The following is a 143,685-nucleotide window of genomic DNA, read 5'->3' on the forward strand; positions in this document are numbered from 1 at the left end:
AGTTACAGATTTTTTTTTAAATAAACATTTAAAGTGTCCATCTTGTTTTTATTAAACACAATCTAAAATTTGAAATATATATATATATATATCCCTATATCCTGTTTGGTATAGTGGTTTCGTTGTTCTTGGGTTTTGGATTCTCTTGGAAAATGGAAAAGTTTTTTCAATTAAGTGTCAAGACGTTTCGCCCCCTGGCTAGAGGATTTTTTCAATTGTTTACTTGAAAAAGCCTCTACCCAGGGGCGAAACGTCTTGACAATTAATTGAAAAAACTTTTCCATTTTCCAAGAGAATCCAAAACCCAAGAACAACGAAACAACTATATATATATATATATATATATATATATATATATATATATATATATTGAAATATTGCATGATTCAAATATTTTGTTTGAAAGTGTCTTGAGGTGACGAATTCATTATTAGTTGTTATATTCACAGATCTCTATTAAATGTAATTTTCCAGCAATTTGTTGGCTAAACTCGGCTGAAATATTGAATAAGTTCATTTTATAAGTTTCAAATGTCACCAAGTCTTATGAAAATGCTCACAAATTTAACCGTGCCTAGTTCTATGAATGGGAATGTCTGCAACAATATTTTAAAGGGGTATCACGTCAGAATAACTGATTTGACTATAGCCGATAAGAAGGACGTCCCTGTGAGTTATGGAATAAAAACTAAAAATCATTTAGACACTTTCTCATTGATTGAAAATCTGAGACACCTTTCCATTAATCAAAAACTACAGTAAATGAAAGTGTTTTTTTGTAGAAAGTTCATATTTTTCTTCCTGAAATACTTGTCACCATTAAATATTCCATAACTCTTATGCAAATTCCCCAATCGACCACTTTTCAGTTACAGATATCATGTACTGTATTTCCTGTGATATGAATTTGAATGTTATCCTTTTGTGTTGATTTTGGTCAATAGAGTGAGCAAATATTTTAAAGTGAACCAAAATGTGCTTACCCTGAGAATTTCAGCGACTTAAATCGAATAATGTAGGTTTTCCTGTTTCACACCCCGGTGGGCAATATTGGTACTCTGAAGACATTTTACAGCAATATCTCATTCATCACGGGCGGCTTATCGAGCATGCGAGCGATATGGTCACAAATGGGGCAAGCACAGTAATACACGGTCTGAATGTTAAAAATCGAATACAAAGAAAACAGGGTGAAAATAATAAATTAAAACGGAGTTCAAAAGGGGTAAAGACTGAATAAACCGTCTACCTAAAATACAGGGACATTTTAATTTGATTATTGTGGAGTGGTAAAGAGCAGGTCTTGAGAGGTACGAACTGTAACAACACGCACGATTCCATCTTGACCTGGATGAATATCAGATATTAGAAGCGAACGTGAAGGAATCAATTCGTTTTTGATTAGGATTATAGTTCCTTTATTGACATTTGCCGTGGGTTTTATTCACTTCCCTTTCTGGAATAAAGTGTTCATATATTCTCAATTCCAACAGTTCTACTGAACCAACAAGGTTGGTTCATATGGAGAATTTTATCACAAGTGATGCAAGACCTTTATTGACAAAGCAAACGAAAAGGCATATATAGGCTTTATGAGTTTTAAAGGCAAGAAATCTCCCCAACGAAATGGTGAATGGACCTTCAAAATCTACGCCAATGAATGAGAAAAGTTTGAGTTGAGAGTGGATAACAGGTAGGATGTTGTTTTCAACAAACGAGACACCTAGAGAAAACTTTGCGAATAATGCGTATGACAGAAAGAATCCAAAATTTTTCAAGCAATAAAAAATGCAGGTTCTGATGACCTAGATGGAGAAATTGTTCATGAGTATTCTAAGACATTACTTTTTTGATTTTAAAAATACATTGACTATAATGAATAGCTTCGAGAATCGAATTATGTTAACTATAACGTCTGCCCGCGTTCTCGTAGATGGCGCTTCATTGCTTAGACCGCTTCTCTACCTCCGTGCATCATCCCCGTCGTCTTACAGTAGACGCGACGCGGAATGGCTTACTGCGTTGCATCAAGTAAATCTTTTCGTGATAACTTGTGAACGATTTGCCAAATTACTTAGTGTTAAAGACAAAGTCTATCTATATTAAATACTTAAAACAACAATTGTATCAGTTTTTATAAGACTGACAGATATTCTAAAATGTGCATTGTATGAAAGGTCCAATTTAATTGTATTTATGAATCATTAGTGGCTACCACATAATAGGTAGATATCTATCGCAGACTTTTATTTAGAACTATTAAAGATAAACAATCTCATGGTAAATAATCTGCACGTCACTCCAACTGTATAGGCAGCGAACGCCAAGATAGCTCTCAGGGAGCAAGAATTTTTTCGACTTACTTGATACTTATTGTTGTATTATGAACAAAATTACACAAAACCTTTGTAAATTGTAGCCTATATGTGATTCTGACGTATGAGCTGTATTTATGTAAAGTTTCATCTAAATCCGTTCAGTTATTTAGGTGTAAAAGAGTCACAAACATACATCCATCCTCACAAACTTTCTCATTTATATTAATATCGATAGATTAATAAATGAAATGCAGTATCAGCAGTGTTTCATGATAGTTTTGATAAGTTGCTGCTTTTTTTGTATTATGCAAATGATTTGTCAGAATATCTGAATGATTGCCACCTTACCATGTTTGCGGATAATACCACTATCACAGTTACAGGGGAAAATATTGATGTACTGCTTAGTAAGGTAAAATGCCTAATCGATGGTTTTAGCTCCTGGTGTCAGCGAAACAGATTAATATTAAACTCCACATAAACTGCAATAGTAAATTTCTATAATAGGAAAAATAATGCTCCAGATGACCTACAAACTATTGACGAAAATAAAGATTAGTAGCGAAGTAAAATTTTTAGGAACTTACTTGGATGAAAGCTTATCATGGGATCTGCAAATAAAAGATGTCTGCAACAAACTAAACAAGACATTATTTGCTTTAAGGCAAATGAAATCATGCATGGACACAGCAGGTCTACTAGAAATCTATTTTGCTATGGCATATTCACATATATCGCTCAATATCATAGCATGGGGTTGAAGTAATGAATTCATCAGAGCACAAAAGCGCATAGTTAGACAAATTTTCAGCATGGAACACCGAGACAGCTGTAAACCAGTATTCGTTAGGGAAAAATTATTATCGGCTCCCTCCATATACATTCTTAAATGTATAGGATTTGCTAGATCTAACATCCATGAACTAGAAACAAACGCAATGGTGCACAGTTACAACACACGTCATGGTGATGTTTTGCGTATTCCAAGTCATAAGTCAACGAAATATAAAAAGTCCCCTTTGTATAATGCCATAAATCTGTATAATAAATTACCAGAGCAGATCAAACAAATTACCTCTGATAAAGTGTTTCACGGTAGAGTAAAGCAATTGCTGCTGCTAAAATGTTACTATAGTTGTGATGAATTCCTGGAAGATGATTTCCGATGAGCACTGATTTTACTTATTTTTTTCCTCTTACTATTATTTAGTCTTATCTTCGACGCCTGTTCCATGTTTTTACTAAGGAATTTATATACACGTCTTTTACATAAGTAGAATTTGGAACCTCTGGCATGAAATTCATCTATTGAAAATACTTTTCTTTCGCTAGAACAAAAATGTTATCTCTCAACGCGCGTTTCGCTAACCAAGATAGCATCATCAGATTACTGAAACTATTTTCTATAAGCTATGTTATTGTTTGCACATGCATCTAGACGAATCGTTACTTTGCATAATGAGGGTCATTAATGTAATTTCTAGTATTTTGTTATTGTCCTATTGTTATTTAATACATGACTGAAATCGGATTTTTACCTTTTTCCCTACCTATACAAGTTTGAACAGTGGGCTATTAGGATTGGGAATAGGAACTTCATCACTAAAAATTTTGGAATGAGTTTCATGAACCCTGTTAAAGAGTCCAATTCCTAATAGCCCATTGTTTGCATGCCTATGCTATTACAGGAAAAAAAGTGAGGATTAGATCTACACACAGGTAGTAAATGTCAACAGGACAGTAACAAAATACTAGGAATTAATTGAATGACCCTCATAATGCAAGGTCATTATTTCAAACATTAAAATGGGCATAACAAGCTATCCTTATTTGTAGACCTATGAAATTGTGTCATTATATCTCAAAGGGACTAAGCAGTGTAATCATGAAAGCTTGCATGGGAAGTAGGGCCACTTCAACTTCATATGGATAACTCAGTCATCTTTCCATAAAACGTTAATGCATTATACATACCTTCCTCTCGAATCATTACCTCTATTTGTATAAACTGGCAGTGGCAGTTATAGTATGTAGTGTCTGTTAACCATACCTTCTCAACTCAAGTCTGACAACTCAACTTTGTTGGCAAGAATTAACTGTTATTGGATGGATATTTTCTATCTCTTTTCTCTACCAGATAAACATTTCATACAATATTTTTCATAACTGTAATTCGGTATTGCTTCTATTTTGAAACGACTTTAGTTAAGTTTATCTAGGAGTTTACAGTAACTGAATTTTCAGAAGATTTTGAAAAATAAATGACAACGAACATTACAAAAAAGGATTTTAATAGAAAACATAATCATAAATAACTTTAAAAACAATATGATTTGCACCGAACATTTTTTCAGACAAATACAACCAATATATATTTTTTCTCAAAGTGGAATATGAACTTTAGATTCAGTCTTTGTGCAAAAAATTATTTAGGACATCAAAAAACTTGGAAGATTTCAAATATGTTGTTTTCTGACAAATTTATTTAACTTTCTTGGCCTCTTGCTTTGTTTGCTTGTCTTCATTTTTCTTTTCTTCGGTTTTCTCTTCAGTTGAATCTTCGTACCTGTGTAAAACATCATTTGTAAATCCAAAATAGCTCTCGCAAACAAACAAGTAGGTGCTCCATGCAATAAATATTTATTGAAAATTATATTTTTTGGCTTTCTGCCAAAATACCACTGCTGAAATACCACTCTTAACATAATAGGTTCTGTTTTTGCTACAATTAAGATATCGTAGGGAATTTAAATCGAAGGTTATTAATACTGTCAATGTTGAACATCCTGGCTGAACATGAAAAATTATCATTATTAATCCAATTTCGTTGACATGTATCAAAGTAACCCGACTGTATTTCAAATAGAATGAATGAGACCTGTCACCCAGATGTTAGATATTTTCAATGTCATTGTGACAGAATTGATGTGTTTCAAACAGTGGATATACGATACTGGCTGTGATATACACCAAACAGTGATTGAGTAATTTTTCTCCAGATATTTGATAAAATTCAGTAGGTAAATTCATCACAAAAATGTTGGTATTGTTCGTATTTCTCACTAAACACATTATCAAATTTAGTGCATCAAAATTATCTGCAGACTTAAGCAAAGTGCATAATAATTTATTGTTCAAAATAAAAGGTGAACTTTGATACAAAAACGCGGAAAATATAACCGTATAAAAAACAAAAGGGATGAAATTCTATTAAGAGAATTGTCCATGGGACAAGATTGACGGCGGTGTTATTCTTAAAAGGATTGATTACCAATTTCTGTAGAGAAACCATTATAAATTCAAAAATTATCTAGTTCGTATAGTCAGACAAAAACTCAAAATGACTATTCATTTCAAATGTTGTAAAAGCAAAGAGTGCCCAAATTTTTATTATGCTCATTCAACCTACTGTGTAGGTATATTCGAGACTGGCTTGAACGTTTAAAGTTCATTTCTTTAGATTTGTTTACTGCCAGTCTTCAAGCATAGCCCACTGACTAATAAGAAAGAACAAAGAAGATGTCTACATAAGAAGACTGAAAAAAGCTTTAATCGATTTTCAAGATGAAGGTGCCAGATTAGAGAAAGAAATTATAAAAAAGATATAAAACCATGAACGCGAACTGACAAAACTTACCTTGGAAAAATACGATTTGATACTGATTCAACTTCAGATTTAGATTTTAGTGAACTCATCGAAATTAACAAAGAAATGCTAATATCAACAAAAAATCTCTTAGAACACTAGTTAATATAAAAGAAATTGAGAATGTGGGACAAGACATGAACTGACAAAACTTACCTTGGAAAGATACGATTTGATACTGATTCAACTTAGGATTTAGATTTTAGTGAACTCAACAAAATCAATAAAGAAATGCTAATATCATCAGAAATTCTCTCAGAACATTAGTTAATATAAAAAAATCGAGAATGTGAGACAACACATTTTTTTACTGAAATCAGAAATGATTCAAAATTCAAAATGCAATATTTAATTCCAACCAGGACCTAGCTCTTCAAGAAGACACAAGGACGAAAAGTTATTCAGCAGGAAAAGTTAGAGAGAAATTGAAGTATGCAACCTCAAGTGAAGTTTCAAGAAAAAGTCGTAGATTAACAGATGCCGACATAAGGAAAAAAGGGCAGCTTCAAACGAATTCTATGTAAATCAGGGCATTCTGAAAAACCAAATCCTTATTTAATGTGATGACTTTGGATATGGTTTTGGAAATATGTCGACTAAAAAATATAGAGATAAATTAACTCGGCAATCTACTGTCAAACCAGAAACATTATTTGAATATGTATTTAAAGATATTGATATTTTGAATCTATCAAAAAATTCATCTTACATTATTATATTACAGTTTTGGCAGGGTCAAATGATTTCAGGTTGAGTAAATATCCTATGGAAAGAATTACAGCGTTGATGAACTTAATCATTAATTGAATATCGGACTAAATGAATATGTTAATAAGTTAAACTGCTATGCCGAAGATATACCTCTTTCTTGGAGATTACTAGGTTCAAGGGTGAAAAGCTCAATACTCATAGCATTGCAAAAAATGCTTCAAACATCATCCTAGGAAAAAATCAAGAGAATAACTTGAACTTTTTCCATATCAGTAACGATTTTTCAGTAGGTTCAAACTGTTCCTGCTCTCAAAAAGAAAAATTTAAAAACCTATAATGACTATGAATCTCTGGCGAATGAGTCACTAAAAAAAAATTTACTTTTATCATTTGACTTGAGTATGCATGTTGGTCCAGACACGCGCGTTTCTCGATTTTCTGCTTCACACATTGATTATATTTGTAGTAATTTAGATAAGCAAAATGTGTCATGCAGTTATTCTGTCTAGAATCTAGATTATCTGAACATGAAACAGTAACGTGTTTTATTCTTTCAGAATCACCAAAAAACATACCATAAGTAAGCATGGGAGATTGTTCAGTCGTTCAAACTACGATAGGTTCTATTAGAATTATCTCTGGACTGACTAGGAGACCACAATGTCCGAATATGATTGATTTTTGTTTTAATGAAATGAATAAAAACACTTTTGTACAATTACCACTGGTAGATTTTATTTATATGACTGGTTTCGGGTTTGACCCCATTATCAAGTTTTATACTTAACAATGGAGTCAAACCCGAAACCGGTCGTATAAATAAAATCTACCAGTGGTTATTAGACAGAAGTGTTTTTATTCATTTCATTATGTGATCATGAATTACCATAAAATAAACAAGTCATCAATCACACATATTCATTTTTGTCATTTCACAATGTATTATTGGAAGTGTTTGATAAGTGAAATGGTTAAAACATGAAAATGGATAAATCACAATATTCCTCTCATTTCACTAATATCAACCCCAGCTGATATTATTGAGAAGTTAGCCAAAAAAAGCTTGAATGAATTCTTGAACTTGCACAATAGTTTGAGCCACAATTAGTTTGGGTTCCAGACAAAAAATGATACATATGATGCAGTTTTCTCTTCAATATTTAAAGTTTATTCAGTAATAAATGCTGGTGATGTAACCAGAACGATTTTTTGCATTATACATGAAATATTACTAGAAAAACTTCATTGAAACTGCTGTGAAGTGGCGACATACAATTAGTTTGAATCATATCTTTTCGGACGAAATCAGATGAGAGCAGAGCAATTATAGTGTACCACAGGGTTCTGTGTTAGGTCCGGTTCTGTTTCTATTATATATCAATGACATCAGTATGACTGATCTTTCTGGCAGTTTCACTTTGCAGATGATACGATGATAATATTGTGGAAAGAAAAAACCTCATCTGAGTTACATGAAAAAGTAACATCAGATTTAGAAAAGGGAAAAAGTTGGTGAGACGTTAATTTAATGTTTCAAAAACAAATAATATTATCGTTCAAATGCTTGTTTGATGAACAATAGACAATGATATGTTACAAAATGATTTAAATAATAAATTTCTTGTTGTTTTCATTGACAATAAGTTCCAATTTGATGAAAATGTCAGACAACTGAAGAGTAAGATTGCCTCCAGATGTTATTCAGTGAGAAAAGTTCTAATAAGCTCGGTTTCCACACATGCGAAAACCGTTTACCATGCACTAATTGAATCTGATACACTATATGGAATACCATTTTGGGGAGCATGCAATGCAACCCTTCTTTCTTCTGTGATGATACTGCAGAAAAGGGCTATGATATGTTTGTGCCAAGCCAAGTCTAGAGAGTTCTGTAGAAATCTTTTCACTCTCAATAGTAGAGTAGAGTAGAGTTTATTCTCTTGTGTGACAATTAAAAAATTGTATACAGTCGTCAAAAAAATAGTAAAAGGAAAATTTTGTACTTGCAGAAACAAATTTTAAGCTATTTAAAATGTAAAATAAAGTTATATATATATATATATATATATATATATATATTTATATATATATATATATATATATATATATATATATATATATATATATATATATATACAAAAATAACCTATGTAAAATAGTAGGAGAACTTAGTTATAATACATTACTGTTACTTAGTCATGTTCCATTAAAGAAGTGTATGAACTCTTCACTTTTATAAAACACATTTTCTTTAAGAAAACTTTTTACCCTTTTAGCAAATTTAACTAGGACTAGTTCCTTTCACTCGTTTGGTATCATATTGTAATATTTAATAGACAGAAATCTGAAAGAGTTGAGATTCTTGGATAAGCGAATATACGGCACTATAACGGATTTATATCTGGTATTATATTTATTTTGAACAGTATAACTGGAAATGTTTTTCTTGGCAAAAAGTAAGCATTCATAAATGAATTGATTAGTCACAGTCAATATACCTAGTTTTTTGAATAGTGGACGACAACTTTCATCAAGTTTTGAATTTGTTATTACTCTTATTGCCCTTTTTTGCATTATGAGAATTTTATCAACATGTGCCGATCCACCCCATAAGAGAATTCCGTAGGACATGGTACTGTGAAAGAGACCGTGGCAGGCTGTGAGAACAACACTTTCATTTACAATATCTCTGATATTTCTTAAGAGATAGATGGAGTTAGCTAATTTATTTCTCAGATTGGTTATGTGAGCCTCCCATGTCAGCTTACAATCTAATGTTAGTCCCAGGCATTTTACCGGCAAATTGTCCTCCAGGGTTAAGTTGTAATTCAGAGTAAAGAGTAACGTTTTTGTTTTATCATTATTTAGACACAATCTTACATTCGTGAAATATTCCTGAGCACTTTTGAGGGTGTATGATTCAATATTCTGATCATAGTTTCTCATTGAAACTAGTAATGTGGTATCATCAGCATATTCAACATGTTTTGACGATAAGAAATGATTTATGTCATTAACATAAATAATAAATAGTATGGGACCTAAGATTGAACCCTGGGGAACCCCCCATGTAATTTCCATTTTGGATGATACCTTTCCGTTTGAGGAGGTACACTGATATCTTCCTGTAAGGTAACTCTGAATGAATGAAAAAGCATTTCCTCTGACACCATAACTTTCCAATTTGATTAAAAGAATATCATGTGACACACAATCAAAAGCTTTGGAAAGGTCCAAAAAAGATGCTAGTGTCACATTTCCTTTCTCAAATTCATCTGTGATGTGAATAATCATATCTACAAATGCAGTTATAGTAGACTTTCCCTCACGAAATCCATGTTGTTTAGGGTTCAGTACATTTTTTCTCTTTAAAAAGTTGATCAGTCTGATTTTATAAGCCAATTCAAGCAATTTTGATAGAATAGGACTAGGGAGATGGGTCGGTAATTACTGATATTATTTTTGTTACCCTTTTTAAAAATCGGTATAACTTTGGATAGTTTAAGAATCTCTGGAAAAACACCTTCTGCAAAACAGGTATTGATGAAAAACGTTATGGGGCTGATTAATTCGTCTTTTGCAAATTTCAGTGAGTCGCTATTTAGCCCCTATATATTTCTTGACTTTGATTTGCTTAATCTGTCAATCACGGTAATTATCTCTAATTCTGTTACCGGAGTTAAGTAAAATGAAAATGCTACACTGTTATTCTGTATTGATTCGATATATGTATCGCCATTAGACTCTAATTTTTGGACAATTTCCTTGTCAATGTTACAAAAGTAATTATTGAAGTCATCCAGCAATATTTGGGGGTTAGGAGAAGTGATCATACTAGGTTTTATGAGTGACCATGCCATTCTTTGCTTATTTTTGCATTCATGATTAGGCGTGAGTTGTGTGATATTTTTTCAGTCTTAATTGCTAGTCTATACCGCTTCTTCATTTCCCTATATATTTCCCTCATAGAGGGGTCATTTTTAGTGTATTTTATTCTTGGTTTCTCAAATTTCTTTATTTCTCTGATGGGAAAAGCTGCTTCATAGCTATTAATAATGTTATTTGACAAAATGCTGCACATCACCTCAGTATTGTTAGTTTGATAAAATTCTTTCCAATCACGGTTTGACAAAATTAGTTTGTAGTTATTAATATTATTTGTATTTATTACTCTATGTCTCATTAGAATATTGTTCCCAACAGAAATGCAACTATTTTTATATTGAAAACTTATACATTTATGATCTGATAAACAAGGTTCATATGTACTGGCAGAGCTCTGTGCTTCATCAATGTTCGTAAAAATATTATCTATTCTGGTAGCAGAAAATTTTGTTACCAGTCATTGGACTGTTTATTCTGGATAGTTTGTCTGATTTACAAACAAAAATCAAAGTTTTGACTTTGGTTCCACGCCTCATGACCTTCGCAGTAGTAAGTATAGTTTCAGACTCCCAATTTCCTCCTCGAATTTAATTGAAGATTTGATACAATATAATGGAGGGTAAATTATTTAACCACTTACCATTGAATAGTAGATCTGCACACCTAAGCATATTACAATTTAAAAAAGTAGTGACGATTCTCTCACTGATAGACCCTATTGTAGTTTGAGCAAGTATTTTAATGGAACTTTTTAAAAAATGTTTATTTTATATTTATTTTTCACATTTTTTATTGTATTGATACTTTTATGTAATCATAACTATCCTCATTTTGTGTATTGTATCTTTATGAACAAATTTTCATCTATTCATTTATAGTCAAAAATGCATTATTGTCATAAAAGTGTTGGTTTTGCTCAAGAACCAAAACAATCTTATTTTACTTTTAAACACTTTTACGACAATAAAGCATTTGACTATAAATGAATAGCTGAAAATTTGTTCATAAAGATACAATACACAAAATGAGGATATTTTATGTTATATATATATATAAATAAATACATAAATAAATATATATATATATATATATATATATATATATATATATATATATATAAATAAATAAATAAATACATAAATATATTATATATATATATATATATATATATATATATATATATATATAAATAAATAAATAAATAAATACATAAATATATTATATATATATATATATATATATATATATATATATATATATAGAGAGAGAGAGAAGTAGGAAGCTGAAAAGGGATATTTTATGTCAAGTTATTTCTCAGGGATATGAGAAATAACTTGATAGAACATTTTATTCTAAAAAAACTAGTTGCTTTAGCAATCATTTTGTTTCTAGAAGCTTTGCCAGATGAAATTTTCACCGTTTACACAAAATTTTCAACTTACTTGAACATTGCAGTTAAATCTCCTTTTAGAAGAGCTAATCCAAGTGGTGTTCCAATGCAGGCAGGAACTAAGTACAAAAGAGCAGGCTGTGCATGTTTGAATACGTGCATAACGAAAATCGTCGCCATCAATCCCAGAAAATAAGCAATAACGGAAGCATGAAAGTAAGTCTTGGTTTGCCTCTTCAAGCTGTGATCGAATCTCAAAAGAAGAGCAATGAAAATACCAGGAATAACAATGTCGCCTAATCCTAACATCGCAAAGTTATTTGCCGACATGCCATTCTGGAGAAGATCTTGTGGAAAGACAACTGTAAAAAAATACATATTTTACAATGATTATTTTATTTGTATCATTTCCAGCCGATGAAAACTCACAATTAGCTGGAGTTATCTTGTTCAATTTCGATTATACAAGCTAACTCAGATTAATACAGTCAAAGTTTAGGTAGAACATAAATTTGAAATTCGCAAAAACTCACATTTCTGGGGTTCATTTTTTATGTTCCTATGCCATTCAATGAGTACTTTTAAAAACATACATTACCAACATCACACGTCTCAAAATTTCTGTACAATTACAAATAATTTCAGTTTGACCAGTGGCGGCTATAGAATTTGGTTCAGGGCATAGGCATAAATTGGAGGGGGGCACCGGCGCAATTGCCTCCTTACCTGTATTATTCAGACTGTTACTGTTATTGGCCATTAGACGCAGGTCTTCATCACTCAGTTTATTTGCTCAATACTTCATTATGATGAATGTAGCACTAATAAGAAAAGCTTTATTCTTATATTATTTATATGCAGGTTTCTCATATATGGTGGTAGATGATTGAAGAGCCATACAGGCACAGTCATAACACTTATAGATGATTATTAGACGATACTGTGGCATGAGGAGATTGTCGTATTTTGTAGTCACATATTCATTGTTGCAATTTATGAATCATTTTGATGTAGACAAGACATGGAAATATGTATAAAGCTAGAATAGTGAACCTATTAAATTTTTTGAATGATAATGATGAGTCCATTTTATTTATCTCAAAATTGTTTTCAACAAGTAGAAGTGGAACTTCTGGCGTAAAATAAAACTAAAAACAACCACTTTTCTTGATCACCAGAAATGCAATAATCTTCTCAACGCACGTTTCACCAACCAAGTTGGCGACTTCAGGAGATGGAAAAAACCAGTCTTTGATTACTGTGATTCTGTTCTGTTTTCTTTTAACTCCAGTAAGACATATCAGTTGTTGAACTTACTCATTTTGATGAATGTAAAAAAAACAAGTGGAGAATTTGCAAACCGAACAAGGTCTTACCTTATAACGGATTCCTAGTACAGGTAAGAATTGAGATAAAACCAGCTTTACAATAGTGGTTTTCTCATGAGTGAAATCACTAATCACCAGGCTACTGTCTGATCAACATATAAATAAATTCTTTTGATTTTACTATTTTCCCATTATTCATGAAAATATGTAAAAACTCATTTTGATGAATGTGATAAAAAAGTGGAGAAATTGCAGACCAATTGTTAGGAAAATGGTGTTGCCCCATTATGGTGAAACCACATATTTTTTTCACATACTTTCCAAAAAATTAAGATAACGCTTGTCAGTTAAGTTACAATCACAGATAGAATGGTCAAATAACCGGTCTCTATAAATTCCTGCTGAAACATTGAAACCTTCCTAAAAGCTCTGGACTTTTCGTGTTACCAAATAAGAATCGTCATCCTCTCTGACTTTATTTGATAACAATCAACAGCACATCATATACTCTACGTGGTATAGATTTATAAGACTATTTTATTTTAATTTTCTTTATGTAGGTTGATTTATTAGATATATAGATACAAGAATAGTTAACTTTCCAAGGTTAATATAATGTATAAAAATTGGGGGGTACCCGTTGAATAAATAAATAAATTTTGAAAAGGGTCATTCGGATGTTTCTTTTCCGGTTGAGGGTTTGTTCACGAGATGGAGCTATTACTAATCAATAAGCTATCTCTTTCATACATACAGTCTGCATTAAAATTAATCGAGTCTCAGATACTTTGATGCTTGAAACAGATTTTTCCTGCACTGATGCGAGTTAATACCTACTGCTTGATGAACGAGAAACATCTTCGAAACTAACCTCTGTGAGGTATCTCGCATAAATATCTCTCCCAACTACCTATGGTATAGGTAGTTGGGAGAGATGAATATTTTGCGATTTTATTTTGAATTATTAATTTTCTAGTTCTTCATATATGCTCAATATTGTGAATTGGACATTTTCCTTCATTTCATTTGAGATTTTATTCCCATATTTTTTTCTTGACAAACATGAATTCACAATTTACAGAAAATAATGATTTTTTTTAAATGCACAAAGTGGATTACCTTACAGGTGGAATGTAAATGTGTGGTAGATTATTTAAAATTAACTTGAAGTAAAACATATTAGAGAAATTGAGGGAGTAAATGACTAAACTTATTTACAGTATCTGTAACTGTAACAATTCATTTTGAAAGTGTAAATAATGAACTTGGGAAATATGGCACATTTCAAACAATATTGGGAACATTGAAGAAAAGTAGAGTCCTGTTGAAATATTTGAAGGTAGACAACTCTAAGATGGTAGAATATTTTGTTGGTCTTTTGAAATCTATTTTAGAGTGTACATATTGTGGACACTTAATGCCAACCTCCAATCCATTGTAGGATTTGTCTCTTCCTATATCACATGGTACCAGCCAAGAGAGTTTCAAAATGCATACACCGGCACATGGCACAAATATAACAATTTGTGTGCATTTCCATTTCTGTAAATTCCCTTGTGAGTAGAGAAGCCTATGTTCTCTTCTCGTTGCACTTCTGAGGTGATTTTTTAAACGTTTTTCAACTGTATGTATATTAGGTAGTTCCAATGTAGATGATCATTATTACAATAGTTTTTCAATATATTTTTACACAAAATGCTTTTATGATATTGATAATCCTATTTTTCTTGTCAATTTTATTTATTCATACTCACGTTTGATAGGTGCTTCAAAACTTTTTGCTACAGTAACCATTACATCTGTTCCAAAGACCCAAAAAATATCGTAGAAGAACAATCCACACAGTAAAATACAGCCCGTAACAACATTATTGAGGTGCAGTAATTCAACAGCATTTACAGAGAATGCCAATCCAAAAAGATTATTTGCTACCCAGTGTTTCTGAACTAAGTACCAAGCCCCAACAAGAGAGCATGCAGCTAGAGAAACTACATCATAAGTTGAAAACCTGTAGTCGATAATATATTGAGCAGCTTCACCTTCTCCTTGTTTGAATGTTATATGGAATGGAATGTTTGGTATTGCAGCTGGTACCAATTTACTGACAAGTGGGCTAGAAATGATTTGAAATTAGTTGTTACATAGCGTTTTTAATCTTGAAAGCATTTGTGGGTGCTTCTATGGTATGTATATTATCTTATTAATTAAACTTCCATACATTTTGCCTTTTTTTCATAGTTTTTTCATTTTGAAAAGCATCTAAGGCAGCTTATATGGTATGTTTTAAACTATTATCTTATTAAACTTACATAGAAATTTTGCCATTTCTAATTTCAAATGGCACAAATATTCCATTTTATGATAAAATAAAAAACTCTTTTGAAATTACTTTCATAATAGATTTGATTTTTCCAATATCAAATGGCACGAATACTTTTATCCAATGATAAAACAAAATATTTCTTCTGAAAGTACTTTCCGAAAAAAAAAACTTTTCGTGATATCTTTTTAATAAATCAGGGTTTACTGATTTAGGCCACTAAATGCTTCCATGTATCATTTGAAGTCATAAATCGATATACGAGTAGTAAAGTTTGATTCAAAATAGCCGATCTGGGAATGTTTCCTGATTTTTATTAAAAAAATAATTTTAAAAAAATCAATGACAGTGGTACTCAATCCTCAACCTGTTGTCAAAGAGAAGATTTTTGTGATTCTTTTGTGATATCATTTTCTTAATTTAACATCTATAACTTGTGTAGAGTATACATAAAATTGTAACAATTTTCTTTGCCTTCACTTAGATCAACATCACACTAAAATTTCATCCAAACACTTCAATGAAGTGTTTGGTTATTTAGTTTGTTATTTGTGATGAAATGAAGGGTATGGTAAATGTTGTTTTTTCTGGCACATAATAGTCTTGAAAATTAGACCGATATTTTTGTCAGCTGATAAATAAAAAAGTTGACTACTTTAAGAGCTAACTTTTGGTAATAAAATATTGTGAAATGATAAATTCTTTCCACAATCACATGCCAGCTGACTCTTATTTACCCATTTCAAATGTTTTCACACAATGAAAACTTCTATTTCACCATTTTTAGGGAATCATGTTCTAAATAATATACTGAATGACATCTTCCTGCAACTAGGATCATCAGTTTTCTTCATTGCCTGAAAACGCCAACTTTGTTGGTGAAACACACGTAGAGAGGACAAAGAGATCAAAGAAGGTGGCATTCCTTATATTTCTATTTCATAAAAAAGAAAATCATTTTACAAATTTTATTACAAATACTTGATTACTTTTTCATGATGTATCTCCGAGAATAAACCAAATCATCAAGTTTCAACTTCAGAATCGTGATCGGCGGATAAAAATACATGAATCTAATTGAAAATTTTTCAAAAAATAGTGTGTGCCAAAAAACGAACATTTACCAAGGCCACCGTTGAAAGAATAAGTTGTAAATCCACTTTAGGTACTTTCTATTTTCAACATAACCATTTGTTCTGGTATATAAGGATGAATTCAGGCACTCAGTCATCAGTCAAAATAAGAAGTTAATCATTAATTTTCAATGGAAACACTCCTGCAAGAGCATATATATTATCTTATACAAAATGCATACTCATAATACGTATGTGTACAAGTTATACATTTTAGTAGTAAATAATGAAAAATATGAATTTTGTAACTTGTAAACATAATTAAGATTGCTGCACGAGTCTACTGCAGATAGTGTTAAATGTCATAAGTAAATTCAATCCTAATACTTTTATGAACCTGTTATCTACTTTTAATTATTGGGTTACCTTAGTAAATGAGTGAGGGCTAAGACTCCTAGGAAAAAGAAGTATCCCGTCAATAATAGATTGATATACTCCTTTGAAAATAATTTGAAGACTATATAGAGTGCAAAAAGGGCACATGAAGCCATAATTGGAAATATTGCTGCATCTTTCTTCGTCATTTTCTCCGGTTTCTGAAACATATTTAACATTTAGAAATAAAATAGTGGCAAAAATATGGTTCATACATTTTCCTTATGGTAGACAACAGATCTATAGGAACCAAAGAATATGGGCAATAAAGCCATTATCACAAGACTTCCATAAGCTACAGCCATTCCTTCAGGGGTACCAGGAGTTCTTTCAGTGACATTTTTCGCCTTTTCAGCAACAGTTTCTGTAGCTTGTGCTAAAATTGAGTTATAAACGTTTGCCATGTTTTGCACAGAGACTTGAAAGATTGACTTGACGGCTGCATGAAATTTAAAACGTCATCAAAAACTATCTTTTTTTGACAGACGAGTTTAAAAGCCACGTATATTTAGACTATGGTCACAGACTCATCAGAAATATGGTTCGAAAAAACCCGACTAGTAACCAGGAGATTTGAAACCGTTACCGCAAGAGAGCGCCACCCGACGAAACAATAAAGAGGCAGCAGCTGCTGCGTTGTATACTTTTTGCTGTTTATAGCGAAGGGGCACTACCACTACCACTACCAAAACCACAGAATAGTAATTGTGACACTACTGGACTACTGACAGTGGTGCACGAAGTAGGGAAGAGTAATAGATACGATATTTGTAGGTATCCATTGTTTCATGTACGATATTCGATATATGTCTGTCGATATCATCGAATATCGATACTTTTCACAAAATTTCGTATCGTATGATGTTCCAAAATACAATGAAATCAGGGGCCCTATATAGGGGATATACGAAATTACAACGATTCTTGCCACTACGTTTATAATGTCATTAGAGAGAAAATAGCCCTAAATTTGAACTGATAGTTTATATATAATCCATTTGTTTTCTATTCGATACTTTCATGTACTTGGATGTGAAAGCTGAAAGTTATTAAAAAAAAACATCAAAACTTCAATATTTACTTCCTAATGTATAATAAACTTCTGATTTACCTCTTCATTCGTGAGTTGTTTGGAAATATTGCGGGTTGCAAATACCTTTCAGTAATATATTCATTAGAATATTTGATAAAAGTACATTGTAAGGTTATTCATGATTTTTTTCCAAAATTTTTATAAAGCACGAACCTATGCTAAAAATGAACTTGATTTATTTTTAAATCTTTCAGCATACAAACTGAATCTATATTCACAGTCCATTCAGCCTGAATGCATTCCAGAATACATCAAGTTTCAAATATGAAAGGGAAAACACAACATTTCATAAAAATTATTTCTGCTGTTTTGTAGGTATTGAACCTTCCACAATCTAACAAATAAACAAAGCGAAATCAATAGAGTATCTGATGAAGTGTAATGAAGTTCAAAGAGGATTTTCACCAACAAGAACTTGAAATGGAAATGGGTTCTTCCTCCTCACCAATTCTGAGGAATATTCTCACGGAACATTTTAAGAAAATATACATCCAGAGTTACCATAATAATTCAAAGACATGGTGGTATATGCTGACAATATATTCGCGAGCTGGGACTGCAACTCAAATGACATCAACTCTTTTCTGAATAATTTGAATTATATTCGTATAATCATTTGATCACATGATAAAATTCACGTTGGAAAGTAAAGTGCATAATCATTTCCCTTGATGTGATGGTGAAAATAATCAATAAAAACTCTTGATGTCAAAAAGTTGAGGTTATTAGTCAATCAAAAAAGTGATTCCATTTTACTTTACTTTTTTGACATCTACTCACAGCACAAAAAACCAATAATTTCTCACTTATTTTATTTAGAAAACTTTCCATTCGATGTGGTAAAATTCAAATTATCAATATTTCGCCTCAGTTCTGTTAGAAATAACCGCAAATCTCCCCGTTTTGCTCCTTTTCCGGCTTTCTGTTATGGAAGTAGAGTATCTGATAATGGCTCAGTATTTAACTTTCAATAAGTAGGTGTAGGTACCTACTACCACCGTATAGAAGCAAACACTCTATACCAGAGGTTATCAAACTTATTTTGTCTACCGCCCACTTCGAGAATTCATTATTTTCTAGCGCCCAACCAACTTTTTTTACTATACTACATTTTAAGAATCACAATCGCAGTCATTATTTTAACAATTAAATTATGTGTGTCATGTGAAAATAAGACTTTCTGATGAGAGTAATGTAAAACACCATTTTGTAATATTAGGAAAACTTTTATTCATGTTATTAAAACAAAAATTTCAATTTGAATTTTAAAACTAATCTAATGTGAAGGATGAATTTGATGATTTTTAACAAGTTTGTTGATATCAGGCTCGAATTTATTCAAAAACAGCCGTAAGTCACCGCGTTCGGTAATCTGCATCCGATTTCTCTTTTTAGTTCGCAACGTTGCCGCAGCACTAAATTACGTTCATACAAATACGATTATGGGAATGCTATCAAAAATCTTTGAACGATGGACCACAATCCAGCGTATAATTGCGGGATTTGTAGCCAAAATTCGAGGTATCCATTTTTGAATTTTATTTTTATTTCCTCGTTCGTTATCAGTTCTGGGAGTTCTTCTTCCAGCTGGGGTGATATCCTGCTGTGTTGACATTTGAAGAAGGATCCAACATCCAGTCCGGTATTTTCAATTTTAAAACGTCCTGGAATCGTTCTGCGAAATCACTGTGGAGGTTCTCCAAATGTTGGCATCAAACAAGCAAGTCGTCGTTGTTGAAGGATACTGCTGAAAAATTAGGGAAATTGCGAAACTCCGAAACTGCCGATATTATTCTTGTATAAGAGCAATTTGGTTACTAAAGCAGCAACGACATTTTTTGTTTTAATAAAATTCAAGTCGTCACCTTGAAGTTGGAGATTGACATCATTACATAATTTGTACAGGTCTGTCAAAATATCATTCTTTGAAGTGATGATGTCGTCGTGCAATTCTTTTTTTGTTTTCCAAGAACTCTATTACAGACTCAAATACACTGTAAAATCGAGTCAGACAGTTACCTCTTGATAAACAACGCACTTCTGTGTGAAATAGCAATCTGTTGAAAATCTTCATCACTAGCAACACAAAGCTGATTAAAGACTCTGTCATTTAAAGAGCTGTTTCGGATTTTATTGACTGCTTTGATGATATATCGCACCGATTGAGAGAGGCGCTCAATATGCCTATGAATGACGCAATGTACAGCGAGCACATCTGGAACTTTAATTTTTAAGTACACATGAAGCCTTTGTGACGTCCTGTCATAGCCGGAGCGCCATCCGTAGCAGCTGATATAATATTCTTCAGTGGATTTTCTTTCTTATTACAAAATGTTTCCAGTGTATTATATATGGTTTCTCCTTTTGTATCCGTCTCTAAATTTCTAGCAAATAGTAGTTCTTAATATATTTTCTCATTTTTAATAAACCTCACGTATGACAACAACAATGCTTCATTGGTTGGTAAAGTGGACTCATCTAACTGAATTGAGAATTTAGAAGTCTTCAGATGATTGCACAATGACTCATCAGTCATCTCATCAATTCGTCCTTCTTTGTTTAAAAAAATCTGTTTCTCTTTAAAATCTATTTTTCCGTTAATCAGCTGTCGCACCCCTACGAACGATAACCCTCAGAAGTCGAAATTTGTGCGAGCTAATGATTAACGAGGTTTACCTTTTAACGTGTGATTCCTAACACGCAACTGCACGGAACTATGGCTGAAAGGAATTTTTCGGATAATATCTGCCGCTGGATTATGGAGCACAGTAGTTATTACTTCTTTTATTGCCGGTAAAATTAAATCCTCTCTAATAGTGTGAGGTTTATCTGTTTGAGCAATTAGCAAGGAGATATTGTAGGAATCTCGGAGTCTGAATGCATTTTATTCAAATGATCTTGTAGCCTTGAGGGTTTCATCGCTTCATTCGAAAATATTTTTGACAAATAAGGCACATAGGCGAAGATGGATTTGTGGGATTTTCAATAAATCCATATTTTATATAATTTGTTTCTTCTTTTTTGCTCCCGACCAGCGCCCAATCTAAAGGGGGGGCAAACCGGGCAATTTCCCGGGGCGGCAAAAATGAGGGGTGGCAAAAATAGGTTAAAATTATATCATCTATGGAATAACGCATGTGTAAAAGGCGGCAAATATTATTTTGCCCAGAACGGCGAAATAGCTGGATCGGGCGCTGCTTCCGACATAATTTTGTCTTCAAAATGCCGAAGTAAAGAATCGAGTATTGAAAACTTGCTAATGACACCACTCACAGTATTCACCACCGCATGTACAGCACTTTACCAAGCTAGTCGCTAACTAAATTCACTTGTTTTCGTAATATCGTCGAATGACATTACTGGCTGGATGGCGCGCGCGCTTTTATATGAGGCAGCGGACTGGCCTAGTACTTTCAAGAATGGAGACTAGAAACTTCTCGCTTTGCATTGAAGCTTACCGCCATCTATTGTACACTTTGACAACTATCGTTGTCATCCCTTGGATGGCGTTACACGAGAAGTTTTTGTTAAAAGCAAAAAAACATTTTAAAATTAGCCATTGCCCCCCTAAACCGCTTCAACGCCCCTCTCTGTACCCTTTACTGCCCCTACAGGCCTCCAGCCCTCACAAGGGGGCGTTATCGCGCATTTTGGGAAGGACTACTCTATCCGGTGATATTACACACAAACGTTACAAATACATTCACAAAATAAATATATCTCTTATCGCAGGTGGGTTGGAAGAGATTTCTTTCAGAAACAACTTTTTTGTATCTACTTGTATCTTTTTGTAGGTATCTATCTAAATATCAAATACGAATGCCAAGAATAACATTACCTACTCATTTGTTTCCGGAATTTCGAAAAGAAATGTAAAGTAAAGTGAATCGATGCCAGTGTCGGAAAAAGTAAGTATCCATCTGTCTATTTGTTATACATACTTTTATTTATTCATTTTTACATAATATTATATATTTTACAATTTATTGTACTCGTAAGTAAACAAAAAATGAACAAATACTTTTGTTTATGTATTCTTACTTATTTTTATATATTTTACAATTCTTTGTACACGTAAGTAAACAAAAAATGGACAAATTACAAAAAATACGTACTTTCCAAGCATGAAGTAGTGGAAATCGTATCACTTTTGAAAATAGAGGTACAATCTTCATTTAAAATTAGCGCGTATTCACTATTTCAGATAAATTCCACTAATTCATGTTCAGAGAGTATCTATAATGGTGAAGAATCAAACAATTTCATGCAAGATTCCCTTTGCATGTCTGAACAAGCGTTGCGGCGGCGGCGGCGCTTTGCAAGTCTCGACACGTTGTACTGAGTATGGAATTTCCAAGTTTCTACATGTAACAGTCGCTGAGCTTCTTAATATATTACCTGCCTACATTGATAGGTGAAATCAAGTCAACATTTTAGTTCTCTACTATCGAAACAGATAAATTTTCGTGGACCTCCCCTTACAAATTGTGAACCCCTATTTTTTGGTCACGCCAACGTAAACCCCCGTCAAATCTCTCGTGGACTCCTGGACCATATTTGGAATACTTTGGGAATCACTGGTTTAAACGAACTCGAAGACAGCTTGGCTAACCTACTTCCTTCATGTGATTTTCTTCTGGATGCCGGTTGTATAAATATAAACCTGCTAACTCACGACCGATCTCTTTCAGCTCATCGAGAAGCCTTTCCGATTAACTGCCCACTCTCAATCCCTTCGTTTCTGATATGGAAAGAAAATCAGATGTAGATATGACTGATATTCAGGGAATTTCACACCACCGGGCAGTGTTGTGAAAAATCAATACTTCTCTTCCTTCTAGAAGAGTTAAAATGGTGTCTTTTCGGTAGTTTTACAACTAAACTTCAGACATCACCAGAAGATGGCAAATGATACTTTCCCGAAACGTTATGAATATAATCCTTATTGGGATGAAATACACACTGCAATCGCCAGTTATTGATGCTAGTATGTGATGTGGTTAAACCTAGCACCACTGACGAGACCTATGTCGGATCAAAATAGCGCCATCTGGTGTTGAATCATACATACAATGTGTTTGGGCTCTAGTTTTCAACTATGTAGTTGCCTTGACGAGGACGTATCTCGTTGGTGGTACCTACATGTCGAACTCTGGCTTTACAACTGACCGCCTTGGAAATCTCATTTATCTATGATATTCGAGGATTGAGTTCTCTGTTGATTACATAGATGTGTCTTCGTGAGGGGAAATGTCGTCGACCTTTCGCACTCAGGCTGAGTCCAACTACGCATTTGTAGTTCAGCCTACCATCACTTATGAGACTGTAATAACGTAGCCTTCAACTAGATTTTTTTTTCATGCGGGACTTTCGGTATATACTATACAATCCCGCTGTGATCACTACTGACTGGGCTCATCAGTGAAATAGCTGGCCATAGACTGTATACAAGAGATTATATAAAGTACTGTTTCAATTATCATTATTATTCCACCGTTGTCACCATAAAGAATTTAATGATATTTTTTTAAAAAGGTTTTTTTTTATTTCAAGGTCTTGATGTTTAGTTAGTTCCGCTGGTTGCACGAAGAACCAGTCTTGTGAAATCTGATCATTTGGACTACCTACTTATATTTCTTTCTTATTATATCGTTCCAGAAAGATGCTGAATATGCTCTAACCATAATGAAATTATTTTTAAATTACTTTTTATTTGATATTCTCTTCTGGATAGATTGGCTAAGAAGTCTCTAATTTTTGTTTCCTAACTTCATTTTACTTTACGATAATGGTATTTTTCTCAGTCAAAGAGAAAATGAAAGTCCGAGGTTTCAAATATAAAGTATGATGAGAAAAAATGACTTAGCGGACAAAACAAAAATAAAAACGTGTAAAATAAAAAAAAAATTAAATTTCATGGAATAAAAGAAAACAGAATGACGAAAATGCCGCCAATTCGACTGTGTTATTCACTATTGATTTAATATCTTGAACAACTACAAACGTACCAACTCAATAAATACTTTTAGTTTTACTTATGGTTTAGGGATAGTGGTGTGTTACCTTGAATTAGCTTTTTTTTTTAATTGTAATCTGAATTCTAACTAAACAACCCACACACACTAGGAACCCAACAATATATAACCTCTTTGCAAATAGCAAGTGAAATCAGACCAAGTAATATGTGAACTTTCTCTTTCTCTCAATATCAACTAATTAGTATATGAACAGAAAAAACCACTTACATAACACCTATTTGCTAGTTCATGGCCAACCCATAGGTTCCGTTGACCCGGTGTGTCTTCAACATCAAAGCTTTTATTTTAAACTTTCCTGTATCCAATACCGGCTCACGATTTCGCTACTGATTCCTTTAAATTTCGCACCACGCGTTTGAAAAAATCACTTCCCTATTTAGGCCACCATCCTCAGCCTCGAAGGCTGAGGGATGACCCCCCCGATCTTGTCTCCAGGGGTCCTCGTGACCTATTCCTTGTGGATCTCGCAAAAACTCCTTCGCCTCTTTTCTTAATTTCGATAAGTCAATATTTTTCATGACGGTGCGTTTGGACAAAACACAGACTCTCACGGTCTGGCCGAAGATGTTACATTGTATGAGACACAGGACGCGTTTAAAATTCTGAATCAAAAGAAATATATCTATTTCCCGAAGCCAGAATATATACTATACATAGCTTTTGCTAGGTATTACAAGACCTATGACGGCTCGAAACAGCGCTGTATGGTGTTGAATCATGAATGCGGGCTCTAGTTTTCATCTACTTATATTGCAGTCAAAGCTGCAGGGAAAGAATCTCGTCGGCGGTCGATGTCGTAGGTGCTTTGATAGGTGTTTATTTTTGATATTCGTTTTCTGTCGATCCTATAGATTATAGATGATATATTCTTAAGGGAAGAAGTCATCATCATTATGAACATAACAGTGTCAAGGTAGGTACATCAGTGATACGTACATGAAAGTGGTTTATTGATGCTAGTTGGATAATGAGTCCTTCGATATTATAAGATGCATTTATATAAACAAAATTGACGTAATATTTTCCTATCCTCCTAATAGGCCATACATTATACTTCATTTCGGACATAAGTTGATTTTCGATTGAGTAATTATCACGATGTCATCTCGGTAGGTTGTTAGCCCAACATTTCAATCAAACTAGCTTCATATTTTACTATAGTAGGAAAGAACAACCCTGGAGTCCCTGATCACTGATCGATAGTCTTTCATTATATAAAGATGGAATCATTCCTGTTCGAGTAAGCTAATGCGAAACACTTGTCACAGTTTCGTAAATCTTTTATAGAGAAAATCTCACAGAAACCAGCACTATCAGTTTTGATAGTAATTTCATTTAGTATTGGCCACATACAATGAAATCTAATTCTAATGAAAATTTTTATCAATACTTACAGGCACCAATAATGCTCTTTCGTGAAGATTGATTGATTATTCATTTCAGAATTTGCATCAGAATGATTTCCGTAAATACCTGACGGACTATTTTGTTAATTTTATAGCCGTTATTGGGCTAAATATATACCTGTTTTATAACAGACAACCAATTTGTAGTAAAATGTCATACTTATCCTTCCATTATTAAAAGAAAACAGTTACAATAAAATAATGCATAGGAATTTAACATATCAATTTCCCTTCATTTCTAATCATTTTCTGTCAATATAATCGATTTCAGTTTTATTGCACTCAGTTTATTTCACAATTTAATATAATTTCAATCATATTTAATTAAAATTCGATTGAAGTTTAATGAAATATTTTAAAAGTTTAAAAGTAGGTATGGCGTTCTAGGTGTTCTAGGTGTTTCAAATTTCATATACGAGAGCTTAAACAGACTGTGTCTTTGATATCATACAAATTTTGTTTATATTTATCAAAAGAAATGGTTAATGGTTACATTTCAGAAATTAGTCATTATTATATTCAATGTAGCACTTATTATTGTGGCTGAATTTCAATTTCTTATGTTTATGAATGAATGAATGATAGATATTTTTTTGTAGTCATTTTTACGGAACAGTTTTTCTGAGCTTAGTCACGAATATGTGATTTGGATATGAAATTCAACTGATTTTTTACGAGTAAGTTCAGCAATACGCAATGCATCCTGCAGATTATTAACTGCTTGATAATCGTCGAAATACTCGCTTACAAATTAGTCAAGAATGTTAAATGATTGGAAAACAATTTACATATTCTCCATAAGACGAACCAAACATTTCAACAGGTAGTTGAACGTGCATGAATTACTCCAGTCAAATTAAACACGAAACTGAATATATCTGTGTCTATTATTACTGATGACCCCGAAATTGTCAGTACTACCTAAAGTTTGAAGATATTCTACTTTTCCAAATTGGTAAGTAAGCATTTTGCTAATACAAATACTAGACAATGGTAGTTTGTTTTCCGCCCAGTGAAAGCGACACTTTCGAGGGACCTTTGTTCAATTGAATAACGAGAATGTTCTATGCAAACAATTATATATGTATGTATGCCGTAGATAGATTTTCATTGTGTAGTAATTTATTGTGACCGGGATAATAGACAAGTACCTACAAAAGTCTGAGGATATAAAATGGGGAGAATTTTGGGGATGGAAAATCATTTTTCATGATTTTCATTGGAACTAGACCTTCTATTGATGGAAAATGTTGATTGCGGAAGTTTCAGGTACATCTAGCAGTCATTGAACTTTTGTTCGAATCATATTTCCACATAACCTAAAATTTCACAACAAAAACAGAATAAATAAATTTTTTGTTTTTTATTTTTTTATCTTCAAAACATTTTCTTTGTGTATACTGTAATTTTTTTGAGTAAAAATATTTGGTTGAACATATTTTTTGATGTTGGATATGAAAAATTTGCTTCATTTTCAACATAAAATAACCGTTTGCTGAAAACAGATTTTTCAAAATTAACAGGGGATTTTTTTGTTGAATTATCGACTTTCAGATGGGGTAGAAAAAAGTGTCACTACTATTATTAGACAACATGGTACTATCATGTTCAGATGCAGATAAAAATTAATTTTGAAAAAAATACAAAAGTGGAAAAGTTAGTGGATTAAAGTACCAAACTACTCCCGGAGAAAACCGATCGGACTTTAACCCCTCCTCCCTAAAATATAGCGATCTTTCATACATCACAACATTGTAAAAATGTTTTAATAATATAGTTATTAATAATAACAGAATTGTATCATTGATAATTCTATTATTATTTACATTAAAATAAATTTAGAATTGAAATGATTTCATTATTATATTATTTAGTTCCATTTTTTAGTTCCATACCGAGATCATATTAACCAATTAACATTCGTATTGATAACACTGGTTAACTGGTTTTGTTTCCTGTCATTTTTTGTTTGGTTCTATCTCACTTTGACAAGTATTTTTCAAATATGGAATCAATTTATCTCTAACAGCTTTTGTTTTTGAGTAAAAGCTACTTAATCCTCAATTACTATTTTTACTTATTATTTAATAGATGAACCTTTATTTGTGAAATTATAAAACAACAATAAAAATTAATTGGCGCTCCGGGGCGACTTCATTGATTCCAGTGGCGCATTTGCTTTTAAAGCTGCAGGAAAACCCGGAAAAACCTGCAGCACCACATCATCTGAAGATTTTGATCTGCCAATGTCCTCTCTCTCATAAAACAAAATGTAGGGTGTCTCCAGAGGCTCCAATAAATTCAATTCATCGCCAGAACACTTCGTGACGCGATTATCGTCAAACTTAAACCAGTCCGGTTCGTCTTTGACCAAGGCGTAATAATGACCAAATTCAACGCCAGAAACACAGTGAACAATGACTGCACGAATATTATAATAGTGGTCTGCTCGATTGAAGTGTTCATCTATTTCGAACCTTCAAAAGAGGTTGGTGCTTCCGTCAGAGGTTGAGTCTTGTTTGAAGATCATCAGTGTTATTATTAGATTGACTGGTGCCTCAGATATACTTGTTTCCTTATAACAGTCAGTTAATTTGTCGCATGTTAGGCAATGCAGTTGATCATCATCTGTTAAAAATTCCAGTTTCAGATGATTTAACAATAAGCTTTGCACGGGCTGGTTATTAGTCATATTAGGAAACGGTAGATGGAGTTCCAGAAATTCACATACGTTTTTGCTACCTTTCGAACATTTACTACAAAGTAAAAAAGTGAGGATTTTTTTAGCAAAAGATTTACAAACACAAGACGAGATAGACTGTACGGAATCATTTTTACATAGATTTTCGTTTTATATTGGACACTAAAATATATTTTGTTGTTGTTTTCGTTGTGGCTGCGTCAAAAGAAGCTATTGTGTGCTGAATCCAGATTGTCTGTGGTATATTTGTGGCGGATACATTGTATGTCTACGGTTATGGTCCTGTGGTAAAAGTGATGCAATGAGTTTCGTAACACCCATGACTTGGCAAGAACCTCGAAACCACCATGACGACTGCTACTTCTGCGTTGTGAAAATAAACGAAATTAACCTTGGAAATAGATATAACTGGTAATATCATAATTTATCTTCTACTCAAGGACCTCAATTGAAATCACGAAAGGTACGAGCCATCACATCCTAATCCTCTAATGATCAGAATCTCTGTGAACCTGAACTACATACTACAAACTTAGCCTTTCTGAACTTCAACTATTTAATCAGAAAGAACAGATCTAAACTTACCGAAAGAAGCTTCTGAATATTTGGCATCTCCTTAACAAAAATTGTTTACTCCGAAAACCAGCATCCCTTTTTATCGTACCCGAGAAAAAATCTGTTATATCATTTTTCTCAAGAAAAGGATTTAGTATTCTGCAACGATGTTGGTGGTATATTGCAACAGATGCGTATAAAAAACTACCAACATAGTCATTGGCGTCTTTTTATTAAATATCAGCAAATAAAGATTCATAATGCTTCATAATGGTAACAATTACGGATTCATACATATCGCACATTCGATGACTTTCAAAGAAAAATTTACAAATGTTTCTGAAGTAACAAAAAAAATTAAGTACCAAGACCACAACTGGATCATTTATGTCAATTTGAAAATAATGAACTTTCTTCTAGGTCAGTGGTTCCTAACCTTTTCAATGCCACTACCCCTGTGAACAACTATAAGAATTGGGTTTACCCCTAGCTAATTTAAAATAATTCAAACACAAAAATTCCAACAAAAATATCTTTATTAGGTAAGAAATTGCAGGTTTAGGTAACTAGTAATATATAAATCTCGGACTTAACTAGTGTGAAGGTTGATATTGCTTTGCATTCGCAAGTTTAACAATATTAGGTTCGGTTTCACTCAACGCACATCTCATGTCATGCTTCACATTCAGACGGTTTCTAGCTTTTGTTCTCAATGTAACAAGAGTCGAGAAACCAGTTTCACATCTGTTAGTTGTAGCAAATGGAATCAACATTTTTAAAGCTCTGTCAGCTTTAATAGGATATTCTGCAGCGGCTTTTCGCCAAAATGTGCCAAGTTCATCATTTTGAAAATTAACTTTCAATGAGTTATCCTCCCGTAGTCCAAGAAACTACACTTTTGCTGACACATCTCCATCCTTGAAAATATCGACGCAAGAAGAAAATGGTCTTAAAATCCAGGAGTAGGACTCACGACTATCCATGTTCGGAAAATATTGCTTCAGTGAGTCTATCACAGCAGTTGAATGTTGAACCACGGAATTTTCAAACGTGATTTTGTCTTGTTTAGTATTTACTAATTGCTCACTTAGTTGTGTAGACAGTGATACATCGCCAGCTTGGACTCTACGTTGGTAAAGATCCAATTTACGTAAAAAACTTGCGATTTTATTCTGCAACGTCAAAATGTTTGTTTTATTTCCTTGCACTGAAATATTCAGACTAATAATTTCACTGAAAAAATCAGCAAGGTACGCCATCTTTGCTACAAATGTTTGATCTTTAATTTTTGCACAATATTCTTTTTGTTTCTGTATTCTCTGACTTTTAAAAAACAATCTAATTTCTTCTCGTTGTTCGTAAACCCTACTTAGGACTTTCCCTCTTGATAACCAACGTACCTCTGTATGGTACAAAAGAGCATTAAATGTAGCACCAACTTCATCGCACAAAATTATGTCACTATGTCACTTAACGTATGTAGCAAATCTGGTGGAAGCATCTTCATAGCCAAAGCGTAACGGTGTATCGAGCGATGATAGCCGAAAACTTTAGAAGCAACTTATTTCACGAGTCCTTGAAATCCAGAACGGATGCCCACCGTGGAAGGCGCCCCATCTGTACAAACACCAACCAGCTTTAACCAGTCCAGGCCATTTTCCTCAATAAACTCTTTTAGTGTTTGAAATACGTCTTTCTCGCGAGTAGTGGTGGGCAAAGACTTACAGAACAAATATTCCTCCTTTACATCATCATCTTTAAAATGTATCTTGTAAACACCAATAATTGTGAACACGAAGCAACATCTGTGGACTCATTCAACTGCAGCGCAAACATAGGACTTCCCTTTATTTCAGCAATAACGGTTGCTAGAATATCGGCACTGATTTCACAAATGAGAGTGATATTTGTTTGATCTCAGCTATATATTGCTCACCAATAACAAGTGATACTGCATCACACAAACAAGGTTTGATGAGGTCCTCTCCTAAAGTGTGTGGTTTTTTATTAAGTGGAATGCGATAAGCAATTTTGTATGAAGCTTGAAGACACGATTCAGCCTCTTGCTGGAAAAACTCTCGAGATATGGGGTGAGAGGACTGCCACTCAATTTATTGACCTCCTTCCTCTTAGTGAAAATTGGGGAGAATATAAGTTCTGAAAAATACATTGCTGATGGTGTGCCTCAGGGATCCATTTTGGGACCTTTTCTGTATTTAGTATTTGCAAACGATCTATTAGTGTTTCTAAATGGATATTCTGCCACTGACTGTATATGTTACGCTGATGACATGAATATACTGGTTATTGAAGATGACCTAAACACTGTTATAAATATAGCTGACAGCACTTTCAGTAGAGTCATCACTTGGTGTGAAAAAAATAACTTGATAATGAATAAAACAAAAACTAGTATGTTGCAATTCACGGTACGATGACAACACCATGCGGTGGGTGTGTACCAGAATACCGAATTACAATTGGACCCCACAACAACAACCAATTTGTTAGGAGTCACCTTTGATAACAACTTGCAGTGGAAGCCACAAGTAGATAATTTGTGTAAAAAGCTCAGAAATTCCTGTTATTCTCTCAGGTATCTCTTCATTCACTGCAGTCAAGAGATTCTACTTACGCTTTATTATGCGAATTTTAATTCCCACCTCAGGTATGGGATACTCAACTGAAGCACAAGCTCCTCTATGGATCGAGTGTTTATGATACAGAAGTATGCAGTAAGGATCATTGCTAAGTTCGGATTTAGGGAGTCCTGTAGGGGAGCATTTCAGAATTTGAATATATTAACAGTTGCAGGAGTATACATACTTGAGGCATGTACATATGTATACTGCAATAAAAAAAATTGGCTGCCAACAGACCCTCATATACCCATTTGACACGAAATGGCCACTTACTTCTACCCAGCCTACATCGAACTTCTCTCTACCAAAAAAGCTTCGACTATCAGGGATGCAAACTGTATAACAAACTTCCCGACGACATTAAAGTTTCAGGAAATGTCCATATTTTCAAGAAAAAAGTTAGGCAACTCTAATTGTCAAAAAACTGCTACACCGTTGAGGAGTTTTAACCGTAACATTATTTTCATGTGAGGTTTACGGTTTATTTAATATACACCTTTTTTATTTATACAAACGTAGAATAAGGAACTAATAATATAATTAATATTTATACTGTATATTATTTTTAGTAATTGTTTGTGACGTGGATGTCCTATACACATCCAGAGATATTTAATTATTCTAGTCATTTCATATGTATATACATTTTCTTATAATATTTGTCTACCTGAATTCACTGACGTTTTTTGCTTTTTTATCTGCATTATCACAATGCTGATGTGCAAACTAATTTGTGGAAATGAATAAATTATTATAATTATTCATTTGCTTTCTGCATATTACCTGTAGAATCTAATCGTGAACACTTCAGAACCTTCTCCTTTTTCTTAAAAAAATCTATACTTCTATTGGAATTAGCCGCGGTGGTAGTGCGTCCGACTCACGATCGGAAGGTCGTGTGTTCGATTCCCGCTTCGACCAGATATTTTTCTCGAGATAATTTATCTGGTTGAAGCTGGGATGATTCTGCAACCGTGCTAGGAATCACACGTTAAAAGGTAAGACCTCGTTAGTCCTTAGCTCGCACAAGTTTCTTAACTTCTGAGAGTTGTCGTTCGTATAGGGGCGACAGTTGATTAACGGAAAAACAGATTTTAAACAGATTTTACATGGACAGATCTGCGAACTCTTTGTGAACTTTCTCAAAATATTTTTTTAATTTGCTCGGTTTCATGCTTTCTGTATTAATCACTTCATTACATAAAACAGACTGAGGCTTTTCTATATTTTTGTCCACGATACTTGTGAAACCCCATTGTAGAAATGCTTTTTTGCGCTTTTTGCAAGATGAGATAGAAGCCATGTCAAAAACACCTGTAGGTACATAAAACAAAAGTCAACAGATACATGTTTATGTAACGTGAACAAATCACTGGTGACAATATTAATAATAATAAACAGCGCCGGCCCGGCCGCCGCCGCTAGCCACATCGAAGCCGTGCTTCACCCCTCCTACACCGCCGCTCGCCCGCCGTCGCCGTCAGCCGCGCGCATGAGAGCGCCGTGCTACCGTACTATTATTTTGTTTATTATTTTGATACTTTTTTGTGCCAACTCTGTTACCCCCCTAGAATTGCCGTTTTACCCCTGCGGGGGTAATTACCCCCTGGTTAGGAAACACTGTTCTAGGTCAACAAAGGTGTACACAAAGTTCCAGTGACGGCTCGTGCCTTGGAGAACAGGAGAAGCTAAAGTCATAAAGACTATATGTAAGTACACAGAAAAGCCCTCCGGAGGCGCGAAAATTTTTATGTTTTTGCACGCTTTGCTTATTACTAAAGTTAGGGCATGGGCATGAAAATGCGTAAAAAGTGCATGAGGAGCTATGGACTTTATTTTAGTTTGAAAACCATTTAAATGACCGGTCATGACCGGTCACACGTACGAATTAAAAAATTAAACAAATCGTCAGCTGTGCGCCCAGATGAAACATCATGAAAACCCATAAAACGTTCTACCACATTACGATCTTTGACCTTTGACAAATCTAAAAACGACTGAAAGTTGTGATGTACAGGTAATATCGGTAGTTTCATCAATTTCCCATGCAAAAAAAGAAACACTTTCAATCTTCTTGATTATAAATATTTTCCTTAATAATATATGCAACACTGTTTATAAGCTCATTTTGGATGATTTTTGAGGTGCCCGAAAAAACACTACCGTTTAAAAAAGTGCCAAATTGTGAATCATATTTGCCCCATAACATTAAAAGTTCCTTGTAATTGCCGCGATTAATCAAATCTTCGGTTTCATTGTGTCCGCGAAAAGCTAATTCTTGGGAACTCAAATAAATCGTAATATCCATATCTTTTTAAATTCCACCGATTTTCCCTAACCTGATTATTGAAAGAAATTATGGCCTCTTTTTGCTAAACAATTTTAATTCAAAAGACGAAAATATATGCTCCTTAGATTTAAAATGTCTTTCTGTAGAACGAGGTTAATTTTTTAAATCGAAGTATCCTATTTTAGACCACGTTTGGTATTCGGTTTGTACGGAAAATAAAACACAGGGCCAACAAAAAAGTTTTTCTCGTTTAATGGAGCCGGTTAACCAATCGTATTTATCGTACCAACTAATATTATATCCTCGATTGTGTCGATTATCTGACGCTTTAATTGAAATCAAATTTGGTTGAGGCCTTCCCAGAGTTTTAATAATGTAAAATTTATTATCATAAGATAAAGCCACCAAAATCGTTAGATTTTTTAATTTAGTACAACTTTTCCATAATAAATGAAAAAAAAAACTTACCGAAAAGTGAAAACCTGAAAACATCTTGAAATTGAAAGAAAACACTTTAAAAACACATTAAACATATTACCAAAGAGCACTGCTATAATACACAAATATTATCAAAAACACTAAAACAATTCACCGAAATATTTTTCACTCCCGGTCCGTCACGGCATCCCGTCCAAATAATTAAATAAAAAACAAACGCAGTAATACACTAACGGAGAGCAACTGGAGACTAGCCTCCTCTAACGCTATAATTTCTGCAACTGAAATTACAAATCGGGACGTATGTCACTGGTTGGATCGGTCTCGTGGAGCCTGTGTTTTTTAAAGTGGTCGGAGGCTTGGCTCCCTTGCAACGTATGGCATTTATTATTTCGGGTTGATGGTTTATTTGTTATTCGTTCATGGGCGGTGCGTTTGAGTTTTGTTGATGCAGGATACAGTGTGGTACGTACTACGTAGTGAGTGATAGTGTTTTTTGGGCATATTATGTATTTATATTTAAAATTAATGATAAAGTAATGATACCCAAGCATTTCTAGAAAAAAATAATCATGATTATTTGTCAATATCTTTTAATTTATTGCGATGAATAGCCTCAAATTTTATGGGGAGGCTAAGCCTCCCTTGCCTCCTCTGACGAGCCACCGCTGCAAAGTTCCCTTCTTTCATTTGTCTCTGGAACAGTCGTGACTAGCAACACCAGTTACAAAAAAGTTTAGTCTTTGCGGGAAGAACTGAAAGTGGGCACAAAAAATTTTATAAACGAGATCGCGTCATACTTCAGCCACTTCATATTAAACTCGGCATAATAAAACAGTTTATGACAGAAGTGGCGAATGTATCAATTGTTTATCACACAAGTTTCCTATATTGAGTACGGTATTTTTGATGGACCACAGATTAGAGAACTCATGAAAGATCATAATTTTGTCAAATCAATCACTGGAGTCGAATCCAATGCTTGGAACTCATTTGTTTTAGTTATGAGTAATTTCCTAGGTAGCAAGAAATCTTACGACCATGTCGTATGCTATAGAACTCACAAGAGCTAGGGTGCTACTCATTAAAATCTGTCGATTTTACCGTGCTACTCATTAAAATCGACAGATTTTACATCAAAATACTCGGACAATGGAAAAGCATTATCAGGAAAGGCGGAATTTACATATGATGGCAGACTACGGAGTTTGCAACGAGATCTACCTGAACTAATTAATTCAAGGAAATCTTATGAAAGATCAATTTGTTGTGACGAATAGAAATTTCTTAACATAAGTATAGTTTTCTTGTATTTTTTAGTCAAAATAGTAAAAGTCTCTATTTTGAAAAGTAAAACTGTTAGCGATCTCTCACCAGTTTTTTTTTCATAGTCAGGGTCATTAAAATACCCCATAATAGTGAAAAAAAGAAGACAGGAATTTTGTTGACCAGTGTAATAAACGTACAGTGGAAAGAAAAAGACATATTATTTTGACTGGCTGAGTAGCCAACAGACTTACACAGTCACAGTGATGAGTGGCACGCCAAGCAGATAATTTTCATAACTCATAGTTTGTAGTTCACATAATTGCAACAGATGGCATTCCACGAATGTGTTAACTTTTCGTGTTATTTCAGTGTCAGTTTGAGTTTATTCAGTTCGAGGCAATTTATTAAATACACGATGAATCGTAATATTTGCTTAGTCTCTCAATATATATTCACTCTGTTCAACTAGTGTGATGGATATGTCCTTAAAAAAGCAAATTAATCAATGTGATTCTCATTGGCATTTCCACTCTCAGCAATCCATCATACATAACATTCCATAGAGTCGAGCCGAAGACTGACCATTGTGGCACCCCACTGTTGATATTCTCAGCTTTGGACTTGTTTTCAGCCTCCATTAAAATTTCTCTATCGGAGAGATAAAACGCAATGATGAGACAATTATCCGCAGTTGGCACTGTTAAAGGCGTTTTCAATATTCGGAGTTATTGCTGCACACAGTCTTCGATGTGCGTGGGTGAAATCTTCTTGAACACGTCTTACAATTTGCAGTACATCATTAATTGCATCGACTGTTTGGTGTATAACTTTCTTTGTATAACTTGGTGTATAACTTTGGTATAACTTCCTCTATGCGTCTAGAAGGCATATTGGTCTGAATGCACTTGGGTCATATATCGGCCTATCTCTTTGTTTCAGAAATTTTGCTAGTTTCCATTCTGCAGAATTCAATTTGTCTTGTCAGGTTGTTGTAGACTGCAAGTAAGTATTCTTTTTTTATTTGCTGCCAAATATTTCAGTATTTCTGGTGAATATCCCACCGAAAATACTAGGAGCATTGTTGATTTTTAACTTCAGTTGGGCAGTCCAGTCCGTAGCTTATTCACTTCAATGAAGCTGAAGACTATTGTAATCACATGTAAAGTTCACCTCATCATATACCGGGAATATGTGATTTACAACTATTTGTACGGTTATCATTGTCATTTATATTCTTGGTAGGTAGCCTATCAGACTTATCTTCACGATTTTCTACCCATATCCATAGATATTATACTCTACATTGTTGTATGCCGTTTTCTAGCATTGTCGCTTGGATTTTTTGATACTCTGTTGAAGGAACTTCTTGATCTGTTTGTATTCTTCCAGTAGGCGTTGGATCTTGGCCGGCATATTTCTCTTGTCGCATACTTTCGTCTTTTTCTTTTTGCGATTACTTATATCTCCGCATTTCCCCAAAATACAGGGCTTAGATTTTTTGTATAACTCCTCTTGGGCATTATTTGATCAGATATAGATTTAAAGATGATGGAGAATGCTTCTCCTGACGCTGGTGTGATGTTTTGAGAAACAACTGTTATTCTCCCGAATTTCTCTCTAACAAGCTTCCGGACTTGCCATCCTTCGTTTCTACGTGTTCCTTGTGCCACTATTTGTTTTCTGTCTGATAGTTCAAATACAATAGTTCAAATTCAATGTTCATATACAATTAGCTGTCTCGAAGGTACTTTTTCGTCCGTGTAATTCAATGGTTATGTGAAATTAATTGTTTCGATAGGGATTCTCCTACCAGTGTGTACTTGATGCATGATCTATACATCTTTGTGAAGACTTCACTCTGATACCAAACTGCTTTTTCCGAAAGTTTCCCACATTTTTTGTGTGAAGATAGAGGAGTAGAAAGCCAAATATCTTTTTTCCTAAAGATGTTTTGGTGGTCAATTACCCTATTTGCATTATTTAACAAGTTATAAGTGCTAAAAAAATACGAAAATGTAAAAAATCTATAATTTTCATTGTATCTGTAATAACTATGTTATGAAAAATAAAAAAAAATGATACATATGGTTTTTCTGAAATTTTAATTCCTTAAAAAATGATAGCCATTTATTTAAAATTTTCAACTCAATAAACAGTTAGATGAATAATGAAAATAATTGTTGTTACCAATATTTATTTTCAGCGAATCTTAGATTCATTTCAAATTATAGGTATTGTTCATAATAAAATAATGACTTGACTAACATTTCATCACTAAAACGAACTGATAATTGTAGACTTAATCAAAGTATATTCAAAAGTATGTCAAATTGAAACAAATTGCAGAAATCATTAGAAAATGAAAATTCTCTATTTCTTTCTTATGACTCTTTGAAAACTATAAGAAACAACTACTGAACTATACCATGAAAATACAGAAGTCAATTCACTTGTATGACTGGTTCAATAGTGAAACAAACTTTTATTTCAGTTTTCATATACGCACATTTTTTCATTACTCTCACTTAAACAAACGGGTACTAATATAAAGAAATCAGTTTGACAGAATTCACAATGAACCTGATTTATGATTTTTTTTTCATCACTGAAACTTGAATCAGGGCTCATCTATACGTTTCATTTTATCACCGAAAATGTATAAAGTTTATAATTGCAAATAGGAGAACTATTATTAAAAACCAAACTGGTTAAGTGTTTTTCATACCAAGGAAATGATAATTATAATAATTATAATAAATGATCTTTATTTTCATCTTGGCAGAATGATTGTTTTTTAGCCCAGTTGAACGTTTTAGGCAGCACATTATATTTGTTCGTTTCTCTACGAATTAGAATTTTTATAATTTCGTCAAAAACTTTCATAAAGTGAATATTACACACCCTTTGCTATCTCCTTTGTAAGAGCTCCAACTCATGGCTGTGCGGTGTTGCCAGTTTTCTCACTACGGCCAGTTATTGAAGTCGATTGTGGCAATAAGTACAGTGTGTGCAATTCTACTTCTTGATGACCGCTAGTTTCATCCTCTTTTGTCCTTATGCATAATCTGTCAGGGAACGCGCAGGTTGTAAGAATTCTCAAGTCTCTTCCTCGATTTAACAGGTTGTGTACCTATATGAGAAGAGCTCCAAGAAGAAAATATTCTTTAAGCCTATCATTTTGAACTTTTATGTCGCCATTTATGAAAACGGAGGTCGGAAAAATTTATTGGTTCACAATTGTATAACTTTTTGAAAAATCAATATGAAAAATTATGTCAAATTCTAAAACTATGAAAATATTTCATGTTATACTGTCTTCAGCGGCGATATAATCATGCCGCCCAGAGCACTATTTTCGGCATTGAATTAAAATTATAAATAATGTAGAGCACAGAGACTTGGCACTTTTTCCTTGTAAATTTTCCTCTCTTTCAGAATCCTTTATTTGTATTTTTAAAGTATTGATAGTTTTTCAGTAAATAAAGCAACAATAAATTGTAGATTTATACATATTTGAACCGGAATATAACCCTTGAATAATCAATAATTTTCATTGATTATTATCAACAGAAACAATCCAGAATTGAATTTGTATTGAAATTAGACAAACTATATCCATCCAACAAAAAAACACAACCCAAACAATGATAGAGGGGTGATCAGAGTATGATCACCATGCGCATTTGCATCTATTGGTTAAAATAAACAAGCCTCCTTACGCTGGCCATTCAGATTTTACTGCAATTGGCTGGCGGAATTCATTGTTACAGTGTCGGAGTGGTCACTTAATTTTTAGCGGCCGAGGAGTGTACATATACGGTATTATAAAGTTTGAAATTTTCAAAATGTCATGTACTGATACGATTGAAGAAACAACTTATTAGTGTCCCTACACTCCATCTAAAACCTTTCTATAACCAGCCGCATATTATTAAAAAAAAATCGGTCGTTCCTCAGTGCGACTCTGTACAAGTAGCCTTGTCTAGGTGATTACGTCACTATGCTATGGATAAAAAATAGAAGTTCATATAATCCTTGAAATATGTATAAAAATAGTTAAATAATAAAATGATTAAATAATTTTTCTGAAGAAAGGTTTGTTGGGTATCAGGGTCAAGTTTTTCTTAAAAAAAACAATTGTATTCTTGGCGACGTTTCGAATTTTTAATTCAATTCTTCTTCAGGGCTCGAAAAGTAGTTTCTTCGTATTGATAATATTACTATTTTAAAAACCATTACACATTAGATACATATTAAAAAAAACATTGCAACAACCAAATTTCCGTGACAACACTAACACAAAACGAAATGAAACAAACGAAACGTTGGCAAAATAATCGTTTTTTTGTTTTTTTTAAGCAAAAATCGATCATGTTACCCAACCAACCTTTCTCCACAAAAAATATTGGACCACTAAACTAGTTACCTGATAAAATAATGTTTTGAAGCATTCTGTTGCTTGGATGTACCTACAGAGTGTAGAATCTAATATATGACACAAAAGCAAAACTTCTCATTATAATAAAACTGAAACATTTCCCCATATTGTAATTTATTTTGATATTGGTTTATCAGAGCAGTTAACTGAAACACGATTCAACCATTTTTACTAAACCTTCACTTTCGAAGTGTAACTGTATGTGAGATAAAACGTTAGCACCGAAATGCCTAATTCACCTGGACTACATCCCTACTATAGCAAACGTTAAATGACTTCTAAAACTCAGGTAGACGTAAAGAAAGTATGTAGTGGAAAGTGGCACCGTAAGTACGTACCGCGGGTTCCTCGAAGTGTGTTGCAAGGCCTCCTTACGTTCGTGACACTTCCGCCATTTTACTATGTAAGAAAACAACACTTCGGTAAAGTCAACCCAGAAAATGGGTTCTAAAATAGAGTACGTCGATTCGTCCCAGATATTCGCAACCAGATACGTCAGAAATTCCAAGGCTATAGGGGTGCTGTGGGCGATATTCACCATCTGCTATGCAATCATAGGGGTTGTGGCTTTCATTACACCCGAGTGGATCGGTGTGGCCGAAGGAGAAAATCCCGGAAAACTTGGGCTGTGGTCAGTGTGCTACGCAAGAGAAAATGGGGAGCAGTGTAATGGAAATATATTGGAAAATTTCATGAACATTCCCTATGCTTTTGAGGCGGCCACTGTCTGTGTGGGCATTGGAGTTTTCACGGCCTTGCTGACTATTTGTCTTATGATTTTGTTTTTCTTTTGTCATTCCACAACTGTATTTCATATCTCGGCGTGGCTACAGTTAACTTCAGGTGAGTTGTTAATATTTTTTGATAGAAAAAAGTACAAAACAAAACAAAACTAGTCGACAATACTTGAGCAATTTGCTTCCATTGGAAAAAAGGAGATTTCACGATAATCAAATTCAACGTTTACATTATTTAACAGTTTTATTATTTTTCCAGAAGTCCTAGAACAGATTAGAGAACTCATGAAAGACCATAATTTTGTCAAATCAATCACTGGAGTCGAATCCAATGCTTGGAACTCATTTGTTTTAGTTATGAGTAATTTCCTAGGTAGCAAAAAATCTTACGACCATGTCGTATGCTATAGAACTCACAAGAGCTAGGGTGCTACTCATTAAAATCTGTCGATTTTACCGTGCTACTCATTAAAATCGACAGATTTTACATCAAGATACTCGGACAATGGAATCAAATTCAACGTTTACATTATTTAACAGTTTTATTATTTTTCCAGAAGTCCTAGAACTTGTATTCACTTCAATGTTTCCATTAACTTGCTGAAAAATCAAAATATTTCAGGAGTATATTGAATTTATTGTAAGCATATACCTGTTGAAAGAAACTTGAAATCTAATTGATTTCACATTGATTTTTTCAAAATTTCGAATTCAAAATTCAGGAACACTAATTAGGAATAATGTTTGAGCATTTATTGTGTATTGTATATATCTTTCCTTCTAATGGGGCGTAATTCTTGATTTAATAAATAAAAAAATAGTAATGAAGAACTATATCTACCTATATTTCGCAACTATGATTATAATCTTGCACTTTATACTAGTACTAAACTATTTCAAATTGAAATCATGTAATGAACTTTCAATCGAAAAAAAATTGGTTAGAATTATTAAAAAACAATCCTGCAAACATCATCATGGATTAGATGATATTATAGGACTTAAAATATAGGATATTCATTTTATTTCGAAAGAGGACCCTTTCAAGGAGTATTAAGTCCTTATTTTTCAACTCCCTATGTGGGGTAGGTGTGACCTTTGGAATCTTAAATGGTATGAAAATATCAAATGGCAACTCATTTTGAAGAGCTTTCAATTCTCTTTCCAACCGAACCTTATTAACTAATTTTTGTTTTCGAAAAATTACGTTAAAAATTTCAGAAGTATTTAGAATTTGCTTGAACACAGAGTAATTATAGAGTTAATATTTAAAAAACGAGTTAACGGAAAAAATGTCGTTTGACATTTTCTTCATTCTTCCTACATGGTTTTTTACTCCTTACGGCACTCTTTTCAATAATCTTGTTCGCTGCAGTAGTTTGTACAGGTTCTTCGTTACAGTTTGTCGTAATTTTCTGGACACTATTCGAGTATAGGTTGTCCATAAATGACTTGTCTTCTTTGCAATCCACTGCTGCAGCTGAGGTCTCCTTCATACAATCCTATTTTGTTGAGGTGTACTCTAAACGGATGATGTTCAGTGCTGAAACATTTCAAATTGTATTACTGCATGTATTTTCTTCGCTGCAGAAATATTAAAAATATGTGTTTTGTCTCTGTAATGGAATCTTCTGAATAGCTGTCAGAATATGAAAATGAATTTTTTTTACAAGGTGCCGCCCGACTTAACTTTAACTTGTTTAACTTTAAAATGTTTTAAAACGAACCTGTATTTTTATAGCAAGTTTTGATCGACAATGTTCACACATCCTTCCGTCTTTGATACAATCACTACATTTTTGCAAGATCACACTTGTCCTATACATGGGCTCTGCTTGGTAGCTTTCAAGTTTAATATATTTGTTCAATTTACGAGCCACCGACAGACATCTGTTTCAGTATGTTGGGGATCATCAGTATCGGGCGGGCGAACCTCGATTGAAAACAAACTGAAAAATCAAGAAGAGTGCTTCATGAAAACCACTGCGTAAACGTAAACGAAACATAGGTGGAACTACTTATTGGTGTGACACCAAAGTAAACTTGCCAAGTTTTTATGTCGGCGTTGGTGGTTTGACCAATCTTCAAAACTGACAACTGCGTTAGCAGAAATTGAAATGGAAAATTAAATAGATGAGTATTCAAAAATCATTTTATTGTGATATTTCCACTAAACAGTTTTACAAGAACAAAACACGTGTTTCGCTTTACAATAGCTTCCCGAAACACGTGTTTCGTTTTTGTAAAACTGTTTAGTGGAAATTTCATAATGAAGTGTTTTTTGTATATATGTTATGGATTTTCATTAAGTATCGGCCGATTCCATCACATACAAATAGATGGATACCTATCCGATGATTCAAAATTTGATTTCAATTTAAGAGACGGGTAGACAACTGTTTCAGTCTGTTTGGCATCATCAGTAGTGTTGCCACAAGCTATTTTTTTTATCGAGGTAGACTTCTGGAAGGCAGCAGGCTAGAACCAGGGTAGATCCACATTCACATGATGATAGCAATCACAGTGACGTATTGACGTATACCTATGATTGTCGTTCTTTGTTCTATGAGCGTCGTGATCATGCCGCATGATCACGGAGCTCGGCGCTCGATATTATTGGAAGAGCAGAAGAGTATTCTGTTACAGAATATCGGAACTATCGGTGTAAGACACAACCCAAGGAACCGCCGCCAGCAGCGCCAGACAGTCTACGCCAACGTTGCCAAGGGTATTCGCCTCTTGTATCGTGGTAGATTCAAAATCAAACCCAAAATATTCGTTAATTTTTACAATTTGTATTTTACATTATTTTGCTTTATATCAGTGGCGGGGTAGATTTACTTGAGGGGAGCGAGAGGGTGAAATTAAGTTCAAGAGGAGTAAAACTACCCCGTACGGGGTAGCTGTGTCACCATTAATCACCACTACAGGTTCTCAATTGAAGACAAACTATAAAAAAAAAAATCAGAAAGAGTACTTCATAAAAATCACTGCATAAACGCAAGCGAGACATAAGTAGGACCACCTATTGGTATGACATACAAGCTAGCTCGACAAGTTTTTATGTCGGCTTTGGTGGTATGATCAATCTTTGAAACCGACAACTGCGCTAGCTGAAATTTGGGAAGCTTGTCTGGAAAGCCATCGAAAAACGAATCCTTATGTTTCTAGAAATGATATAAAATCAAAAGGGTTCATGCAGTTATAATTTCTAACCAAACGAGGTAGAGTTAATTTCTTGGAACCCGAATATAATCAACTTTAACACACTTCATTCTACTACCCATCTCTTACCGTTCACGAGATATCCATGCATAGATCGAACTGAAATAGCCCCGTATAAAGTGTTTCTTCATAATTATGTCATTATTGATTAATATTTTATCTAGCGAATTGGCAGCGAATTGTTTTTCTCTCTGATTCCTCTTTTCCTACATTGCTTCATATCTCTAAGACGGATATTTTTGTATTTTCAGGTCTTGTGTGAAAAAACTTTATTACAAGCAAATTAACATATACCTAGATATTTCCTTACTGAGGTATCTTCTGATAGTGAACCCAAGGTGAATGAACTTACTCATCAGCTATAAATTACCGAAAGTATTTACTTGGACTAAATACTAGATAATTTTACTTTCATGTTTACGTCCGGAAAAGTGTTTTTGAATTAAGTAATAACGAATTTCACTAGTTCGGACTTCTATTGTCTATTACATAAAATGATTTGAAATCCCTGAAACAAGTAAAAAAGAATAATTAAAAAGAATAGTTGAAAATAACAATTATATTAAGCAACAATAAACCTGAAATGAAATGATAGTGAAATAACCTACAAGTAAAAATATAATAATTGAATAAATAAAAATTAAAGGAATGCAAAAAGAAAATAATAAAAATAAAAAGTGTAGAGATTCCAAGTCACGTTAGTTCACGACGTTTCGATTGTTGGTATCTACAATCGTCTTCGGGTGATGACTGGACTGATTCCTCCGAGAGATGACTATTTTATAGGTCGTTGAAATACTTTCACTTTCTCTACTTTCCATTTTCCGCTTCACTGATTCCGTGAGAGATGACCGATTTGGCGGGAGTTGGTCATTTTTCGTTTGATGATGGGTTTCCATATGTTTCGTATATCTACGCTGGCCTGGCTGAATACGTTGTTGGACAACATGTATGCGGCTTCCTTAAATTTTCTCCTGAACCAATGTTCCTCTCTGTGCAAGATCTCAGCTTGGGACCACTCGATGTTGTGTTGATGGGTCCAAATATGGTCTGCTATTCCTGATTTGCTGGTTTCTCCTCGCTGTGTGTGCTTCTTGTGCTCGGCAATGCGAACATTCAATGGCCTCTTAGTTTCACCAATATAGAATTTTCCTGTTGTGAGATGCATTATTGTATTGATTCCTTTTAATAAAAATAGTTAGAAGAGTAAGTGGCAACGTTTTAACCCTTGAATGACAGGAGTATATGTATTACGCGTGGAATTTTTTATTTGTGTTGATGGCTAAAGTTATCCTTAATAAGGGGTTGGTACAACCACCTAATATTCTTACCAGTTCTGGTCAAACCATACATACTTATAATTAGTTCTGTTAGTCAGGGTATCATTTGAACTTCTTCGATTGACGACTTGTTTATTTTGTGGAAATTCATGTTCACTGAGGATACACTACAAAAACACACTTTTGTCTATTTTCCACTATATTTCTTTATTGTTGACCGGTTTCGGCTATTATACCGTTTTCAAAACTTCAAAAGTTTTGAAAATGGTATAATAGCCGAAACCGGTCAACAATAAAGAAATATAGTGGAAAATAGACAAAAGTGTGTTTTTGTAGTGTATCCTCAGTATCATTTGAAGCTGAATTGAACGCCAATCAAAATGATGTGCTACTTGACCCCCCTACCCATTTAAATTTCTTAGGGTAACATCTACCCCTCCTAGGGGGTTGAACTATGACGGCTACGAAAGTGTTCCCCTTGACAATAAAATTGACCTGTTTTTTTCGATTCCACGTATTGTTTACTGGAAGGAAGATATTAAGGGTGGGAAGTTTTCAAATTGACACCCTGTTTATTGAAATTATCAGTCTTGATCTCATTTTCCACAAGATATTACTGAAAATTTTATAACATATTTTTTTGTTTTTTATTTCAATGCATTATTTATGCATTATATTCATTCATTCATTTTTTGACATCAAATACTCAAACAGTACGTGAGTAGCAAGTGATATTGCCAAATAGTTACTACTTGTATACAGTTGAATAACAGTAAGTCATTCGTTTCATAATTTCCTGTGTGAGTAATTCGTGGAACGCGGTTTTGCATGGAATATTGTGAGACGTTACCATTGTGAGTGCATAAAGAGAAAACTGGGTGTATTCAATTGTAATTTTTGAAATCTGTGGCACTCATTGAAAATGTACAACAATGATAGTAGTAAAACCATATAAAACGCGTTTTTTTTCTATAAACGATCATACTTGACACACCTGGTATATTGCGTATTTTTTGGGACACCCGCTACATCTATCTTATCTTTGAAATGGCGCTCGATGCGCGCTCCATCTTCTGACAGTCATGCGTTTCCTCTTACATGTTGAATGTCGCTACCCCACCTTGCGGTAATAAAAGTATATCAAACATTGAGTAGTAATAGTCATATTAATATTTTCACAAAAAATAATATATGCAAACAATACGCAAATATGTTTGTATAGGAAAAACTAAAGCAATCAGAAAGTTTTTCTGTATTGATAATATATTACTAGTCTCATCACACAATGTATTTTTTTTCATCTTTCTGTCAATATACGTAAAATTTGACAGAAAGTCTAAGTGATATATTTTGCGAAAGCATTACTTCAATTCTGTAACAGATCAGCTGAAGTAATTATGTAACAATTGCCCACTTACATGAAGCGGGTTATCTATTTCCCTTATTACAATAAACTGTTCATTTAAATAAGCCTTTTCAGTTTGTTAATTTGACCTTAAATTGAAATCATATCAAATCAAATGTTCACATTGGAAAAATGAAGAGATGGAAACCAGCTGAGTGGGTAGATCATTTTGTGAAAAAACGTACCATATGGCAATTACAAATGTATTGATTAAAATCAATATTTTCATAAAAAGATTGTAATGATATTATACTTTTCGAATGATATTGACATTTTTTTGTTTTGTATTGTAAAAATTTTTGTAATTTTTGCACATTTTTGAGGTGACCTTTCAACCTAAGTATACCATTTAGTGGTTTCCAATATAGACTTTTATTGATATAGAAATCAATTGATGGAAAATTAGAGAGTATCTATATATGATTCCAATCAAAATTATTCAATAAGAATTGAGTAGTACATACTTATTCCAATATTGCTATGGATAGCTTTGAAATATGTCGTTAGGAACAAGATTGTTTATAAAAACCTACAGGTTTATTGGAATTGTCAGGTAACTTGCAGAAGTTATTGAAACGACTATGAATGTAATATTGGCGATGAGGATAAGAAACGAATCATAAGATAATGACCGAGAGAGCCCCATAACGTTTTAATTAGAAGTACCGAAGTACCCACATAAAAGACTTGAACAGTATTTCATTGCAAATGCTATTACTAGAGATCAAATCAGAGGAGTCGTATATTTGTAATATCTTAAAGAAAAACCCATAGGTTGTTGGAAAATTTGTTATTTTCAGAAAAAGCGGATTCTTCAAGAAGATTCTTCAGATACAATTTGAGAAATGGTTAAAGTGTACATACGAAAAATTCTTTCGTAAACTGTTCAGTTGTATTGGTTCTATCAAATTAACCAATTAGTTGACAAAATTCGTCCTGATTTGTATTTGGAGAACTGCGTTAATGTCGAATAAACTTTCTGAGAAAGTTTTTCCAAATGAATTTAATCTCCAGCGATTCAAATCCGACGTGAATCGCTACTTTCGCATAGCCACTGCTCTCAGAGCGCCTTAGGGATTTTCCTGTAATGCTTGTGCTTTGTCCTTGAAACAATTGGTAACATAGTAAGACGACAGATAAATATATTGCTAAAATGAAATAATATTATAATTGTTGATCAAATACTGCTCCATGTTGTACTATTTTATTGAAACTCTCATCGTGCCTAAACTTTGAAGTTTTGATTCAGTTTTATAGTATGTAGTTGTACTTCGATAGATATCACGCACAAGTGATTTGTCATGGTAATTTCTGCATTTTTTGATATGTGATTCAGTTAGCCATACTTTCTGAAATGAACATTATTATTAAATTGATGGAAGGAGATCCTAATGAAGAGAAGAGAACTGAAACTTTCTGTTTTTTACCTCTTTTATTTGTAACTAACGTTGCTGAAGTTTCGGCCTATAAGGACGATCTGAACACTATATAATCAAGGTTATTGCTCTTCAGATTCACTTTATATAATCCATTTTATCAAATATTTCATTTATCGATTTTCCTGTACAAACACCTTAACTTCTAACCAACACATTTCATTGATTACTTTATTTATTCAAAAAATATAACTATTGGTATAGCACAGTCCGTTTTTGCATAAATTTATTTTCTGAAACCTATGATATTTTTATGAATTGAATACTAAAGAATATTATACACTTAATACATCACTTCGTTATCAACATTTGTGCGATGGTAATTATTTTTCCAAATAACAGAAGTTCGTTGTTGTTATCTCACTTGCAGTGAGTTAACTATCTGGGCATTACGTGTCCAGTGTTGCATGGAGGATGAAAAATTTGGTAAAGTCTTTATCAGAACCAATGGAAATGTTTTTAGAAATTTTTGCCGAAATTCTATGACTTTTCGATTCAATTTACGTTAAATCCACCATATCTAGAATAATTTTGTAGTGAATTGTTTTCTGAGTTGGTCACTATATTATTTATCATTGGTGTCAGTTGTCACCTTGATTATTACATTTAAGTAGCTTTCGGTTTATCTCATTGAACAAACTGTAAATCTATTTAAAAAAAAACAATATTTTTCTTTAATCAGCTGTCGTCCCCATACGGACGACAACTCTCAGAAGTTGAGAAACTTGTGCGAGCTAAGGACTAACGAGGTCTTACCTTTTAGCGTGTGATTCCTAACACGGTTGCAGAGTCATTCCAGCTTCAACCAGATAAATTCTCTCGAGAAAAATATCTGGTCGAGGCAGGAATCGAACCCACGGCCTTCCTATCGTGAGTCGGGCGCACTACCACCACGGCCAATTCCACAATGAAACTCAAACCAGCAACACATGACAACTGATCCTGATGGCAATCATATAGAGAAACAAACTAAAAAAAAATAAAATTGTTTTATATGGTTCGTTGACTTTGGTCAGGAAACAATTTTTGTACGGTTAGCTACTGATTATATTGACCCTCAAAAGAAGTTTCTTGGTACCATATATTTGATATTATGAACTAAAAAAATGTTCATCATAAAGAAATAATTTTGGAAGTTAATGAAATATGTTTACAGGGGGTTATCACACTGAAAACGTTTCCAAAAGTCACTTAATGAGTAACTGCCTTACCTAATTTAAAAAAAAATGTGAATATATATTTTCTTGGCTAGAGTATAAGTTACCGTTTTACTTGGAGCTTTTGCGATCTGTTATATTCATTACAATTTATATTTGTGTTCTGTGAAACGACTCGAATCAAGAACAAATTCCTATTACATATTGACACAGAACACAAATAGACCATGTGATCTATTGATGAATATGTTCAACTCTTTTTTTTTTCAAAAATAATCATAGATTACGGTTTTTTCCGATGGTACGTGACGATGTAATGGACCAAAAAGTATGGTATAATTGAAATATTCCTATTTGATTGTTACTAGCAGAACGAGTTGGTTGAGGCTGACAGTTGAATCTCTGGGATTTGTTTGAACTACGTGCGACTGATCGAAGCATGATTTAAGAAATCGTTCGCATGAACGATTCGAAAAATTGCAAGTGGTCAAGAATAGGGCTCCGATTGGGTTAAAATAGGTTGCCCCGAACGAATGTATATCAAAAATTTAAATTTTTGCAGCAAAGGAGTGACACGGTTTTTTTACCTTTTAATGTGCGAATTCTTGCACAGGTCAGTAGAAAATCAGTGAATACCCATAGTTCCAGCATTGGGATCAAACCAATATTTACAATAGTAACTGATTCACTCACTCACTGATATTTTTTCTTCAAGATTCATTTTGAATTATTATACCTGAAAGCATTTGCTTGTGAGCGAAATTTTGAATATTGTAGATATGCACGCATTTTGATCGTTTAAGTTAGGTGTACGAGTGATATACAGTGCGTCCCAGGATTGATGTTTCAAGAGGTGCTATTGATTTAAAATTGTGGAATAGAGTTCTGCTTGGTGAGACACTAATTTTTGAAATATTTTCAGTTTTTATAAAATGGGTCGGTTTTGATGGTGAAGCAAAAACCACTTTTTTTCAGGTAATGTACCGAGTTTGTTCATGATACATCAAAATGTTACCGGGATAAGTTGTTCAGGATGAGAAAATAATGGCTGAATTAAGAAATGTCAAGGAAATTCAGCTACTTTGATCAATCTGTCATATTTTTATATTGTCATTTGAATACAATTTATTTGAAATTGAAAGGAGTATATTTCTAGAAGAGATTATTTTTTGGGAACGAAAGGTTTTGGCTTTATACAAAAAATGTGGAAATATTTCAAAGACAGGAAGGAAGCAATAATCTACAAGAAATTGATTCTATACAAAGATGTTTTGATCATGAAAAGAAGTAACTTTCAGACACAGCCCTCTCGAAGCAGCTACTTGGATATCAACATTGAATTACAAGAAAAAAAAAATTCCAAACAAATACTTTTATATGAAAACTAAATTATTCGAAAACCCTTTTTTCTGTTCAGTTTATATTTCAAACATTCGTTATGGAATTGAATCAGATATCATCCACAGGATCGCTACACAATATAGTAGGTTGGGTAATGTTGCGCAACCCGCAAGGGTATTAGGGTTTATTGTGGCCCACACCTATTCACACTCGGCCAAATAAACCCAGCTTCTTAACGAAGCCGATTAGTTTGTATGGTGAGTCGTCTTTCAGGTCAGATGGTAAGAGTACGGTTCTGCCGAACTCTAAGAACCTTATTCGGTCCCCAGCTGGGCAGGCACAAAGTATATGCTCTGCTGTTTTATCATTTTCCAAACAGAGCCGACACACATTGTCTTCCGACAGCCAAAGTATCTGCATATGATGATTCAAATGACAGTGACCAGTAAGAAGACCTGTTAGACATCGTAGTCCATCCCTACTGTAGTCCAACAACTGTTTGGTATCAAGCTTCGAAGGGTGGATGAACGCCTTGGAGTAAGCCAATCCTGGAAGATTCTGCCACAAGTCCATAAATCTTCTTGCCATCTAGGTGTTCAATGTTTGTTTGGCAAAGCCCAAAGCGATGCCAATGACAGGTTCTGGTCCGATGAAGCTGCTTGCAGCACCCTCCTTTGCAAGAGAGTCAGCAGTTTCATTACCTTCCAGGCCAGTTTGGCCAGTAATCCAGACCAGAGACAATCTGTTAAGTCTTCCTATCGAGGAGAGTCGTTTTTGGCCAAGAGCTTCCAACGCCGCTTGACTGTCCGACAACATTTTTATTGACTTGCATGTGAGGTTGGATTTATCCAATGTCTCCGCACACAATTTAAAAGCTTAAATTTCCGCTTGAAATACAGTCGCATAAGTTCCTAGGCAGGTAGATATCTCTGTCCTGGGTCGGCACCTGCACCAGAACCGGAAGGTGTTTTTGATCCATCTGTGAACCAACAACTATCTGCTCTCAATATTTCCTTCTCCCGGAGAATCCAGTCCTCTCTACTCGGGAATAGTACTTTATAAGGCAGTTTGTAGTTGGCAGTTGGATGCATAAAGTCAGAGGTCATTTCCAGAATGCTGTGACTTCCAGTGTCAACCAACAGTCTGTTGCACTCTGCATTCAATTGATTTGTGCAATTGGCAATGTGCATAAGTATGTATACAGTCCATCTAGCCTCTCTCTCCAGAAAAATGTGGAGAGAGTTAGATCTAGAAGGATCTCCATTGCCGCTGACGGTGTGGTACTGATGACACCAGTGATAGCCAGACAAGCCTGTCTCTGTGAGCCAGAGAGCTTCGCTTGGGCTGTTTTCTGTAAAGCCTTCGGCCACTGCACCATAAGTGATCATTAATCTGACAATCATCACATAAATCCATGTCCATAGAGACAGACACAATATAATAAATGAAAGAGGTAAAATTTCACTTACACTATCCTCACTGGTGGCCATCCCATGTTTCGGCATAAGACACTTACCTTACTGCCTCTTTAGCACTAGTTCTGGATAACATTATAAAATGATTCATAAAATCACGACTTTGTCATGAATGAGTTCTATCTACTCTACTCTACTCTAATGTTAACGATGACAGTACGTAATGACATTCACTCGTTTATTTGATTAAATCCCAGCCGTAGGAATATTGATTAAATTGAAAGGGGTATATTATTAGGACAGATACATTTTTCAAAAACAAAAGTTTTGAAAGGTATAGAGTAACTTTTTTGTAATTGATTGCTTCTTTCCTTCTTTGGAAGACTCCCACATTTTTTGTACAAAGATGGAGAGATAGAAATCCAAAATCTTTCTTTCCCAACAATTTATTTTGTTCAATCTGAAGAATGACAGTTCTATCAGAGGACCTCAATCTTTCCGAAATTTTTTCATGTCAAACAACTTTTCTCGGTAATATTTTGATTTGCCGACTTGTTTTTCAAAAATTGAAAATAATCTTAAAATTAATTTACCGCCAAGCAGTACCTATAATCCTAAAATGAAATTCATACATTTTTAGTCCATCGCTCCTCTTGTAACATCAGTCCTGGGTCACAATGTATGTCGAGATCATTTTTTCAGTTTCAAAATCAAAATCGTAGGATTTATGTGAAATACTTAGGAATAATTAAGTTCTGAAAATTATAATTGCTATGGGCATACCTATATAATAAGTCTGGGTCATTTTATTGCTGTAAAAAAAACTAACTAGCCTTCAACTTTTTCATCACTGCTTTTCAATTTATAATGGAAATCGAATTACATTCCATATTAGCTCTTTCTCATCAGCCGCTTTGTCTTGCGGTTGCCATCTGCTAACATACATTTATAACAGAAATAGCGGTATAGTGATAGATATTTTGCAATGGACAATTATAGGAAGTTCCCATGTTACGTTAGCATGTGTAAAGATATTTATAGTGGAACGCATTCTTATTATATTAATGTATGTATCTAACTGTGACTAGACTTCATTACTATTTGAAGAAAAATTTATCATTGTTTATCGCATACCATATGTTTCTGGATTGGATAAAAATATTGTTGTAGAAAACTATTTTTTGTAATAGTCACTTTGAAGGCTAGCCGCACAGTGGCAACTTCATTCCACCAAGTTTGGCGTGAAATCAATCTATTGAAAACACAAAAAATGCTCTCTTGCGCGCGTTTCGCTAACCAAGTTACGGATTGGTTCGAATTTTTGAAAAAAATTAATATACGTGGCTGGCTAACCCGAAAGACAAGCCGACAGGAAAGGACATAGACCGAGGATAGCAATAAAAACTGAGCGGATTATAGCTCGTTACAAATAATGTTTCACATATTCAGTATACTAGGCCAGGGTAATCCAGTCTAGCTCAAAATGCTATAGAGAACGGCCACAGAATAAATGAGACTTGACATTATTGAGACGGTTACATGACACCAAGTTTTTAGATGCCTTGAAAAGTTTAGAAATCAAAAAATGTGTAATAAGATCTATGAACGCTGATAAAGGTTCTATTACTGATAGCCCATTGTTCGTAGTCTTAGAAAAAAAAAGGTAGAAAAAAGGTATGGAGGTATTAAATAACGATAGAAACAATACTAAAATACTAGAAATCAATTTATTGACCCTCATTATGAAGGTAATGATTTGTCTAGATGTATACAATAGTTATTTATGATATGAGTGTTAAAAGTAAGGTTTTATTTAGTTAGTGAAACTTACTTTTAACACAAATATCATACAAAGTTTTTTTGTACAACTGTTCTGTTTTCATAATAAAGTAGCTAGATAAATTTAATATCCATTTCTATAAAAATACATTTTAACATCTCTTGTCAGTTAACTATTTTATTGTTATTGAATTTGCTGTGAAGTGGCCGTGTCAGGTGACGCCGAATCACCTGGTAACTACCAAATAGTATTGTTTACAGCTTACGCGTTTCATTTTAAAGTCGCATTTGAAGCTCTTGCTGGTATTTAATGTTTTGCATGATGAAGTACAATAGTCAGGAATTGTGTGTTCCTGACGACATTGAAGAGGCTCAGCAGTACGATATCGCATATTCTAATTTTCTTAGCCGTTGTAGACTCCAACTTTGTGGAGCAAGTTTTCAATGATGAAGTCGAGTGTGCTCGTTAAAAATGGTGTTAATACAAGCAAATATTTCAAGGTAATTGCATTCTTTAAACGGAAAAATGAAAGTTATAGGCCCAAAAAATCAAAAACCCTTACGTTTGAACAAGTCCGGAGGTTTATAAATGAGGCGCCAGATGAAAAATATTTCATAATAAAAGTTGATACTATTTTCGAAATATATGGAGCCTGCCGGCGTGAAGAGCTGTACCATTTATTATTAGAAGACATTAAATTAATGGACAAATCGTTGATTGTTCAAATTCCAAATACAAAAATGAAAATAGATTGTTCTTTTTGCATATTATGCCCTTCTGTTATCAATCATCAACGTTTTTTCTGAAATACTGAAATTATAAATGGAGTGCTAACCCAGTTGGTATAGACACGTTTGGGAAAATGTCCTTTTCATTGCTGAGTTTCTGAACCTCCCGGAACTAAAAGAATATACAGGTCACCCTTTCAGAAGGACTTCTGCTTTTTGTTAGCAGAATCAAGAGACTTCCATACGGAAGTCTACAACAGTAGCTGAGGGTTACATCGATAAATCAATTTCTTATAAAAAGGCTATTGCTGAAAGACTAATCGCAACAGCTAGCTCTAGCGTTACAGCATCGTCCTCTTCACTTCAAGAATTAAATGTTAATGCCCATGAAATTGTCAACTCAGCTAGATCAAATATATTACAAGGCTTTTCAACATCGCAAGCAGTTTTTCCAATTGTACTTTACATATTAATGTTCATAAATAATAATAATAATGTAATTAATGTATATAATACATTTGTAACAGAATTTAATTGAATCTACATCTATTGTTCATAATAAAACTTCTCTGAAAATTTAATAATTATGTTTTGTTCATTGCTTTTTGGTCAAAAAAATCGTGTTAAAAATACTTTCAACACTAGCATCAAAAATATTTTTAACACACTACTTTGTAAACATCATCTCTTAATACTCCTGACAACCATTCAAAATGTCACTTTTAATGACAGTTGTACAAAAAAAACATAGCTGCGCGTCGACATACAGCATTTTTGTTCTGGTTTGTTGATATAAGTTGCTGGTTTCTATTTCGAGCGGCAAATTTTTTGAAAAAATCTGCCTGATGCTTGCATAGTTGAAAAGACTGAAAGAAACCAAGTAGAAACTTACATTTGTATCGTCTTATATCATAGATATTTCTTTCTTTTTGCATTCTTGCAGCAATTTGACACAATAGCATTTCGAGATCGGTGCTGGACATTCTCAAAAAATTGTGAGCGTATCGGCCGTATCTAGAAAAACGGTATAACTATCGAAAGGGGTATATTTTCATGAGAGATTAATAAATGGTAAGGAACAGTTTTGGCTTCTTATTTCTCCATCATTATACAAAAAAATAAAAACTTCCAATGGAAGGAAGAAAACAAGTTTGTATCTGAAAGTTACTTCTTTGTATGATTTACACATCATTGTAAAGAGTTCATTTCAACATTGATGACTTTCTTCCTTCCATCAAAAGTTTCCCACATTTTTTTTGTATCAATGTTAAAACCGGGAACCTCTTATAATTTAAAGTTTTTTTCATTATAACTACCACAGAACAGATTTTTAAACAGAATTTTTGAACACAATCTCATACCAACTTCTTGAGAGAAGCCTAACTAGTAACTGACAATACTGTATCAATGACTCGATACAATTCAGTAAAAGTATGTTCACAATTGTAAATTTCGGTATGGGTAAGTACATGTCTACCTGATACAAAACAAAAATGCCACCTCAACCTTCAAAGCGATTCAATACGTAAAATTAAACCAAAGCAATTGCAACCTTTCTTCATCATACGTGTCGGATTGATCTGTCAGACTGCTTGAAATTATTTTATCAGTCGATATTTGTGATACTGCGAAAACTCCTAAGATATTTATTTGAGATGTACGATGTAAACGGCATGACACGCGTAAGGATTTATAATATGTAGTGATGAGTGTGAAAGTAAAATGTTATAATAAGAGATATCCCCAACTTTTGAAGATATATTTCTCGAACAATTTTGAAGTAATTGTCATCTATTGTTTTGCGTGGAAAAGCTGTAGTGCGAAACGTGATTACTTGTGACCCGTCTTATCGCGAATTGTTCTCCAACAGTAATTATGGTTATGAAAATAGCATTTCTTCACGAGTTTCATTCGCAATTAGGTTAACGTGAAATTCATAATGAAGACAAAATATCCAATCAGAAAGGTTTTTTCCGAAGTTAATACGAAAATATATTGTAATAAATCTTTTGGTTATCCAGTTATGTAAACCATGTTCTACTTGAGGTGCAATGACCCCATTGAGGAAAAGTTGCTTAATTGTTGTCCCTTTTCAACTCTTTGTTTTTGTTTGAAGAAATAGTCTGTTTTACTTTTCACAAATTATAATGGTTTTGAATATATCAATCAACAGCAAATATTTGATCGTACATAGAGAAAAGTAATAATTATAAAACTAGTTTAAGCCTAAGCACTTTGTTAGTAATATAAATATTATTGCTGTCTGCCTATAGAGAAAGTATTGAAAGAAAAGATGAATCATTCAGGGCAAGTCGATTCTTCGCGGAATTAACTGGAAGGGTTGAGGAAAAACAAACTTGAGATTTTACTGAATAAATGTGGTGAGCAGACGGTATAGATCAAGATACGACAATGATTGCAAGCAAAGTAAACAAGTTAAATGAAAGTTTCAATATATAAAAAATATGTATGATGCATAAAGTTTTTCAGAGGAAATATACTAATGTACATGAACACAGAGACTTTTTGTTTTCTTAAATGGTTTCAATTGTCAATAAGCAATATTGCTTGAATTACTCGTCTTATGTTTGCCAACATTTTTGGTTTTATCAGTCGTGAGTGAGTTTTTCAACGTTTCGACCTCGAACCTCTAGTTTTTTGTAGCCACTGTAATAACAAATTCATATATGGATAACAATACATGTCCGTTAAAAAAAGTTGATGGTGAAACCTAATGAACGAAACGCCGGATTGCAAATTGGTCTATATAAGATTATAACAGACATGAAACGGTATTGAAAGTGTCTACCTTTTTTATATCATTCGAAAAGGAGGCGGTAGATCCAAAAAACAAAATTTGACAGTTTTAGTTTTTGGCGAATATTTCAAAAACCACCTCTGATATTCTCGATCTGAAAAGAAATTATTCTTGTTCCTCAAAATAGGAAACTTCTGTCCAACCTTGCATGTCTTATCGTTGACGCAAGATAACAATTAATGGGAATAGGTAAAAAGTGGCCTGTATATAGATTTCGGGATAACGTAAACGATTGAGGTGGTATGAGAGAGTGAGAGATTAACGGGATTTTCAGTCAAAATACATTTGGAAAACAAAACACTGTTGCTACTGCCTCACTCTCATTTATTTTGAGATATATGTATATTCCCCAGTAGTGCGAACATAGTCATTTGTGCACTTAGATTCCTGTAGTTGGTTTACCAAATCACAATGTCTCACTCCTTTGGACATGAAGTTATTATTTGCTTCCTTTCAAACACTCAACTTGTTGATGAGTACTTAATTGGCTTTAGCTAAGGTTGCTGACGAATTATGTGGTCGATAGAAGAGGTTGTTGTTGTTTGTGATCAAATAGTCTGATTCACATTTACTATAAACAATTGACAAATAACGTGTATATGAACTGACAATTTTTTTTTGTTGATTACAGAACTCATCAAGAACTACTTATACATCTCATATCGAAGATTATCCAATTCAAACGTAGCCTATAGGTACTAGTATTTTTGAAGAATTCTTCAGAAGAATTTTTCAGTATAATTAGAGTTTTCTGGTTGATTCGGTCGTTACTTGATGAAGATATATAATAATTTCATAAACTACACCTTACGATTTGATCTCCTTAAGGTTTTTGAGTTTAAAAAATATTCGAACAAACTGTCATCAAAAAAGATTATTTTGAGATTGTTCAAATTTTTAAAATAACTAAACAGCTGAAAAATTCAGCAAAAATAGATTTCATTTCAACATTTCTATGTCGAAGCTACTATATATGAGTTTCAGACTTATCCACAATAGAACAATAGGCAGGTCAGTCAAACTTGCAACAAATATATTCCAAGTGATCATTTCTTACTCTCTAGCTTTTCAATTGTTCGTCCTTGTTGTTTGTTGAATCGAATATTCCATGTCGAAATAAAATTTGCCCAACCTTGCATGTAGGCGAAAAAGAATGTCTTCGTGTTGCTTCATCTAAGCCGCTTCATCAGTTAGACTGATGAAGCTACCGTATAGCGAAACAGATCTTAAATGAAATTTATTGTGAAAATCGAGTAATTATTATCGTGGATATTGTTATTAATTCTGATAAAATAACAAGTCAGTGTATTCATAATAGGTATATTTCAATCTGATACTATTTGTACCACTTCGATGTAGTAGTAGAATATGGCAAGGTAATTCGTGTTTATACGAATATTTATATTTCAATAACTTTTTATATCAACTGTTTCCTAAACTAACAGGTGAGTTCTATAAAAATGTCAACAAAAATATTTTAGAACAATTTTTAAATGAATGAATGAAATGAATAGATGAAAATTGACTAGATGCTTTGAAAAATTTTAGAAAGAGCAATTGAAGTTCAACTCAAAGCTCATATCGATAATAACTGTTTACTACTCGAAATCCTATCAGGCTTTCGTACTTTGTCGATGACTTGGTCAGATCGAGTGATCGTGGTATGTGTACTCTGTTGGTGTACACTGTTGGACTTCAGCCGTGTATTTGACACATCCAATTATCAACTGATTTTGGCTATTATGCACTATTTGGGCTTATCGGTAGCAGCAATTAAGTTATTTGAGGCACATTTACTTGGACGGAAACAAAAGGTGTGTATTAACAATGCCAGTTGAACAACTGTAAACCTCAAATCCGGTGTTCCACAAGGCTCTATATTATCTCAACGATATACAGATTTATTGCCGTTTTTGTCCAGGGGATGTGGTAACGGCCTGCAATTTCATTATTGATGATCTTCAAAATTTAATACAGAAAGCATTAAGTCATTGTCTTCAGATGAATTGTAGTGAATCTAACATAATGTTATCTGGTTCAAAAAACAATTTACCGTTTCCTCAAGATATCAAAGTTACTATTGATAGTGACCAATAAGCTCTTGTAGAATACACAAAAAACTTTGGTGTGGACTGTGATTGTAGATTCAAAAAACACATAAATAAACTTGTTTAGAGATCTCGTCTATCCCTGAAAATATTATACGGAGCCTGGCATTTTTTAACGACGGAAATAAAACTAATTCTGTGTGAATCGTTAGTATTGTATATTTTTAATTTTGCCTACTGCGTTTGGGCCGTAATATGTATCAAAAATCGTGTACAAAAGTACAAAAATTTCAAAACTCTTGCCTAAGACTTATATATGGTGTTAACACGAAAGAATTTCAAATAAACTAATTGATGTAGGATGGTTGAATATGGAGAAAATGAATACTTTTTTATGCTGCTTGTTTGTTCCACCACATTATAATTATCAAAAAATTCTCCTATTTGCATCGTAAAATCACATTTTGCTCTGATATTCATAATGTAAATGATTCAGAGGTACACTAACGACACTAAAGTTTGAAACTGAAATTTTCAAACGTTGTTTTTCACATCGAATATGCACCATATGCAATTGTCCATCCTGGAACTTGACTGTCTATCAATCACAAAATCCAAATCAACTACGAGAAATATCTTTTTGGCCAATCCTAACTATTTTTGTCGTTGTTTTTTTTTTCTATATGAACTTGGAACATTCACTCACGGAAGGATGTGTAATGATGCTGATATTTCATTAACGTTGATAAAGTTAGGGCTGCATTTTTGGGGTTGAGTTGAAGAACATTTCAGTGGAGGTCTGGTCTCCAAATTAAGTGAATTCCGTCCCCTTCCCCTCTTTATTAGCTCATGGTCCCAAATAAGAATTATACAATTTATGTGAGAAATAAATGCGATTATTATTATATGTTTGTCAATTTATGTAATCAATCCTTCAACGTTGGTGAGCACTGTATTTAAAAAAAATCATCCCCAAACATCTAACTGATAGGTATTTTTAATTATTTTCAGCCATCTGCATGATCGCCGGATGTGCAACTTTTCCTGCTGGATGGACATCCGACCATGTCAACCAGATATGCGGATCAGACGTCGGAAATTTCGTTCTCGGAGACTGTGGAATCCGCTGGGCATACTTCCTTGCAGCAATTGGCTGCTTGGATGCAGTTATTTTATCCATTCTAGCCTTTATCTTGGCGACAAGACACATTTCACTGCAACCCGATCCCCATTACTCGACATCTCCAAGTTTATTCAAAGGTACTTACTCGTTATTGGAATAATATAATTCTTAATAAGTTCCAACATTATTATAAGGACCGACAAAAGTAAAAATGATATGAAAAATTATAAGAATAGGGAAATAATGAGTATGAATTGTGAAAGTTCAAGAACGCTCATTTCTTTTCTCATCTTTTGTAGCATTACGTTAAAAGAAGACATATATGTAGATATCATTTTTTGAAAGGATAAAACACAAGCACTACAAGAACATTTTTAAGGCGATCTTATAGCGGTGCCTGTGCGAAACTAGTGATTCACATTGGATTTGAATCGCTGGAGATTAAATCCATTTGAAAAAACGTTCTCAGGAAGTTTATTCCACATAATCACAGTTCTCCAAATGGAAGAGTTCTCAAACAATGAAGTTCGAAGTGTACTAAATTGAATCTCAAAACGATAAGCAGCCATAGTTGGTCGCGTATTTCTGGTATGTACCGTTCTTGGTGGAATCAAATGTGCTAAGTCGCTTGAACACTTCCCGTGAAGTATCTATAGAAGAGAGACAATTGAGCGGTTGGCTATTTTCCAGATGGAATCCAGCAACTAACATACATTTTCCAATATGAATGGTGAGCAAGGTCGCGAAGCTGAGTTTTTTTGCAATAAGTTTGTAGCATCCTTATTTGAATTATAGACTAGCCAGCAAACATTCTTGATTTTGATTAAGAATCACATACATATATGATTCAGAACCAAACAGACACCGTGCAGCATTCATTGGAGTCGTTTGACCAATAAATATTGAAGAACAACCTAAATCCCACAAATATTAGATTGGCTACTCAAGGAAATTTTTAAGATCATTCCGAAACTCTTTCTGACAGGAAGTTTTTATCAAATATGTTTTTTCTCAACACGTCCTCCTGAAGTAATTGAAACTGTTATATCACTTATGACTGTTCACTAACACTGCACATAAACCTCAAAATATGTTTTGGCAAACCCAATCGCGTAACTGAAATATCCAATGGAGCTTCTAGGAAACTCGAAACTTCAAACTGAAAAGCAACTTTTAATGCTTCACAACGCTCATACCTTCTTTGGAATATTGTCCACATATATCTAGAAGAAACTATTGCCTCTTTTCTATAAATATTTTTAAGGGAAGCATTTGAAGAATTCAACCCGCTTGATTCCACCAGGAACACGCGTTAAATCACACTCTCTCATCGTTTCGAAGTTTAACTTAATACAACTCAAACTACACTATCTGAGGATTTTTTCATTTGAAGAACAATTCTTTATGGAGTAAATTTCCCGTAACGGTTTTTCAAAAAGAATATCATCTATAGTGGTATGAATTCAACATCAATCGCCTTTTTTATTCAGGTGCCAGTATCAGAGCATTTTGAGGATTTTTCTGTAGTTCTTGTACATCTCCAAAATAAGGCAGGGCCGACATATCTCATTCATTGTGACTATATTGGCTACCTGTTCAATGGGTTAGTTTTTTTACTATTGGACTATTCGAATATACGAATACAAGAATAGTTTTTTCAGTTCAATGACACATGGAATTTGATGTTCAATTCTGTCGATTGATTCTTCTTTGAATCTAATTGAACCAATGCCTTCTCCAGATATGATCCATAAGTGTTAAGGGTTCCCTATCGTGACTGCTAGTAGTCTCTTGGATTACCTTGTTAATGTTAGAATGAAAATTTTTTCTCACGATCGTACATATTTGATGACCTCACATAATGATACTACCTTTTATTTCAGGTGAAATGAACAGCGCTTTCATGGGGGATACCGCAAGCGTGGCAGGATCAAGGAAATCTATGAATATGCATCCTGTGTTATTAGTTCATCCTGGTCAAGATGACACATACTCGCAATTTTCTCAAAGAACTGTACCCAGATCTATCGTGTCCGGCCATTATTCGCATCCACATTCACTTCATCGAAATTTTCAGTTGTAAATATGTGAGAAAATATGATGAGGTGATTGTTTCGTTCACAATATATCATGGGATTTTTGGAAAGTAAAAATTGGTTGATTTGGAAGTTTGACAAGTTATTTATAGTTTTTCTGTAATTCTACACTCAACTCAATAAAGTACAATTTTCCTCAAACCTGCCAAATACATTGAAACATAAACATCGTTGTGATTTTGAAAGAAATGCCTGGGGCTGTAGAATTTTATTTTTGTAACCTTTTTATAAAAAATAAATATTAATAGAATACTTTTTTCAAGTAATAAAACATTTGAAGTTTTTTTTTCAATTATAGTTTGAGAAATTTGTCACTCCAACTCAATATAGACTGAAGTAAAATTTGGAGATGCTTGAAAAGGCATAATCTAAATTTCTTCAAAATTTACACAGTGGAGACGAACAAAGAAGAATGGAATTCAGTTTGTGGGCACAAGGCAATTACCTGAATGACAGTAATTTCTTGAAAAATATATTATTCAGTGATGAGGTGACTTTCATCACTAACGGTATGGTATCTTCTCAGAATTTGATATATTTGGCAGACCAAAATCTGCACTGAGAACTGTTTTCAATTATTTGCAGTTGGATATATTTTATATTGAATTTTTCTCAACACTATCATCAATTATTTTTCTTGATGATCAAGTAGACAAATTTTCAATAAAAATCAGGTATTTCCGTTTCAAAAGTTAGTGACCATGCAAAAAATATATGACAAAGTGAAACACACAAATTTGATCAATATCTTATTCTCTGTTTCTTATTCTCTGTTGAATGTTTCAAAATAATGGAAAATGGTCGATTGTTAACCCAAAGTACTTTTTAGAATTAAAATCATTTTACTTTAATGAACGAATTCATGTTACTTTAATTCTTACTTGACGAAACATCAAGTAAAAGGGAAAGAAAGAGGGAAAAATAAAATAGATTATCGTTGTAATTTTCATGTAAATCAATGTTTCACTATATTTATTTATGGATTTATGATTGTTTTCCTTTGTACAGAGCCTGAAACGTTTTATATTTATTAGTATACGACACTGAATATATGTATATTCTGTAAAAAACAGTATAAATTTTAATCGAAAATTCTTCATTATTATCAAAGGACAGTTTCATGTTTTCATGACCTAAATTTTATAGGTTCAACACCTAATTCTTTCACTAATTTGTCGATTACATCTAACAGGGTTTTGGGATAAATTATACCTCCTTGTTCATCAATTTTTTTCATAACACTGTGTTCGTAGTCTCCTGGAACCATAACGGGATGCTTTGGGTCAGCCTAAAATGAAACAAAAGTGAATTATTGGTAGTATAATATTAAATCATTAAATTTCGAACATTTTGCTATATTTATATTATTAAGTTGTTTACTTTCCATATCTTCATTATTTTTTATTTATCGTAAACCCATATTCTTCTTCGAAAAAAGCTTATTTCAATGAGAACTATAAAACGTTGAGAAATTAAATGAAAAAGTTCAATGTTGAATTGATATATACATATTGTTACGAAATGTTTAGAGTGAGGAACTTTCATACATTCAAAGGTATAAAGCTAGTTTTTTCAATCCATCGATATTTATATAATCAGCTGAATAAGATTGAATTGATTTGTCAACAATAGTGCTACAAGCTACATCACCTATAGTCTCGATCTCTGGAATGGTTTTCATAGACTGAAAGTTTGAATAATACTTTTTATGTTGAAAACTATAAGAAAACACTGTTTTCAATATTCCAAGAAAAAATCAAAATGTCTCCAAGAATGAATATAACTCATGAAGAAATTGGAATGAAAATTCGATCTATGATAAAGAGAGAAACATAATCACTTTAAAACAAGTGGTTGCGAACTGGTGGAAGGCAACATGAAAATTGAAAAGACTGAGAGATTGTAGGTAAGCAAGTAATGAAAATAATCATTTATTTGGAGTAAACGTAGCATTAATAAAAAAATGGTGTCATCACAGATGAATTACATTACAGAAAAATATTCATATTTCGACCTTTGGGATGATACAGAGAGGCTAACTGGTTTTTCAAAAACTAAAATATACTCGAAATTAATGTCTCACCAACCTAACCCCATGATTTCAAAAATTTCTAGTCTGTCATACCTATTGGCACATCAATTCTGGTTCACACTGTTAGAAATGGTTGAAATACTCGATTGGAAATCAGTTTCAATCGGGTCATCAAAACCAAAGTAACAAAAAAAAACAAAAAATTGAACACCACCCAACATTTTATTTATGAAAAAAAATTATATGACTCCATGCTCTAAAAATCAAACAACAGAAATATTTGCTCATCAATCACCAATCTGGCAGATATTCTAAACAAATTGTGAGATGTAATGAAGTGAAATTGACAAGTTATTAGTAGTTTCCTTTGATTGAATCTGGAACAGATTCGTCAGCACAGGGGTTGAAACTGATCAGCCAAAGGGAAATGATATATTGAAAACTCTGTGAACAACAAACAATACCTCACATGAAATTTTAATAGTAGTACTGAGATTTCAGTTGCCATCTAATAGTACAAATTGAATTTGAAGTAAATCATCATCATCATAAGGCAAGAAAATGTGTACATTATCGTTCAATGATTATCATAGGCAGGCAAATTAAAGTTCGGAAGTCGTAGAAAAAATATAGTGTGCAACGCATTCAGTATGACGTTCAATCGTTATGACCATATAATTGGTTAGAGATATAAAATCTCAAGGTATGAAATTAAAATTTCTATTATTTGGTTTACTTCTGATGGAAAAATTCACGTACGAACTTGATATTGACAAATTTTATTTTGAACCAGTGTTTTTATCAACCTCAACGTTTGTATGCAGTTGGATCCGGCTGAATTTTGTTCCCAAATTTGTTTGTTTTAGGCGATTGGGGCAGCTAAAAGCTGTACTTTCAGTAACTTCACATGCATTGGGGTAATTTAAGTACTATATTCAAATTTAATTCAAAAATAATCATTTGGAGAATGTCAGTTTCAATTCAATATTTACCGGTTCCATTTTCCTTATCGAATTTAGAAGGTCACTTAAGCGATGTTCAAAGCCTGGGGCAAAGTTCTTTGGGTTGATAGCAATAAAACCATGTCCCAAGTCTGCTTGTGCTGCTGGTAATTGTCCCCATGTTCGAATATTTGGTCCGTATTTCGAGTCTATGAATTAAAAATAGAATTAAAATATGTGATGGAATTGGCCTCTACTTGATGAATATTTTTAACGTATTCAAGAAACACTTTATTGTGATAATTCATCTGAAAAGTTTACGAAACCGCTATATAATAGCTTCCCCAGCTGTGTTCATACTGCCTAAATTCTACCTGATTTATGCTGTATATATAATTTCAATCACTTAATGACCAATGATTTAGAGTGAGTTTAGTACATTTGTTTATTTAAATATACACGGGCAGGCCGAATTCAAATAAAAGTATTACAGTGCTATAAAGTAGTCGATGCAGTGTAGTGGATTGAAAGTAAATCATGAAGGCTATTTTCCGAGTTTTCTGACCGTGGTTTACAGGTTTTTATGCATGACGTTTCTTCTACTGCTGCGGTAGACATTTTCAAAGGCGATGTGATAACGGTCGCAATACCCGAGCTAGTGCTCTGGTTCTTGTTCCTGTTCTATCCAAGGCATTAACTACTCTTTCTATACTGGACGCTCTATTTATATCGTTCTTAATTGTAATACCTGTCTTACCAATTGATATCGATATAAATAGAGCGCCCAGTACAGAAATAGTAGTTAATACGTTGGACCAAGAACCAGAGCACCAGTTCGGGTATTGCGAACCGTTGAAAATGTCTACCACAGCAGTAGACGAATCGTCTGGCATAAAAACCTGCAGACCACGGCCAGAAAACCCGGAAAATAGCGTTCATACAGTTATCTCCGGTCGTGAGAGTTTACATCCTTCGTATAAGAATAATAGTTACAAAATAGTTAGGTAACATATAGATCAATTAAAAAAAATTACAATATGAACTTATCTATTTTTTGAGAGCAAGCAACACATTGTTAGTAACATCGCCATTTGCTCTTTTTATAAAGCCAAGCATCTTCATAGATTTCTGAATTACAAGGGAAATGTTTGATTTACAGCTAAGTGTGTAGTCTAGGATCATATCTAAATCTTTGGTTTCCGAGGCAGATATAAGGTCGGAGTATTTACCCTATAATCGAAAGTGATTGGCTGATGTGTTCGATGAAAGTGAAGAATATGACATTTGGATGCGTTCAACCACATACCATTTTGCGTACACCAGTTAGATAGGCAATAAATATCATTTTCGAGAATCAATACTTCGGCCTGATTTAAATTACTTTGCAATATTTTGAATCATAAGCAAATATCAAAACTTCACTTTGGTTGAAGCAGCGAATTAGATAGTTAATGAAAAGATTAAACAACAGTGGTCCAAAGTGTGATCCTTGTGGAACACCCGATGTAACTGCGATGGTATGAGAATAATTTGCGTTATTTCCTTAATATAGCTCTTGAGCCATGGCAATACTAGAACATTGACACCATATAAACAAAGTTTATGAATCAAGAGCTTATGAGTAACTTTATCGAAAGCTTTGAAAAAATCAATTTTCACAGAGTCAACTTATGAACTCTTTTCCAGAGCATCCGACAAAAAATCAACATATGTAATTAGACCTAGTTCAGCTGACTTTTTGGATGTAAACTCGAATTGTTGGGTTCCTATAATTGGGAAGCAATCGTAGGAAAGGAAATCAGTGATGATTCTCTCGAAAACTTTAGGGATTACGTTAAAAATAGAAATGGAACGATAATTACGTCAGATTTTTAGCTGAATTTATATACTGGCGTAACATTATTAAATATATATAGAAAAGTAAAAGAGATAAAATAAAGTTGAATGATTTAAGAAAAGTAGGGGGGAATTCCATCAGGACTAGGGCTTTTGTTGATATTAAGTTCAGACAGCTTTGCATTGATTTTTGATATTTCAATGTGATAATTGGACACGTTAACCATGGATGAAATATGGGTATTATAAGGATGGAAAAATTGATTTGTATAGATTGAAGGAAATCGGTTAGCAAAAAGGTTGACAATATCGTCCCCTTTGGCAACAGTGCGATCACGAAGAGTCATTGTATTAGGTATAGTGTTATTTTAATATTTGCTGTTTATAAATTTCCAAAAGGATTTAACATTATTAATAATATAATATTCGGTGCGTTGAATGTAATCTGCGTAACACTGTCTTGCTAAAAATTTACATCTAGATCTTAAATTACTAAATGCTGCATTAAAATCTCTTCACACAGATTTTTTTTGCAGAACGAAGCGGTTTATGATGGAATGAACAATATCATAAAATATAGAAACCATATCAGAAAGCCTTTTTCCGTGTAGTGCACCACCCCAATCGATTGTTCCGAGCGACGAACGTATTGCTGCATTGTCAGAGAAAAGGAAGTCATAGTAATACTCTCCACCAGATGAATATTCATTAGCAATTTCGTGCGGCAAATTACATTCAAGCGGAGGATGATAGGAATCTTCTGGAATAATAATTTCGACAGTCTTCAGTACTGTAATATCTAGTGGTGATAAGAAAAGATCAAGAGTAACTTCTCTATCGTTTATTATCTCGCTGGACTGAAAAAGATTGAGGAAAGCACAGATGTTGGATATCGTTAGAATCAGTCTCAGATTTAATGGATGAAGTTGGAGGAGAAGCAATGGAGCAATAAAGTTTTGCACTAGCATATTGCTCGCTTATTGAGATTAGCTGATCAGAGTAAGATTGATATAAAGTAGGTGAAGATTTTGGTGATAGATTTGTTATTGAAGTGAACACAATTGTTTGAATGGAGGATCAGACTGAATAGATGAGCGGGAAGTGATTTCTTAATATCTATTGATACACCCACACCCCTGCTGAAGACACTGGATTCAACAAAGCGGTCGGTTCCATAAACAATGTAGCCAAGAAGCCCCAGTTTTGCATCCGTAAATTCAGGTGTTAGACAGGTTTCAGTGAAAATGATATTGTAAGAACAACTGCTAACATTCAAGCTGAGTTCAGTCAGTTTAGTTCTTAGACCTCTAACACTTTGGTAATAAAGCGAACGGTCGCCCGGTTTTAGTTTTTTAATGATTTTCGGTGTAGATATTGTTGGAGTATTTATTGGACAAATTCCGCTCGCCTGTCTGTTGACGCACTATAAGCTCATTTGTCACTGATTCCAGTTGCTTTTTCTAGCAGAGAATTTGATCATGTTGAAAAAATACTTTGCTTGCACGGCCTAATTTAATTTTGTTTCTTAAGATTTCATGCACCTCACGAGCAGAAGAAAGAACAACTTCAATTGGTCGATGACTGTTTTTGTTCTTTTTCCCAAAACGTAGAATTTGTTTATCATTTTCGTCATCGAACCGTCATCAACTCCAGATAATAGTGATTTTACTTGGTTGATATCTTAGGATGTAGTGGATAATTCAGGTGGATTAAAGATCAATAAATTATTTGGCTTTTTTGGCATTCATGAATCTCATTTATGATGTTATCACTATTTGAAAAGTTCCTTATTCATCTTTTGACTTATAAATTTCAGCTTTGAGTATAGTAACTTACTTGAGGTTTTCAATTTATCTTCAAATTTTGGACACACCTTTGAATGTCTGATGACAATCGTAACAATAGTAGAACAAGGTTCTCTTCTGAATTGCAAATAGTTCGTAGTTCAGAAGTACTTTCCCTCATATAATGATACAAACGAGCTTCCATTGCCGCCCTCACATGGTTGAAAATTTCGGGAGTTATTTCTCTGCAATGCCTCATGATATTCTCTCTCAAATCTTCTAATGTTGTTGATTCTATCTCATACACTTTAGACTTCAAATGATCCCGTAGAAAGAAATCTACAGGAGTGAGATCTGGAGACGTTGATGGTTATTCTGTAGGACCTCTTCTGCAAATCCAGCGACCAGGAAAATGATCATCCAAAAATTGCCGCACTGGAGCTGCATAATAAGGAGGTGCACCATCCTGCTGAAAAACTATTTCGTTTTCGAATAAATTTATATCCTCAATTGCCCTATTGATGCATGGTATTATTCTATTCTCCAACATATATCCAAATATTTATCAATAGTCAAATTATCATCGATGAAAAAAGGTCCTATGATGTGGTCAGCTGGAATTCCTGCCCAAACATTCTGTTTTTGAGGTCGTTGGGCATGAACTTGATGGTATAAATGAGGATTTGTATCTCTCCAATATCGACAATTTTGCCGATTCACCTCTCCATTCAAACTAAACGGACATTCATCCGAAAAACAAATTTTATACAAGAAATTTTGGTGCAAGTTGATCCGTTCAGTGATACTTTAACAAAATTCGATATGTCTATCGAAATAATCTTCGTTCAATTCATGAGCTAGTCTAATCTTATATGGATGAAGTTTGTACTTATGAAGGATCCTGAAAACATTTGTACGACTGAATCCTGATTATCGAGATAACTTAGTAAGAGATTGCAAATTTTCCATTAGTCCAACGTCGTGCCCTAAAACTGCAGTATAAATAGCTTCATCGTTGACAACTCCTGAACGGTTATGCTTTTTACTGTCAACAGATCCACTTTCCATAAATTTGTTCAATAATTCCAAAACATATTTGTGTCGTACATTTCTTCCTGGATGATTATCATTGAACATACGGACAGCAGCTCTAGCACAATTTCCATTCTGGTAGTACAAACTCACTAGTTCAATCCGTTCTCGAAGCGTATAAACTATTGCTTCTCAAGAATTCACAAAAATAGAAACGCCAATTGTAACTTCACCTGGTTGGTAATCGTTATTGTAGAATGAGACAAATACAAAATGAAGAGAAGTTCATTCAGGGTGGCTCAATTTCAACTCAAATAATTTTTAGCTTCCAAACTATGAGCCTCAGACCATAATGTATTCTACTTTGTTGAAATCTGTTCATCATGGAACATCTGATAATGCAAAACAATTGATCTATTAAAAAAAATGGTGACAAGCTCTGGGGGTGCGATTGGGAAAGATTGGGAAATATGTCAAAATGTGTCCCCCTGTATACTTTAGTTGATGTGTTTTTTCATTTCTCCCGCAAATCATTGTTCCAAAAGTTATTCAGGGTGGATCGTTTTCAACTCAAATAATTTGTAGCTCCCGAACCATAAGCTTCAGACCATATGTTTTATACTTTGTTGGAATCTGCTCATCATGGAGCATCTGATAATGCGAAACAATTCAGGGTGATCGATTTGAAAAAAATTGGTGACATGCTCTGGGGATGTGAATATGTCAAAATGTGTCCCCGTGTATAATATGGTTGACGTGTTTTTTCATTTTTCCCGCAAATCATTGTACCAAAAGTTATTCAGGGTGGCTCGTTTAAATGGAATGCACTGGGTTGACGTAGGATTTTGGACATTACCAATATTATTTGGAATGACACCCATTTAAATGGGCACATGTGTAAAATTGAGGTATAGCTTTCTTGAACAGATAGCTTTTAACTTATATGAACTGTGCCCAGCATATATTAATTTTCAAATCATCCAGATCGGAAGGAGGATTGATGTAAACAATAATTTTTGTACCCAATGAAAACGAATAGAGGGACTTGAGTGACTTGAGAATGATTCGGCCATCAATTTGGACTTCTGTAACACGTCTCGATCTTAGTAAAAAAGGGTGTTACATTCTTGAAGCCGGAGCTCATCGGAGAGGGATGCCGGGTAAAAGAATTTTCAACTGAGAACTACAAGCTTGTGGCCCAGAAGTATACTTTTGGTTTACAGTGATGAGGTAGGTAACCTTGGTTGCTTGCGAACTTGTGAATTTATCACGGTTTCCTCTTCGGCATCCAAGTTGTACCCTTCATCGACTGTGATAGATTCAGTTTGGTTCCTGGGTTCTATGTCTGGTACTAATATATGAGGGGAGGTCTTAGTTGTCATGGAGTGTATGAATAGCCAAGTCGTTCTGCCAGCAATACGACATAGGTTCTTCCTAAGTGGTTCAGCCAAACAGTAGCACTAATTTCTATAGATAGCCTGCTCCTGGAGTGGTATAAATATCACCTTTCCAACAATGATGATATTACAGGATAATTTCTGTTGTAGGCTGCCGGTGGTAGAATGAGAAAAATTCAGGATGGAAATGAAAAGACCTGGTAAGGAGAATTCGGTCGAATTCGCATGACCTTTTGTTGAGGATCCTTACCGTAGATGATGGATGGCCATATAAGATTAGATTGTGAAAACCGAGGTATATTACAAATAGACAGTGGGTATGTTCTATCTTGTTTCTTGTTTCTATTTTGGTTTGTAGAATCCACAAATGTGTTGAGCTAAAACACTTGCTCAGGAAAAGATAAACAAAACTTCTGCTTGATAAGAATGAGAAGTGAAACTTTTTTTCCTTGAAGATTAGTATTTTTGCCCCAAGGTCAAGTTTACTTAATATTTGGAATCTTTATCTGTAACAATTTATAGAGGGATTCATTAAAAAAAATCTAGTATTTTCGATTAAATAAAATGTTTATCATTTTTAAACAATGTGAAGAAAATGTTACCCATCTCATTGAACAAATGGCATTGAAGTAACAATGGATATGAGACGCATGGTATATAAAGTCGAATATTTTTTTTGGTATTCCTTTCAGAATTTATTAGGGGAAAAGACTTCGGAGATACTTTTTTCGAATATTCTATCTACTACCTGTTATTTCATAATGACTCACCTGATAACAAACCGCTGCAAACTTCCACAATTAACGCTAGTCCAACTCCTTTATGGCTCGCAGTGTGTCCTAAGGGCATGAGTCTCTTGGCTTTGACTGCAACTTCTGGGTCTGTTTCCATCTTGCCTTGTTCATTCAAAGCCCATCCCTCTGGGATTTTTTCTTTTCTTCTTCGATACATCTCGATCTATCGTTCGTAATAAAGACAGTAAAATACGCAATTGAGTTTTGTACAGTTTCGTTTCAGAATTGGTTTTTTTGAAAGGAATTGACGACAATATTTCAACAAGGAATTGGTTAAAATAGTATTATTATGAAAAATTAATAGAAAACAAAAATCAACATGGAGAGAACCGGTGTACCGACAGCTATAAGTGATCAGTGAAAAGAATCGAAAATTTATATTCGACTGAGGATAAAAAGTTAATCGAGTATATGATAATACAATAATTTAACCACTTCTGAGCATACTTTATACGAGAAAACGAATTTTTAACACGGCTGGAAACTGGTATCATGATTAAGAAAGCGTTTTGACATCCATTTCATTTCCCATTACAAATGTTTGGTGTACAAAGTGGGTCAAATTGGACACTTTCAAAGGGAAACTCCTGTTTTCAAATTGGATAGATGGTGAAAACCACATATCGATACCTATCATCGTTTCTGAGTTACAGTATGTTTTTCAAAAATCTGCATTTTTGAAAAGTTACTGTAACTTTTTCCCTGACAAAAATTTCTTGTTTCTATGAAAACATTCCAAAGCACTTTTGTACGTAGAATTCAATGGTGTAGAAAAACTTTTTTTTTCAAATGAGTTATCAATTGTTATTGATGGAAAACTATTTTTTTAATGAAACACCCAGAGTATTCTTACATATTTCAATAGAGCTTAAAATAACCTTCCCAAAAATGTAGTTTTTTCATTTAAACTTGAACGTATACACTTCGACCAAGTAGGCTTTGGACGATGCGGTGATAAAACAATGCAAGTCTTTACTGGTAGCTGTCAAATTTTGATTTGAGCAGTCAAGACGTTCCACAATTAGTGGTTTCTGTTCAATTTTCAAACAAATTCGCAATAAAGTATGAGGAGAATTATGAAATATAGGATATGATAGTCTGTTTCATACAAACCGAGGAAAATGCAGAAGCAGCAAGCAATTTGTATCATGAGAGGTATCTAAAGAGAAGATACCCCCTTAGAGATATTTATGCAAGATTGCGACACAACGTAATTAATGGTCAAATCCGAAAGAAAATGCCAAAATTATATGAATCAAATAGGGATAAGGAGTTGGAACAAATAGTCGTTTTAGGATCTGTTGAAAATAATCCCGTCAACACGAAATTTGAAAATATCAACAGGTCTACCAAGAACTTACGTTTGGAGGATTTTGAAAAAACACAAATTCAAACCATACAGGACCCGAAGAGTTCTTCAACTCAGACCACAGGATATTTTGAACGCCGCGCCGCATGGCTTTTTGCCAGTGGTTTCCGGAAAGTTTTAACCGAGTGCGTGATTTTTCGTTAAATTGTATTTGGACAGATGAAGCTAATGTGTTATGTGAGCACTGTCGGCATTTTCAACTGCTACAATTCTTTTACTTGAGCACAACAAAATCATAATTCTATTGTGAAGCAGAGAAGTCAAGAAAGGTTTGGATTTAGTGTGTGGGCAAGTGTTTTCAGGGGTAGAATTATTAGCCCGTTCATTTATAATGACACTCTCACATCTCAGAGATATTTAAAAAATTTAAGGCAAAATATTGAACACCTTGTTGATGGATTGCCACTAATAGAGCTCAGAAAAATATATTTTCAATAAGACGAGGCTTCGTCTCACAACACTGCGATTGTCACCAATTTTTTGGCTTCAAATTTTGGTAATAATTTGATAGCCAACCAAGGATCCAACCGTTGGCCGGCCAGGTCACCGACATAACGCCTATGGACTTTCACCTCTATAGAAGGTTGAAACATCTTATTTTTAATTTGCCGGCCAATTCTAGATATGCAAAGTTTTGCGCCTCTCACTCCTATTGAACTGATTAATTCGACAAAAAACGTTCAGAAAAGGTGTCGACTGTGTGTAGGTGAAGCTGGTAGACATTTACACCTTCGCTGAAGAAATATATTTTATTGTTCATTCTTTATCATTATTATTATTATTGTTGTTGAAGTTCCATTTATTAGTAGTAAATATCAGCTTAGTGAAACTATGCGTTTTAATTACTGGTGTGAAAAGCTTCCTCAACATTTGACAGCTACTACTGAACAAATTCTTTCTGTTTTATCGCCGCGTCGTTCAAAGTTGTGTGGGCAGGTGTTTTCAGGAGTAAAATTATTAGCCCATTCACTTTTACATCTCAGAGATATTCAGAAATTGAAGGCAAAATATTGAAAACCTCGTTGATGAATGACCACTGATGGAGCTCAAAAAATATATTTTCAACAAGACATATTTTTGAAAAACATGCTGTAACTCAGAAACGATGATAGATATCGATATGCGGTTTTCATCATTGAGTTTATCATAAAATTCTACCATCAGTTTTCATCTCTCTATTTTGAAAACAGGAGTTTCCTTTTAAAAGTGTCCAATTTGGCCCACCGTGTAAAATTTAATTGAAACCTAAAATTATCCCAACAGATTGAACATTAGGTTATTGTAAATTATTCACTTACTACATTGTAATTTCATTTAGATCCCTCTATTTGAAAGAAATTGAACTTGAAGGGAGATTATTACAGAGATATTTGTTTCGGAAGAGAGTTTTTGTAATATTTTGATCACTCTCATGCATTAATCAAAGAGTATTGTCATGAACTATCCGCGCTATCACTAGTATTACGTCTACGGTGGTTTCTCAATAATAAACAAAGTGGAGCGCTTGTGCAAATTCAATACATTCATCTGGAAATACACATACTATATTCAACCGAATATTGTACTTCAATTTCACTTTGTAATTATCGCACTTATTTTATTAATTCCCCATCACTTTCCCCCTTCTCGAACTATTTCCCGAATAATTTCTATACTCTTTCTGCAGCTCGACCTTCTTTAAAATTGATAATTCTCATATCATGACTTGCTTCTTCCCTATGGCCTTTAAACCGCCGAAGAATGTCTGCACTACATTCAGGCTTGAGGATACGTCAAATTAATTAGTCGGTCAATATCAGTCCCATACTCCTTCGAAATCTCCTGCGGTTGTTGCTGTCTTCTACTGAGTTGCTTCTGGTAGACTTACTCCTACTATTGCTATGCACATCTAGAGTTTCAACGACTCTTTGATAAATATTCTTGCTACTCTATGGAGTCTCAGCACTAGTGCAGTGATCCTTTCCCATTCTGTTTAATCATTATCTGCGGTATATCCTTGATGACTAAGCATAGAATATTGAAGACCTCAGTGTTTTATCTTGTGAAGGTCTTGCTGGTAGGGCTGTTCTGGTTATTATTGGTATACTATGCTCAAAAGATAAAGGCTGATTAGCGACGTGGGTACGCTCGAGTTGGTCTTTCAATGTATTTTCTTGACCATTCAATTTCTTGTCCATTTCTTTCAGCTGCTTCCACTCAGCTACCGAGAGTCTGCGCTTCTTCTTGAACTCCTTCAACTCCACTTCAGAATTGTTCAATATTACCTTTCACTTGTTCAACTTTTTCTGTTATATCTCTCTAGAAGATTCGTTAGTCGTCACTAATTTCTTGAACTATTGCAACTGAACACTTGAACTTTGTATTTATTACACTTATTAATTTCACTACCGCTTTGCTCGCTCTCGGATTATTCCGCCAACTAAATGAAAATATATCTGCAGGTGTAATTCAAATGCGGTTCATTGGGGGAAGAGGGACAATAGCACAACAGTATATTGATAACCAACTTCGCTCGCATAGGACATTATCTACCAATTTCGAATCAAATAAAAACACTCTCCATAACACCTTTTTCTATATACATTCGTAGAAAACCAAGAGAGGTTTCAAATAGTTTACAACTGATTCAGAAACAGTTCAAAACCATAAACATTTTCAAGTTGCTCAAATAATTGTGCAAGGTGAATCTGTGAAAATGTCAATTATCCTTACAATAATTCTAAAAATTACTATGCCTGGTTAAGTTAATTTTTGCGTTATTAGAGACTTTGCACTAGAAAAAAAAGAAACGTCTGGATGTTCTAGGTATTAGAATTGATATGATTACATCACTGGCATCGATGGAATATGGATTCAGTTTCTTCTAATATGTCGATAAAAATAAAAAAAGTTTCAGTTGACACTGAACTATAATTGTATTGCCAAAATTACACGATTTGATTCATAGACGCTTACCTAGCAAACGTCTAATTACCTACTTTTCTTTGGGTTGAATATGCCATAATAACTGAAGCGATTTAGAATATACTAGGTCAGTTGATTGTTTATAAACAATTTTACTATACATAATATAAACTCCCACTGAGTGTTTCAGTAGAGGTATGTGTTTGATTTCACATTAGAAAAATCTCAAATGATTTTGCATGTATGATTAAAAATGTTGAGGTAGTCGAATGTCCAAAAGTTCGCTCCAAATTTTGCTCAGATGGCGATAAAGTCTTAAAAAAGGCGCACAATTTGAACGTGTGTCTTTGTCTAGCACCAATCTTTCTCATCTATGCCTTAGAAGATCCATGGCCACTTAGAACTTAAGTTGTGTAGTATTTTGCCGTTGAGATGTCCGTGTAATGGCGTCTGCATATTGCAACAGGACGGCACAGGATGGGAACATGCCGGGACGGGAAGTATTTGAAATTAAATGATGTCAGGAACATCACAAATTCTGAGTTCCAACAAAAAGAAGACTAATTCAGACCATGTAGACTCTTGTTCAGTTTATATGAGTAAAGTAATGAATTATTTCCAGAGTGAAAACCTTCTGATTGAAGCATAAACATTTTTTCACCTACATTTCCATTCAGAAAAGCACTTTTAATGTCAAATTGTCGAATTTGCATCTACAGTGTAGCTGATATGACCAGAAGCATTCTTATGAAGTCATATCGAACGACTATAAATATTCAGTGTCAGCTACTGCAGAGTACCTTTTGTACACAGTCTCTCCATATATCACAAATTTATAGATTAATTTTAATTTTCACCACTTTGCTGGAGCTGTTTCGAATGTTTCGTATGTCAAATTCGATTAAAACTGATATCAGAAGCATAGCTCGTGCATTCTTTCCTTTCCATTCTTTTATAACAGGAATTCAGATTTTTGGCGGGGCATTCAGTTTATTCGCTGAATACGGTTGACAGACCTTCAGCTTAAAATATGATTTCCATCTGATATTTCCACAACTGTAGTTTCGGCCATCAAATTTTTGGATATTGAAGTTGTTGTAATTTATAGTAAATCGAACTGTGAACTCTCCTGAACCAGGTTTTATTTATCAATATAAAAGACTAAAAATCAATATTCATCAAAAACAAAATCTATAAAATGAAGTATACATGGATGTCTGCAACAAAAACGATGGAAAATATAAGGAAGCATTCTAACATTGAGTTAATAATAAAATGGGGTGAACGTCATATGATATCAAGACCTGAATTCAAAAATTATTTCTTTTGGAACTGTTAATGATTTTTAATATCAATATAGGAAGATATAATTTGGAGAGCATTGTTCTATAGCATAATCAGATTCTAGTAAACATACATGTACATAGAGAGAGATATAGAGAGATATAGAGAGTGCTGTGCAAATGATCCATAGGGTCTCAGGGTGGAAAAAAATATTATTGAAATTTTCCAATCCAGAATTTTGCATATTTATTTTGTTATTTATTAAGTCTTCGAGATCGACAACAATGTCATTAGTCACGTATTATTGATGGTCTATGCTGATAATTCCCTGAGCCAGCAGGAAAGCATCATATTCATTCGTAAGCGCGCCAGTTATGATGACTGATGGAAATTTGCAGCTTTGTCAATAAGACATAATGTTCTTTGGGCAATGAAGCATATTATTATTATTATTAGTGTAGGTTTGTTATCGTTGTCTAGGGAATATATTAATTAGGACTCGGATGCAGCAATATTAAAAACATATATTAAATGATAGAAAAACAATAACTGGTTAAACTGGCACAATTAGAACATAGGTATACGGCACATAAGAACATCAGTTAGTTATTATTACAAATTGTATCCAGCACTGAATAAAAACGTAAAAAGAAAATATCGACCCGGCTGTCGATTCGTCATTACCGTCTTAACGTCTTTGTTCAGTGAACTCTTAGGGCTGACTGCCCTTTGTAACTGCATTTGTCTGAGTCGTCGTGACCGTTGGTTTTCCAAGAAATTGAACATTACTTAAGGGCACTGTTGCCAAGGGCACTGTTGCCCAGAGCAATTTAATGCATTTAAACTAATAGGCCAGTCGTACTATGTTGAAAAATACTGATTTTTCAGAATGGGTTGGGAAGGTAGTCAGTAATGTTGGGGCAACAATTCAACAGCTAAATGTTTGCAGGGGAGGAGAAGTGGATGTGAAAATGGGTGAAAAACGGTTTTTCGCGGTTTGCGGACAAAACAAATGTTTTAGAGAAAAAAGTTGAATGTGAAAGTTGTAGCTAATGAAAAAATCTATAACTTTTGTTTCTATACTTTTTTCACATAACCTCAAAATTTTTGAGTAAAACGCAAAAAACCACTTTTTTTGTTTTTTATTTTTCTTTTGACAAAAAAAAGGCGTATCACTATGAAAATTTAAGCAATTGTACTATTTTTTATCACAACTGAGTAGCAATTTTTTTTGCGATAAGTTGATTGGTTTCTGAAAAATTCGCGTTTTTCGAAAAAAAAAACATTTTTTTCAAGTTAGTCAAAAAGGTTTTTTTTTTGGCCTAGACAATTTTCACACCGCTCATTTTTTTCGTAATTACATCAGCTTTCAGATGAAAAAATAAAAATATACTACTTTAAGCAAAAAAAATCGTTTAAAATGCAAAAAACCGAAAAATTGTGCTTGTTAATGTATGGACACTCCCTAATGTACACGATTAAACTGTCGTTAGTATTAATTCGCTCTTCGTTACCTACAAATGGTAATTTGAATTTTGTAGTTCATGTTCAGAGATCAAAGCATCATAGAGGGGGTATTTATTGTTTAAATTACAAATTTTGGAGCAACAGCTGTGCTTCGAACGATAAAATCTATATATATATATATATATATGTATATATAGGTTATATATATATATATATATATATATATATATATATATATATATATATATATATAATATATAACCTCCGGTTTCACTGGAAAAGGTAAAAGAACTGCGATAAAGTCTTTGTTAGCAATAACGAATTTTATGGATTTGGCTGATATTTTTTATAAAGTAAATGCTGATAAAGATTCGTTGATAAAAAATGGCTGCAAATTGATTGCAGCAATGTTCAGCAAAAAAAAAAGTCGTTGAACGAATTAAGATTTGATCTGTACCAAACAGCATCAATCAGATCTACATGCAAATTGGAAAAATTACCACCGACGGAAGGAGCTGCAAAGCAGCACCTTTTACGTGTGTATCACCATCTTTACTCATGGTTCGGAAATTCAATTAATGCAACGGATTGGGATTGAAAAATGTCTAGCGACGGCATCCTCATGCCAAACTACACCGATGAACAGTTGATTCCTGACAGTTTGCTTGAAAAAATTCATTGCAACTGTGAAAAAGGCTGTAATACTTTGCGCTGCAGTTGCCGAAAGGATGGTTCAAAATGCTCGCAGCTGTGCAGAAACTGTTGCGATTCGAATGAGTGTTCTAATATCGAGGTGCAAAGTACCCAAATTGATGACACGGATGATGTTTTTGCTGAGCAAATTGATCTTTAAGAAGAATCAGATAAAAATGTATAAGACAAAGGAGAAAAAGAAGAAGAACAACAACAACAAGATCAACAACCAGGGCCGCAAAGTAAAAAAGCGAGAATTAATTAAATTAAGACAATTTTTTATCTCATTATCTTATGTATAATGTATGATTACCTGCATCGATGTTAAATAAACATTTTATTTGAAGCTTTATTTGTTCAATTTTCCACTATAAAACCTTGATAAATAATTCAAAGCATCCTAAATATTCTATGATAAAAATTTTTCAACTGTATTTTAGTTCAAAAACCGTTTAGTTACATAATATGAAACAAATCACGAAAAAAAGCACAATTTTTCAGTTTTTTGCATTTTAACCGATTTTTTTTGCTTGAAGTAGAATATTTTCATTTTTTCATCTCAAAGCTGATGTAGTTAAGAAAAAAATGAGCGGTGTAAAAGTTGTCTAGGCCAAAAAAAAACCTTTTTGACTAACTTGAAAAAAATGTTTTTTTTTCGAAAAACGCGAATTTCTCAGAAACTAATCAACTTATCGCAAAAAAAAATTGGTACTTATTTGTGATGAAAAATATTACAATTGCTCAAATGTTCATAGTGATACGCTTTTTTTTTCGTGAAATGAAAAATGAAAAACGAAAAAAATGGTTTTTTGCGTTTTACTCGAAAATTTTGAGGTTATGTGAAAAAAGTATGTAAACAATAGTTATAGATTTTTTATTATTCACAACTTTCCTATTCAACTTTTTTCTCTAAAACAATTATTTTGGACGCAAACCGCGAAAAACCGTTTTTCACCTCTTTTCACCCCCACCCCTCCACCCCTGCACACATTCAGCTGTTGAATTTCTGCCCCAACATTACTGACTACCTTTCCAACCCCTTCCCGTTGAGTTTGCCCTGTAAGAAATTTTTTCCTTAAAAAAATATAGTACGCCTGGCCTATAAGAAATAAATATTAATTAGAAAATAAAGAAAACGCTATCCTACATTCGGCCGTCCTGACATGAATCCGCCTCGGATTCCGATTCATTCTAGATCCACTGCTTCATATATTCGTTACAAGTAGAGGTCCTCATAGGGCCATCATGAATTCCAACTTTTGCAACATCGTATCGTTCATTCGGCTTAACTTTGACAATTTCATAAGAAGCTAAGAACTTCTTGTGAACTTTCAGCGCACTCCCAAACTGAGTTCGCTTTATAGCAACTAAGTCACCTTTAGTATATAATTTGGGTTTCTTTCTCTTCAAATTATATCTCATACGATTTTCCTCCTGTACCTTCAAAATTTGAGCTTTGCTTCGGCTCCTTATCTCTTCTCTGTTCTCGTTGAACTTTTCTATCCACTTTTCTAGATCTTCTTTATTCCTCATCTTCACTCCCATCAAAACTTCGAACGGTGAAGTTGCAATAATTCGCTGAAATGTCGAATTGAGCACCATATCCATGCTTACTCGCGTCCGTGTGTAACTCTGTCTCGCAACCTCTATGAAATATTTTTAACACAGGCTCACTATACAGCAGTTCCTTAAGTTTGGCAAAACCTTGTTTCTGGTCGGCTTCAAAAATATATGATATATTTTTTCTCAACAAATCGCTAACCGGTTCAGCTATCATTGCGTATGAAGGAATAAATTTTCGAAAATATCCCGTCAGTCCTAGGAATGATTGTAATTGCTTTGGCGTACTAGGTTCTGGGAATTTTTTTATTGCTATCGTCTTAGCTTTGCTAGGTTGCACCTTCACATCTTCAATAATATATCCAAAAAACTCCACTCTTCTTTTCAAAAATTGACACTTCTTCTTCTTAATTTCTAAGCCATAATTTTTTGCTATTTCCAACACTAACCTCAATCTTTCTATCCCTTGTTCTTCGTCTCTACTGGGTATAAATATATCATCCATGTAGTAAATTGCAATATTCTTTGATGTCAATGGCCTCTAGATATAACTGATAAAACGTTGAAAAACTACCGGACTATTACAAAATCCAAACGGACATTTCAGAAATTCAAACTGACCGGTAGGCGTCACGAAAGAGGTGTATTTCACGCTGCTTGGTTCGACTGATACATGGAAAAAACCATTTCGCAAATCTATAGTACTGTATACTGAAGCTCCTTGCTTCTGAAGCTCCTCTATGAGCGGTAAAGGAAAGCGGTCCTTAATAACATGCTTGTTTAGCAGTCTGTAGTCGCAACATATTCTAGTCTGTCCGTCCTTCTTCCTTATAATTACTATTGGACTTGCAAAATCGGATGACTTTGGTTGAACTATGACGTCTCTTAGCCATTCGTCTATTTATTTATCTACCTCTTCTTTTTCTGGTACTGACAATCTTCTTGGTATCTGGTAGATGGCCCTCTTTTCTTCTTGTTTATTGCACCTTTCTTCTTCTTATCGTCTTCTTTTTTCTCTTCGTCTTCACTGCTTTCGTCTTCGTTTTTTTCCTTCCAGCTTCGTCATCGCTTTCGTCTTCAAACTCGTTTTCTTTTTCTTCGTCCTGTTCTTCGTCATTCTCATTTTCATCACCTTCAAAGTTTTTTAGGTATGAACAAATACGATCGGCCGCGTCATCAGTTTCAAAACAAACGTTTAAATCAAGAATGTAGCTAATGGCAATCAAATCGTGTAATTTAACTTGTTTCTTGACGTCGTCTAATTTTTCCGCGTATGAATTGAAACCCTTGTCGAAATCAAAGCCAGAAAAACCTCGGATAGCCCTTCTTACCTTTCTGGGTTCGCCTTCGTTAACAAAAAAAAATGTAATGCAACTGTTTTACTACGTGAAGTTTACTATGAGTAATCTTATATTCAATTTGTTCAAAACTTCCTAAAGTGGTCATTTTTAATAACCGGTACAAATCTTAAAAAGCTGTGAATAAACAATATGCAATATCTGTAATAGTTAATTCAAAGAAATCGACCACGTTTTTGTTCAGTGTGGATAAAATGATAAGAAAAGAAACACTCAATATTATTGAAATACTAAACTAGGTACTAATTATCATCTTAAACTAAGATTATGACAAAATATTTCCTTTATCTCTCAAAAGACAGATATTCATTCTAAAAATTATCTAAATTTTATATGATTTCTTCAATGTTTGTAAATTCAAAATCAACAAAACTGTCTCTGAACAAGAAGATGTTTATTCCACTCTTACGTCTCCGCCACTGAACGAAAATGTCCTTCTGGTATGGCACTGGCACTGTTGCCAAGAACAATTTAATGCATTTAAACTAAGAATTAAACATTAATTAGAAAATAAAGAAAACGCTATATCCTACATTGCTATTATAGCGTAGCAGAGCCAATCCACTTTCAACCAGATATCAGATCGAAAACATCTTTGAGTTCACCACCACTGCACCAATTCATCGTTGATTTTTATTAGTGGCAATATTAGGAATTATTCGATTCAGTAGGCTAGTTTTGATACTGAACTTTCCAAACTATGTAGACAAATTTAACAAAAATCTCACCTTTCCTAAAGATACTGCTGTTGTGGACATATCTACTACCAAACCATCACAGTTTTCTCCCGGAGCTGCTAAAGATAGAGGATTCGTTCCTAACGCTACCTGAAGATAATAAAATGTGTCTCTTACTGGCTTGATAATTTCTCTTTTATCTTACTTTTTTAGCATTCGTCGGCACCATAACTGGAGAAGTGTTTGTGAAACTGAAACCGATGAATCCTTTGTTCATCGCTTGAACGGTATATATCTGTCCAACGCCAAAATGATTTGATCCTAGTCAATTGGAGAAAAAATTAGTAGTAGTATATTCTTGAAACAAGTAGAATTTGAAATTGTCAATTAAATTTTTATCATTTGATGTTATAAGCGTCTGGTGACTGATTTATAATGAAAGAAATATTTTCTTAAACCAAAATTTGTACATGGCATTGTAGCCTTTCCATGGGTGGTTCCACATATGTCACGCTTGCGTTTACGCAGTTGTTTTTATCAAGTACTTTTCTTGGTTCACATTTTCTCTTCAATCGAGGATCACGATGCCCAACAGGCTGAAACAGCTGTCTACCGGTGGGTATTAAATTGAAATCAATATGCAAATGATCAGAATAGTACTTTTTTTAATCCCCGTATTCGAAAGCTTCTTGCGATGATACGAATATGCAGCATACTGAGCTAATGTCATGTTACAAAAGTGAAAACCTACCATTGGCTACAACCATGCCTATGCCTGTCTTTGAGGCTTTTTCAATGGCCAAATCCATACAAAATTTTCCTACAACTGCTCCAAATCCATTATTTCCACAAACAACGGCTGTTGATGGTGCTTCCATAGCTACTGTTGGATCTGCATTACCATCGCACTGTTTGTCTTTGATATCTTTTAGGTAATGTTCTGAAAAAAAAAGTTTGATATGGAATTATATCGATTTTTATTTTTACAGCTCTCACAATTGTAATATTTGCGAAAGGACAGTAATAAGTCAAGGATTGAAGGTTGCTTTTGCCAAAATCACTAGGTAATGACTATTGGAGGGTGCCAAGTAGCTTCTGAAGTACCACCTGATTCTAACCTGGACGGTTATTCTTAATTTTTGAAGAGTAGAGATGTAGTAGAGTCGTAGTAGAGTAGACGAAAATGACAATATACTATATTGTTGAACGACGTATTTATTAAATTCTCTTACTCTACTGACCTGAGTGTGAAAAATTATTAGAAAGAACAGAAAATCATAAGCTTCAAACGTTTTAAGTGTCTTTTAAATTTTTGTGTAGTCTTATAATGATATATAGATATATAATCTCTGTAGATGATGGTAGATACATTCGATTTATTTGATAATATTGCCAGGAAGACTGATTACTGAATTCGGTGAAGATGCGACACAATAAAAAATAAGTGAGAAAGTCTCTATTGAAAAATTTGTAAATTATTTTCGAAGAAGTAATGAGCATAACAATATTCTCATCAAAATGTTGTTTCTCAAAAACAGTAATTGAATATTGTATAAATATCGATATTTACATTTCAGAGAAAAAAATTAAAAAAAAAATATCTAATAATTTTTTCTTCTCCATATGTCAGGTTTCATACTGCATTTAACACGCAATGGAGGGAATCTGATATTTGCTGATTTACCTTTGTGAAAATCAATCAAGTATAGTCGAAGTAAACGACATTGTGCACACTTGAGTTTGGCGGCACTTTCAAAGGCCAAAAAAACCAATACATGGAAATGAACCGGCTGCGAACTAGTCCACGTGGACTGTAGAATTGGCGGTTCGTACTGGATAATTTTTACTAACCGAGTTTTATGATTGGCTGAAGAGTCATAAAATTGAATTTGAAGTCATGTTACGGTGACAAATAGAAATTGGGAAATGTGGGAATAGTTATCGCCGTCGTGTCATCAATGTTCAGTTCAGGAACTGATCGCGATTTGAGTGTTGAAATTCGATATTGATGCAGTTATGATTACATAAAATTTTTGTTATCTGTTTGAAATGTGGCGTCCTTGTACAAGTACTAATAGTAATAACGAGTGTGATAATAACGCATACTTTTTCCAGTGTAGTGATTCCAATAGCGCTAGTGCTATTGCGAAGAAGAGATACCAGTGAATAAGATTCGGATGCATTTGAATATTGAAACACAGAGAGTATGTATTTAAGAATCCACATCTCAAGTTTGGTTTCGAGGGAAACAAGCAACATCAGATTTGACCGAAAATCCTTTCTCAACTGTACGTAAAATTGTCAAAAACAAACCTAATGAACGCAAGACGCGATGTGATACAGGATTACCAAAACCTTTAGATGTTCATCTGATGAAATCATTGAAAAAAACAATATACGACTGTTACAAAAGCAATGAGATTCCTACAACTGAAATCATAAGGAAGAAATTGAATACTTCCGGCCATAACGTGAGCTGCTGTTACGAAACTCTTCAGAATTGGATAAAGAAACTAGGATTCAGATTTAAAACCTACTTATAAACTATCTCATGCTCTCGACTTCATTTGTGAGGTCTTCAGAATTGGATCCAGGAATAAATGAAAAATGTGTGAGTAATAAAATAATAATAGGACACGAAATTTGAACTTTTATATCAATAGATTTTATCGAATAAAGATTTCATTTGTAATACATGTATTTTATCTGTTTTAGGTACTCTGTTTAATTGTCATTTAGTAATAACTGTCGTACGTAAATGTTTATATAATCCATTTTCATTGTGTTAATTTTTCATACAGTATTTTTAATATCCATTCCAGGCAACAGCGTAAACAAATAATATGGCAACGGACACTAATGCCACAAAAACAGAGTAGCCAACTCTGAAAAAATAGATGTGTTCCAAATGAAATTCCTATCCGATATGATTTATTGCGCTGTAATGAAGTAAAGTAGATCCACAGTATCACACTTTGAATGATTGAGTATTTGATATGGTAATTCAAATGTGTATACTTCTGTATATGATATGAAATGTTTTATTATTTTCCGTTTGTATGATTTTCATCTCGCATAGAATTTTGCTTGGCAGTTCCGATTCTGTAGTTTGTTTTATGGTTATTTTGTTTTTGTTAGCGAATTATGATTTACTTTTCTTTTTTTTTGGAGGAAAAACCGTAGTATTATATACGATTCTGAGTAACTGAAATATATTTAATTCACAGCCAAGGAGATTATAAAGTATAAAAGAGGTAAACGAGTCACCATAGGTAGGTCCTGTAAAAATTGACAAAAAAAGATATTTATAATTCTCCGTATCATCCTCACAAGAAATTATTTATTCGAAAAAAAGTTATTTCTTAAATGTTGAGAAATGTTATTACTTTTAGTGGCATTTTTTGCTACACTGAAGATAACATTTCCAAATTGGTTTGTAGCAGGGTTGTAGCACTATTGAAAATTGCATTCAAAAACATGAGGCTTTCAACTAATTTCTTTTGAAACTTGTGCGATTTTAGTGTATAGAAGAGTATTTTCGTACTTACCCAACCTATTAACACCATGACTATTTATTCCTCTGTAATCTGCTTGGACAAGGGAATCAGCAAATATTTCAGCTTTGTCTTCTTTGACTCCAACCGCACACATGCATTGAGTTATAAACCTCTTGACTTCATCTAACGGGGCAATTTTTTTGGACGAATCACTCGCCCCAGTTTCTTGAAAAAAAAAAATGAAATTCTTAGTGTAAGTGAAAGTAAACAACGAATTGAGTTATAAATCAATGACTACCAAAATATCTAATCGATTTTGAAAAATTGTATGAGATTATAAGGTCGTAATGGGTCTGAATAATAGTTTTATCAAGTTGTAATGATTAGCACTTTACTATCAACCTGCTAGCTTCCTTTGATAAACCTTCGGACACCTCAATGGAATTAGTAAGAGACATTTTTCAATCGTGATCCAAAGGACGATAGGGGAAGCTATTTAAGTACATTATATCCGGTGAATAAAAGATAGTCTGATTGATATCTAGTTGATATCCATTCTGGATAGTGGATAGTGAACTTATCCCCAAAAAATATCTTGCGGAGATCCAATTGTCGTTTGGACTGATCTGAACATCCATAAAATAACTATTTTATAAATAATAGCATTGGTGATCCAACACCATGAATTCAGTTTTAACGTGCCGTCAGAATCATCAGTTGACGTTAGGCTGAAAAACGAATATATTTTTGGACTCAACTGCCCTTAAGAAAACCTGAGTATAGGCAAGAATATGCTTTTTCATGACATTGCCAGAACACTCAAACCCTATTCATCCAAGGTAACTGAGGGTCCTACAGGGTAGGTTGCAAAACCAAGCTTTGACATCAACCGCCGCTAGAGAAATCTATTGTTTTCTGTAGCTTTTATTACTCGAAAAATGATATACTTGTAGCGGTTCAATAACCTATATTATATCAGAAGTCTGAATTCATTTACTTGTGAGTTATAGGACATTTGTAGGAAACTGTACAACTTGACACATTTCTCCATAGAAAAAAATATTTCGGTTGTTTTTAATGAGAAAGTAGAATAAATAGTTATTAATTATTTTTCTACTGAACAATTTCATTACAACATGGCGCAGTCTGAAAAAGCAGACTCTGGAAATCAATTATGATGTAAGCAGTGGAGAAGCCAGAAAACAATTCCAAAGATACAGAAACAAAATTACTGACAAGAAAAGATGAACTTGACGATCTGACATCAAAATGGCTATAATTTTCGACTCAAAATTCTAATGAGCCAGCTAAGATAAATCTTTCTGACAACGAGAATGATGATCCATGTACATGGATAAGAACTTTCTCGAAACTATGCCAGTATCTGAAAAATGGACTTCGGCTTCCAAGAAAATTGAAATATTGCGATTCAGTTTGTCTTGTATCGCTGGTATGATCAGGAAATGAATAAATCAAAACTTCATCTTATAAGCTTCAAAAAGAGACTGTTCTAAACTACTCAAAATGTATATAGATAGACATCCTTAAACTCCAATAAGTAAAAAATATGTATTATTTCATGATAAAAACGTCTGGTTCCATACTAATTCTTATCATGTTCCATTCGGTTGTTGTTTACTTTTTTACTTTTTTACTTATTTTTGTACTTTCAGCTACAAAATTATTAATATGAAAAATTCTGTATTTGGTTTCACTTTAGTTCGTGATAGGTATTAAATTTTAAAATTTAAAAAATGAATGATGATGTATTGCGTGGAAGGAGGATACGTAGGGTGTACCTCAACGAATTTCAAGTTGCTAGAGCAGTGGCATTGATCGAAGTCGTGTAGGCGTCGTGTAGCCCAAATGCTTAATGTGAGTCATTGTGCGTTTTCCAGGGCTTGGAATCGCTACCAAATTTACGGCATAGTAGAAAGAGCCCCTTATCCCAATCGACAAAGGGCAACAACCAACAGAGAAGATCATTTGTTACGATTTTGGGCATAGGGGTCGCACCGATTCTGCTAGAACACTGCAAAAGCGCCTTATAGAAGCTACGGGAACGCGAATTTCGAACCAAACGATACGAAACAGACTTCACGAAGTACAACTCCATGCAAGACGATCTGCTAGATCCCCTAGATTAACTCCAGCTCATCGAGGAAATCGTAGAAACTTTTGTCAAGAGCATCGTAATTGGAATTTAGAACAGTGGGCCAATGTAATGTTTACAGATGCAGAAAAAATCATGTTATTCAACAATGACTGACGTGTTTGGGTATGGAGACGTCCCGGTGAACGCTATTTGGATGACTGTTTGCATGAAATTGTTCCATTTGGAGATATTGGAACCTCATGTCGTCCCATTTGCGCAAAATATGGGCGCTGGGTTCATTTTACAACAAAATAATGCCAGACCACACGAAGCCAGGGTTATGAAAAATTTCCTATAGGAGCACAACATTAATGTCATGAGATGGCCAGCTAATAGTCCGGATTTAAAACCTATTGAGCAGCTCTGGGATGTACTGGAAAGACGTTTGAAGGATCATCAACCCTTCCACGACGATTCACGAGCAGTTACCACAACAAATAATTAGAAATTTGGTGGAAAGCATACCTCATCGTTGTGCCGAACTTCCTAGAGCCAGGGGTGGACATACTCACTATTAATGTACATTTCTCTTAATTTTTTTCTGAAATAGTTTTATTTGTTTTTGACACTCATTTGTATTTCTTTTTAATCGTATTACCAAACAGCATTTTGAAAACAATTTAAGTTAAATTTAATGAAGGCACCTATAAATTATTTTATAAATATAAATGTTCGACAAAATAATACATATTTTTTACTTATTGCATTTTATGGACATGTCTCTAGATTCATTTTGAGTAGTTTATATTACTTTCATAAAAAAACAACGTTGGTTGCATTTGATTGATATTATATTATAGTGACTACCCTTATAATATCGGGACTTTCCTTTTATATTAAGAAAAAATTATTGTTACAAGAACATAAAAGCAAAAATGAAAATACTACAGCTGTTGGAAAATTTGAAGTTTGAATGAAATACTTGGAAAAGTGAATCAGGAAGTAGCGTGCCATATTTCATAAATCCTCTCGTGAATCCCCAACAAGTAGGAAGACATGAAAGTGCTCAAACTGCACATGGCAATGATTCTATAAGATATAATTATAATCAATGCTAAGTAAATACTGAAGGAATGAACAAATTTGAAGCTCATTTTATTTTTTCTTGCTGGTACAATTTGAATGATATTGAGAATGTTGAAATTATCACCGTTAATGCAGTAAAATTGGGTATCTATATTATATATTATCAAGTAATAATCTGATAAAGGATCATCTTGTTAAAAAATTAACCTACCGATTTTCAATACCAACATACAAACACAAAATTTGGCGGGTTTTTGGAAATCTGACAATTCTGAGGAAAACTGGTGGTAAAAACATAACTTTTTTTGTTTATGTTTCATTGTCTGGGCATCAGGCTTATTTAAGTTAATGCCAGATCCAAAAGGTGTGCATGCTAGAAAGTTAGATAGTTTATTTTTTAAAGATATACTGTCCGCCAAATATCTTTCAATAACCAATGTACTCATTTTCCACCAGGACGCTCCAATGTTGTTATACTGTCTCCATCATTTACCAGAAGAGTTGTCGATGTTCGACGCAGGCAAAGACCTGTGGATCACTGAAATCTAAATATTTTGGATATTTTTGCATATTTTTTCTCATTGGCTGTACAGAATACAACGACTTCATCTGCACGTCAGAGAAAGTCTTTTTATGATTTACAACCCAGATGTAAATACATGTCTACTATCAACTTCAAACCATTCATTTCGTCTTTGTTTTTAACGATTTTTGTATCTGGTACGTACTATAACGAGAACTGACTTTTTATCTTCTAGGAGTAGGTAGGTCTAAAGTGAGTGGGTCTATTCGACCCTCCACCGCAACCCATAAGGGTTTATTGTGGCTATCTTCTAGAAGATACAACCAGATATTGTTGCAACTTTGTTCACTGATAGAATATTTCGGTGCTTCATGAATAAATTTTGAAACATCTTGTCTAGAAGAAATTTTATATTGTTAGCTACTATACTTTTGAACCTAGCTGGTAGCCTTTCAACCTTCAAAAATGAGGTAAAATGCTTCAGCGATATCACCAGAATGTTTACGCAGCACAATTTCAATAATATGTTCTACAGAGTTTTCTGCCAACCAGTTTGGAAGATTTGTCGTATTTTCAGCCGTAGACGTCTTGAATTATTTCATTGAGATTTTTGTATTGTCAGGAATTCCAAAACATGCTTTTCATGATTCAAGATCTAGTCTGCAAAAAATCAATAGTTTTTTAGAGTGGTCTGATATCAAGGAGTTGCTCTTGAAGAAACTGATTTAAATTTTCATAATGGTCCAACCTTCCAAGACTCGAACAGATTATATTATATTATTATAAAATTCATCTTATGGCTCCAATTCAAGAGGAGAGATTTTATTTCATCCCCTTCAATGATACCCTATCCTCTCCTTTGTCTGAATACCTAAAAACTTCCCTGATATATTGTAATACTGTTTCCCTCACAATGCAGCTCTTCAATAGTAACGACCCATTCCGTCCAAACACCTTCCTAAGTTGGTCAGTCCATTGTAACAGCGTGTAACGTGATTTGAAAAGTGCAAGTGATTTTGAAAAATTGTTATTTTGTATACTATTGGTTTTATATTATTATTGGTGAGCGTGGCTTGGTTTCTTTTAGTTGGAGAATCTGACCGTGTACCATTAAGAATAGGTAGCCAGATGTTACTATTGTTCATTGCCTCTTCTTTTCTATTTCTTCTTCTTTTTTTAGAGCATGTTCGGCTACAGCTGATTTGTCGGTTTGTCCGAGCTGACAATTTCTCTTGTGTTCAGAGATACGGGTACCTACACTCCTTTTCGTGATTCCCATGTTGGCTGACCCGCATCTACAAGGAATCCGGTATATTTTGGATGTTGGTAAAGGTTCTCTGGAGTCTTCAGCTGAGCCTAGACTTTCTTTCATGGTTTTGTTGACCTAAATATTGGATTTTCCAATCCGGTCTGTAACATTTCCAACATAGCGAAGGAAAGCTTTTCCCTTGACTAGCCTAGCTGAGGTTACTTTGGAATTCTCTCCCTGAGAGTTTTTGTTCAGTTACCTGTGTGTGTATTGGTTTCCTAAACTCTATGTGGCCCAATGTATCATCTTCACGTCTATTCACAAGAACATCCAATAAGAGTGGAGTTCTTTGGGTTTCGAGTTCTATTGTGAATTGAATTTTTTGGGTCGTAATGAGCTTGAAAGGGTTTCATTTCATAAAGCATTGCATATGATTTGATGATAGGGAAAGAGAAGAGAGAGAACTTATAGATCGTTCAGCAAAAATCCGAGAGATTTTCGAGGAACTCATGAATGATTGCCAAAAGTCATGAAAAATTGAAAGGTTCAAGGAGACGAGTTCAATTTCACCAACATATTTCTTCCAAGCCTGCCTAGAATGGCACCAAACTTTTTAGCAATTGTTGATGCAAACATTTTGTACTCATAATTTTGGAATTTACATCGGCACTCAGCTAGATGGACCTAACGCACAAAGCAATCGGCCTGTGGCCGTAGTAAAAATATTTTCTGCACCAATCTGAAATAGTGGACATAATCATGAACACTTCAATCTAGCAGACCATTATTATAATCTTCATGCAGTCATTGTTCACTGTCGTTCTGGCGTTGAATCTGATCATTATTACGCATTGGTCAAAGACGAAATGGACTGGTTTAAGTTTGACGATAGTCGTGTCACTAAGTGTTCTGGCGATGTCTTGAATTTATTGGAGCCTCTAGAGACATCCTACATTTCGTTTTATGAAAGATAGGACATTGGTAGATTAAGATCTTCAGATGATGTGGTGCTGCAGGTTTTTCCGGGTTTTCCTTCAGCTGAAAAAAACAAATGCGCCACTGGAATCAATGAAGTCGCCCCGGAGCGCCAATTAATTTTTGTTGTTGTTTCATAATTTCATGATTTGTATTACTTTATTCTTTAATATATTTCCTACAATCTGACCTAACACAACTGATTCACATTTTGTCTATAGTCAAAAAGTAAACCCCAAATCCCACTCGAATTCAAAAACATAATTATACGTATCAAGCTATTTTGGTTTTCAGAAAGTTGGCACCATAGTGGCATTTGTACCAAAACAAAATAAAAACATTGTTAACCAGTTTGCACTTTGATGACAAAATAGATGAACATAAACAAATTCCTAGAAATCAAAATGAATGCGGTGAGGACTGTGTTGATAAAATGTTCACAAGTTGTCGCTAGGAATACAAAACTTTGGCAAATGGTGGTATTTGTTTCAATGTTGCATATTTTTGGAGTCAGTTTTTGAATAATTCACATCGGAAATGAAAATGAAATGAAAATCTAACTGAGCCATAAATTCAAAGTAGGTTATGTCCTGAAAAATAACCCATTCGACGAAAGCAAACGAAAACAAAGAACTGTTGAAACAGAACCAAATTCAGAAGTAGATAATATACTGCACAACAATGCTGAAAATAGGCTAGATGCGAAAATATAAAATGTAAACCAAAACCTTCGAAACCGCTACTTGTTATTCTGAAGCGAAACGATTCAAGCTATCCAAATAATGTTGTAAAACTTCATGCCTACAACATTAATACCAACATCAAGGTGTTGCACCCGTTATTTCTACAATTGTTTTCAATTTCAATAATGTGACTATAGTTTTATCTAGTTATTTATTTACCTTATAGTTGTTCAAGATTTCTGAGACACCATAAATATACAATTTTAGCAAGGTTATGCGGTTATGCCCATAAAAGGTCTAAAATGTGATTAAGAATATTTGCATACTTGCCAGCTTAAAAGCAGAGCACTTTCCGTATATCAGAAAATCTTTTTTCAAATTCTGAGAAGTGAATTTTGATATTCTTACAAAAGATTATTGATATTAACGATATTGTCTTGAAATTTGACATCATTCTACCCTCTAAGGACAATATAGTTTATTGATATTCGTGATCAGATATCAGGATTTCAAAAATACATTTCCTTATATCCATTGAAATTAAATATTGACATCAGTATGGTTGTACGAATATTCGTATAACGCCGTTTGAAAGTGGTGTTAGTAGGGTGCTAGTACCGGTTCAAATCTTTCCTCCGCCACTGCCCCACACCGACTTTGACCTTGAAACCCCTTTCCGACTCTCCATCTCGAGTCGCGCCTGACACCATACAATCTTGGCATTCGTGAAACGCCTTTTACCTATGACTTGACCTTGAAAACCTCCACGACATCTGGGTAGCACGTACGTCATGTCGTTGGAGATTGCCGGTGGTTCTGGACCTCCCTTTACTACAAGTAGTATGGCTTATGGCCTTGAATGTATGTGTGCAGTTTCAGTTTGAGCAACTTGAATCTCAGGTCATGATTCCACTGGCTGACATTTTTTACACGAATAACGCGGTGAGTGGACGGTTGCATGAAAACGTTCAATCTGAACGAGGACCACACGCAGTGGTTTTTTCGACATTCTGGCGGCGATTCAATGTCGAAGTCAAGCAGCTAAGGCTATTTTCTTCTCATATGTTATTCCGTGTTTACAAATTTTTTTTCAAGGTCACAAATTCACGAACATTTTTAAAAATTTTTATAACTCTTTACGATAATAAATTTTCTGAAAGTTCTCCAAGGTCAATTTTCAAAGCATGGCATCTATGTACCAGGCGGCCCCCTGAAGACCCTTTCAAGGTCATATTGACGTAGATGTTGTGAGATGGAGGCCGAAAACTGTATGACTTTGAATACAAGATGACTTTGACAGCGTGTTTGGCTGCAAGTTAATGGAAGAAACTGAATATTTGATGAAATCATAAAAATATAAAGAGGGCATAGTGAATAGTTCTATAGCCAAATATAATTTTAGGAGAGATTTTGATTTTTAACTTTCAACAGATATTTATGTTTCAGGTGGGAGTAAACACTTCCAGTGTGGAAAAAATCATGGTAGAGAGAAATTAATAATATATTCGGAAGCCTTGTGCAAAACACAATCAGACCACTATCAATTTTACTGTCAGTCGTTCGATTTCACGGAATACTAAAATACTAAGAAAAATAGCTATAAACACACCGATGTAAGTACTCCTTTCAATTGATTTCATCTATATATAATAGAAATTATGATAGTGGGCACCAATACAGCATAACATGAGAATAAACGCAAATGTAAAGGCAATCACAATTACAATTACAATAATACTTCAATCTTCAGCATCTCATTTGTTGAATTACGTATATAGTATAACGGAACTAGTGGAAGTAGTTTGTGATTGATTGAATAGAACTGGCGTATACTTGATGAAAATCCATATTAAAACTAATTAATATAGATTATTGTATGATTTTCACTATAAATGGTTTTACAAAAACCGCGACACGTATTTCGTTATACAATAGCTTTCTCAAGCGTAATGCTTGAGGAATAGGAATACAATAGCAAAACACGTGTCGCGGTTGTTGTAAAGCCTTTTATAGTGAAAATCATGCAATGAACTGTATTGATTAGTTTCTGTTTGGAATTTATTCGTTACAAATTTTGTTCTATATTTAATTAAAGAAACAATGCAGGTAAAACGGTCTATGAAACTGCTTTTATTATTGACGAACCATTTCGAATGCAGTTGAGAAATTCCTTGCTGTATCTATAAGTATCATGCAGAAAGAGGATTAACAAAAAAATATTTGAAAGGCGGTGGGCGTAGAAAATGAGCTGTGACTATGGTCACAGCTATAGACAGCACTGTTTGGAAACTTTGGTGTGATAATCTTTGGCGTAGTAATGAATATTATTGGAGTTTTTTCCCAACATCAAACCGTTATTTCAACACCACGACACGTGTTTCGATCACGAAGTGATCATCTTCAAGAGGAAGATCAAACTCCAGTTTCAGGTCAGCTGTGATTGGAAATCTGAATCATAAGGTGCGTTTTTCATATTCACAAAAACAATTAAAAGGATGCTTGAAATAATTCTAATAATAAAAGTCAATGCAGTTTCTGTGAGGAACATACGAATGAAATAGATAAGCAGACAACTGAGTTTCAATATTTTGAAATGGAGAATGGAGGGGTTGTTGCAAACATATTTTGAAAAGTGGAATTCATCGAATCAAGAGCAAGACTTTGTAATTTCAGAAGAGATATGATGACTGAAAATTGACAGACTGAGAGTATGTATCAAGGAATTACCCTTTAACTAAGTAGAAGATGATCAACTAAGCAACCTTCCATTGCCTGTTCAATTTTCCGTAAAACTAGGGATGATATGTTAACTTCATCTGAATCAGTTTGTTATGGTATGATTGTAGAAGATAATTTTTTCAGGGCAAAAGAGGAGGTAGAGTCGGAACAGCGACGCATAAGTGGTGAGTGAATGAATGTTATACATGTGTATTCAGTGTAATAAATCACTTGAAAAAGCTACCGTGCTAGCGAAACATGTTGTGATATATTTTTCAAAATGAAGTTTGTGAAGATCAAATCGTGAGGTGTAGTTTTTGAAATTACTATGGATCTTCATCAAGTTACGGCCAAATCAATCAGAAAATTTGGTGTAACTGATAGGGAAATGAATAACTACCACTTTGAAAATAGCTGTCAGTTTTATGTCTATCACTGACCGAACCTCAATCTAGAACGTCCAATTTGAAATAGAAAATACACTGGTATGACGTCCAGAGTAATCATATCTTATGAACATTCAGGGTGAAAATGTTTACCGTTGTCCTTATTTCTAACCTATGAAATTTTACGGAATATTTATAATATTAGAACATATTCCATATCGTTTTATATATTTCTCACCATCAATATAATTATTTGATTGTTAAAGAGCTTTACTTAGAGTTATAACTTCACCCTCGCTCAATTCCTTTTACTGAAACCGGCAACGAGAAATTTATGCTGGCAATGTATCAGATATACACATACTTCTCAACGGTGAATATTTTCCAGCAGAGAGAATGCAACTTGATGTCGACAATCAAAAATTGTATGTGATGCAGTGATGCTGAGGAATAATGTTCTTTTCGAAAATAAATCCGAAAATTTCACACAAATACAATATATTCCGCATAATTTTTTTAAAATTTATCAAAAGTAAAATCTACAACTGTATGATTATGATAGGGGCGATGAAGTTTAAGTTCATCTTGTTTGAATAAAACAATCATATGCTAATTATCACATATCAATTGTTTCGGTATGCGAATATATATGACATCGGTATACCTATACATTGGAAAATATTCCTAAATTTTGTCTTGGGAGTCATCAGTAAAGTTATCGAATATGAAAAAAGTAATTTTTAGAGTCAGATACATCCATAATCTCATCATTACTACTATATGGAAAATACTCAACTTTCTCAACTCGTTTTAATACCCTCTTCAGCATATCATATTCAGGTTGGCATAAAGACACTGGAATATTTTCAAATTCAAGTACACTGGGACCAAAGATGACACTTAGATCATTTGCCTGCGCTTGGTCCGCAAAATATAGCTGTAAATGAATTTGTTAATAGATCACAATAATTGTTCGACTTGGCTTTAGACAGACCACTCGGTAACTTGTATGCCTAAATAAAAAAAAATCGAGCAGTTCTTCTTATCAGTTTTTTGTTGAATAGAATCCTTTTTTTAAAATCAATACCCACTCCTCTTCCTCCAGTTTTCATTAGTACATCGTTCGATTGTTTTGTTTAAACGGGTCGTGTATTGTTATTTGTTTAAAAATGCCTTACACCACTGCTGAAAGGGTTTCAGTTATTGCTTTATTTTTTGGCAACGACCAAAATGCTAATAGAACCTCAATTTTATTCAACGAGCAAAACCCTGGTAAACACCTAAGCAGAAATCACGTTCCGGATTTGGTCACAAAATTCAGGGAAACAGATTCGGTTTTAAATGAGAAAAGAACTGTTCAGAGAAGGGTAGTGAATGACGATAATGCGATTGGAGTGAATGGTCAAGTCATCGCCAATCCCAGGTTAAGTTAGAGGTTTATCAGCAATGGCCGGAATAAGCCATATGAGCGCATGGAGAATCCTTAAAAACCACAAATTCCATCCTTACAAAATTGAACTTGTTCATGAACTCAATGAGGATGATTTTGACTGAAGACATGAGTTTTGTGGGGGCATGAGTGAGAGATTAATGCAAAAGCCCGAGCTGCTTTATAACATCTGTTTTTCGGACGAAAGCTCATTTTATTTAAATGGTTGCATGAACCGTCACAATTGCCGTTATTGGTCGGATGAAAACCGAAGACAACGCAGAAATACATACCCAACATCCCCAAAAGTCGAATGTCTGGGCCGGAATATTAGGCAATCATATTATAGGTGCATTTTTCATTGATGGAAATTTAACCGGTGATTCTTATTTACAACTTCTTGAAGATGCAATACAACCTCGTATAGTTGAAATAATTGAACAGAATCCAAGATGTCAAGATGAATTTATCCATTATGCCCAGCAGGTTCGAAATTTTTTGAATAATCATTTTGAAGGACAATGGATTGGCAGAAGAGGTCCAATTGAATGGCCAGCACGATCACCAGATTTAACTCCACTGGACTACTTTTTGTGGGGATATTTAGAGTCTAAAGTTTATGCTACACAGCCAGCCAATTTGGATGAATTACGTCGTAAAATTACTGATGAATGCTGAGCTATAACTCCTTTGATGTTGAATAATGCAAAATTCGAACAAAATATTCATTGTTGCATCGAGCAAAATGGCGCACATTTTGAACATTTACTCTGAATTTCCTAAGTAAGTTACCCTTATTGGGTGTTACTTTTTTGTGTGTGCTTTGAAAACAATTATTGGGATTTATTAACCCTAAAACAGTTTTTCAAACTTTTCTGTGTCATCAGCATTCAAGGAAATCAGCAGGTTGTATTCGTTGTGTGAGTAAGTTTTTAGTATGATTCACTTTTTCATCAGAAGCATAAAATATCCACGTCAAAAGGCAACCTTCATAAGGAGGTGCCACTCAATTTACCTAAAAAGGAAGGGTGGTAACCAACCCCATCCCTCGAAAAAATCTCCTCGTAATAAACAAATTATTCCTACTTTTTTACGAAATCTAATGGACACGTATTAGCAGGTTGTCATAGAAAGCAAAAGTTTATTTTTTTTTTAAGAAAGTTCTGAACATAAATTGTACCTTAAAAACAATTTAATTTATTTTAAAAAGAGTTGAAGTCAATAAAAATACCTTTAAATCTACAAATTATCTCGAAAAATAATCATTGCAAAAATTTTCTTTTAACAGAGATATAAAGGTATTCGAAAGACATTTAAAACAAGGTGCTACTCGACCCACTTTCCCTATCTAAATAAGGGTCATCGGACGCACCCCTCCAAGGGGGTGCATACTACAAAAAATCTGATTAGTCTGAAAGGTGTCCCTCTTTCAATTAGAAATTGACGTGCCCAAGCTTTTTTCTTTCAAAAATCTTACTTTTTATATTCAAAAACGGCTCTGTTAAGTTTTCGTTGTTACACACTGTATAAGAACATTTAACTGGTTAGTTTTTTAAAATAACTTGTTTTGACCTTCGGATATATTTGGAATACTATCATAGGATTCGATATTCAATTGAAATTTGATGGAACCAAATATTTCTTTTTCAGAGTCAACTACTAGTGATTCCTGTTGCATGATAAGTTACTCACACCAGCAAATAGTTGTATGAGTGTAAAATTCCACCATATTTACTTCCAAATGATACTATCTTACTTATTTTCACTTGACGTTTCCCTCAACTTTCTTTATAATCATCTTTGCATCTTTGTTCACATTCCAAATTTTTTTTTTGGTTTTCATTTATGTTGTTACTAGAGCAGCAGCCTTTTCGGCAAGTTTAGCATCTTCAACTTTTACTGTATTCTAAGCTTCATTTCCGAGCATGTTATCAGGCTTGCGCTTTTCTTCAAGTGATTGAATTTGCAAGAAATTACAGAATTGGCAGCTTATGCAAATTCCAAGAAGGTATTATGAAACAAATGAAAAACTTTGAGGTTAGGGCAATTTGGTAGACTCGGGGTGAAAAATGGGGTATAAAGACAACGATTGTATTTTTAATATGTTTTGCTTTGGACCCTCACATAAATTATATACTTCAAGAATCTGAGCCAAAGGCAGGCTAAAGACCATATAGCTAATGTGAGAGGGCACTTTTAGAATGAGTTATTCAAAATACAAGAGCAGGACCTATGTCACAGTCGAGAATTACGAGTATTTTTGGACGGCTTAAAACCCTTCAAAAGTAATCAGATTGAACGTAAATAGGCGGAAAAAATGCAACCAATTCTGAAAATACTCAAACTTTATCCATTATCAGCGGGAATTTCTGGAACATAGTTTAGATAAAAAGAGTTGGCCAAAAGTAAAGCTATAACTTCGAATGGAAAATATAACTAGTTAGCAAAATTTTTCAACAAATTCAACTTACTTGTAACGAATGTAGCCCATACTTTCACTGTTTCAGTTATACTATATACGAAATTCCATATATAAGATGCTGTTGGTTGAATCATTGAATGGTGAACGCAAGTCCCGCTCACAAGACAATACCTCAATATTTCAAATATTTCTAATACTTTCCTTAAATCAGCGTTTTTCCCATATCTATGGGTGAAAATATTCGAAATGAGTACTCACATCGGTCTGTTCCACCTCTATTAATCGAAATACGTCATTAAAGCCCTGTTGGCCTCAGGAAATATTTAACTATGCTTCTTAGTATCCGGACGATTTCATAATGCCACTTTCAGTGGAATCGAGCAATCGAAAGTAAAATCGGAAGTGGTCTGATTCTATTCAGCAAAAGGAATCGGAATATATATCTTTAGTTTCTCTCTACGACGATTTATCCCACACTGGAAGTGTTCATTCTCACCTTGAACATAAACATATGTTGAAAGTTAAAAATTAAATTTTCTTCCCCAATATGCTTTCTTTATATATTTTTGGTTTTCATCCAAATTTAAAAATTCCCACTGCTAACTCGCAGAATTGTCTAATATCACACATTATTTACAGAGTTCTGAACCTCTATCACACAACTATGACATTTAAAAGGCTACTCAGGGGTCACCTGGTACATAGATACCATCGTTAAAGTGATTAATAACAGCTATCCACAACCTATCACAACGAAGCGTTATTATGGAATATCTCAACAATGAATCGAGTACGACACACACCTCGCCACCAGAGTGTTGAAAGAACCACGGTCTGTTTCGACAAGTACGTCCTCACACCCCTGGGTCCTTTTCAGACTGATACTGATAGCTTTAATGCAACCGCCTGCTCACCAAGTTATCCGAATGTGAAATGCTAGCCAGTGGACAACAGCAGAATGTCTCGATCCAAGTATTGAAGTAATCGATTGATCAGTCAGGTTGAAGCCTGGCTCCCTTACCCTCATAATAATAATAATAATAATAAATCGACTTTATTCATCAAAAATAAATTAGATGAACAGGCGGATTATCAGCATAAGCTGTTTTTCAAATCAACCTGGCGTTCGTTTGTCAGAAGGACAAATTAATCACAACTGATTTTGAGATTGACGATATGAAGGTCCTCAGACATCCGCACCGCCCTTCACGGTGTACTCCTACCTGGCTGAGGTGAATTGGTGAAAAGATTGTTCATTCGTTTACGGAGGATATGAGGGCCTCATTCAAAAGGGTGTCTTCTATATCGGAAGGCATCGTCTACAGCATAATCTCTATAGCTTCCCTAACTAACTGTTGAAGTAACTTTTAGGAGACCGCTCTGGGTCTCCTCTTAGGTCTCCTTTTAGGAGACCACTGGGTCTCCTCAATACAGACATGTACTCACCATGCCACCCAAGTGTGTAATGACCCCCAGCAACATGATATTCAAGTTGAAATCACCCTCACGCTGAAACTGCACACACCATCAATGTCATATGCCATGCGACATGACGAGTGAAGTTGAAGTGAACATTACTTCAACTTTAGAAATTCATAATACATAGACATTTTATCTTAACGCATTAGAAAATGATAGTTTGCATAAAAAAGGAATTACTCAAACGCAAATGGAACTAATAACTGAAAATCATCAAAAGATAGTTGTTTTACCCGATCAATGGGATCAAGGTATGATTTCTATACGCAAGACCGTTAAGTATTTTGAAAAATATGTTCATGTAACGCTTCCCTACCGAATTATTCAATAAGCATATATATTATATTCTTTCATCACACCCAAGTATAAAAACTGGTATGAGGACATTATCACTTCACAGCAAAATTAACATAATAATATATTCAAGAGGATTATAATATAGGTGTTTCATACTCACTGCATTTCGATGAAAGCATTCGAATTAACAACAATTTTGGTATACCAGAATTACATCTACTGCAAAGGGACATCTTTAACGGAAAATTTGAAAAAAACTTGTGAAATACTGAAATATTCAAGTATTCAACTTTACATTTAAGTCATTTTCAATTGACATTGATGTGAATGTCGTTTTTTGACATAGTCTATTTTGAAACAACGAGTACATAACCAGTAAATACATGCTGGATAATCAGAGAATATGAAGAGAATCACAGCAGTGCCGGCTTAACTGGTATCGCAAACTCCAAGTCATTCCGTTCAAGAAGAATTCTACTTCAAAGTTGAAGAAATATATAGCTTTAAGCACAGATATGCAATGAATTCGTTTCTATTCGGTGCATCTACCTAATAGATATAATATTAGAGATTTTGATTCCCATTGTCAGAAAAAAGTAACAGATTACAAATCTACGAGATTGATAAGTGAAAAAAGGAAATGAGAATAATAAAATATCTGGACTGATAGATTCGGGTGAGTTATTTGAAAAACTAAAGTGATATAAAGAATATGTAGAATAAATGAGTACAGAATTTTAAAATAATATAACGCAAATTTGTAAAGCAAACATTATTATGACCTGAAATGAAATGAATTGGGAAATGGGTTAGAAGGAAGTGGTATATCAATAATATGAAAAATAATATAAATCAGACAAATACTGATGAAAACTTGAATGAACCAATGAATTAATTAAGAGAAATATAAAGTAAAATATGGAAACTGCAGAAATTGAGAAAAATAAAAAATATTTCAAGTCAAGCTACTTCACGACGTTTCGATTATGAGGAGGCAACCTATTTTTGATTTTACTAGAGTTTCTGTTCATTCATTGGTTAACTGATTTATTTTTTTATTATTATTTCCATTCATGATATTTAATATTTATTGTTTCTATATTATCAAGATATCATCTATTAGCCAATCCATTTCTATTTTAGGTCACAATGAGTTTTCTTTACACTTCCTTTTTATATTCTATTGAAAACGCTTTCTCTCGCCAGACCAAAAATGGTGTTTTTCACGCGGATTCCGCTACCATAGTTAGCATCAGCAGGAGATTAATAAAACTAAATTGAAAAGGTTATTTTCAGGAGAGAATAGTATCAGAGAAAAAATTTTCCATCTTTAAACAATAAATGTGGAAAAACTTTCAAAGGAAGTAAAAAATCAATTAATTTCAAAATAAACATGAATTTCATAAGTTCGGACTTCCATTGTCTAATATGATATGAAAGGATTTCAAATCCATGAAAAAATCAATAAAATTAAAATGATTAGCTGATTTTTTTTCTTTCTAGCTGATTCTTTCAGGGTTTTCAAATCAATTTATATCTATTAGACAATGGCAGTCCGAACTCATGAAATTATCCATGAAACATTGTCAACCAACTTCAATCAAAATAAACTCTTCACAAAGATGTGTAGATCATGTGTAGAAGTTTCTTCCGAATATAAACTGGAGGAAAAAACCCTTTCGAAACAACTTATTTCTTATAAACGTTGAACTACTCGAAAAAATACTTTCGAAACATATTGCATTGTACATAAATCACTTTTTGTTTGACGATGAGAAAGTAGAAAGCCAAAATCTTTTTTCCTACCTAAGAATCAAACTACTTCTTAAAAAAGTAATGATAATGTTTTTATATGTATCTAGACGAATCATTTCTGTTCGATAAATGGACTGTATCAAGAAAAATTGCGGTTGAATTCGTGACCACAAGGACTTACCGATTATGTAACAGCTGATGTTCAGTCCCGTGATTGTTCAGCTTCTAATGGTAATCTGTCTGGTGGAAGCTGGATGACGGGAGCTATTGATGTTGAGGATAATCGGCAGGCCGTGACACAAATACGCAAATTCAAAATAATGTTTGTTGCGATGCAGTATTTACTAGAATATTCAGGAGAAAAAATTGGACACCAATCGTTCGCATTAGCGTCTGTTTTCGAACTGTCTTTTATATATCAATTTTATTGACAAAAAAGATGTCACCTCTTGTGGCTAGTGGCGCGTACAAAAGGATTTTCTCAGGTTTCAATAAATATTCAACGGCTATTCGTAACATTCTCTCCAATGAAATGAAAGTTATTTACTGAAGAGTGGGACAATGTATGTCAGAAGATGAAATTCAGAAAAACAAAATTAAAAAATAATAAATCAAAGGCCTTCGGTCTTCCATTGTCTAATATATAAAATGATTCGAAATCCCTGAAACAACTAAAAAAGAAGAATTAAAAATGAATAGCCTGAATGAAATAACCTGAAATGAAATAATAGTGAAATAAACTACAAGTAAAAATAGAACAATTGAACAAAAAATAAAGAAATAAAAGTAAAAAGTTGAGAGATTCCAAGTCTTGTTAGTTCACGACGTTACGATGACTGGTGATGACTGGGTCATCACCCGAAGACGATCGTAGATACTAATAATTCAGGGATTTCAAATCATTTTATATATTAGACAATGGAAGTCCAAACTAGTGAAATTCATCATGAAACATTGTCAATCACCTTGAAACAAAGGCTTTTTGTCAGACCGTTTCCAGAGAAAAAAAATTAATAATGAGAGGATTTATCATTTGAGAGTGGAGTTTCAACAATTGACGCTTCAGAGTTCTGACCGCAGTTTTCATTATTGCAATGCGAGCAACACTATCTACACCAAGGTTAAGAGAAAATATGAGTCCCAAAAAAGTCCAATGCAATGGAGGAGAGTTATCCTCCTTGACAAAGAGGATAAGACATCAGCTTCAGGATTTAACCATTTAGCCCTTTGTTGTAGTGTAGGAAAATAATGTCTGTACCTACGCTTCCAAAAATCTTGTTGTAAACGTGGCAACATTTGTCATCGTTAGAGGCGAGTAAGTGACAGAAAGGTTAAATCGGGGACAGATATATCAGAAAGAGACTCTAGAGTTTAGAAACGCCCTGGAGTAGGAAGTTGGATATTATCTACGTCTGTGCTTGCAGCTCCCAAAGTGCGAGAGTTAAGAAGCGATTCAATTGAGACTGAAATAGTGTAGAAGGAGGGTTGAAATGCCATTTGATAATGCACTACGACAAGTAAAGCGAAAAGGAAAACGTATGTAGAAAAATCAGTGTCCAGTTCTAATTGGCGTTGTTGCGGAGCACACCAAAATGCATAAATTACACTTTAGGACCCTTCTATGGCTACTGAAGGTGAATAAAAACGGCCTTCCGAAGACAAAACGCCTTAGCTGGAAAACGGCTCAACCTGATAAAGACGTTACAGGGAAAGGTTTTCCATTACGGGTTGAAAATATTTGAGATTAGTCCGCCAATAGTGTTTACTTTCGGAAAGAACAGCATGGATTAATCTTTTACAAGAAGTATCCAACATTTCTGCGTAAGGAGACAATGTGTGGTTCGTCGACTGTAGTGAAGGTGATATCAATGATAGTGTCATATCACTAGATAATCATGATTGACACGGTTACAGCATGAGAGAATATTTCAAACAACCACCGACTCCCATAATTATTTTCTCTTCGATGAAAGCCTGTGGTTTTCTGAGTGACTGTCAAATTTTTCAGGAGAATGAATACTTTGGGTATATCTAACTAATAGTGAGATACCATCATACATCTCTGAAATAGTGATGTGACTCACCATTTCTCAAAAGGGAGCTTTCAGATTAGAAATGAATCGTTGAATATGCGAAATAATTCGCTGTTATGTTTTCAATGAAGAATGTCTCGCAATCAACTGTGCCAAAACATTTTCATTCTATGAACTGATAGAGCATGAACTCACTTACTTTCGTTCCCATAAAAAAATTGCCTGAGAAACCGTAAGCATTGTTGATAATTTCTGAAGGTGAAAGACCACGAAATGCTATATCTGTCGAATTGGCTATAAGAGGATATAAGAAATCATAAAGCGGGCGGACATTGATTCTGATGTAGGCAAATCTGTTAGATACAGATATTTTAAATCGGTATGGAGAGCTGACTATCCATTAAAGCATCATCTGGGAGTTCGACCATGTGCAAGTAAGGCGTAGTTTGATTTAGTTTGAATATTTTAGTATTATGCAAAAACGTTTAATAATGGTGAAGGGTCCACCTCCTATTGGTCGGTCAGTGGGAAACCAAAATGAAAACGCTTTATTTCCTATTTCTCCTATAATACTAATAATACACTATATATATATATATATATATATATATATATATATACACATAAAATCTACGGTGAGAGGGTATGTTAGGGATGGGTGTAGGAGAAGGGTGAAATGACAGGAGGAGAGCCCAGGACGCCAACGGAAGGAAACGCCATCTTATAGTTCCACGATTGGACAATGGGAGGCGCCCCCACTGGTGTTAGCAGGTAGCTCCCCACCCAACAGTACTTCATTTCAGCCTCAGCTTGCATTTTGGTACATGGTGTTAGATGGAAGTTAGTGTATCTCAAGCTTGATGTTAGTACCTCCTGGAAAAAGTTCATGAAACAACCAGGTAAGAGTAATTCTGGTATCACGAAATTCGAGAATTATCCTATCTAGCTATTTCATGAACTTAGTGCGATCGCATTCGTGCCATTCATGGAAGATATCAAGTGTCTCATGAATCAACCTGTGTTTGCGGGGCTGATTATAGTATTTATTTCCAGCGTCTCCAGCAGGTGCAACTTCTGCATAGTCGAAGTGAACGATATTGTGCATATTTAAAGTTGGCGGTACTCTCAAAGGCCAAAAAAACCAATACATTGAAAGCCAAACCAGTCCACGTGGACTGTAGACTTGGTGGTTGGTATTGGATAATTTTCACTAACCGAGTTTTATGATTGGCTGAAGAGTCATAAAATTAAATTTGAAGTCATGTTACGGTGACGAATAGAAATCGGGGAATATTATCGCTGTCGTGTTCAGTTCAGGAACTGATCGTGATTTGAGTCTTGAAATTGGATATTGGAGCAGTTATAATCATTTAAAATTTTTATCTGTTTAAATTGTGGCTTCCTTGGACAAATAATGAAAGTAATAACGAGTGTGATAACAATGCAGACTTTTTTCAGTGTAGTGATTCCAATAGCGATGGTGAGATACCTACTAGTGAATAAGATTCGGACGTATTTGAATATTGAAACACAGAGATTATATTTCAATGTATATGAGAATCTACATCTCAAGATTGATTTCGATGGAAACAAACTAATTGCAAGCAACATCAGCTTTGACCGAAATTGACCGAACTGTACCTAAAATACTCAAAAACAAACCTTATAAACGCAAGACGAAATGGGATACAGGATTACCGAAACCTTTAGATGTTTATCTAATAAAACCGTTGAAAAAAACAATATACGACTGTTACGAAAGCAATGAGATTCCTACAACTGAAATCATAAGGAAGAAATTGAATACTTATGGCTGAAAAGTATCGACACACCATACTGAGATTTCCCCCCTATTTTTGTGTTTTTTAAACCCCATCGAGTTGATTTGGGGAAAATTAAAACAAAGCATCAGGCGTAAAAATAATTTGTTAAGAAGGTATAGAGCTAATCGAAGAAGAAGTTATAGACCAGCAGAAAAGAATTAAAAAAAGTAATCTTAGTTGAAAAAGACTATATGGAGATTGGACACTTCCATATTGACTTTGCAGGAGACGCGTCATTAATTTTTGCATCAAAGAACGCGTCGGGTCTGATATACCCAAAAGGAGAAAAATAAAATTTTCTAAATATATTTTTATTTCTAATAAGGTGTTACATAAAGAATTTATATGGACAAATAATTATGAAAAGAACGGGAAACAATGTCCCGTCTTTAAAACAAAAAAAATCTAATCAAAATAAAAACGGTATGCATTTTTGGTATCGTTGCACTAAACACCATGTATAACAATTATTCCAAAAAATTTGCTGTACATGCTTGACGAACAGATACAAAATGTTCTAGGCAGATATATTTTTTACAAAACCGGCATGTATATCTTATTTTCCGATCTTTACAGAAGGTACATCTTCCACTTTTATTTTGTTCAATTTCGACTTGCTCAACCAACACAGTAGCACTAATTCTAGTTGCAAGCTGTCGAATTTCTCTTGGCAGATATTTGAATTGTTTCCATTTGAATTATATCTGTATATAATTCTGGCGCTTATACCAGCAACATTGAGGAGTCCATATACAGGGTGTTCCTTAAACGGATGCTGATATTTAAGGAGATAATTCTTAGACCCATGGATGTATGTCCTAAACGCCTTAACTTTTGAGATACAGGGTGGCAAAGCTTTCAAAAATAATCAGTTTTTCAATAATAACTGAGATAACTTTGTAGACATCTTTGGCATATTTGGTACATATGTTTCATGCCTCAAGGCGCATTTTCTGATGTACAATTTTCTTAATTTTCTCTGCCAGTGGCGTACGTACGAGTTTTGAAATGTATATTTTTGGCGAAAAAAATACTACGCCACTGCTTTATCTTGAATTAAAAATCATTTTTTAAATCTCCATACATTTTTGAGCACATTTGATCTGCTGGGTTTTTTTGTCCGACGCATGGTTTTCGCTCAAAAAATTAAAAATCGCTTCACTTAAGGATAAATTCCTTAAAAATCTGATGCGGTATCGTGCATCGACTGAGAGCAAACTAAAAGATCAGTATGTGTTTGTTGTCAGATACACTGTTCTCAATTAAAATTACGTCATAACGCAGCACCGCTTAATAATTTTTGAAAACATAAATTTAGTTATCCTGGAATAAATGACGTGTAGCAGAATTTATTTACTGCACCTCTTGGAAATATGGAGTTTGTCGATATATGATTTCTTTTAAAGATTAAAAGCAGGAAAAACAGCGTACCCACCATAGCAATAAAAAACGAATTCTCTGTATGTACAAACGTCAGTAGCTAATATTGATGTTGGTTTAAAGTAAGGTGTTGGTGTTAAAAACTGTCACAGCGCGTTTTGATTGATTTTGAAGTGTTATTGAAGTTATTTATTTTGGTAGTCTGCTGTTTTTCTGAATATCAGTAAATATGGTAAATTATACGAATGCAGAAATGGCGCAAATGCATTACGTATATGGCCTTGCCGATGGTAATGCAACAGAAGCCAGGCGCATTTATCAGGAAATACCGGGTGTCAACGAATCTATTAGACAAGTCATAACTTCTAGACTATTAGGTGTATCAAAACGAGATTTGGTACAGATAAATGGTATGTGGAGAGGAGAGTTTTCACATATTTTTCACTTTCCGGTCACTTCCGGTTTCAGCGGAAATGGCTCCGGTTCTGAATTTTTAAATGGAACACCCTGTATATTGTAACATTTTTGGATTTCTGAGACAATTCTGGATCAGAAACTGACATTTCCGGAAGTTTTTCAGCCTACTTGATTTTTTCAGAGTCACTTTTAAAATTGCATCTAGGTGGCCATGATCGAACGTAAACTAATCTATGGACCTCAGGTGATATCAGAAAATTGCAATAGCGGAGTTTTAGTGACTAGTATGTTGAATATGAATGAGACAAGTTTACAAAATAACATTTTCGTGTCTAACTATTATTTTTCAAATGGCGACCATTTTTTGACAAGCACTTTCCGAAAAAAGGATTTTTTGACAAATCTAACGATACTAATTTATTTGCGATTGGATTACAAATAAGAACATGAATTAAATATTACTGAGGAAAATACTCGATACAAATTCATTTACTTTTGTCAAGGGTGCCATGGATAGGAATGATGCATAATATTTTGCGGTTATTTCCATCAAGTCCACTTTGGAGAACAAAACGCTCACCTAGGTTATGACAGTGACATAAGCTTTATGAGCAGAAAGTAGAAGTTTCTCTTGATTTTCGTTAATTTTAGTTTAATTTTTCGTCGAAATAATGTATACTCAAAGTGAAAAAGTGGATATGTTGTTATTGTTTGGAGAATGCCACAGAAATTCAAGGAAAGCTACTGAGTTGTATGCTCAGAGATATCCCAATCGGCAACACCCATCTCATCAGTATTCTCCCTATGTTGAGAGTCGTTTTAGGCAAGAGGGAAATCGAGACGCAGAATAGAGGTTTGTCATAAATGAGGAGACTGAGATTAACGTTCTTGCTATGGTAGAAGTTGACAAAACGGTTTCTTTAAGAGAAATTAGTAGAGAAATGCAGATAAGTCACGAATCAGCAAGAAAAATACTGAAAAAGCACGGATATCGAGCATTTAAATATCAGTTACATCAACATTTGTATGCTGACGACGGCAATAGAAGAGTAGTATTTTGTGATTGGTTGCTTCAAAATCATAGAGTTAACCCAAATTTTATCAACTTCATTCTATTTTCCGACGAATCACGGTTTACAAATAATGGCATGTTTAATAAGCAGAATTGTCGGTACTGGGCCCAACAAAATCAATATGCAATGAGAGAGGGCAATTTTCAAGAAAGGTTTGGCGTCAATGTCTGGGCTGGTATCGTTGGAAACAGAATAATTGGTCCAATATTGTTTCAAGGTCAGTTAACAGGGGTTAGATACTTGGGTTTTCTTCAAAATGAAATCGAGGATCATCTTAATGATATGCCTTTAGAAGTTTTACGGCAAATTTACTTTCAGCAAGATGGAGCACCACCCCATAATAGCAGAGACGTACTTGATTTTTTAATAGAGCATTTTAATAATAGAGTTATTGCAACCAACGGTCCAGTACGGTGGCCTGCCCGCTCACCGGATCTGACTGTGTTAGATTTCTTCATTTGGGGATATGTAAAAGAAAGGGTCTACTATGCAACAGCCCCAGCCACTCTCGAAATCTTAGAAGAAAGGATTCAACAGGCATTTAGAAGTATATCGTCTCAAATGTTACAAAACGTGTTGAGAGAAACAATTGAACGAGCTGAAATGTGTCTTGAACAAGGAGGGATGCACTTTGAAAATTTACTATAGTGGAATTTTCAAGAACTTAGGATATTGCAAAAAATCTAAGTGCATCGCTGAAATTATTAGTTAAATTTGTTAAATTTGTTGATCCAATCGCAAATAAATTAGTAACGTTAGATTCGTCAAAAAATCCTTTTTTCGGAAATTGCTTGTCAAAAAATGGTCGCCATTTGAAAAATAATAGTTAGACACGAAAATGTTATTTTGTAAACTTGTCTCATTCATATTCAACACACTAGTCACTAAAACTCCGCTATTACAATTTTCTGATATCACCTGAGGTCCATAGATTAGTTTACGTCCGATCATGGCCACCTAGATGCAATTTTAAAAGTGACTCTGAAAAAATCAAGTAGGCTGAAAAACTTTCGAAAATGTCAGTTTCTGATCCAGAATTGTCTCAGAAATCCAAAAATGTTATAATATACAGGGTGTTCCATTTAAAAATTCAGAACCGGAGCCATTTCCGCTGAAACCGGAAGTGACCGGAAAGTGAAAAATATGTGAAAACATTCCTCTCCACATACCATTCAACTATACCAATTCTCATTTCAATTCTCCTGATAGTCTAGAAATTATGACTTGTCTAATAGATTCGTTGACACCCGGTATATCCTAATCGTGCCTTACCAGATAGCCGAACCTTTTCAAATATTCATCGTCGGCTTGGGGAAACTGGTAGTTTCAAGAAAGGGACTCCGGAAGGTAGACCTCGTGTAGTGAGAACTCCTGAAATTGAGGAAGCGGTGCTGCAAGAAATTGAGGAACATCCTGAGACGAGTACGAGGAAGATCGCTAGAACCCTGGATATTTATCATCAAATTGTTTGGCGTATTTCGGTTGATTTTTTGTTCTACCCATACCATATTTCAAGAGTGCAGGCAGTACTCCCCAGAGATTTTCCACAGAGTGTGAACTTCAGTCAGGGGTATCTACAAAGTATTGCACTAATTCCGCAGTTTGAGACACAAATTTTGTTCACAGACGAAGCAAATTTTTCTCGGGATGCCATTCAAAAATTCCATAACAATCATGTGTGGGCTGAAGAAAATCCCCATGCAATAACCGAAACCCATTTCCAACACCAATTTTCGGTTAATGTATGGGCAGGAATTATAGGTGATCATCTAATAGGCCCATTTTTTCTACCAGGACGCCTTGATGGTCGTTCTTATTTACACTTTCTCGAAGGAGACTTACCTGGGTTATTGGAAGATCTGCCACTTGCGTTAAGGAATCGAATATGGTACATGCACAATGGCGCCCCTGCTCATTTCAGTGTAATTGTCCGAAACCATTTAAATACAGTTTATCCTAATCGTTGGATAGGTCGCGGAGGAACTCAGCAATGGCCAGCAAGATCCCCCGATCTCAACAGTTTGGATTTTTTTATGGGGTCACCTTAAAACTCTTGTGTATAAAACTCCCGTTAAAACTTTAGAAGATTTAAGAGAGCGAATAGTTGCCTCGTGTGAAACTATACGAAATACGCCGGGAATGTTTGAACGGGTGCGTAATTCCATGCGTAGAAGGGCGGAAGCATGCATACTAAGTCCAGGTGGCCATTTCCAACAATTTTTATAATAGTTTTAGTATTATTACTAATTAACAAATTTGTGCTATTCGTTTAGACTTACTGTCACAAAATAAGATAAAACTCGTTTTTCTGAAAAATTTATTAGTATATATACAGCAGGGCTTCCAAATCAAAACCCCATGTATTTTCTTATGGAGGTTCATTCTGGCAATTTTGAATCCTGCGACCAATCAGAGCGCTCCAAATTGTCACGTGACCCAGACGCATCGTCGCGAGTACACCAATCAGAGCGCTCCAAATTGTCACGTGACCCAGATGCATCGTCGCAAGTACACCACACTGGCGCCACCTATGAGTCACTAGTTGAACTATCTATTGGTTGAAGAAGGACACTGTAAACACTAATCCTACCGCCACCTATGAGTCACTAGCTGAAGTATCTATTGGTTGAAGAAGGACACTGTAAACACTAATCCTAGCGCCACCTATGAGTCACTAGCTGAACTATTTATTGGAAGATGAACAAGGCGGATTCGGGCCCAAAATCCGATGTTTTTTTCTTATGGAGCTAAACTTTTTGCAATTTTTGATTCAAACAGGAGTGGAGGAAACGTGTGACGTCATCGACGCAGGATGGAATGAGTATCGTAGCGATTCAAGCGTGGAACTCCGCCCCTCAGCCCCCTTGGTACTCCGCCTCACCTATCAGCCCCCTTGTACTTCTCCCTCGGCCTCCTTGGGACTCCGCATCACCGCTCAGGCCCCCTTGTCACGTGATTTTAATTAAAAAAGTTTATAGTTATGAGATTCGAACCTGGATCGTGCGCGTGGTAGACATTGTCCTTAGTCTCTACACCATCGTAAGATATTGAAATTAACTGCGAATGTTGGGTATTTATATCGTTAGTTTTGTCGGGACCGAAATTGACTCATTCATTATACTTGACAGCATTTTTATTTTTGATTTACGTAGAATGTAATCGTCATTATCATATTGAAGATAGGAAAATATACTTAGATTTGGGAAATAATTAATATTTCATATGAAGATGTGTATGTGTGTGTAAGAGCAAGAGACGCGTGTGACGTAATCGATACAAAGAGAGATGGAGATGGTATCGAGATTTACCGGTACACAGAGTCATCTATGGGTCACTAGCTGAACTATCTATTGGTTGAAGAAGGACACTGTAAACACTAGACTCATAAGACTGCATCTGTCAAATGTCAATACATGCCAGCATGGCAGGTTCGGCGTTGCCAGTTGTACAATAAATAATTGTTTATGGGGCAATGTAGCGTTGCCGATTTTGGAATTAATCGTAAACGACTCGATGAAAATTGAAAGCGCGAAAGTGATATATAAATAATAATGAATCAGATTTAAGAAAAAACATTACAGATTAATGAGGCTGTATCGTTCCAAAGTGTGATCCCTCAGTATTACAAGGTATCTGAAAATACATCATTTAAGAAAAAACATGTCGATTCAACAGAAGTCTAGCGTTCCAACATGTCGGAAGTTTCGTATCTTTGTTAAACAAGTTAGCACCATCAAGAGAAGAGGGAGATGACACCAAAGATGTCGAGGAGTTACGTATTGAGAAGTTAACATTCGAAAATGGGGAAAGTGACCGTTTTACAAACGTTTTGACTGTTTTGCGTGCCACCGTTTTGCGTGCGACCGTTTTCGTGCGTTTTCGATCGTTTTTCGTGCGTTTATTCGTTATCGTTTCATCGTTATTGTCATAACGGTTTTTCGTGTTTCAATATGACAGTCATTTATCATTTAACGCGTTCCGCTAACCAAGTAAGCATCATCAGGAAATGACTAAAGTCCATGCTTTGTCGTATGAAGATTCATTATCCGAATTTTCAGACTCTTGAACGGAACCTTTTTGGAACACTCAACCTAACTTTTGTTACAGAGTAGTGTCGGCCAGCTAATCAGAATGGAGAAATCAAATATAGCTCGATTGATTGTGCTAGATGAAATTGAACTCGAGAATGTGGGTCGAATAATAATAATAATAGTGATAAAACATTGAAACCTTGAAAGTGACGTAGTCAGCGTGGGAGGTGATGGCGTGTGTGATAATTTGTGGAAATCAATGAGTTATTACAACAAATAATAGCACAACTGACAGAAGGGCTCTGAGACGTATATTCGCTAATAATGCTCGGATCGTCGCGTACAGCACGTCAAATGAAAGGATAAGAAATGCAGAAGTCAACGACGAAGAAAAATCGAAGATGGCGCAACATGTCATAAGGACACTAAGCCAAATCTTTGTTGATGATAGTTAAATCTCAACGTTCAGTGCATCAAATGGAAGGGAAACGAATACAGAGTGTACCGACAGAGAAAAAACAAATATGGCGTAACGAATATAATATCCAACGCCTAATGTGAAATAGCATAGGAAGAATTGCAAATTCAACAAAAATCACTGAAAAAACTTGGAATTGAAAAATGTTGGGTTATGAACAACTATAATTTTATCCCAATTGCAGAAGCTTGATGCAAAACGCAGAATTTATTGACAAAGAAAATGAAAAAATCGTTGTATACTGAAACATATGATATATTTGGATTCCTTAGGGTGAGAAGGATTCGAATCCATCAAAAAACGACCACCTCCGGTTTCCACTTCCGGTCGTCCGATTCCGATGAGTTTGACATCAATGCATTAGTGTAGATGTCAAAAAACATAATTTATCATTTTACGAAGTCAAAAGGACCGTATAACCTATTTTCATTATACTAGCAGCAACTGACCGATGTGGGTACTCATTTCAAATGATTTCATTTGTAGATTATGAAAAGTATAATATGCAGCGTCCAATGTGAAATAGCATAGAAAGAATGGCACATTTAAAGAAAATCATTGAACATATTTGAAATTAAAAGTTGTTGGGTTATGAACAACTACGAGTGTAATGTATTTACAGAAGTTTTATTCAAAACACATGATTTTTTGATAAAAAAATGGAAAAATCATCGTATACTGAAACATATGGTATTTTTGGGTTCCTTAGGGTGAGAAGGTTTCGAATCCGTCAAAAAAGGTCACTTCCGGTTTTCACTTTCGGTCGTCCGAATGATTTTAATATCAATGGATTCGTTTAGATGTCAAAAAACATAGTTAATCATTTTACGAAGCTAACAGGACCTCATAACCTATTTTAGCTATACTAGTCGCAACAGGTCGATGTGGGTACTTATTTCAAATGATTTAATGTGTAGACTATGAAAAATATAATATCGAGCGCCTAATGTGAAACAGCATAGGAAGAATTGCAAAGAGAATCATTGAAAAAACTTCGGATCGTCACGTACATCATGTCAAATGAAAGAAGAAGAATTACAGAATTCATCGACAACGAAAAAAAAAATGGTGCAACATGTCAGAAGGGCACTGACTCACATCTTCATTAATGAGCTGAATCTCAACGTGCAGCACATCAAATGAAAGGGAAACGAATGCAGAATTCATCGACAGAGAAAAAGCAAATCTGACGCAACATGTCGGAAGGGCACAAAGCCACATCTTCGAATCGTCACGTACAGCACGTCAAATGAAAGGAAAAAAAAATGCAAAATTCATCGACAGAGAAAAAACAAAGATGGCTCAGTATGTCAGAGTGACACTAAGCAACATCTTTGTTAATGATAGTTGGATCTCAACGTGCAGCACATCAAATGAAAGGGAAACGAATGCAGAATTCATCGACAGAGAAAAAAACGGAGACGATGCCAAGAGGGCACAAAGTTGTATCTTCACTAATAACAGTCGCATCATCACATCTAGTACTTCAAATGAAATGGGAAAAAAAAGCAGAATTTTGTGTTTGTTGCGCTATTCAAATCCAAGGTGACATGGATCAATGTCAACGCTGAATAGGCATCTAACAAAGACATCACTAATTTTTATATTCATACCCAAGGTGACATTGATCACTGCCAATATCGAATCTGCATCCGGAGATACGCAGTTCTCAAAGCTACGAAACAAAGGCTCTTTGTTTCATTTTAAAATATATCATCACTTATTTCACTATGAATACGTCATGCATAGCGAAATGAGTTAGTTGCATCCGTTGAAAGTGATACCAGTGAAAGTGCACCGATTCTATTTGAAAGTAAGTGTTTTAGGTTTGATTTTTTCCTCAGATGAATTCATTCAAATGTAATTCAATTGAAAATTGGTGAGAATTGTTGAATCATTTGATTTCCAAAATTTTTCTCGATATATATATATATATATATATATATATATATATATATATATATATATATATATATATATATATATATATATATATATATATAAATATATATGTTGGATTTTTTTCAGTCAAATGTTTTACATGTCGTGGTTTGTTTGAGATAGTATTCGCATATATTGTGAATCAAAACATAAAGCTTTCATTTTTTATTTTTCACAGATGGATTTACAAAAGATGAATGCAAGTTCGGTCGTGCAGAGAAAGACAAGTATCAAAGTAGCAGATTTGCCTGTGGAGATGCCGCAGAGGATATTCACTGCCAAAATCGTGAAAGGAAAATTTGGTGAGACGGTCTTTTTAGATTTGGGAGATGAAGTATCATTTCTGCCCCACCGAGTGACGGAGGCGTATCGTCCTCACTTAGAAGAATTTTCATTAGGAAAATACGCTATTGTGTTCAAAGGGTTGATGGACATTGGAAAACCGAATCGTGTCGTTTCATTTGAAATTGTACGAAATTAAGGTTAGTACTGTCATTCATAGATATGATCTGCATAAAGTAGTGTTTTCATACAATATTTTCTCTTCATTTAGTACGTGCAAAATATGTGTTTTAAATTCATTATTTTGAATGAAACTTGATTTTCCCTTTTGGTTGCCTCTTTGGTTATTTCTTTGATATGCTGCACGTGAAGATGCGACTTTTATTAACGAAATCATAACACGTTTGCAGCACTAACCTGCTTCTTCATTAATAATATTTGGATCGCCATGAATGACACGTCAAATGAAGGGGAAACGAATGCAAAACTCGTCAACAAAGAAAAAACAAAGATGGCGCAATTTGTCAGAAATGCACGAACCCGCGTCTTCGTTAATAAAAGTCGCATCTTCACGTGCAGCATATCAAAGAAAAAACAAAAGAGGCAACCAAAAGGGCACTGAATCATATTTTTGTTAATAATAGTCGGAGACATGATTATTCTAAGACATATTGGTGTCCATTTGAATCGTAAACGTGTTATGATTTCGATATATTTTGAGGTAATGATATTTAATATCGAACGAATAGTCATAAAGAAAATTATTTGCATTGTATTCCGAAAGCTTTGGACACCGACTGAATTTCTTAATACCTGTTGATGATCTTGACCTTCCCTAATATTTATAAACATTCATATTATGCTGAAGTTGTAACTTTGCCCCCCGGTCACCGTACTACGACAAAATGCTTGATGTGCATTCATGCAACTGTATTTGAAAATAGTTTTATATTCCTATATATATATTATAATCGTATCAATTTTGATGACTATGAACTTGGAATAACGAAAGATGGAATTGTGAATACAGTGTGTTTTTGTTTCAGAATATCGAAGTTGTGTTTAAAATATCTTTCAATTCATGTATTCACTTGAATGGATTTGAATTATTTTATGATTTTTCATATTTGTCTGTATCGTTACTTTCTTATTTTTATATGTCCAAGAACTCGGAACTCCGAACAATTGAAACTCAGGTTATCTACACATAATATACTCGTCCGGTATCTATATCAAAGGATGCTATTTTGAATGGGAATTTCGAAAAAACTACAATTCGAAATGAATTTCCAAATATCACAATTGAAATTTGATGTCAAATGTCAATCATCTATAATAATGTCCTGAATAAAATTCAAGATATAAAATGCCACTTTTTGTTATATTGACCCAACGAATCAGAATTTAAAATGACAGACAAACTTATTTTCTTCATTTGTAAAATGTCCTGTTTTTGTCAACCTTGTATCTTTCAATATGATGTTTCTTTATCTCTATAAAATCTGGTATATATTATTTGGCTTATTTTTGACAACTTTCCCTGTATAAGATGAGTTTTCATTAAAAAAAAATGTGTGTGATAAGTATTTTATTTATTTTGGTAGTATATTATAAAGCCATTTATATAAAATATCAACGTTATTGAGACTGCAGCTGAACAAATTTCCTTTGGAATGACCCATACAGAACGGCGTGTTTTTCTTGAATTTTGGAACACACCACCATGAATCTTGAAAGTCTTCCAAATTCACTACGGTTGTGTATATATTGAAAAGACTGAGATTTTAAACTCGTTTTGGAAAGGTTGCTGCGACGGTTTTGAATGTTGCTGTTGAGATGACTCTGACTGATACTGAACACGTTGATGTATTATCCTGAAATAAATTCGATTTTTCAATAAAAACATACACTAAAAATTTTTTTTGGCAACAGAGAGGGTAATGTCTTTCATGAAGTAATTGCTACACTTACATAGAAAATAAAAAATCAAGTTTCATTCAAAATAATGAATTTAAAACACATATTCTGCACGTACTAAATGAAGAGAAAATATTGTGTGAAAACACTACTTTATGCAGATCATATCTATGAATGACAGTACTAACCTTAATTTCGTACAATTTCAAATGAAACGACACGATTCGGTTTTCCAATGTCCATCAACCCTCTGAACACAATAGCGTATTTTCCTAATGAAAATCCTTCTAAGTGAGGACGATACGCCTCCGTCACTCGGTGGGGCAGAAATGATACTTCATCTCCCAAATCTAAAAAGACCGTCTCACCAAATTTTTCTTTTATGATTTTGGCAGTGAATATCCTCTGCGGCATCTCCACAGGCAAATCTGCTACTTTGATACTTGTCTTTCTCTGCACGACCGAACTTGCATTCAACTTTTGTAAATCCATCTGTGAAAAATAAAAAAGAAAGCTTCATGTTTTGATTCACAATATATGCGAATACTATCTCAAACAAACCACGACATGTAAAACATTTGACTGAAAAAAATCCAACATATATATATATATATATATATATATATATATATATATATATATATATATATATATATATATATATATATATCGAGAAAAATTTTGGAAATCAAATGATTCAACAATTCTCACCAATTTTCAATTGAATTACATTTGAATAAATTCATCTGAGGAAAAAATCAAACCTAAAACACTTACTTTCAAATAGAATCGGTGCACTTGTCACTGGTATCACTTTCAACGGATGCAACTAACTCATTTCGCTATGCATGACGTATTCATAGTGAAATAAGTGATGACATTTTAAAATGAAACAAAGAGCCTTTGTTTCGTCGCTTTGAGAACTGCGTATCTCCGGATGCAGATTCGATATTGGCAGTGATCAATGTCACCTTGGGTATGAATATAAAAATTAGTGATGACATATTCTGAAATGAAACAAAAGAAAATCAAAGAGTCTTTGTTAGATGCCTATTCAGCGTTGACATTGATCCATGTCACCTTGGATTTGAATAGCGCAACAAACACAAAATTCTGCTTTTTTTCCCATTTCATTTGAAGTACTAGATGTGATGATGCGACTGTTATTAGTGAAGATACAACTTTGTGCCCTCTTGGCATCGTCTCCGTTTTTTTCTCTGTCGATGAATTCTGCATTCGTTTTCCTTTCATTTGATGTGCTGCACGTTGAGATCCAACTATCATTAACAAAGATGTTGCTTAGTGTCACTCTGACATACTGCGTCTTTTTTTTTTCTGTCGATGAATTTTGCATTTCTTTTCTTTTCATTTGACGTGCTGTACGTGACGATTCGACGATGTGGCTTTGTGCCCTTCTGACATGTTGCGTCAGATTTGCTTTTTCTCTGTCGATGAATTCTGCATTCGTTTCCCTTTCATTTGATGTGCTGCACGTTGAGATTCAGCTATCATTAATGAAGATGTGGGTTAGTGCCGTTCTGACATGTTTCACCATATTTTTTTTTCGTTGTCGATGAATTCTGTAATTCTTCTTCTTTCATTTGACATGATGTACGTGACGATCCGAAGTTTTTTCAATGATTCTCTTTGCAATTCTTCCTATGCTGTTTCACATTAGGGCTCGATATTATATTTTTCATAGTCTACACATTAAATCATTTGAAATAAGTACCCACATCGACCTGTTGCGACTAGTATAGCTAAAATAGGTTATGAGGTCCTGTTAGCTTCGTAAAATGTTTAACTATGTTTTTTGACATCTAAACGAATCCATTGATATTAAAATCATTCGGACGACCGGAAGTGAAAACCGGAAGTGACCTTTTTTTGACGGATTCGAAACCTTCTCACCCTAAGGAACTCAAAAATACCATATGTTTCAGTATACGATGATAGTAAATAGGCTGCAAGAGTTCTAGATCAAAACCCCATGTATTTTCTTATGGAGGTCCATTCTGGCGTTTTTGGTTCCTTTCAAGGTCACGCGTACGGCAGAGTCCAATCAGAGCGCTCCAAATTGTCACGTGACCCAGATGTATCGTCGCGAGTACACCACACTGGCGCCACCTATGAGTCACTAGCTGAACTGTCTATTGGTTGAAGAAGGACACTGTAAACACTTATCTTAACGCCACCTATGAGTCACTACCTGAACTATCTATTGGTTGAAGAAGGACACTGTAAACACTAATCTTAGCGCCACCTATGGAGTCACTAGCTGAACTATTTATTGGAAGATGAACAACGTATGTTCTGGCCCACTTGGGAGTGGGGAAAACGTGTGACGTCATCGACGCAGGATGGAACGAGTATAGTAGCGATTTAAGCGTGGAACTCCGCCCCTCGGCCCCCTCGGTACTTCACCTAACCTATCGGCCCCCTTGGTACTCCACCTAACCTATCAGCTCCCTCGGCCCCCTTCAGTCACGTGATTTTAATTAAAAAAAGCTTATAGTTATGAGATTCGAACCTGGGTCGTCCGCGCCGTAGACATTGTCCTTAGCCTCTACACCATCGTAAGATATTGAAGTTAACTGCGAATGTTGGGTATATACAGCGTTAGTTTTGTCGGGACCGAAATTGACTCATTCATTATACTTGACAGCATTTTTATTTTTGATTTCCGTAGAATGTAATCGTCATTATCATATTGAAGATAGGAAAATATACTTAGATTTGGGAAATAATTAATATTTCATGTAAAGATGTGCATGTGTGTGTAAGAGCGAGAGGCGCGTGTGACGTAATCGATGCACAAATTTACGAGGCTTTGCGTATATTGAGAGATTCATTATAATAATTTATCGTACAGAATTGTTTCATGTCCTGTTATCAGTAACCGCACAAAAATAGGCGCTCGATTCATCGATACAAAAGTATATGGAAACACCAAAGTTATAGAACACACAGAGTCATCTATGAGTCACTAGCTGAACTATCTATTGGTTGAAGAAGGACACTGTAAACACTAGACTCATAAGACGGCATCTGTCAAATGTGAATACATGCCAGCATGGCAGGTTCGGCGTTGCCAGTTGTACAATAAATCATTGTTTATGGGGCAATGTGGCGTTGCCGGTTTAGGAATTGATCGTGAACTACTCGACGAAAATTGGAAGCGCGAAAGTGATATATTAATAATAATGAATCAGATTTAATAAAAAACGTTACAGATTAATGAGGCTGTATCGTTTCAAAGTGTGATCCCTCAATGTTACAAGGTATGTCAAAATACATCATTGAAAACAAATATGGCGTCGAAGTGTACAGGGTGCGTCAAAATACATCATTTAAGAAAAAACATAACAGTTCCACGAGGCTGTAAGTTTTCAACGTGCGATCCCTCAATGTGTACAAGGTATCTCAAAATACATCATTGAAAAACAAATATGACGTCGAAGTGTACAGGGTGCGTCAATATATATCATTTAAGGAAAAAAACATGTCGATTTGAAATATGATTTTAATGTGTATACAGGGCGTTTCAAAATACATCATTTGAGAAAAAAACATGTCGATTCCACAAAAGTCTAGCGTTTCAACATGTCGGAAGTCTCGTATCTTTGTTAACCAAGTTAGCATCATCAGGAGAAAGAGGAGATCCAAAAGTGTCGAGAGGTTGAGCTTAGTGGACTCAACGTGAGGGCAATGGTGGAGCGAAGTATTCGACAATGACATTTCAAAATACGTGGTTTTCCGTGCGTTTTCGATCGTTTTTCGTGCGTTTACAATCGTTTTTCGTGCGTTTACGATCGTTTTTCGTGCGTTTTCGATCGTTTTTCGTGCGTTTTCGACCGTTTTCCGTGCGTTCATTCGTTATCGTTTCATCGTTATTGTCGTAACGGTTTTTCGTGTTTCAATATGACAGTCATTTATCATTTAACGCGTTTCGCTAACCAAGTTAGCATCATCAGGAAATGACTAACGTCCATGCTTTGTCATATGAAGATTCATTTTGCGAATTTTCAGACTCTTGAACGGAACCTTGTGGAACACCCAACCTAACTTCTGTTGTTACAGAGTAGTGTAGGTCAGCCAATCAGAATGGAGACATCAAATATTGCTCGATTGATTGTGCTAGATGAAATTGAACTGGAGAATGAGGGTCGAATCATAATAATAATAGTGATAAAACATTAAAAGCTTGAAAGTGACGTAGTCAGCGTGGGAGGTGGTGGCGTGTGTGAGGATTTGTGGAAATAAATGAGTTATTACAAAAAATAATAGCGCAACTGTCAGAAGGGCACTGAGTTGTATATTCACTAATAAAATGATCGGATCGCCGCACACAGCACGTCAAATGAAAGGATAAGAAATGGATGAAGAATTGCAAATTCAACAAACTTGTAATTAAAAAATGTTGGGTTATAAACAACTATAAGTTTATTCCAATTGCAGAAGCTTGATTCAAAACGCAGAATTTATTGACAAATAAAATTGAAAAAATCGTTGGATACTGAAACATATGATATATTTGGATTCCTTAGGGTGAGAAGATTTCGAATCCATCAAAAAACGACCACTTCCGGTTTCCACTTCTGGTCCTCCGATTTCGACGACTTCAACATCAATGGATTCGTTTAGATGTCATGAAACATAATTAATCATTAGTCGAAGCCAAAAGGGCCTTATAACCTATTTTCATTATACTAGCAGCAACAGACCGATGTGGGTACTCATTTCAAATGATTTCATTTGTAGATTATGAAAAGTATGATATACAGTGCCCAATGTGAAACACCATAGAAAGAATTGCACATTTAAAGAAAATCATTGAACATATTTGAAATTAAAAGTTGTTGGGTTATGAACAACTACGAGTGTAATGTAATTGCAAAAGTTTGATTCAAAACACATAATTTGTTGACAAAAAAATGAAATAATCATCGTATACTGAAACATATGGTATTTTTGGATTCCTTAGGGTGAGAAGGTTTCGAATCCGTCAAAAACAGGTCACTTCCGGTTTTTACTTCCGGTCGTCCGATTCCGATGATTTTAACATCAATGGATTCCTTTAGATGTCAAGAAACATAGTTAATCATTTTACGGAGCCAAAAGGACCTCATAACCTATTTTCGCTATACTAGTCGCAACAGGTCGGTGTGGGTACTCATTTCAAATGATTTAATGTGTAGACTATGGAAAATATAATATCGAGCGCCTAATGTGAAACAGCATAGGAAGAATTGCAAAGAGAATCATTGAAAAAACTTCGGATCGCCACATACATCATGTCAAATGAAAGAAGAAAAATTGCAGAATTCATCAACAACGAAAAAACAAATATGGTGCAACATGTCAGAAGGGCACTAACCCACATCTTCATTAATGATAACTGAATCTCAACGTGCAGCAAATCAAATGAAAGGAAAACGAATGCAAAATTCATCAACAGAAAAAAAAAACCGAGACGATGCCAAGAGGGCACAAAGTTGTATCTTCACTAATAATAGTCGCATCATCATATGTAGTACTTAAAATAAAATGGGGAAAAAAAAGCAGAATTCATGTGTTTGTTGCGCTATTCAAATCCAAGGTGACATGGATCAATGTCAACGCTGAATATGCATATAACAAAGACTCTTTGATTTTCTTTTGTTTCATTTCAGAATATGTCATCACTAATTTTTATATTCAAACCCAAATTGACATTGATCACTGTCAATGTCGAATCTACATCCGGAGATATGCAGTTCTCAAAGCGACGAAACAAAGGCTCTTTGTTTCGTTTTAAAATATGTCATCACTCATTTTACTATAAATACGTCATGCATGGCGAAATGAGTTAGTTGCATCCGTTGAAAGTGATACCAGTGACAAGTGCACCGATTCAATTTGAAAGTAAGTGTTTTAGGTTTGACTTTTTCCTCAGATGAATTTATTCAAATGTAATTTAATTGAAAATTGGTGAGAATTGTTGAATCATTTGATTTCCAAAATTTTTCTCGATATATATATATATATATGTTGGATGATTTCAGTCGAATGTTTTACATGTTGTGGTTTGTTTGAGATAGTATTCGCATATATTGTGAATCAAAACATAAAGCTTTCATTTTTTATTTTTCACAGATGGATTTACAAAAGTTGAATGCAAGTTCGATCGTGAAGAGAAAGCCAAGTATCAAAGTAGCAGATTTGCCTGTGGAGATGCCGCAGAGGATATTCACTGCCAAAATCGTGAAAGGAAAATTTGGTGAGGCGGTCTTGTTGGATTTGGGAGATAAAGTATCATTTCTACCCCACCGAGTGACGGAGGCGTATCGTCCTCACTTAGAAGAATTTTCATCAGGCAAATACGCTATTGTGTTCAAAGGGTTAATGGACATTGGGAAACCGAATCTTGTCATTTCATTTGAGATTGTACAGAATTAAGGTTAGTATTGTTTCCAATTTTTTCTTTGTTTTATAGGCAAAGAGTTTTTGGGTGTATACAATATTTTTCATTCGGGTCAAAAATTCTCACTCACAGATATGATCCGCATAAAGTAGTGTTTTCATACAATATATTTCCTTCACCTAGTACGTGCAGAATATGTGTTTTAAATTCTTTATTTTGGATGACACTTGATTTTTTATTTTCATTATAAGTGTAGCAATTACTTCATGAAAGACATTACCCTCTCTGTTGCCAAAACAATTTTTCAGTGTATGTTTTTATTGAAAAATCGAATTTATTTCAGTGTATTTTTTTATTGAAAAATCGAATTTATTTCAGGATAATACATCAACGTGTGCAGTATCAGTCAGAGTCATCTCAACAACAACATTCAAAACCGTCATAGCAACCTTTCCAGAACGAGTTTGAAATCTCAGCAGTTTCCATTTTTGTCAGTCTATAGTTGCACATTATGAGGCTAGAATTTGTCGATATTCAGTGATTTGTTAGACAAACTGCACCTATTCAATATATATATATATATATATATATATATATATATATATATATATATATATATATATATATATATATATATATATACAACCGTAGTGAATTTGGAAGACTTTGAAGACTCATCGTGGTGTGTTCCAAAATTCAAGAAAAACACGCCGTTCTGTATGGGTCATTCCAAAGGAAATTTGTTCAGCTGCAGTCTCAATAACGTTGATATTTTATATAAATGGCTTTATAATTTACTACCAAAATAAATAAAATACATATCACACACATCTTTTTTTGAAAATGAAAACTTATCTTATACAGGGAAAGTTGTCAAAAATATGCAATAACAAAAAATTATATACCAGATTTTATAGAGATGAAAAAACATCATATTGAAAGATACTAGGTTGACAAAAACAGGACATTTTAGAAATAAAGAAAATAAGTTTGTCTGTCATTTTAAATTCTGATTCGTTGGGTCGATATAACAAAAAGTGGCATTTTATATCTTGAATTTTATTCAGGACATTATCATAGATGATTGACATTTGACATTAAATTTCAAGTGTGATATTTGGAAATTCATTTCGTATTGTAGTTTTTTCGAAATTCCCATTCAAAATAGCATCCTTTGATATAGATACCACCGGACGAGTCTATTATGTGTAGATAACCTGAGTTTCAATTGTTCTTGTACACATACATATAAACATAACAAAGTAACGATACAGACAAATATGAAAAATCGTCATAAAATAATTCAAATCCATTCAAGTGAATACATGAATTGAAAGATATTTCAACCTCAACTTCGATATTCTGAAACAAAAACACACAGTATTCACAATTCCATCTTTCGTTATTCCAAGTTCATAGTCATCAAAATTGATACGATTATAATATATATATAGGAATATAAAACTATCTTCAAATACAGTTGCATGAATGCACATCAAGCATTTTGTCGTAGTAAGGTGACCGGGGCAAAGTTACAACTTCAGCATAATATGAATGTTTATAAATATTAGGGAAGGTCAAGATCATCAACAGGTATTAAGAAATTCGTTCGGTGTCCAAAGCTTTCGGAATACAATGCAAATAATTTTCTTTATGACTATTCGTTCGATATTAAATATTATTACATCAAAATATATCGAAATCATAACACGTTTGTGATTCATTTTTTCAGTTACATTTGAAAAGTGAGTTTCAGTTTGCAGAAATAATAGCCCACACATGTTGGAAATTTTGCCATAGTGTGGTGAAAATCGTATTGAAAATTCTACGAAATATAAGCGCATACATACAGAGTGAATCAATATTTGAAATATGTCGTTTGGAACCCCCCATAACCCTTCTCTATCGAATTTTGGCAGAAATAATGCTGAGTCGTATTATAGAGTTAACGTTCGAAATTGGGGAAAGTGAAGTATTCAACAGTTTTGCGTGCGACGGTTTTGCGTGCGTTTTCGAACAGTTTACGTGCATTTATTCGTTATCGTTTCGTCGTTATTGTCGTTTTTTTTCCTATTTCAATATGACAGTCATTTAACACTTAACGCGTTTCGCTTACCAAGTAAGCATCATCAGGAGATGAATAAAGTCCACGCTTTGTCGTATGAAGGTTCGTTTTGCGAATTTTTAGACTCCTGAACCGAACCATGAGGAACAATCAGCCTAACTTCTGGTACAGAGTGGTGTCGTAAGCCAATCAGACTGGAGAAATCAAATATCAGTAGAATGATTGTTTTAGATGAAATTGAACTGAAGAATGTGGGTCGAATAATAATAATAATAGTGATAAAACATTAAAACTCAACTTGTGTTACAGAGTGGTGTCGGTCAGCCAATCAGAATGGAGGAATCAAATATCGGTCTGATAATTGTGTTAGATGATATCGAACTGGGGAATGTGGGTCGAAAAATAATAATAATAATGATAAAATATTGAAACTTTGAAAGTGACGTAGTCAGCGTAGGAGGTGGTGGCGTGGTAGAAAATGTGTGAGGATTTGTGGAAATGAATGAGTTATTAGAAAAAAAAATGGAGCAACTGTCAGAAGGGCACTAAGTTGTATTTTCACTGATAATAATCAAATCTTCGCTTACAGCACGTCAAATGAAAGGACAAAAAATCCAGAATTCATTGACGAGAGAATACAAAGATGGCGCAACATGTCAGAAAGACATTAACTCACAATTTCACTCATGATATTTGGATCTTAACGTGCAGCACATCAAATGAAAGAGAAACGAATGCAAAATGTTATCGACAAAGAAAAAACAAAGATGACGCAACATGTCAGGAAGGAACGAAGCCACATCTCCGTTAATGACAATTGAATCTCAACGTGCAGTACATTGACTGAAAAAGAAAAAAAAATGCAGAATTCATCGACAGAGAAAAAAAAACAAAAACAACGTAACATATCAGAAGGGCAATGAGCCGTATTTTCGTTAATAATGATTTGTTCTCAACGTACAGCACATCAAATGAAATGGAAACGAATGCAGAATTCATCGACAGAGAAAAAACAAAGATGGCGCAACATGTCAGAAGTGCACTAACCTGCTTCTTTGTTAATAAAAGTCGCATCGTCACGTGCAGCATATCAAAGAAAAAAACAAAAGAGGCAACCAAAAGGGTACTGAACCATATTTTCGTTAATAATAGTCGGATCGTCGCATTTGACATGATTCATTCACTCAAAACTGAAATGTTCAGAAGATACCAAAGGAGATCTTACGGTGACTATAAGTTCTGGTATGCTTTGTTAGGTATCGAATGATGCGTGCAATTTCTTTAATTCCAGCGACGTGATTATTCCAAGATATATTGGTGTCCATTTGAACCTCAATAAACTTATTGAAGCAGAAGGTGGAACCCCAAAAAAATATCAGATATAGTACAACAAGTCAGTGAAGAGCGGCTTTTTTCTGCAGAAAAATGTTTGAATTTCTTCAAATTTTCCAAATATCTGTAACAGAAAGACAAAACTCAGCTACGGAACGCTTCTATCTACTAAAGTTAAGTATGTGTCGGTAGTGTGTAACGAAGGTTTCCATTAAATTCACTGGTTGCGCCCTCTGGAGGATGTTTGTTGCGATACACCATAGATGACAATATTTATTGTTTATCATTTCGAATCCGTTGAATACAAGGGGTTTGGAAATAGAGAAAAACAACGTTTCAACGCTTTGTAGACGTGTTTGATGCTCTATGACCAACACCCGTTATCCATATTTCCATTATTATTCCGATTGTATGACTACCAAACATTCAATTTTATTGGGATTGAAGGGAGCTGATAGGTTAGGTGGAGTACCAAGGGGGCCGATAGGTTAGGTGGAGTACCAAGGGGGCCGATAGGTTAGGTGGAGTACCAAGGGGGCCGCTGGATGGAACGAGTATCATAGTGATTCAAGCGTGTAACTTCGCCCCTCGGCCCCCTTGGTACTCCACCTAACCTATCGGCCCCCTTGGTACTCCACCTAACCTATCAGCTCCCTTCAATCCCAATAAAATTGAATGTTTGGTAGTCATACAATCGGAATAATAATGGAAATATGGATAACGGGTGTTGGTCATAGAGCATCAAACACGTCTACAAAGCGTTGAAACGTTGTTTTTCTCTATTTCCAAACCCCTTGTATTCAACGGATTCGAAATGATAAACAATAAATATTGTCATCTATGGTGTATCGCAACAAACATCCTCCAGAGGGCGCAACCAGTGAATTTAATGGAAACCTTCGTTACACACTACCGACACATACTTAACTTTAGTAGATAGAAGCGTTCCGTAGCTGAGTTTTGTCTTTCTGTTACAGATATTTGGAAAATTTGAAGAAATTCAAACATTTTTCTGCAGAAAAAAGCCGCTCTTCACTGACTTGTTGTACTATATCTGATATTTTTTTGGGGTTCCACCTTCTGCTTCAATAAGTTTATTGAGGTTCAAATGGACACCAATATATCTTGGAATAATCACGTCGCTGGAATTAAAGAAATTGCACGCATCATTCGATACCTAACAAAGCATACCAGAACTTATAGTCACCGTAAGATCTCCTTTGGTATCTTCTAAACATTTCAGTTTTGAGTGAATGAATCATGTCAAATGCGACGATCCGACTATTATTAACGAAAATATGGTTCAGTACCCTTTTGGTTGCCTCTTTTGTTTTTTTCTTTGATATGCTGCACGTGACGATGCGACTTTTATTAACAAAGAAGCAGGTTAGTGCACTTCTGACATGTTGCGCCATCCATCTTTGTTTTTTCTCTGTCGATGAATTCTGCATTCGTTTCCATTTCATTTGATGTGCTGTACGTTGAGAACAAATCATTATTAACGAAAATACGGCTCATTGCCCTTCTGATATGTTACGTTGTCTTTGTTTTTTTTTCTCTGTCGATGAATTCTGCATTTTTTTTTCTTTTTCAGTCAATGTACTGCACGTTGAGATTCAATTGTCATTAACGGAGATGTGGCTTCGTTCCTTCCTGACATGTTGCGTCATCTTTGTTTTTTCTTTGTCGATAACATTTTGCATTCGTTTCTCTTTCATTTGATGTGCTGCACGTTAAGATCCAAATATCATGAGTGAAATTGTGACTTAATGTCTTTCTGACATGTTGCGCCATCTTTGTATTCTCTCGTCAATGAATTCTGGATTTTTTGTCCTTTCATTTGACGTGCTGTAAGCGAAGATTTGATTATTATCAGTGAAAATACAACTTAGTGCCCTTCTGACAGTTGCTCCATTTTTTTTTTCTAATAACTCATTCATTTTCACAAATCCTCACACATTTTCTACCACGCCACCACCTCCTACGCTGACTACGTCACTTTCAAAGTTTCAATATTTTATCATTATTATTATTATTTTTCGACCCACATTCCCCAGTTCGATATCATCTAACACAATTATCAGACCGATATTTGATTCCTCCATTCTGATTGGCTGACCGACACCACTCTGTAACACAAGTTGAGTTTTAATGTTTTATCACTATTATTATTATTATTCGACCCACATTCTTCAGTTCAATTTCATCTAAAACAATCATTCTACTGATATTTGATTTCTCCAGTCTGATTGGCTTACGACACCACTCTGTACCAGAAGTTAGGCTGATTGTTCCTCATGGTTCGGTTCAGGAGTCTAAAAATTCGCAAAACGAACCTTCATACGACAAAGCGTGGACTTTATTCATCTCCTGATGATGCTTACTTGGTAAGCGAAACGCGTCAAGTGTTAAATGACTGTCATATTGAAATAGGAAAAAAAACGACAATAACGACGAAACGATAACGAATAAATGCACGTAAACTGTTCGAAAACGCACGCAAAACCGTCGCACGCAAAACTGTTGAATACTTCACTTTCCCCAATTTCGAACGTTAACTCTATAATACGACTCAGCATTATTTCTGCCAAAATTCGATAGAGAAGGGTTATGGGGGGTTCCAAACGACATATTTCAAATATTGATTCACTCTGTATGTATGCGCTTATATTTCGTAGAATTTTCAATACGATTTTCACCACACTATGGCAAAATTTCCAACATGTGTGGGCTATTATTTCTGCAAACTGAAACTCACTTTTCAAATGTAACTGAAAAAATGAATCACAAACGTGTTATGATTTCGATATATTTTGATGTAATAATATTTAATATCGAACGAATAGTCATAAAGAAAATTATTTGCATTGTATTCCGAAAGCTTTGGACACCGAACGAATTTCTTAATACCTGTTGATGATCTTGACCTTCCCTAATATTTATAAACATTCATATTATGCTGAAGTTGTAACTTTGCCCCGGTCACCTTACTACGACAAAATGCTTGATGTGCATTCATGCAACTGTATTTGAAGATAGTTTTATATTCCTATATATATATTATAATCGTATCAATTTTGATGACTATGAACTTGGAATAACGAAAGATGGAATTGTGAATACTGTGTGTTTTTGTTTCAGAATATCGAAGTTGAGGTTGAAATATCTTTCAATTCATGTATTCACTTGAATGGATTTGAATTATTTTATGACGATTTTTCATATTTGTCTGTATCGTTACTTTGTTATGTTTATATGTATGTGTACAAGAACAATTGAAACTCAGGTTATCTACACATAATAGACTCGTCCGGTGGTATCTATATCAAAGGATGCTATTTTGAATGGGAATTTCGAAAAAACTACAATACGAAATGAATTTCCAAATATCACACTTGAAATTTAATGTCAAATGTCAATCATCTATGATAATGTCCTGAATAAAATTCAAGATATAAAATGCCACTTTTTGTTATATCGACCCAACGAATCAGAATTTAAAATGACAGACAAACTTATTTTCTTTATTTCTAAAATGTCCTGTTTTTGTCAACCTAGTATCTTTCAATATGATGTTTTTTCATCTCTATAAAATCTGGTATATAATTTTTTGTTATTGCATATTTTTGACAACTTTCCCTGTATAAGATAAGTTTTCATTTTCAAAAAAAGATGTGTGTGATATGTATTTTATTTATTTTGGTAGTATATTATAAAGCCATTTATATAAAATATCAACGTTATTGAGACTGCAGCTGAACAAATTTCCTTTGGAATGACCCATACAGAACGGCGTGTTTTTCTTGAATTTTGGAACACACCACGATGAGTCTTCAAAGTCTTCCAAATTCACTACGGTTGTATATATATATATATATATATATATATATATATATATATATATATATATATATATATATATATATATATATATATATATATATATATATTGAATAGGTGCAGTTTGTCTAACAAATCACTGAATATCGACAAATTCTAGCCTCATAATGTGCAACTATAGACTGACAAAAATGGAAACTGCTGAGATTTCAAACTCGTTCTGGAAAGGTTGCTATGACGGTTTTGAATGTTGTTGTTGAGATGACTCTGACTGATACTGCACACGTTGATGTATTATCCTGAAATAAATTCGATTTTTCAATAAAAAAATACACTGAAATAAATTCGATTTTTCAATAAAAACATACACTAAAAAATTGTTTTGGCAACAGAGAGGGTAATGTCTTTCATGAAGTAATTGCTACACTTATAATGAAAATAAAAAATCAAGTGTCATCCAAAATAAAGAATTTAAAACACATATTCTGCACGTACTAGGTGAAGGAAATATATTGTATGAAAACACTACTTTATGCGGATCATATCTGTGAGTGAGAATTTTTGACCCGAATGAAAAATATTGTATACACCCAAAAACTCTTTGCCTATAAAACAAAGAAAAAATTGGAAACAATACTAACCTTAATTCTGTACAATCTCAAATGAAACGACAAGATTCGGTTTCCCAATGTCCATTAACCCTTTGAACACAATAGCGTATTTGCCTGATGAAAATTCTTCTAAGTGAGGACGATACGCCTCCGTCACTCGGTGGGGTAGAAATGATACTTTATCTCCCAAATCCAACAAGACCGCCTCACCAAATTTTCCTTTCACGATTTTGGCAGTGAATATCCTCTGCGGCATCTCCACAGGCAAATCTGCTACTTTGATACTTGGCTTTCTCTTCACGATCGAACTTGCATTCAACTTTTGTAAATCCATCTGTGAAAAATAAAAAATGAAAGCTTTATGTTTTGATTCACAATATATGCGAATACTATCTCAAACAAACCACAACATGTAAAACATTCGACTGAAATCATCCAACATATATATATATATCGAGAAAAATTTTGGAAATCAAATGATTCAACAATTCTCACCAATTTTCAATTAAATTACATTTGAATAAATTCATCTGAGGAAAAAGTCAAACCTAAAACACTTACTTTCAAATTGAATCGGTGCACTTGTCACTGGTATCACTTTCAACGGATGCAACTAACTCATTTCGCCATGCATGACGTATTTATAGTAAAATGAGTGATGACATATTTTAAAACGAAACAAAGAGCCTTTGTTTCGTCGCTTTGAGAACTGCATATCTCCGGATGTAGATTCGACATTGACAGTGATCAATGTCAATTTGGGTTTGAATATAAAAATTAGTGATGACATATTCTGAAATGAAACAAAAGAAAATCAAAGAGTCTTTGTTATATGCATATTCAGCGTTGACATTGATCCATGTCACCTTGGATTTGAATAGCGCAACAAACACATGAATTCTGCTTTTTTTTCCCCATTTTATTTTAAGTACTACATATGATGATGCGACTATTATTAGTGAAGATACAACTTTGTGCCCTCTTGGCATCGTCTCGGTTTTTTTTTCTGTTGATGAATTTTGCATTCGTTTTCCTTTCATTTGATTTGCTGCACGTTGAGATTCAGTTATCATTAATGAAGATGTGGGTTAGTGCCCTTCTGACATGTTGCACCATATTTGTTTTTTCGTTGTTGATGAATTCTGCAATTTTTCTTCTTTCATTTGACATGATGTATGTGGCGATCCGAAGTTTTTTCAATGATTCTCTTTGCAATTCTTCCTATGCTGTTTCACATTAGGCGCTCGATATTATATTTTCCATAGTCTACACATTAAATCATTTGAAATGAGTACCCACACCGACCTGTTGCGACTAGTATAGCGAAAATAGGTTATGAGGTCCTTTTGGCTTCGTAAAATGATTAACTATGTTTTTTGACATCTAAAGGAATCCATTGATGTTAAAATCATCGGAATCGGACGACCGGAAGTAAAAACCGGAAGTGACCTGTTTTTGACGGATTCGAAACCTTCTCACCCTAAGGAATCCAAAAATACCATATGTTTCAGTATACGATGATTATTTCATTTTTTTGTCAACAAATTATGTGTTTTGAATCAAACTTTTGCAATTACATTACACTCGTAGTTGTTCATAACTCAACAACTTTTAATTTCAAATATGTTCAATGATTTTCTTTAAATGTGCAATTCTTTCTATGGTGTTTCACATTGGGCACTGTATATCATACTTTTCATAATCTACAAATGAAATCATTTGAAATGAGTACCCACATCGGTCTGTTGCTGCTAGTATAATGAAAATAGGTTATAAGGCCCTTTTGGCTTCGACTAATGATTAATTATGTTTCATGACATCTAAACGAATCCATTGATGTTGAAGTCGTCGAAATCGGAGGACCAGAAGTGGAAACCGGAAGTGGTCGTTTTTTGATGGATTCGAAATCTTCTCACCCTAAGGAATCCAAATATATCATATGTTTCAGTATCCAACGATTTTTTCAATTTTATTTGTCAATAAATTCTGCGTTTTGAATCAAGCTTCTGCAATTGGAATAAACTTATAGTTGTTCATAACCCAACATTTTTTAATTATTCTCTCATTCTCCAGTTCAATTTCATCTAGCACAATCAATCGAGCAATATTTGATGTCTCCATTCTGATTGGCTGACCTACACTACTCTGTAACAACAGAAGTTAGGTTGGGTGTTCCACAAGGTTCCGTTCAAGAGTCTGAAAATTCGCAAAATGAATCTTCATATGACAAAGCATGGACGTTAGTCATTTCCTGATGATGCTAATTTGGTTAGCGAAACGCGTTAAATGATAAATGACTGTCATATTGAAACACGAAAAACTGTTACGACAATAACGATGAAACGATAACGAATGAACGCACGGAAAACGGTCGAAAACGCACGAAAAACGATCGAAAACGCACGAAAAACGATCGTAAACGCACGAAAAACGATCGTAAACGCACGAAAAACGATTGTAAACGCACGAAAAACGATCGAAAACGCACGGAAAACCACGTATTTTGAAATGTCATTGTCGAATACTTCGCTCCACCATTGCCCTCACGTTGAGTCCACTAAGCTCAACCTCTCGACACTTTTGGATCTCCTCTTTCTCCTGATGATGCTAACTTGGTTAACAAAGATACGAGACTTCCGACATGTTGAAACGCTAGACTTTTGTTGAATCGACATGTTTTTTTCTTAAATGATGTATTTTGAAACGCCCTGTATACACATTAAAATCATATTTCAAATCGACATGTTTTTTTCCTTAAATGATATATATTGACGCACCCTGTACACTTCGACGTCATATTTGTTTTTCAATGATGTATTTTGAGATACCTTGTACACATTGAGGGATCGCACGTTGAAAACTTACAGCCTCGTGGAACTGTTATGTTTTTTCTTAAATGATGTATTTTGACGCACCCTGTACACTTCGACGCCATATTTGTTTTCAATGATGTATTTTGACATACCTTGTAACATTGAGGGATCACACTTTGAAACGATACAGCCTCATTAATCTGTAACGTTTTTTATTAAATCTGATTCATTATTATTAATATATCACTTTCGCGCTTCCAATTTTCGTCGAGTAGTTCACGATCAATTCCTAAACCGGCAACGCCACATTGCCCCATAAACAATGATTTATTGTACAACTGGCAACGCCGAACCTGCCATGCTGGCATGTATTCACATTTGACAGATGCCGTCTTATGAGTCTAGTGTTTACAGTGTCCTTCTTCAACCAATAGATAGTTCAGCTAGTGACTCATAGATGACTCTGTGTGTTCTATAACTTTGGTGTTTCCATATACTTTTGTATCGATGAATCGAGCGCCTATTTTTGTGCGGTTACTGATAACAGGACATGAAACAATTCTGTACGATAAATTATTATAATGAATCTCTCAATATACGCAAAGCCTCGTAAATTTGTGCATCGATTACGTCACACGCGCCTCTCGCTCTTACACACACATGCACATCTTTACATGAAATATTAATTATTTCCCAAATCTAAGTATATTTTCCTATCTTCAATATGATAATGACGATTACATTCTACGGAAATCAAAAATAAAAATGCTGTCAAGTATAATGAATGAGTCAATTTCGGTCCCGACAAAACTAACGCTGTATATACCCAACATTCGCAGTTAACTTCAATATCTTACGATGGTGTAGAGGCTAAGGACAATGTCTACGGCGCGGACGACCCAGGTTCGAATCTCATAACTATAAGCTTTTTTTAATTAAAATCACGTGACTGAAGGGGGCCGAGGGAGCTGATAGGTTAGGTGGAGTACCAAGGGGGCCGATAGGTTAGGTGAAGTACCGAGGGGGCCGAGGGGCGGAGTTCCACGCTTAAATCGCTACTATACTCGTTCCATCCTGCGTCGATGACGTCACACGTTTTCCCCACTCCCAAGTGGGCCAGAACATACGTTGTTCATCTTCCAATAAATAGTTCAGCTAGTGACTCCATAGGTGGCGCTAAGATTAGTGTTTACAGTGTCCTTCTTCAACCAATAGATAGTTCAGGTAGTGACTCATAGGTGGCGTTAAGATAAGTGTTTACAGTGTCCTTCTTCAACCAATAGACAGTTCAGCTAGTGACTCATAGGTGGCGCCAGTGTGGTGTACTCGCGACGATACATCTGGGTCACGTGACAATTTGGAGCGCTCTGATTGGACTCTGCCGTACGCGTGACCTTGAAAGGAACCAAAAACGCCAGAATGGACCTCCATAAGAAAATACATGGGGTTTTGATCTAGAACTCTTGCAGCCTATTTACTATCATCGTATACTGAAACATATGGTATTTTTGAGTTCCATGTGTTTTGAATAAAACTTCTGTAATTACATTACACTCGTAGTTGTTCATAACCCAACAACTTTTAATTTCAAATATGTTCAATGATTTTCCTTAAATGTGCCATTCTTTCTATGCTATTTCACATTGGACGCTGCATATTATACTTTTCATAATCTACAAATGAAATCATTTGAAATGAGTACCCACATCGGTCAGTTGCTGCTAGTATAATGAAAATAGGTTATACGGTCCTTTTGACTTCGTAAAATGATAAATTATGTTTTTTGACATCTACACGAATGCATTGATGTCAAACTCATCGGAATCGGACGACCGGAAGTGGAAACCGGAGGTGGTCGTTTTTTGATGGATTCGAATCCTTCTCACCCTAAGGAATCCAAATATATCATATGTTTCAGTATACAATGATTTTTTCATTTTCTTTGTCAATAAATTCTGCGTTTTGCATCAAGCTTCTGCAATTGGAATAAAATTATAGTTGTTCATAACCCAACATTTTTCAATTCCAAGTTTTTTCAGTGATTTTTGTTGAATTTGCAATTCTTCCTATGCTATTTCACATTAGGCGTTGGATATTATATTCGTTACGCCATATTTGTTTTTTCTCTGTCGGTACACTCTGTATTCGTTTCCCTTCCATTTGATGTACTGAACGTTGAGATTTAACTATCATTAACAAAGATTTGGCTTAGTGCCCTTATGACATGTTGCGCCATCTTCGATTTTTCTTCGTCGTTGACTTCTGCATTTCTCATCCTTTCATTTGACGTGCTGTACGCGACGATCCGAGCATTATTAGCGAATATACGTCTCAGAGCCCTTCTGTCAGTTGTGCTATTATTTGTTGTAATAACTCATTGATTTCCACAAATTATCACACACGCCATCACCTCCCACGCTGACTACGTCACTTTCAAGGTTTCAATGTTTTATCACTATTATTATTATTATTCGACCCACATTCTCCAGTTCAATTTCATCTAGCACAATCAATCGAGCTATATTTGATTTCTCCATTCTGATTAGCTGGCCGACACTACTCTGTAACAAAAGTTAGGTTGAGTGTTCCAAAAAGGTTCCGTTCAAGAGTCTGAAAATTCGGATAATGAATCTTCATACGACAAAGCATGAACTTTAGTCATTTCCTGATGATGCTTACTTGGTTAGCGGAACGCGTTAAATGATAAATGACTGTCATATTGAAACACGAAAAACCGTTATGACAATAACGATGAAACGATAACGAATAAACGCACGAAAAACGATCGAAAACGCACGAAAACGGTCGCACGCAAAACGGTGGCACGCAAAACAGTCAAAACGTTTGTAAAACGGTCGCTTTCCCCATTTTCGAATGTTAACTCCTCAATACGTAACTCCTCGACATCTTTGGTGTCATCTCCTTCTTCTCCTGATGATGCTAACTTGGTTAACAAAGATACGAAACTTCCGACGCTAGACTTCTGTTGAAGCGACATGTTTTTTCTTAAATGATGTATTTTCAAACGCTCTGTATACACATTAATATCATATTTTGAATCGACATGTTTTTTTCCTTAAATGATATATTTTGACGCACCCTGTACACTTCGACGTCATATTTGTTTTTCAATGACGTATTTTCAGATACCTTGTAACATTGAGGGATCACACTTTGGAACGATACAGCCTCATTAATCTGTAATGTTTTTTCTAAAATCTGATTCATTATTATTTATATATCACTTTCGCGCTTTCAATTTTCATCGAGTCGTTTACGATTAATTCCAAAACCGGCAACGCTACATTGCCCCATAAACAATGATTTATTGTACAACTGGCAACGCCGAACCTGCCATGCTGGCATGTATTGACATTTGACAGATGCAGTCTTATGAGTCTAGTGTTTACAGTGTCCTTCTTCAACCAATAGATAGTTCAGCTAGTGACCCATAGATGACTCTGTGTACCGGTAAATCTCGATACCATCTCCATCTCTCTTTGTATCGATTACGTCACACGCGTCTCTTGCTCTTACACACACATACACATCTTCACATGAAATATTAATTATTTCCCAAATCTAAGTATATTTTCCTATCTTCAATATGATAATGACGATTACATTCTACGGAAATCAAAAATAAAAATGCTGTCAAGTATAATGAATGAGTCAATTTCGGTCCCGACAAAACTAACGCTATAAATACCCAACATTCGCAGTTAATTTCAATATCTTACGATGGTGTAGAGGCTAAGGACAATGTCTACCACGCGGACGATCCAGGTTCGAATCTCATAACTATAAACTTTTTTTAATTAAAATCACGTGACAAGGGGGCCTGAGCGGTGATGCGGAGTCCCAAGGAGGCCGAGGGCGAAGTACTAAGGGGGCTGATAGGTGAGGCGGAGTACCAAGGGGGCTGAGGGGCGGAGTTCCACGCTTGAATCGCTACGATACTCATTCCATCCTGCGTCGATGACGTCACACGTTTCCTTTACTCCTGTTTGAACCAAAAATTGCAAAAAGTTTAGCTCCTTAAGAAAATACATGGGATTTTGGGCCCGAATCCGCCTTGTTCATCTTCCAATAAATAGTTCAGCTAGTGACTCATTGGTGGCGCTAGGATTAGTGTTTACAGTGCCCTTCTTCAACCAATAGATAGTTCAGCTAGTGACTCATAGGTGGCGGTAGGATTAGTGTTTACAGTGTCCTTCTTCAACCAATAGATAGTTCAGCTAGTGACTCATAGGTGGCGCCAGTGTGGTGTACTTGCGACGATGCGTCTGGGTCACGTGACAATTGGGAGCGCTCTGATTGGTCGCAGGATCCAAAATTGCCAGAATGAACCTCCATAAGAAAATACATGGGGTTTTGATTTGGAAGCCCTGCTGTATATATACTTTTATTTTTTTGCAGATTATGTTTTCAAATATTATAAGGTAATTGGTAATGCGTTATGAAGCAATTTTCAGATTCTCATTCATTTTAGTATTGATCTAATTTCTTAATTTGCTTTCTGTCGATTTTCATTTTTTTTTAAGTGAAAATCATGCGTCGGACAAAGAAATACCAGGAGATCAAATTTTCTCAAAAATAAATGGGGATTTTAAAAATGATTTTATTTTGAAAAGAAAGCATTGGCGTAGTACTTTTTCCCCAAAAATATTCAATGCGAAACCCGTAGGGATGCCACTGTTAGAAAAAATACAAATTTATGTACATCAGAAAATGCGCCTTGAGGCATGGAACATATGTACCAAATATGCCAAAGATGTCTACAAAATTATCTCAGTTATTATTAAAAAACTGATTATTTTTGAAAACTTTGCCACCCTGTATCTCAAAAGTTAAGGCGTTTAGGACATACGTCCATAGGAAGTTTTTTTCTTAAAATGGGTCTAAGCATTACCTCCTTAAATATTATCATGTGTTTGAGGAACACCCTGTATAACTACCTACCATGGCCACTTACGTGTATTTCTCGAAACATTATATTTTGCAGAAAGTTGGTTAACTGTATCAACTCCGCCTTTGGTTGAATTATAAAAAGTAATTATCTCTGGTTTCGCCTCTGCACCAGATTCAAACTCAAATTCAAATTTATTAACAAATGTACAATATCAAGTGAATGTCTATGAATATCAAAAAATTTTAAATACATATATAATATTTTAACACAGTGACCTGGGTGTCACACCAATAGGTGGTTCCACTTATGTTTCGCTTGCGTTTACGCAGCTATTTTTATCAAGTACTTTCTTGGTTTTTTCTCATTTTGTCTTCAATCGAGGACCGCCTGCCCGGTACTGACGATGCCCAATAGGCTGAAACAGCTGTCTACCGGTGGCTCTTAAATTATATATATATATATATATATATATATATATATATATATATATACATATATATATATATATATATATATATATATATATATATATATATATATATATATATATATATATATATATATATATATATATATATATCTATATCTATATATCTGTTTTTTTTAAATCTGTTTTTCCGTTAACCAGCTGTCGCACCCCTACGAACGACAACCCTCAGAAGTCGAAACTTGAGCGAGCTAAGCTAAGCTATATATATATATATATATATATATATATATATATATATATATATATATATATATATATATATACAGGGTGTCCCTGGACTTCCTCTTTTCCTCTCGGGAATGTATAGATGGGGTCAAAGTATCACCAGTACTTCATATAACTTTTTTTCCTAAAAGTCTTCGTAACCAAGTTACGGGCCCTCGAAGTTACAAAATGAAAAATGTTTTTCTTTGATAACTTTTCAAGTGAATATTCAAAATCATCCAAATTTTGGTAATTGACTAAACAAATGAATTCCGTCGATGAGCTTTCATGCAGGAGTCAGTTGTTTTGCTACAAAGTCAGGAACGGACTACCCCTGATGGTCCACACCCCAAAACTTTGAAATGACAGATATTTTTCAATATTTTTCAACAAAATAAGGTTACTTGGACAATTTTATGAATAAAAGTACTCGTGTGGAAAGTCGATCGGAGCAACGAGTCTCGATAAAAAAAATCTGTTTTAAAAATCTGTTTTTCCGTTAATCAGCTGCCGCCCCCATACGAACGACAACTCTCAGAAGTTGAGAAACTTGTGCGAGCTAAGGACTAACGAGGTCTTACCTTTTAACGTGTGATTCCTAACACGGTAGACATCAAACCCGCTCGTCCACCATTATTTGAAATGAATAATTATCAAAGCAGAAATAATAATGATAACGTTAATTCAACAACATTTATAACAGGAATAATACAAAGTATGCTAAAATGAAGTCGTAAACAAAAAGTACAGTACCTATATGGAAGTTTAAGTCACAATTGTGATAGTAGATATTTTTTCAAAAGAAATATCAAGTTCTGTAGATTCGTGGTGTTTTTAAACTAACAAGCTACTCTACTATGAAATATCGAATTCATTCCATATTTTGTATGTACATAATACGTGTGGAATAATCACGTTTCGTGTTGATCAGTTATCTGAATCTCATGAAACTCAACATTCGAATGTTTCAAATTCTTCTTCACAGCTAAACTGTTGAGGAGTTTCACTGATAATTATAATTTTATGGGAGAAATTCTTTAACACGAATCTAAATTTAGCTGAAAAAACGCACATCGGAAAAAATATTTACTATACTAATAAAAAGCAAACGAATGAACTACAAAAACGGCTGCACATGATCAGGTGAAAAATATCCAGGGAATAATTATGTTCCATTTCTTTCACAGATGTTGACAAAAAAACCTTTTAGAAAGTTTTGATAAAAAATGAGAAACTGGAATGCGATTTTGTTTTGTTGAGTGGTGCGTTGTCATATGACTATCATTGTATTGTCAATATTCTATAGGATATTTTGAATTTTTTTTATAGGGCCGACAGTTTACATTCAATGAA

The 143,685-nt window shown here is 34.3% G+C and overlaps 4 protein-coding genes and 1 long non-coding RNA gene across 9 annotated transcripts in view; 2 read left to right on the plus strand and 3 right to left on the minus strand.

Moving 5' to 3' along the window:
• The window catches only part of Prosbeta4 (Proteasome beta4 subunit), an 845-nt gene extending 807 nt beyond the window's left edge, over positions 1-38 (plus strand). The window contains exon 3 of the mRNA XM_023162147.2: positions 1-38. This exon is cut by the window's left edge and continues 330 nt beyond it. The gene's annotated coding sequence lies outside the window, so the exon portion shown is untranslated.
• A 4,554-nt stretch (positions 39-4,592) lies between these two features.
• Spp (Signal peptide peptidase) lies at positions 4,593-17,568 on the minus strand. Its single transcript, XM_023162146.2, has 5 exons — positions 17,322-17,568; positions 17,098-17,267; positions 15,033-15,391; positions 12,003-12,312; positions 4,593-4,884 (listed from the first exon to the last, which is right to left on the minus strand). The coding sequence occupies exons 1-5, from the start codon at positions 17,508-17,510 to the stop codon at positions 4,800-4,802; spliced, it is 1,113 nt and encodes a 370-aa protein (XP_023017914.2). The 5' UTR covers positions 17,511-17,568; the 3' UTR covers positions 4,593-4,799.
• Positions 17,569-40,267: 22,699 nt separating this feature from the next.
• Positions 40,268-62,836, plus strand: Tmhs (Tetraspan membrane protein in hair cell stereocilia). Of its 2 annotated transcripts, XM_023162142.2 has the most exons (4): positions 40,268-40,819; positions 60,358-60,606; positions 62,353-62,574; positions 62,648-62,836. In XM_023162142.2, the coding sequence occupies exons 1-3, from the start codon at positions 40,417-40,419 to the stop codon at positions 62,550-62,552; spliced, it is 852 nt and encodes a 283-aa protein (XP_023017910.2). In that variant the 5' UTR covers positions 40,268-40,416; the 3' UTR covers positions 62,553-62,574; positions 62,648-62,836. The 2 variants fall into 2 exon arrangements, with proteins under 2 accessions (XP_023017910.2, XP_023017909.2); XM_023162141.2 differs by having other exon boundaries at positions 62,353-62,836.
• On the minus strand, positions 41,538-55,496 carry LOC141483454 (uncharacterized). Of its 2 annotated transcripts, XR_012466100.1 has the most exons (4): positions 55,373-55,496; positions 48,816-49,028; positions 42,441-42,662; positions 41,538-42,256 (listed from the first exon to the last, which is right to left on the minus strand). It is a non-coding gene; the product is annotated as an uncharacterized lncRNA (long non-coding RNA). The 2 variants fall into 2 exon arrangements; XR_012466101.1 differs by lacking the exon at positions 42,441-42,662.
• A 666-nt stretch (positions 62,837-63,502) lies between the features above and the next one.
• Positions 63,503-102,872, minus strand: LOC111502229 (uncharacterized oxidoreductase YjmC). 3 transcript variants are annotated; one of them, XM_074178109.1, is made up of 9 exons: positions 102,693-102,825; positions 101,015-101,252; positions 87,242-87,415; positions 84,445-84,633; positions 83,899-84,014; positions 83,745-83,843; positions 72,358-72,544; positions 65,590-65,747; positions 63,503-63,853 (listed from the first exon to the last, which is right to left on the minus strand). In XM_074178109.1, the coding sequence occupies exons 3-9, from the start codon at positions 87,342-87,344 to the stop codon at positions 63,692-63,694; spliced, it is 1,014 nt and encodes a 337-aa protein (XP_074034210.1). In that variant the 5' UTR covers positions 87,345-87,415; positions 101,015-101,252; positions 102,693-102,825; the 3' UTR covers positions 63,503-63,691. The 3 variants fall into 3 exon arrangements, with proteins under 3 accessions (XP_074034210.1, XP_074034209.1, XP_074034208.1); XM_074178108.1 differs by lacking the exon at positions 101,015-101,252 and having other exon boundaries at positions 102,738-102,872; XM_074178107.1 differs by lacking the exon at positions 101,015-101,252 and having other exon boundaries at positions 102,693-102,857.
• Positions 102,873-143,685: the final 40,813 nt, after the last annotated feature.

The sequence above is a fragment of the Leptinotarsa decemlineata genome, unplaced genomic scaffold, assembly GCF_025532065.1.
Source record: "Leptinotarsa decemlineata unplaced genomic scaffold, Ldec_3_MD MMD2_tig00003348_RagTag_RagTag, whole genome shotgun sequence".
Classification (NCBI taxonomy): Eukaryota; Metazoa; Arthropoda; class Insecta; order Coleoptera; family Chrysomelidae; genus Leptinotarsa; species Leptinotarsa decemlineata.

Excerpts from the sequence above, each read along its gene's own strand:
- Tmhs (XM_023162141.2), top strand. The coding sequence starts at position 40,417 with ATGGGTTCTAAAATAGAGTACGTCGATTCGTCCCAGATATTCGCAACC. Across the intron at positions 40,820-60,357 it reads GTGGCTACAGTTAACTTCAG|CCATCTGCATGATCGCCGGA; the intron begins GTGAGTTGTTAA and ends AATTATTTTCAG. Across the intron at positions 60,607-62,352 it reads ATCTCCAAGTTTATTCAAAG|GTGAAATGAACAGCGCTTTC; the intron begins GTACTTACTCGT and ends CTTTTATTTCAG.
- LOC111502229 (XM_074178107.1), bottom strand. The coding sequence starts at position 102,765 with ATGTCCCTTTGCAGTAGATGTAATTCTGGTATACCAAAATTGTTGTTA. Across the intron at positions 84,634-87,241 it reads TCATGGTGTTAATAGGTTGG|AACATTACCTAAAAGATATC; the intron begins GTAAGTACGAAA and ends TTTTTTTTTCAG. Across the intron at positions 63,854-65,589 it reads CGATAAGGAAAATGGAACCG|GCTGACCCAAAGCATCCCGT; the intron begins GTAAATATTGAA and ends GTTTCATTTTAG.
- Spp (XM_023162146.2), bottom strand. The coding sequence starts at position 17,510 with ATGGCAAACGTTTATAACTCAATTTTAGCACAAGCTACAGAAACTGTT. Across the intron at positions 15,392-17,097 it reads GCCCTCACTCATTTACTAAG|CCCACTTGTCAGTAAATTGG; the intron begins GTAACCCAATAA and ends AATCATTTCTAG. Across the intron at positions 12,313-15,032 it reads TTTTGAAGCACCTATCAAAC|TTGTCTTTCCACAAGATCTT; the intron begins GTGAGTATGAAT and ends ATTTTTTTACAG.